This window comes from Dryobates pubescens, chromosome 18 (genome assembly GCF_014839835.1).
Source record: "Dryobates pubescens isolate bDryPub1 chromosome 18, bDryPub1.pri, whole genome shotgun sequence".
Classification (NCBI taxonomy): domain Eukaryota; kingdom Metazoa; phylum Chordata; class Aves; order Piciformes; family Picidae; genus Dryobates; species Dryobates pubescens.
Genome location: NC_071629.1, coordinates 21,607,576 through 21,746,496, shown reverse-complemented (window position 1 = coordinate 21,746,496; position 138,921 = coordinate 21,607,576). Strand labels below are relative to the sequence as shown.

The following is a 138,921-nucleotide window of genomic DNA, read 5'->3' as shown; positions in this document are numbered from 1 at the left end:
GGTGATGTGTCACCCCCACCTCCAGTATTTTAGTCTGCAGGAGAGGAGGCTGAGTGAAGACCTTCTGGCTCTCTACAACCCCCTGAAAGGAGGTTGGAGCCAGGTGGGGGTTGGTCCCTTCTCCCTTCTACCTAGTGATAGGATGAGAGGAAATGGCCTCAAGTTGCACCAAGGGAGGTTTGGGTTGGAGATTAGAAGAAAATTCTTCCCTGAAAGGGTTGTCCAAGCCTGGCACAGGCTGCCCAGGGAGGTGGTTGCATCCCCATCCCTGGAGGTGTTTCAGAGAGGCAGAGATGTGGTGCTGAGGCCATGGTTTAGCCCCAGCCTTGGTGGAGTCAGAGAATGATTGGACTGGGTGACCTTGAAGGTCTTTTCCAACCAAAAGAATTCTGTGATGTTGTGATCCTGAGCAGGGGACAGCAGATGAGTGACATTTCTGAGTCCTGCAGCCTAATCTTAGTGGTGCCCCCCAATCCTTCCCCTGCTCCAGGGAGGCCAATGCAGCCAGTGCAGCTTCAATGCAGGTTACTCAAGGGCCCATCCAACCTGGCTTTAAACACCTGCAGGGATGGGCCATCCACAGCCTCCCTGGGCAACCTGTTCCAGTGTCTCACCACCCTCACTCTGGAGAATTTCTTCCTGATGGGATGTCCTTCCCTCCCCCATGCCAGCTAACTCTGATGGAAGCATCTTTTGGAATCAGGAATGACTCTGAGCTGGCTTTTAGCAGCTCCAGGCTCTTTCTCAGCATTGCCTCCAGCTGTCCATGGTGGTTGGAAGTTGTTGACATGCATGGCTGGGCAGAGCATAACACCAGCAACACCAGCAAGATCTCCTCCTGGCCCTGAGATAGCCAAAGTCCTCAGCTGCCCAGAGGAGCAGGAAGTTACTCAGCTATGAATTAGCAACCAGACCAAAGACTTCTGGTTAGGTGGAGTCAGTGCTGGACTGGAGACTTCTGCAAGGGTTTTCTGCATGTGGTTGCAGGAAGGAGGTAGCCTCTGACAGCTCCAGCACATTAAACCCCTCAGTGGCAGCAGCTGGGCTTGTGGAGCACAGGCCTGACAAGTCCAAGGTGGGCAGCAGCCATGTGTGCTGTTGTGCTGTGAGCTTGGTTCTGCTCTGCCAGGACACTGTGAGCACCATGCCAGAGCAGCAACTGCCCTCTGCCCCTCTGCCCAGGGCTGAGGAGCTGCTGCAGGGCAGCTGAGGACATCAAGGTCTTCACAGTGTACAAAGGAGAAGCTGAGGAGCTAATGGGAAGAGGTGAAGTGTGGCCAGGGGCTGCATTCACTGTGGTCTGTGTGGAGAAAAGGCTGAGAGCTGGGTTTCTTCAGGCTTAGGGGAGACCTCATCACCATGGACCAGCACATAAAGGGTGGCTGCCAGGAGGATGGAGACTCCCTGGGTACAAGGAGTGCCATGGAACAGACAAGGGGGGATGGGGACAAGGTACTGCTGGGGACATTCCCATTGCACTCCAGGAGAAAATGTTTGCCATGAGCACAGTCAGACCCTGGAATCATCTCCCAGGGGCAGCAGTGGAGTGCCCTGCACTGGGCAGTTTGAGACTCAGCTTGCCAGGGTGCTGAGCCAGCTCCTGGCAACTGCACTGTCACCTGGAGAGGTTGGAGCAGAGGATCCCTGGGGTCCCTTCCAAGCTGGCAGTCTATGCAGAGCTGGTTTCTAACACAGACAGCTCAGAGGAAAAGCTCTGCCCTGGCCCTGGCTGGCTTGCTGGAGAAGTCCTGCCCTACCCCAGCAGTACAACAGTCAGCCTTCAGTCCATGACCTTTTGAGTATTTCTTTGCCTGGCCAGCCCTGGTGAGAGCACATCTCAGCAGAGAACCAACTTGCAATTTGAACCAGACATAAAAATGCCCTCCTGGGAGCAGATGTGATCTGCACCACCTTGCCTCCTTCTAGACAAAAACAACCACACAGAGAAAGATGTGGCTGGGTGGAAGTGGCTACATTCCAAGCCTTGCACTAGAGCAGGGTGGAAGTGGCTGAATCCAAACCCTTGCACTAGAGCAGGGTGGCAGTGGCTGAATCCAAACCCTGACACTAGAGCAGGGTGGAAGTGGCTGAATCCAAACCTTTGCACTAGAGCAGGGTGGAAGTGGCTGAATCCAAACCCTGACACTAGAGCAGGGTGGAAGTGGCTGAATCCAAACCCTGACACTAGAGCAGGGTGGAAGTGGCTGAATCCAAACCCTGACACTAGAGCAGGGTGGCAGTGGCTGAATCCAAACCCTTGCACTAGAGCAGGGTGGAAGTGGCTGAATCCAAACCCTTGCACTAGAGCAGGGTGGCAGTGGCTGAATCCAAACCCTTGCACTAGAGCAGGGTGGAAGTGGCTGAATCCAAACCCTGACACTAGAGCAGGGTGGCAGTGGCTGAATCCAAACCCTGACACTAGAGCAGGGTGGAAGTGGCTGAATCCAAACCCTTGCACTAGAGCAGGGTGGAAGTGGCTGAATCCAAACCCTTGCACTAGAGCAGGGTGGAAGTGGCTGAATCCAAACCCTTGCACTAGAGCAGGGTGGAAGTGGCTGAATCCAAACCCTGGCACTAGAGCAGGGTGGAAGTGGCTGACTCCAAACCCTTGCACTAGAGCAGGGTGGAAGTGGCTGAATCCAAACCCTGGCACTAGAGCAGGGTGGAAGTGGCTGCATTCTCACAGCCTGTTTGTGGCCACATTCTGTTACCACCCTGCTGGAGCAGTGCTGCAGTTGCTGTCTGTTTGAATGAGCACTGCTGGGGCTGGTCTAAACACATCACCAGAACATCTTGTATGCACTAAACAAAAGTCCCTCTTCCCTTCCAGATGTGGTCTGCTGCTCATTTACATCAGGGATTCGTGACCAGGCACATTTAGCAGCAGGAATCAAAGTGCTTCTAAATGCAGAGTTAGAGCCATGGCACCCAGCCAGGCTATGCATGCCCTCCAGTGAATGCCAGGCACCTCCAGAACCAGGGCAGGTGTGTCCATACCTGGGCTCTGGCTGTGTTTCTGGAATGCTGTAGAAACCCAACCAGGCAAACCCCACCGGGGTTGCTGAGCAGGGACTACAGCCACCAGCTGCAGCAAGCAGGGTGCTGGGCATCCAGATTCCTGGGCAGTGCAGGAGACTCCCTGCCCAGGGATGCCCTGGGAACAAAGAGGGCTCTGCTGCTTGCTAACACCCTCCAGTGTTCCATGGCTGTGGTGGGATGCAAAATGCCTCTGTCTCTCCAGCTTCCTTCCTACTGCCAGGGTTTCCTGTCCTTGGAGGAGGTGATCAGGGAGTGCAAGAGAAGAGATCTCTGTGTCAGCAATTAGAAGGTTCCCCCCTTGAGCAAAGAGATCTGCAGTTCCCACAGCATTTGTCTCCTTTCAGCCTCTCCACCTTCCCCAACCTTTCTCTGCTGTTTGATGCTGAGGTCCAAGCAGAGCCCTTTCCTGCTGGTCCTTCCCTTTCCTGCTGCTGCTTTCCCTTTGCACCACTACCAGCAAGGGGAGCAAATGAACACTTTTTACCCTGCTGTAGAGCTGGTGAAGTCCTAGAAGGCTGGAGTTCTTTCTCCAGGAACTGAGATCCCTGCGGGATGCCCTTCCCCTGCACCACCCTGGTGGTAAGGTGAAATTAGGAAAAGTTTTTTGCAGATGGTGGAAGTTTCTCAGGAAAAGGAACAAGTTTTGGGTGATTTATAGGGTTATGCAAAACCAGCCAAGGCAAAAGCACAAACAAACAAAACAAACAAAAAACCACCAAAGAAACTCAACCCAGAAAAACAAACAAACAGAGGGGGGGAATAAATCCATCTAGTTCCAGTCTCTGACTGTTTGAACTTTGTTTTCTTTTCCTTGGACAAAAGCAACTTCCATCACCAATAATATGCAAATAATATGACAAAGTCCCCAGGAGCCAGCACTGGTCCCTGGCAGCCCAGCAGGCAGCTGTGTGCTGAGCTGCAGCCAGAGCAGGGAGAGCAGCAGCACAGGGAGGGGATTCTGCCCCTCTGCTCTGCTCTGCTCAGACCCCACCTGCAGCACTGCCTCCAGCTCTGGGGCCCCCAGCACAAGAAGGACCTGGAGCTGCTGGAGAGGGGCCAGAGGAGGCTACCATGATGATCAGAAAGCTGCAGCACCTCCCCTGTGGGGACAGGCTGAGAGCGCTGGGGCTCTTCAGCCTGGGGAGGAGAAGTCTCCAGGGAGAGCTTAGAGCAGCCTTCCAGTACCTGAAGGGGCTCCAGGAGGGCTGGGGAGGGACTTGTGACAAGGGCTAGGAGGATGAGGGACAATGGCTTTGAGCTGGGAGAGTGGAGATTGAGACTGGAGATAATGAAGAAATTCTTTAGAGTGGGGAGATTCTTTAGGGTGGGGAGACTGGCACAGGTTGCCCAGGGAGGCTGTGGCTGCCTCCTCCCTGGAGGTGTTGAAGGCCAGGTTGGATGAGGCCTTGAGCAGCCTGGGCTGGTGGGAGGTGTCCCTGCCCATGGCAGGGGGTTTGGAACTGGATGATCCTTAAGTTCCCTTCCAACACAAATGATTCCCTGATTCTTTGATTCTGTGAAAGATATCTGGCCTCAGTCTTCCCCAAAGGGAGAAAGCCCTCAGCCATGCCACGTATCCTGCAACCAAGGCTTGCTGCATGTCAGGCCATCAGTTCTCCCCTATCCTGAATCCACACGGGCTAAGAAACCCACAGGCTCCTCCATACCTGTGGTTATCACTGAAGACCCAGCCCTCAGAGGATCTTTCAGCTCAGTCCTTCAGAAGTTATTTTCCATATTTCAGAAGTGCTGTAGCCACAAAACCTTAGTGACAGAAGCTGGGACTCAAGCAGCCACAGCTGTTGGTCAGTCGTTGGCATCTAGCAGGCAGCTTGCAGACACTGAAAGTGAAGCTGGATTCCTCTCTTCACCCAGGCATTTTCTGCATACCAAAAGGACCTGTGGCCAACAAAGAAGCCTTGAAGGATGGATGGACAGTGAAATCCTTTAAGCAAAGGCACAGATGAATCATTGTGCAGGGGGGGAAATCCACATTTAGGATGTGTGCTCTCTGCAGACCCAGAGGAGGTGTGCAACCTGTGAGCTCCTGCAGACACCTCATTGCAAAAGCTGACAGCGTGGTGCAGAAGCAGCTGGGGTGAAATGTTGTTGCTTGGCCTGGTAGCATTCTGTGGGTCTGCTGCCAGCAGAGCTGTGCCCAGTGCTATAGAGCCACAGACTCATAGAATCTCTGCAGTGGCTTAGCAGCAGTGGTGGAATTGTGACACACCTTGCAGGCAGCCAGGGAGTACAGTCAGCTCAGCAGGGAGCACAGTCAGCTCAGTCAGTGGAGCATGAGACCCTTAATCTCAGGTTGTGGGTTCAAGCCTGCAGTGGACAGGCAGCAGTGTCCTTTATTTCATTGGGGTGCTGATTGACAGCTGCCTAAACACGAGCCAGCAGTGTGCCCAGGGGGCCAAGAAGGCCAAGGGCATCCTGGCCTGCAGCAGGAACAGTGTGGCCAGCAGGAGCAGGGAAGTCATTGTGCCCTGTGCTCAGCACTGCTTAGGCCACACCTTGAGTCCTGTGTCCAGTTCTGGGCCCCTCAGTTTAAGAAGGACATTAAGAGACTTGAAGGTGTCCAGAGAAGGGCAACAAGGCTGGGGAGAGGCCTCGAGCACAGCCCTGTGAGGAGAGGCTGAGGGAGCTGGGGTTGCTTAGTCTGCAGAAGAGGAGGCTCAGGGGAGACCTCATTGCTCTCTACAACTACCTGAAGGGAGGTTGTAGCCAGGTGGGGGTTGGTCTCTCCTGCCAGGCACCCAGCACCAGAACAAGAGGACACAGTCTCAAGCTGTGCCAGGGGAAGTTTAGGCTGGAGGTGAGGAGAAAGTTCTTCACAGAGAGAGTCATTCACTATTGGAATGTGCTGCCCAGGGAGGTGGTGGAGTCCCCATCCCTGGAGGTGTTCAAGAGGGGATTGGATGTGGCACTTGGTGCCATGGTCTAGTCATGAGGTCTGTGGTGCCAGGTTGGACTCAGTGATCCTCGAGGTCTCTTCCAACCTTGGTGATACTGTGAGACTGTGATACTGTGTCGGAGCCGCTTGGCTTCGAGCCGCGCTGGGGCTGGAAGCAAGTGGGAACAGCATAAGGGACTGGCACAGAGGAGATGTTGGAGATATTTACAACCCAGCTGGACACAGCCCTGGACTGCCTGCTGTACCGAGCCTGCTTCAGCAGGAGGAGGGTTGATGATCTCTGGAGGTCTCTTGCCTCCTCAGATATTCTGTCATTTTGTGAATGAGCTTCCCCTTCTTGTTGCCTTGCACCTGGGCCTCTGTTTTACGTTCAAGAGCTCCAGAGAGCTCCAGCCTGGCAGGGAACAGGGCTTTGCTCTTCTCCTGGCACTGTGCTGCTGCTGCTGCTAGCACTCGATTATTTGAGCCAACAGCATCTTCTGTTGGCTGTTTCTTAGTGAGGAGTGAAACAGGCTCCACCTGCAGCACCTGTGACATTCTTTAACATGCTGCTTACCACACACAGCAAGGAGCTTTCCCTGCCCACCATTAGGATGCATCCTTACACAAACCAGGGTTAGTGGCAGGCTTGTAATCCCTTTTTGGTGTGTGTGTCCCATCCGAAAGCCAAGGCAGGAGCATCCCTCTTGCATCCCCTGCCAGACTCTGAGCATCTGCAAATTCTGCAAAACTTCTGGTACTGGGATGAAAAAACCCAAAGAAATGAACTGCTGAGGTGGGCAGGTGCTTGGCACCAAGGCAAAGACTTCTCAGCCAGGCAGGCAAATCCATCTGCAACTGGCAGAGCCTTTGCCACCCAGGCAGGTCTAGAGCGCTGTCGGAGAGACCAAGCAGCCACACTTGCCAGCCAGTGAGGGTTACTCAGTCAGTAATCTGCAGCGCCGGGGTGCGCCAGGATCTCTCCCAGCAGCGTGCACCACCCAGTACCTGAACACGGAGCCATGGCTTCTCCACCAGCTACTTCACATAAAACCTTCTGTCCTAGGAAACGCTTCTCGTGGTCTGCGCCCAGGCTTTGCCAGCTCTCAGCGCGGTCTCTGTCGCCTTCTGCTGCTGGCTCTTTATGATGACAGCCACTCGGAGGCTCCCTTGCTTCCCCCGAAGGTCGTTTTGTAGTCTTCCTCAAGCGTCCTTTCAATGAGCTTTGCTCACACAGTTCCTCCTGCTTGACGCCTTGGCCACACGAGCTGGCGCATCCCACTTCTGGCGCTTCCTTTTGCCTTTCAGTGCAGCGCTTACTGGTGGAAGCCTCTCTCAAGTTCCCAGTTCCAGACACATTTCAATCAAGAGTTTTCTTTCTGATATTAGACAACGATGTGCCTGTGACCTGTCCTTGATGGTCAGCAGGGTTTTGTGGAGGGCAGGTCCCGTTTGACTCACCTAGAGGATGAGGGACAGGCTGTGGGTGTTGTTTACTTGGACTTTAGTAAAGCCTTTGACGCTGTCTCCCACAGCACCTGTGAGGGACAGAAATATATACATGGCTCAGCATCATTGGGGAAGTCATTGGGGGTAAAGTTTGGGCATGGGGGAGCTTGGCACTTGGCCCCTGGGGTCAAGCGGGGGGGCTTTGAACACGGGAGACTCCCGGGTGGGACCTAGGACCCTGCGACTCCCTGGCGGTGAAGGCAGCAGAAACCCCTGGGGCAGGGCTTGTAGCCCGGGAGAGAGGAAGGCTGGAGGGCCCGGAGGCAGTTCAGGCCAGCGCTTGGCAGCCGTCAGTACAGGTCGCAACCGCTTGGCGGCAAGGAGCGGAAGGAGAAGAGAGACTGCCCGGGGACTGGAGTGGGCTTTGCCGCTTGGAAGACTACCTGGAGACTGTGTTGCTGCCGTGGGGAGATGCCCTCCTGCCTGTCCGCGAGGAGTCAGTGACCTGCGCCATCCCTGCCTGCCTGCCGTGCCTGCCTGTCCACGAGGAGTCAGTGACCTGTGCCATCCCTGCCTGCCGTGCCTGCCTGTCCACGAGGAGTCAGTGACCTGCGCCATCCCTGCCTGCTGTGCCTGCCTGTCCACGAGGAGTCAGTGACCTGTGCCATCCCTGCCTGCTGGCCATGCCTGCCTGTCCACGAGGAGTCAGTGACCTGTGCCATCCCTGCCTGCCATGCCTGCCTGTCCGCGAGGAGTCAGTGACCTGCGCCATCCCTGCCTGCTGGCCGTGCCTGCCTGTCCGCGAGGAGTCAGTGACCTGCGCCATCCCTGCCTGCCTGCCGTGCCTGCCTGTCCGCGAGGAGTCAGTGACCTGCGCCATCCCTGCCTGCCGTGCCTGCCTGTCCACGAGGAGTCAGTGACCTGCGCCATCCCTGCCTGCCGTGCCTGCCTGTCCACGAGGAGTCAGTGACCTGTGCCATCCCTGCCTGCCGTGCCTGCCTGTCCGCGAGGAGTCAGTGACCTGCGCCATCCCTGCCTGCCATGCCTGCCTGTCCGCGAGGAGTCAGTGACCTGTGCCATCCCTGCCTGCCGTGCCTGCCTGTCCGCGAGGAGTCAGTGACCTGCGCCATCCCTGCCTGCCGTGCCTGCCTGTCCACGAGGAGTCAGTGACCTGCGCCATCCCTGCCTGCCGTGCCTGCCTGTCCACGAGGAGTCAGTGACCTGCGCCATCCCTGCCTGCCGTGCCTGCCTGTCCACGAGGAGTCAGTGACCTGCGCCATCCCTGCCTGCCGTGCCTGCCTGTCCACGAGGAGTCAGTGACCTGTGCCATCCCTGCCTGCCGTGCCTGCCTGTCCACGAGGAGTCAGTGACCTGCGCCATCCCTGCCTGCTGGCCGTGCCTGCCTGCCTGTCCACGAGGAGTCAGTGACCTGCGCCATCCCTGCCTGCTGGCCGTGCCTGCCTGCCTGTCCACGAGGAGTCAGTGACCTGCGCCATCCCTGCCTGCTGGCCATGCCTGCCTGTCCACGAGGAGTCAGTGACCTGTGCCATCCCTGCCTGCTGTGCCTGCCTGTCCACGAGGAGTCAGTGACCTGTGCCATCCCTGCCTGCCTGCCAGTCTGCGAGGAGTCAGCACTAGGAGCTGGCTTCTCCCCGGCCCGCCTGCCCTGGGCTCCTGCTCCCTGCCTGCTGCTGCAATGACCCTGCCTGCCCTGGGCTCCTGCTCCCTGCCTGCTGCTGCAGTGACCCTGCCTGCCCTGGGCTCCTGCTCCCTGCCTGCTGCTGCAGTGACCCTGCCTGCCCTGGGCTCCTGCTCCCTGCCTGCTGCTGCAGTGACCCTGCCTGCCGTAGAGCTGCGGCTATCGGCTGGCACAGGCCGGCAGTGTGGCTCCGTTTGCCTCGTGGCAGCTGTTTCTAAGGACACTTTGATTTTGGCTGCTCCCTTTGCTTTGGATTTGTGCCACGTTATCCACACGCTGGATTATAAACTTGCAGTTCTGGAGCCTGCCACCCAAGAGAGACCTAGGGACCATCTCCAAACCCCTGCTCCATCCCCGTGTGCACAACCTGGCATTCCCATGGGCTTTCCCCAGGCTCCTGCCTCGCCTCCGTGTTACAGGTGGGGTGAAGCTGGTTTGTGCCTTAGCCTTTTCCATTTCCTGAACTCTCTCATTTGTACTAAAGTTGCCCAGAAGCATCCTGGTAGCACTGGCGACCGACCGGAACCCGTCAATCAAATCAAACTCCTTTGTACTCATTTGGGGGCGGGGCTTGGGGGGAAATAATTAGCTGTTCATCCTTCCTGCCTCGTTAACTGAGCCCCAATCCAAAGCCAGGGACAGGCCGTGGGCGTCGCGGGCGGACGGTTTGATTTCCAGCAGGAGTTCCGTGAGGTTCTGCGGCGTGGCCGTGCTTCGGTGCCCGCCTGCACGAGCCATGGACTGCCGTGAGGAGCCCGACGGGCACCGGGGCCGCCCGGGCTGCCTCGGCTCCTGGGCGCCGCCGCTCTCCGCACCTGCTGCCGCCCCGAGAGAGGCTGGTGCCGAGAAACCCTGTGCTGGCTCCGGCACAGCGCGGCCAGGAGCATCCACAGCCGCTCTGGACTTCACGGACTGCGCTGGCTGGAGAGAGAGGGGAAAGCGAGAAGGAAAGTCTCCTGTCCTGGCTTGATGGCCGGGCTCTTGCTAAACGATGGTTTATTTGGCAAGGCAAGGTGAGGCGAGGCAAGGCGAGGCAAGGCGGGGCAAGGCGAGGCAAGGCGGGGCAAGGCGAGGCAAGGCGAGGACGAGGCGAGGCAAGGCAAGGCGAGGACGAGGCGAGGCAAGGCAAGGCAAGGCGGGGCAAGGCAAGGCGAGGCAAGGCGGGGCAAGGCGAGGCAAGGCGAGGACGAGGCGAGGCAAGGCAAGGCGAGGCAAGGCGAGGCAAGGTGTGGCAAGGCGAGGCGAGGCAAGGTGTGGCAAGGTGTGGCAAGGCGAGGCGAGGCACGGTGAGGTGAGGCAAGGCAAGGCGAGGCAAGGCGAGGCAAGGCGAGGCAAGGCACGGTGAGGTGAGGCAAGGCAAGGCGAGGCAAGGCGAGGCAAGGCACGGTGAGGTGAGGCAAGGCAAGGCGAGGCAAGGCGAGGCAAGGCGAGGCAAGGTGTGGCAAGGCGAGGCGAGGCACGGTGAGGTGAGGCAAGGCAAGGCGAGGCAAGGCGAGGCAAGGTGTGGCAAGGCGAGGCGAGGCACGGTGAGGTGAGGCAAGGCAAGGCGAGGCAAGGCGAGGCAAGGTGTGGCAAGGCGAGGCGAGGCACGGTGAGGTGAGGCAAGGCAAGGCGAGGCAAGGCGAGGCGAGGCACGGTGAGGTGAGGCAAGGCAAGGCGAGGCAAGGCGAGGCAAGGTGTGGCAAGGCGAGGCGAGGCACGGTGAGGTGAGGCAAGGCAAGGCGAGGCAAGGCGAGGCAAGGTGTGGCAAGGCGAGGCGAGGCACGGTGAGGTGAGGCAAGGCAAGGCGAGGCAAGGCGAGGCGAGGCACGGTGAGGTGAGGCAAGGCAAGGCGAGGCAAGGCGAGGCAAGGTGTGGCAAGGCGAGGCGAGGCACGGTGAGGTGAGGCAAGGCAAGGCGAGGCAAGGCGAGGCAAGGTGTGGCAAGGCGAGGCGAGGCACGGTGAGGTGAGGCAAGGCGAGGTGAGGCGAGGCGAGGCTAGGGCGAGGCAAGGCGAGGTGAGGTGAGGCACGGCGAGGTGAGGCGAGGCAAGGCAAGGTGAGGCAAGGCGAGGCGAGGCAAGGGAGTCCACACAGAGAACCAGAGGAGGGTTGGTGGCCTGGGAATGGCCTCACCACGGCAACCTGCCCATGGGTGTGGGCAGGGCTCTGTGGTGGGGTTCTGGCCACGCCCAGAGGCCACTGTGATGCGATGCCCGCAGGCCACTGTGATGCGATGCCCGGAGGCCATTGTGATGTGATGCCTGGAGGCCACTGTGATGTGATGCCCGGAGGCCACTGTGATGTGATGCCTGGAGGCCATTGTGATGCGATGCCCAGAGGCCACTGTGATGTGATGCCCGGAGGCCACTGTGATGTGATGCCCGGAGGCCATTGTGATGTGATGCCTGGAGGCCACTGTGATGTGATGCCCGGAGGCCACTGTGATGTGATGCCTGGAGGCCATTGTGATGTGATGCCTGGAGGCCATTGAGATGCGATGCCCGGAGGCCATTGTGATGCGATGCCCGGAGGCCACTGTGATGTGATGCCCGGAGGCCATTGTGATGTGATGCCTGGAGGCCACTGTGATGTGATGCCCGGAGGCCACTGTGATGTGATGCCTGGAGGCCATTGTGATGTGATGCCTGGAGGCCATTGAGATGCGATGCCCGGAGGCCATTGTGATGCGATGCCCGGAGGCCACTGTGATGCGATGCCCGGAGGCCATTGTGATGCGATGCCCGGAGGCCACTGTGATGCGATGCCCGGAGGCCACTGTGATGCAATGCCTGGAGGCCACTGTGATGTGATGCCCGGAGGCCACTGTGATGCATTGCCCGGAGGCCACTGTGATGCAATGCCCGGAGGCCACTGTGATTCGATGCCCGGAGGCCACTGTGATGCGATGCCCGGAGGCCACTGTGATGCAAGGCCTGGAGGCCTTTGTGATGCGATGCCCTGAGGACACTGTGATGCGATGCCTGGAGGCCACTGGTGCGGTGCCCAGAGGGTATTTAAGGAGCTCTGTCCCCTGGGATGCCACTCCCAGAGGAGCAGCTCTCAGGAGCAGCATCTCCCCTGGGTGCCCTGGGCAGCTCTGCGCCAGCAGAGGCCTCGGGTTCCACGCCTTGTGCGAGCAAACAGAGTGAGGTGTGAGGAAAGTGCTGAGGCTTGGCCATCTAGCATGGGGGTGAGAGCATCCTCCCTGCAGGAGGCCAGGGCTTCCCTGCCCACTCTCACCCGCTGTGACACCGCTACTCAGACGGAGTGCTGGCTGGCACACCCTGCCAGCCGAGCGCTGGAGAGGGAGCTCTGCCTCCCCTCCCTGCCTGTGCCAGTCTCAGGTGGCAGCACTCGCTCGGAGCGGGACAGAGAAAGCCGTGAAGCTCTAGAGGAGCTTCAGCGCATGGTGAAGGAGCTGAGCAAGATGGTGAGCAGGGGCAATGGGAGAGGGCTCTGAGGTGCTCAGCACCTGGCACTTTGGGACAGGGTTCTGTGGCCATGCTGGGCTTGGGTTGAGGGTTGGACTCAATGATCTTAAAGGGCTTTTCCTCCCCAAACGATTCCAGAACTCCATGGTACTATGCCCATGGACAAGGAGGTGAATGCCTGCTGCCAGCCTACCAAGGGGCTGCAGAGCCAGCAGGGTAGGGGTGGGGAGCAGGCAGGAGGAGATGGATGGGCACAGGGGGGGCTACTCTGGGAGTGAGAGTGCCAGGGCCTGGGGTGTCAGGGGAGCAAGGCTGCAGGAGCTTCACAATGGCAAGGGCCCTCCTCCTCACACAGCCTCTCCTCACCTTCTCTTGCAGAGTGACAGCCTGGTAGCAGAGTTGGTGACACAGCTCAGCACTCAGAGCAGCGTGCCCACTGTGCCAGCCTTGCCACCTGACCCCAGCTCCAGTGAGGCTTTTTTTGATGCAGAGGACTTCATAGTGAAGGACATCACAGGCCAGGCTGAGCTCATGGTTCAGCAGGAGGAGCAGCAAGACCTGGAGTCCTCTGAGGAGAATTTTCTAGATGCAGCTGAGTGCCTTGAGGGGGACACCATGGGCAGCCAGGCTGTGCTCCTGCGTCAGCCCCAGCAGGAACAACAAGGAGCAGACCAAAGTTTGCAGGCACCAAGTGCAGCAAGCACTGTGGCAGCCCCTCAGGACACCATGGAGGGTCCATGGGCTGCAGAGAGCAGCACAGCCCTCTCACTCCTGCAGAAGAGCAGGAAAAGGCCAACCTCAGCTTCTCCTGTGCTGGCTGAGGAGGGCACAGCAGCAGAGAGCCAGGAAGCTGCTCTGCACAAGGCCCAAGTCCAGCACGGGCTGCTCCTGGACTCAGAGAACAAGGCTGTGAGCTGTGCTGAGATCTTTGCCCAGGAGCTGGAGGAAGAGACTCTCATGGCCCAAAGTTTGCCAACAGCAGGAATGACTCCAGCAGCCCCTCAGGACACAGTGGAGAGCCTGGTAGCTGCTCTGCAGAACCTCAGTGTCCACAGAGGACTTTCATTGGACTCCAACAATGAAGTCACAGGCTGTACTGAGAGCTTTGCCCAGGAGCTGGAGGAACAGAATCTCATGGCCCAAGGTTTGCCAACAGCAGGAATGACTCCAGCAGCTCCTCAGGACACAATGGAGAGCCAAGGACCTGCTCTGCACAAGCTCACAGCCAGCAGGTGCCCACTTTCACTGGATGCTGACAACAGGATTGTGGGCAGAGCCCAGCTAGCCCCGGCTGGGCAGCGCCGTCCCTCCCTCTTCAGGAGGGCACTGAGAGCCCTGCGCAGGGCTTTCCGTGCTCTCAGCTGCACCAGGGCACAGCCAGAGGAGTAGCAGCCACTGCTGGTGCCAGGCAGCTCCTCACAGATGGCACCACACAGCCCAGAGCCTGCAGCATCCAGAGGCAGTGGCATGGGGGGTGGGTGGAGGTGGGGCATCCCGTGGCAGTGGGCAGAGCTGGGGAGCTCCTCTGCTCCCTTGGGCTGTGCCCACACCTCCTGCACTCCAGCGCTCACCTGGCTGAGACCTCCACTGCCATCACTCCCTGGTGCCCATATGGGCACTGAGCCTGAGCCTTGGGCTGTCCCAGCACCAGCCTGCCTGGATCCCTTCCAGTTCCCTTCCCAGCCTTCCCCCAGTTCCCTTCCCAGCCTCCCTCCTGTTCCCTTCCCAGCCTCCCTCCTGTTCCCTTCCCAGCCTCCCCTCTCTGCTTGTTCTTGATAATATTGTCTTGTTAATACATTAGATTTAGTTCTTGTTCATATCTTCTTGTTAAGATGTTAGGTGCAGTTCTTGTTAAGATGTTAGGTGTAGGTCTTGTTAAGATGTTAGGTGTAGGTCTTGTTAAGATGTTAGGTGTAGTCCTTGTTCAGATATTAGGGTAGTTCTTGTTAAAGATTTCAGATTTAAGGCAAGGCAAATGAAGGCAAGGCAAGGGAGAGGCACAGAGAGCCAGAGAGGGGTTGGGGGTCTGGGTGCAGCCTCACCACTGCAACCAGCAGGGCTCTGGGGATCATTATGCCACAGCCATGGGCATCCCCATGGCAGCATGCCAGTGGGCTCTGTGGTGGGGTTCTGGCTGTGCCAGGAGGCCACTGTGATGCCCGGAGGGTATTTAAGGAGCTCTGTCCCCTGGGATGCCACTCCCAGAGGAGCAGCTCTCAGGAGCAGCATCTCCCCTGGGTGCCCTGGGCAGCTCTGTGCCAGCAGAGGCCTCGGGTTCCACGCCTTGAGCGAGCAAACAGGGTGAGGTGTGAGGAAAGTGCTGAGGCTTGGCCATCCAGCATGGGGGTGAGAGCATCCTCCCTGCAGGAGGCCAGGACACAATGGAGAGCCTGGAAGCTGTTGTGCACAACCTCAGAGTCCACAGCGGACTTTTACTGGACTCCAACAATGAAGTCGTGGGCTGTGCTGAGAGCTTTGCCCAGAGGCTGGAGGAAGAGAATCTCATGGCCCAAACGGCAGGAATGACTCCTGAATGAAAGTTGAGGCATGAATGCTGCTCCTGAGAGCTGCTCCCAACAGCAGGGATGACTCCAGCAGCCCTCAGGACACGATGGAGAGCCAAGGACCTGCTCTGCACAAGGCCCAAGTCCAGCACGGGCTGCTCCTGGACTCAGAGAACAACACCGTGGGCTGCGCTGAGTGCTTTGAGCAGAAGCTGGAGGAAGAGACTCTCATGGCCCAAAGTTTGCCAACAGCAGGAATGACTCCAGCAGCTCCTCAGGACACAATGGAGAGCCAAGGACCTGCTCTGCACAAGCTCACAGCCAGCAGGTGCCCACTTGCACTGGGTGCTGACAACAGGATCGTGGGCAGAGCCCAGCTAGCCCCGGCTGGGCAGCGCCGTCCCTCCCGCTTCAGGAGGGCACTGAGGGCCCTGTGGCAGCCCCTCAGGACACCATGGAGGGTCCATGGGCTGCAGAGAGCAGCACAGCCCTCTCACTCCTGCAGAAGAGCAGGAAAAGGCCAACCTCAGCTTCTCCTGTGCTGGCTGAGGAGGGCACAGCAGCAGAGAGCCAGGAAGCTGCTCTGCACAAGGCCAAGTCCAGCACAGGCTGCTCCTGGACTCAGAGAACAAGGCTGTGAGCTGTGCTGAGCTCAGTGTGCAGCAGCAGCACAACCTCACAGCCAAGGCCGCTGGGCAGACGTGGTGTCCCCAGCAGCAACAGCCATTTTCCATCCTATTTAGTTCATTTGTCTTGGACAAAATTCAGAAGGAGGACAACTTGAAGCTATTTTGTGATGCTTTTGCTTCTTTGGGTTAAGATATTCCTGTGGTTAAAATACATTTACTTTAAAACCCCAAATGTATTGCATTCCCTTTGTTTGTTCTGCTTTGGTGGTTGCTTTGCTTGTTTAATTGCCTGCCAGCAATAACCATATCAGACTATATCTGGGTGCTTTTATTTATCTAGGTTGGACTACAAATCACAGAGCTGACTGCTGTTCCAGTGCTGAGCCTGTTCCAGTGCTCTGAGACCCTCACAGTAAAGTTCTTCCTGATGCTGAGGTGGAACCTCCTGTGCTGTAGTTTCCATCCATTGCCCCTTGGCCTATCACAGGGCACAAGTGGGCAGAGGCTGTCCCTGTCCCTTCCTTCCTGTCCCCCAGCCCTCAGATATTGATAGACATTTGTTAAATCCCCAGGAGGAGCAGCAAGACCTGGAGTCCTCTGAGGAGGACTTTTCTAGGTGCAGTGTAGTTCTAGTTAGCATTTTAGATTCAATAAATTTGGGTTCCTTTACCCAGGGCTTCAGCAACTTGCTCTGACCCTTCCCAGTGCCACCAAACACACACTGCTGGGCAGGGCACAGCTGGGCACAGATGCAGTTCAGCCATGGCAGTCCCTGTGCAGGGGGGAGCAGCTGATTCTCCCCAACACAGCTTTTCAGGCTTCAGGATGTCCTCATGCCTGCTGCTGGGGGCACTGCAGTACTTGGGCCCAGCCCTGGCACTGTTGTGTGCAGCTCAGGGCAGGATAAGTTGATCAAGTTCCCCTTTGATGACTTCACAGCTTGGCTGTCCCCTCTTGCTGACTGCAGCCTCACTCTCCTCATTTCACTGACCCACCACAGCCTTGGGGCAGGGCACAGGGAAAGCTGCTCACTGGAGCCATCAGACATGGCACAGGGAAAGCTGCTCACTGGAGCCATCAGACGTGGCACAGGGAAAGCTGCCCCCTGGAGCCATCAGACATGGCACAGGGAAAGCTGCTCACTGGAGCCATCAGACGTGGCACAGGGAAAGCTGCCCCCTGGAGCCATCAGACATGGCACAGGGAAAGCTGCCCCCTGGAGCCATCAGACATGGCACAGGGAAAGCTGCCCCCTGGAGCCATCAGACATGGCACAGGGAAAGCTGCTCACTGGAGCCATCAGACATGGCACAGGGAAAGCTGCCCCCTGGAGCCATCAGACATGGCACAGGGAAAGCTGCCCACAGATGGCAGCACCCACGGCAGAAGGAAGAGGCTGAGCCAGGTGGGGGCTGATGCAGATTTGTTCTCCCCATCAGTGTTTGTGACACCACAGCCTGTGGCTGGAGAACAGCAGGCAGAGGCCAGTGCAAACATGGTGTCCCCGGCAGGGCACAGGGCTGAGGTGGCTCCTCCACAGCAACTGGCAGAGGCTGGCAGAGCCCAGCTAGCCTCGGCTGGGCAGCACAGTCCCTGCCTGTTCAGGAGGGCACTGAGGGCCCTGCTCAGGGCTTTCCATGTCCCCTCCTACTTGAGGGCACAGCCAGGGGAGCAGCAGCCGCTGCTGGTACCAGGCAGGTCCTCGGAGGTGGCACCACCCAGCCCTGAGGGGGGACACACACACACCCGAGGGATGGATGGGGCATGGGCAGTGCCCCCGGGCATTCCACTGCCCTCAGGACATGGGGTGCCTGAGATGTTCCTGTTGCCAATGAAGGTCACAGGTTCCCATTAGTTCCTGTCTCTGGCTGCTGCATCTTGGTCTCTGGGACCCTTCCCACAGCCACTGCTGCTCTCCAGCCACCCGCCCTAGCTCATGCCAGGTCAGGGCAGCCCTGGGATGCCCCCAGGCACTCCCAGAAACCCCAGCATGGTGGAAGGCACCTCTGGAGATCATCCTGTCTAGCTGCTTGCCAACCTGGCATCTGCAGCTGCTGCCCAGGACCATCACAAAGACCTGGGGGGGAGGGGGGCGGTTTGGAAGCTCTCCAGAGGACACTCCACAACCTCTCTGGGCAGCCTGCTCCAGACCTCCAACACCCCAAAGAAGTTTCTCCTCCTGTCACTGGGCACCACTGATGAGCCCAGCCCCAGCCTCTCGCCCCCCACCCTTTAGTTCTTGCTGAACATTGCTCAGATCCCCTCTGGGGCTGCTCTTCTCCAGGCTCCACAGCCCCTGGGCTGTGAGGGCCTTTGCTCCTCACAGAGTTCCTCCAGGCCCCTCAGCATCTTCCCAGCCTCCCCTGGACTCTGTCCCTTAGTTGCCTGTCTCTCTTGAACTGAGAAGCCCAGAACTCTGCACACACTACTCCAGTTCTGGCCTGACCAGGGCAGAGTAGAGGGAGGAGAACCTCCCTCAACCTGCTGGCCACACTCTTCTTCATGCGCTCCTGGAGACCATTAGCCCCTTAGCCATGAGGGCACAATGCTGCCTCATGGGCAGCTTGTCCATCTGCTCTCCCAGCTCCTTCTCCACAGAGTTGCTTCCCAGCAGCTTACCCCTCACCTCTACTGGTGCAGGGGGGTTGTCCTAACCAGGTGCAAGCACTTGGCCTTGTTGAACTTCATGAGCTTGGCTTGGGCCCACTTCTCAAGCCTGGCCAAGACCCTCGGGATGGCAGCCCTGCCCTCCAGCATGTCAGCTGGGCCACACAGCTTGGTGTCACCTGCAGACTTGCTGAGGGTGCCCTCAATCACAGAATCACAGAACAGATCTGCTTGGAAGAGACCTCCAAGATCATCCAGTCCAACCTTCAGCCCAGCACTGAAGGGTCAACACTAAACCCTACCCCTAAGCACCAGGTCCTCAAGGCACTTGAACAGCCCCAGGGATGGTGACTACAGCACTGCCCTGGGCAACCATTCCAGTGTTTGAGGATCCTTTCAGTGAAGAAATAGTTCCTCATCTCCAGCCTAAGCCTCCCCTGGTGTGGCTTCTTCATTTCCTCTGGTCCTGTTGCTCCTCACAGAGAAGAGGCAGGTCCTCTCCTTGCTACAACCTCCCTTCAGAGGGTTGTAGAGAGCCATGAGGTCTCCCCTCAGCCTCCTCTTCTCCAGCCAGAACACCCCCAGCTCCCTCAGCCCCTCCTTGCAGCCCAGGTGCTGCAGCCCCTTCTCCAGCCTCGCTGCTCTGCTCTGGACACTCTCCAGCCCCTCAATGTCCTTCCTGGAGCGAGGAGCCCAGCTCTGAACACAGCACTCCAGGTGTGACCTCAGCAGTGCTGAGCATGGAGGGAAGGTCACCTCCTGTCCCTGCTGGCCACTGTGTGTCTAGTCCAAGCCAGGATGGCCTTGGCCTTCTTGGCCACCTGGGCACTGCTGACTCATGTTCAGTGACTACCAACCAACACCCCCAGCTCCCTCTACAACTTGCAGCTTTCCACCACACGTCCCCAGGTCTGCAGCTCCCCGTGGGGTTGTTGTGACCCAGGTGCAGGAGCTGGCACTTGGCCTTCCTGCACCTCAGGCCATTAGCCTTGGCCCATCAGCCTAACCCGGCCAGGTGCTGCTGTAAAGCTTCCTCCCCAGCCTGCAGCACATCAACACAGCCACCCAGCTCCGTGCCCTCTGCAGGGCTGCTGAGGGGCACCCAAGCCCTCAGCCTCATCCCTGATAAAGATGTCACAGGGGACAGGCCCCGGGGGACACCACTGGGATGGGGCCACAGCCAGGTTCAACTCCATTCAGCACCACTCTTTGGGCCTAGTCATCAGCCTGGCTTTGATCCAGTGCAGATCTCCTCCCAGGCTGCTCTTCTCCAGGCTGAGCAGCCCCAGGTCCCTCAGGCTTTGCTCCTCACGGAGATGCTCCAGGCCCCTTCAGCACCTTCACAGCCTCCCCTGGGCTCTCTGTCCAGTAGTTCCCTGTCTCTCAAACTGGGGAGGCCAGAACTGGAGGCAGGACCCCAGCTATGGCCTCACAAGAACAGGGCCTGGCAGCAGAGCTGTTGCCCTTGGAATCCTTCACATGAAACCCAGGGTGTCTCCCCTGGCTGGTGACCATCCCAGTGCAGCTCAAGCTGGCACCACCAGCCACCATGCACAGGTTACCCAAGCAGCTCTCTGGCCCCAGGGCTACCTCTAAGCATTCCCCACCACCTCCTTGGTTCTCCCTCTCCCCAAGTCCAGTTCCCAGGTGTGATGTGGCTTTGGCTTCTCTTCTATGATTCTAAAAGAATTTGGCCTTCTCTCCCTAAGCTTTCACCAACTGAATTCAGGCAGAGAGCTGTTGTGAGGAGGCTGAGGGGAGACCTTCTGGCTCTCCACAACTATCTGGGAGGAGGTTGGAGCAAGGAGGGGGCAGGCTCTTCTCCTTGGTGGCAAGGGACAGGACCAGAGGAAATGGCTTCAAGCTGTGCCAGGGGAGGTTCAGGCTGCATGTTAGGAGATTTCTTCACTGAAAGGATTCTCATAGGAATGGTCTGCCCAGGGCAGTGCTGGAGTTGCCATCCCTGGGGGTGTTCAAGCAGTGTGTGGACCTGGCCAGCACTTAGTGACATGGTTTAGTGTTGACCCTTCAGTGCTGGGCTGGAGGGTTGGGCTGTGTGATCTTTGAGGTCTCTTCTAACTGGATGTATTCTGTGATTCTGAGATAGGTTCTTGGTTTTCAGGTAGAAAAATCTCCAACCCTAGCCTGATGGATATGAGCCAGTGTGTGCCCACCTGGCCAGGAGGCCCATCTCAGCATCCTGGCCTGGATCAGCCAGTGTGGCCAGCAGGGCCAGGGCAGTCATTCTCCCTCTGTACTCAGCACTGGGGAGGCCACGCATTGAGTCCTGGGTTCAGTTTTGGACCCCCACTGCAAGAAGGACGTTGAGGTGCTGGAGCAGGTCCAGAGAAGGGCAACCAAGCTGGGGAAGGGTCTGGAGAGCAGGGCTGGGGAGGAACAGCTGAGGGAGCTGGGGGTGTTTGGTGTGGAGAAGAGGAGGCTGAGGGGAGACCTCATTGCTCTCTACAGCTCCCTGAAAGGAGGTGGGAGCCAGATGCGGGTTGGGGTCTCCTTCCAAGAGACAAGTGACAGAAGTGGAAATGGCTTCAAGTTGCACCAGGGGGAGATTTAGGTTGGACATTAGAAGAAACTTCTTCCCTGAAAGGGTTCTCAAAGGCTGGCACAGGCTGCCCAGGGAGGTGATTGAATCCCCATCCCTGGAGGTGTTTAGAGGATGCAGAGCTGTGGTGCTGAGGGCTATGGTTTAGCAGCAGCTTTGGTTGGACTCAATGATCTTAAAGCTCTTTTCCAACTGAAACCATTCAGTGGCTCCATGTTTCTGTGACACCTGGATGATTTGCATGCAGGGGGTAGGTCATCTCCTGCAGTCATTAACCCTGCAGTCAGTTTGCATTGGTATCTCTCTAGAGACACAGGGCCCATCGTGGTAAAGGCAAAAGAGACCACAGCAAGGATTTTACAGAACACCTGCTGCACCCCTCCCACTGCTCTGGCTGTACTCTGGAGGCAGCCAAAGTGCCTGCATGGCCTAGCTGGTACCCCCCAGGCTGTGGGGGGCACCCACAGGGACCATGGTCTCCCGCAAAGCACCATGTGTCTTGTGCCCTGCTGAGAGGCCGGGCCTACACCAAAAGGCTGCTGACAGAAGGGAAAGAACCAGAGGTGAGAAGTGAGAAGTCAGGTTCTTTATTCAGTGCATTGGACTCATACATCACCACTGTGCCAGCTGACAACATGGCACAGGCTCCTGTGGAACCAAGGCTGAGTCCAGTCTCCTGGTGCAGGTGCTGGGTGTGAGATGGAAAGCAGTCAATGGAAGATTTGCTTTAATGAGTCGAGCTGAGAGGCCAGGAACAGGCTGTGTCCAGTGCTGGATTGCAGCAGTGGGTAGAGAATGGGTCAGTGCCTTGTGGCTGGTGCAGGGCTTCCTTAAAAAATGCCTAGACCCAGGTCATCAGCATCTCAGTCAACACTTGCAGGGCTGCTGTGGAGCCTGGCCTCCCCCGTGCAGCTGCTGGTTCCATGATGCCTTTGCTTTCAGCAGGGCTGAGGTTGCAGTTACAAGATCCCTCATGCAGAACCGCTGCAGCACTGGGAAGCTGATGGGGGCTGGGGCAGCCTGTCTGTGCTGCACGCCGAGGACAGTGCCCCTGGCAGCATGGCACATCCTGCCCCAGCCCTGCCCCAGCCCAGCAGTGGCAGCCAGAGCAGCAAACCAAAGAGGATGCAGGGTCCTCAGGCCTAGCTTTCGGGGCAGGGCAGACGTCTCCAGGCTGGTCTCACATTGCAAACCTCGGGGCAGGGAGGCTGCACACAGCAAACGTGGCAGGCAGCTGGGTGCTAGGAGGGAACGCAGGCAGCTGGAGCAGCCCTGCTGGAGCCACTGCTGGGGCACTGCCCTCAGCTCCACACCTGCTCTGCTCCCTGCTCTGCCTCCCACGCAGGCTGGCACAGCGTCTTCAACCCCATCCCACCCACGCCACAACGCAGGGAAGGCTCCACGGGTATGGCTTGGAGCTGGGCACCCTTCCTCTTGCAGGAGGCACCCCAGGCAGCACAGGATGTCCTGGCAAGGGCTGCTGCCAGCCCCACGACTCCCTGGCAGAGCGCTCCCAGCAAGTCCATCTCTGCTCATCCCCCTCCACCGTCCCGCTCGCATCCCACCTGCCCTGCGTTCCGGCCCCGACTCTCCCCCTGCCCCATCCCTGCCCTCACCCCTCGCTCGCTCACTCTGCAGGTAAGGAAGGAAAGGGGCACGCTGCCAAGCAGCTATCTCAGAGGAAATCTACGGAGCTTTATTGAGCCGCCCAGGGGGCCCCGCCGCGGGCAGGGGCCGGGCGAGCAGCGCTGCTAGGCCATGGTGACCGTCCGGCCGGAGCTGCGGGCCGCCGGGAAGCGCCGCCGGTTCCTCAGCCCAGAGAACCTCTCATCCAGCGTCAGGCTGGTCTGCAGGGAAAGGAGAGCCAGTCAGTGCCGTGCCCCGGGCCAGGGCACGGATTAGAGCCCGCGGGCCAGGACGCTGCTTGGCAGCCGGTTAGTCACTGCACCACTCAGCACACGGAGGCAAGGAGCTCAGCAGGCTGGCACACCTCCCAGCGGCACCCAGCACCTAGGCACTGGGCGTCCTTGGCACGAGCAAGGAGCAAGCAGGTGGCATTCCGGCACAAGGCACCCAGTACAACCAAGCTGTCCAGGTAACAAACGCCGTCCCCGAAGATGGTGGAGGAAGATCTCTGGCCTGCCCCCAGGGCTCTTGGACCACACTTGGCTGGCACCAAGAAGGTCACCAGAGCAAAGAGAGAGCAAAGCCTAGAATGTGTCTCGGGCAAGTGGGGAGCACTGACAGTAAAACAGTTTCCCTGCCCAGGAGCGCTCACAAGCAGCATCTCCCAGCTCTGAGCAAGCACAGGGGCAGGCCAAGAGGGGCCAACAGAGGGTGGGAAACTGGGCTGAGTCTGTAGCTGCTGAACAGTCTTCTCAGGTGCCTTCAGTTGTGTGAGCAGCCCGGCCAGGGCGGTGGCAGGGCCCTCCCGCTGGGTCACGCTACACAGACCCAGCTGGCAGCCCCCAAAACCTGAGCGTGGTGTTAGCAGCTTAGTGGCAGGGCTGCTGCAGGCTGCAAGGTGCCTCCTGGCCCATTGACAGTCCTCTACCTGGTTGGCCATGGCACGGAAGTTGAACCTCAGCAGCACCCCCTTGGGCTGGGGCTTGGCCAGCCGCGGAGGGGGCCTCTGGCTTCGCAGGAACGGGCGCTGGTACCCAGGCCTAGGGAAAGCACAGGGCTGCAGTCACTCAGGATGCTAAAGCAGCTCCCTCCCTGTCTTCTCCAAACCAGCAGGTAACAAGGGAGACACCTGCACATCCCATACATCCCATGGCATGTCTCACAGCAGCCTGGCTGAGCTCACAGGCTCACAGGATGTTAGGGGTTGGAAGGGACCTCAGGAGATCATCCAACCCCCCTGCCAGAGCAGGAGCATAGAATCCAGCACAGGTTGCACAGGAACACATCCAGACAGGGCTGGAAAGGCTCCACAGAAGGAGACTCCACAACCTCTCTGGGCAGCCTGCTCCAGGGATCTGGGACCCTCACAGTGAAGAAGTTCCTCCTCATCTTGAGGTGGAACCTCCTGTGCTGGAGTTTCTATCCATTGCCCCTTGGCCTATCCCAGGGCACAAGTGAGCAGAGCTGTCCCCTCCCTCCTGGCCTCCAGCCCTCAGATATTGATAGACATTGATCAGATCCCTCTCAGCCTTCTCCTCTCCAGACTAAACAGCCCCAGGGCTCTCAGCCTCTCCTCCCCAGGCAGTGCTGTAGTCCCTTCAGCATCCTTGTAGCCCTCCCTTGGACTCTCTCCAGCAGATCCCTGTCCTTCTTGAACTGGGGAGCCCAGAGCTGGATGCAATATTCCAGGTGAGGTCTCAAGCAGGGCAGAGCAGAGGGGGAGGAGAACCTCCCTGGCTCTGCTGGCCACACTCCTCTGAATGACCCCCAGGACCCCATTGGCCTTCTTGGCCACCAGGACACATTGCTGTCCCATGCAGAACTTGTTGTCCAGCAGCACTCCCAGGTCCTTCTCCCCAAGGCTGCTCTCCAGCAGATCCCCTCCCAGCCTGTGCTGCCGCAGTTTGTTCTTCCTTCCCAGGTGCAGAACTCTGCCCTTATCCTTGCTGAACCTCATCAGGTTCCTCTCTGCCCAGCTCTAAGCCTGTCCAGGTCTCACTGAATGGCTGATACAGCAGAAAGGGAAGGGGTCATGATTTGCTAACCATTCTGGGTCTGCAACCAGTGCCTGTGCAGGTGGCATGGCAGCAGGGATGCTTGGCAGTGGCTCTTGAGGGGCTCCCACCCTTCCAAATCCCCTCGGTCACTTACGTGCCGCTCTGGCCTGCCTGGGGATTAGCCACAGAAACCGTCAGGACCGCTGCAGGGCTGGGCTTCACCTTCCACCTGCCAAGACAGGGAGAGGCAGCCAGCTGTGATTCCAGCCTGAAAGAACACGGCAGGCTTGCAGGGTGCCTCGGGTCACCAATTACCTTCTCAGCCTCACTGGTTTCGCTTGGCCGTTAGCATCCATCTGCTGGGACATAGGTTCAGAGGAGAAACCACAAAGCCTTCATTAGCTTTCAGAAACAATGATTCTCCCCCCACTGCTTCATCTGGGGTACCTGAACAGCTCTTGCCTTGCATGCTGTCCAGAAAGTTGCTAATTTGGGGGGTCCCTGCTGGCTTCACCTCACCCTGCTTGTGCTGCTGCACAGTTTACTTTTATCACCTTCCCAGCTTTTCTCTTTCGGTTGCCAGGATATTAAGCTGTACTCACAATTGGCTGTCCTGAAAAAAACCCAGGAATGTAGGAATGCTGCTGGGAATATATTCATTGCTGAAGCCACCCATCTCCCCCATTTACTTTTGGAAGCAAAGATAGCACTGGGAAAAGGGCAGTAAAAGGTAAAGCCAGCAGGATGAGGAGGGTGATCCTCCCCCCTCTAACTCTGCCCTCAGGAGCACTGCTTCCAGTTCTGGGGTCCCCAGCCTAAGAGGGACATGGAATTGCTGGAGAAGGTACAGAGAAGGCCAAAAAGATGATCAGAGGGCTGGAGAACCTCCCTTAGAGGGACAGGATGAGGGAGTTGGGGCTGTTCAGCCTGGAAAAGAAAAGGCTCTAGGGAGACCTTAAAGCAGCCTTCCAGGACCTGAAGGGTTTACAGGAGAGCTGAGGAGGGACTTCTGACAAGGGCTGGGAGTGCCAGCATGAGGGACAATGGCTCTGAGCTGGAAGAGAGGAGATTGAGACTGGAGATTGGGAAAAAATTCTTTAGAGTGAGGGTGGTGAGACTGGCACAGGTTGCCCAGGGAGGCTGTGGCTGCCTCCTCCCTGGCGGTGTTGAAGGCCAGGTTGGATGAAGCCTTAAGCAACCTGGGCTGGTGGGAGGTGTCCCTGCCCATGGAAGCAGATATCTCTAGGAAGCAGATGATCTTTAGGGCCCCTTCCAACCCAAGCCATTGTATCAATGTGTGAAAGGCTTGCCAGCATCAGCAGGGTGCAGAGAAGCTGTCTGGGTACTGACCCCTCTCTGAAAGTTGGCTTTGTTGAACCGCTGCTGCATCCGCTTCTGCTGGAAGCCTGGTCCCCTGCTCAGCAGAGGGGAGAGACAAAGAAAGCACAGAGGTGACTATGATGGCAGGTCTCTCCTGAAGGATAACAACTCAAACACCTAACCCAGTGTGGTACTGAAAAGCAGCAGGAGAAGCAGATGAGGCTGTGTGTTACCAAGCTCAGCCCCGCAGGTTTTTCTGCCAGCAAAGCATTTCAGAGGCCTTTGCTTTTCTGCTCACACAAAACATTGTCTGCTCTGAACTCTGCTCCTTACAAACACCATGGGAAACATACAGCAGGAAAAAAAACCTGCTCAGAAGGGAGCTCTGGAGGTCATCAGTCCCTGCTCTACTCAGACAAAGATGGGGTTGCTTTCTTTCCAGCTCAGAGAACACAGGGACCAACAGGCACCGAGGCTGTGCCCAGCACTTGGCAGCTCACCTTCCTCACAGCTCCTGGGGTGTAGCTTCAGTGGGACAGACTCCCTCTGCCTGCCTGCCCCTTATGGCTGGAATCTCTACTTCCTGCCTTTGTGAAAATAAAGACTCTTTCACCCTGCAAAAGCTTTCCCCAAGGTGGCAAAGATTGACAACAATGCCTGGTCAGGTTCCTCGCGCTCTCTGAAGCCCAACGACAGAGCCAGCACCTGGACCCTCAACTGTCCCCACCAGGCTGATTCAGTCCCCAGTGCTTTCCTAACATCTCAGGGGTGTTTTTCTCACCTCATGGCTGCAGCCCCTCCCATCTGGCACAGACCAAGAGCAGAGCCCCAGGAGCTGCCCAGGGGACAGCCCAGAGTTACCAAAGACTTTACCTTCTCCCTGAGGCCTGGGTGCTGGCAGCAGCGGCACCGAATCTCTTGGGGCCCGGGGGTGGCCGTCGCCGTCCCTCTGGCTGCCCACCGCTGCTGCTCTTGGCAAAGGCATCGTTGTTCCTGTCCTGAAACAGCAGCAAGAGCTCAGCACCTGCCACAACCTTGCTGCTCACAGAGGGAGTGAGCACAGGAGGCGACCTGTAGCTGTCCTGCCCACTTCTGCCTGGGCACTTCCCTGGTATTTTCTGTGCCCAGGGGTAAATCCAAGCCTCCAACCCGCAGGGCTGATGGCTGACACTGCAGCACTCCCCTGGCTGCTCTCAGACACAGAATGATAGAGTACTTTGGGTTGGAAAAGAACTCTGAAAATTATTGAGTCCAAGCAGCAACCCAACCCCACCATGGCCACTAAACCATGGCCCCCAAGTGCCATGGCCACAGGTTCCTTGAACACCTCCCAGGGATGGGGACTCCACCACCTCCCTGGGCAGCCTGTGCCAATCCCTGACCACTCCTGCAGCAAAGACATTTTTCCTCATCTCCAACCTAAACCTTGGTCCAAGCCTGGGGGCAGGAAGGCCATCAGAAGAGCCTCTGGCAGTGTAGGTACTGCTGGTACAATCTGCCCCAGGCTCCCTCATGCTTACTTCTGGGGGACAACTACCACCACAGCTACCACCCACCAACTGGGATGTGTTTCCACATTCTTCCCACTTGGTTTATTCCTGCCAAAGGGAAGCTGCTGTAGAGTTATGCCCCCTAGCAACTGCTTATTCCTTTCTGTTAATACCCAGCCTCACTCAGCATGGAGCAAAGCTAGAAGTGGGGAGATTCAGATTGGCTGCCAAGAAGTTGTTCCCCATGAGGGTGGTGAGAGACTGGCACAGGTTGCCCAGGGAGGTGCTGGAAGCCTCAGCCCTGGGGGTTTTTAAGGCCAAGCTGGATGTGGCTGTGAGCAACCTGCTGTAGTGTGAGGTGTCCCTGCCCATGGCAGGGGGGATGGGACTGGATCATCCTTGAGGTCCCTTCCAACCCTGACAACTCTATGATTCTAATCTCTGAGTCACTGCAGACTTTCCTTTCAGGAACAGCCACACTCCATGCATATGCATGCTCAGCTTAGGGCTCTCTTTATAGCCCCAGGGCAAAGCCATTAAATGTGACATCATGGTCACCACTCTGCTGGCTTTTTAAAAGCTGAGTGGGTTTCCAGCTGGGCAGGAAAAAAACAACCCCCTCTCATAGAGGTATGTGTTCAGTTTTGGGCCCCTCACTCCAAGAAGGACATTGAGGAGCTGAAGCAGGTCCAGAGAAGGGCAACAAAGCTGGGAAAGGGTCTGGAGAACAGGGCTGGGGAGGAGCAGCTGAGGGAGCTGGGGGTGTTGAGCCTATAGATGAAGGGGCTAAGTGAGACCTTCTGACTCTCTACAGCTCCCTGAAAGGAGGTTGGAGTGAGGTGGGGTTGGTCTCTCCTCTCTAGTAACAAGTGACAGGATGAGAGGAAATGGCCTTAGGTTGCACCAGGGGAGGGTTAGGTTGGAGATGAAGAAAAATGTCTTTGGTGCAAGAGTGGTCAGGGATTGGCAGAGGCTGCCCGGGGAGGTGGTGGAGTCCCCATCCCTGGAGGGGTTCAAGAAACCTGTGGCCATGGCACTTGGGGCCAGGGTTTAGTGGCCATGGTGGGGTTGGGTTGAGGGCTGGACTGGATGATTTCAGAAGGCTTTTCCAATCAAAGCAATTCCATGATTCTGTGATTTTTCCCCTTCTACACCAAGCCAGTGTAATATTAGCAACACTCAGAAGGAAGCAGCAGAAATCACTGCAGTGCTGAGCACAGCTTTCCCCTGCCCATGTCTGGAGTCTTAAAAATAACTCCCAAATCCACTGAGAATATTTCAGCTTTGGTTGTTGGGGTTTGGGGGTTTTTTTAGGTCTTTTTGAGCAGAGAGGAGACCTAGACATTTGCATTGGAAAAAAGGGAAAGGCAGGGATGAAAACAAGCACTGCATTTTACACTGCAGCCTGTGGGCAATCTGGTCCATGGCTGCCACAGTCCTGGGAATCAGTGTCTCAGGGTGGGTGAGGGATATCCACTCCCTAGTGAAAGGTGTGTCTCTGAAGCCTGGGACCTCAGAGAATGCTCTGGGTGGAGGACAAATAATGGTGAACCTTAACATCCTTCCTCCTCAGTTAGGATTAGATGAGAAGGAATCTGGGGTGTGTTTTGTTTCATGGGAATGTGTTTCAATCCCTTAAGAAGATGCTTTGAGAATGAAACCCATGGGAAGTGGTTCAGTGAAATGATGCCCAGGCAAAAGCTCCTAAAGCCAGCTGGGAAATGGCTTGCTTTTCCATGCATGTGTCTGCACTCACCCCTGCATACAAATGCTCTCCACAGGCATATCAAAGATGGTGCCTGTGAATTTATTATGTCAGTTGGTCCTTGGGGTGATCCAGGGTTATAAAAGCCAGCAGATAAAGGGGTCCTGCAGGAAGGCTGGGGGAGGGACTTTTCATGAGGGTGTCTAGGCAAGGACAAGGTTTGGAGCCAGGAGATTCTGCCCCTTGCCTCTGCTCTGCTCAGACCTCACCTCCAATCCTGCCTCCAGTTCTGGTGTCCCCAGCAGAAGGACACAGAGCTGCTGGAGAGAGGCCAGAGGAGGCCACAAAGATGACCCAAGGGCTGGAGCAGCTCTGCTGTGAGGCCAGGCTGAGGGAGCTGGGGCTGTGCAGCCTGGAGAGGAGAAGGCTCCAGGGGGACCTCAGAGCTGCCTGCCAGGACCTGAAGGGATCCTGCAGGAAGCTGCAGAGAGACTTTTGCTGAGGGTGTCTGGAGCTAGGCCAAGGGGGAATGGTTTGAAGCTGAGGGAGAGCAGGGTTAGACTGGAGCTGAGGACTAAGCTCTTCAGTACAAGGGTGGTGAGACACTGGAACAGGCTGCCCAAGGAGGCTGTGGTTGCCTCCTGCCTGGAGGTGTTTAAGGCCAGGTTGGATGAGGCCAGCAGCAACCAAGTGGAGAGGTGTCCCTGCCCACGGTAGGGGGCTTGGAGCAGATGATCTCTGAGGTCCCTTCCAACCTGAGTCATTGATCCTATGATTTCCACAGGCCATTTGGGAAGGGCTGTGCCTCCCTTCCCCCCTACCTCTTGAGCTGATACCTGGCGATTCAAAGGGCTGACTCCACTGAAGGCAGCTGCTGCTTTTCTCCTGGGCCTGGGCACTGCATTCCTGAACTGCCTCCCACTGAACTGCTGCTGTCCAAAGCCTCTTCTGAAACCTTTAGGTCCTGTGAAAACAAACCCCTGGTTTTAGCAGCCTCTCAAAACTCCAAGCCAGGATGACAACTTTGCCAGTGGATTACAAGGGTAACTAACAGATCAGGGGGATGTGCTTCCTGTTGTAAGTGGGTTAGGGTAGGACTTAGAGATGCTGAAGAGGTTATTACAGAATCACAGAATGCTGGGGGTTGGAAAAGACCTCCAGAGATCATCCAGCCCAACCCCCCTGCTAAAGAGCAGGTTGCCCAGGATGCCAATGTCCAGCTGGGCTTTGAAACTCTCCATGGAAGGAGACTCCACAACCTCTCTGTGCAGCCTGCTCCAGGGCTCCAGCACCCTCACACCAAAGAAATTTTCCCTTATGTTCAAGTGAAACCTCCTGGTGTGAAACCAGTTGGTGCCTGTTGCCCCTTGTCCTATCACTGGATACCACTGAGAAGAGCCCAAGTCCATCTTCATGACCTTCACCCTTTACCTATTCATCAGCATTGATCAGATCCCCTCTCAGGCTGCTCTTCTCCAGGCTGAACAGCCCCAGGCCTCTGAGCCTCTGCTCATCCCAGAGCTGCTCCAGGTGTGCCAAGGGTATGACCTCTGCTGGTGTGAGGTGCTACTGAGCTCTGCAGTGTGGTAGCTGGGGGGAGTCAGCCTGGGATGTTTGGGGAAGGGAGGAGCAGAACTCAGCCTTTTACCTCATATGGACAACAGCCTTTAATTTCACAAGGTTTTGCCTTTGCTTGAGCAGCTGAGATGGAACATGGTGGAGATAGCAGAGCAGGGTTAATGGCTGGACTTGATGATCTTGGAGGTCTTTTCCAACCTAAACGATTCTATTCTGTGCTATAGGAGCAGCAATATAAAGAGTGGAGCAAGAATCAAAGTCCATTTATTGCAGAAGGAGAAAGGAATCTTGCAGAGCAATGAATAATTTATCCTTCCAACGTCTCAGGGAAGACTGACAAGCACATTATTTGATTGGAGAGAATACAGAAAGGATTCCTAATAAAGGCAGGCATGCTCTCATCAGGAAACCTGTCAGTCTGCTGTCAGAGCTCTCACTGCTAGGAATTAACTGTGAGTGGAAGATGCCTTTGGATACAGACAGGCAAGAAACTCCAGCATCCAGAGGCCAACATGCAGCAGCCTGGAATAGATCTCAGTGCCCAAATTAGAGCACTTGGTAAGGGAAGAGTGGTCCATCATTTTCATTTCACAGAATCACAGGATGCCAGGGGCTGGAAGGGACCTCAAAAGCTCATCCAGTCCAACCCCTTGCCAGAGCAGGGTCACCTAGAGCAGATCACACAGGAACACAGCCAGGTGGGGTTGGAATATCTCCAGAGAGAGAGACTCCACAGCCCCCCTGGGCAGCCTGCTCCAGGGCTCTGTCACACTCACAGGGACAAAATGTTTCCTCCTGTGTCCATGGCACTTCCTCTGCCTCAGCTTCCACCACTGCCCCTTGTGCTGGCACTGGGCAGCACCCAGCAGAGCCTGGCTCCAGCCTCTGGGCACTCACCCTGCACATCTAAAGAGCCTCAGCTCTCTCACTCTCTCCTTGTGAGGAAGATGTTCCACTCCCTTCATTATGTTTGTGGCTCTGTGCTGGACTCTCTCCAGCAGTTCCCTGAGCTCCTTCTTGAGCTGAGGGGCCCAGAACTGGACACAAGATTCCAGCTGTGGCCTCAGCAGGGCAGAGCAGAGGGGCAGGAGAACCTCTCTGACCTGCTAACCACAGCCCTTCTAATGCACCCCAGGCTGCCCTCAGCCTTCATGGCCACAAGAGCTCATGGCCAACCTCCCATCCACCAGGACCCCCCAGGTCCTTTCCCCCTTCACTGCTCTCCAGCAGCTCAGTCCCCAACCTCTGCTGCTCCCTGGGGTTGTTCTTTCCAAGGGGCAAGACTCTACACTTGCCCTTGTTGAATCTGAGTGCCCACTTCAGAACACTTGATTGGTGAAGACTGGACCATCATTTTAATGTATATATATTCATTTACAATTTGCTTGGTTTAGCTTGACATATGAGGAGCAGCTGAGAGAACTGGGGGTGTTCAGCCTGGAGAAAGGAAGCTGAGAGGAGACCTTCTTGCTCTTTACAACTACCTGAAAGGAGGTTGGAGCCAGGTGGGTGTTGGTCTCTTCTCCCTTAGTAACAAGTGGCAGGCTGAGAGAAAATGGCCTCAGGATGCACCAGGGGAGGTTTAGGTTGGGCATGAGAAGAAATGGGATGTGGTGCCTGGGGCTATGGTTTGGGGGTGACCCTTGCAGAGCAGGGTTCTGGGTTGGACTTGGTGATCCTGAGGGTCTCTTCCAACCTGAATGCTTCTGTGATTCTGTAGAGCAGAACCTCTGTGATACAAACCACAGAGCAGTCAGACACAGCTATTGATCCTGTGCCATTGATTCCTACATCACAGCAATCACTAATGACTTGCAGCAATTAGAAGTGAAGTGCTGGGAGGCAGCGGTGACAGCGCCGTCAGGGGCCACCACCGCAGTGATTAATGAAGGCTCCAGCCCCAGGGCTGGAGCAGGGCAGGCTGCTGACACAGGAATGCAAGTGAAGATGATCTGAGCTGCTCTGGCTCTCAAATAAAAGGGCCCCAAGGCAGGCCTGTGGGAAGCACCCCCTGAGCAGTAGGTTGGGTGCTTTGCTCCCTGTGGCCGAGGGTGCAGGTTGGGGGTGTGCAGGAATGGAATGGAATGGAATGGAATGGAATGGAATGGAATGGAATGGAATGGAATGGAATGGAATGGAATGGAATGGAATGGAATGGAATGGAATGGAATGGGAAATAGAAACAGAATAGAATAGAATAGAATACAATACAATAGGAATGGAATAGGAATGGAACAGAATAGGAAATAGAAATAGAAAAGGAATAGAAAAGGAATAGAATAGGAAATAGAAATAGAAAAGGAATAGAATAGAAAAGGAATAGGATAGAAAAGGAATAGAATAGAATAGAATAGAATAGAATAGAATAGAATAGAATAGAATAGAATAGAATAGAATAAACCAGGTTGGAAAAGACCTCTGAGATCATCAAGTCCAACCTATCACCCAGCACCATCTGAGCAACTAAACCATGGCACCAAGTGCCTCATCCAGGCTCTTCCTAAACACCTCCAGGGATGATGACTCCACCACCTCCCTGGGCAGCACATCCCAATGGCCAATCTCTCTTGCTGGGAAGAACTTTCTCCTCACCTCCAGCCTAAACTTCCCCTGGCACAGCTTGAGACTGTGTCCTCTTGTTCTGGTGCTGGGTGCCTGGGAGAAGAGACCAACCCCCACCTGGCTACAATCTCCCTTCAGGGAGTTGGAGAGAGCAAGAAGGTCTCCCCTGAGCCTCCTCTTCTGCAGGCTAAGCAACCCCAGCTCCCTCTCCTCAGAGGGCTGTGCTCCAGACCCCTCCCCAGCTTTGTTGCCCTTCTCTGGACACCTTCCAGCATCTCAACACCTTTCCTAACCTGAGGGGCCCAGAACTGGACCCTGCAGCACTGTTGCTTGTAGTTACCTCCCTTGCAGATCATGTCCCCTCCCCAGCAGAAGTGCAGATGTCTAAATGTTCCTCTCCCAAACACCTGAGTTTTGGCAGTCTGTGCCTTTTTGACCAGATGTGGTCTCACTGTATTTAAAAGCCCTTTGTTTCCCCACCTGGTGGTGTCCCCACAGTTTGCTTTTTCCTTTCCTGTTCCCTTCAACAACCACCCTTGGCTTGCCCATCTCTCTCTTGCCTGCTTGCAGGCCACCAAGCTGTGCAACACAGCTCTCCTGCCCCCTGGAGAGGACATCTCTGCAGCAAGACAGAGTGAGCTTGGCTGCCTTTCCCTCACTGGCACCTCAGGAGGGCCTGATGCAGAAGGCAGCCCTGGCTAGCAAACCATCCCCCTCCCAGTCAGTTCCCATTAAGGAGCCTCTGCTCAGCAGTGCACTCAGACAGACCTCAGCAGGGCAAATAACTGATGACAGAGCCATCAGGCTCCAAGGGGTACCCTGTGTGCACCAGCTGGGGCCCAAGGCCTGGCCCTGTGTGGTGTGACACGTGGGAGGTTCCATCTCTGCAGATGTTTATGAAGGAACACCTGAATGAACCCTCACAGCATCAGCACCTGGGGAAGACCCCCACCCCCTGCAGGTGCAGGCTCAGAGCCTGGTGTTGAGCACACCTGGGTGGGCCAGAAGGGACTGTGTCCTGCCTGAGGAGAAGCAGCAATGCCTGACAGGCTTCTATTTTCTTTTCTGAGGAGATCTGAAAGTCAAATTTCTTCTCCTTATAAAATGATCTTTCCCCCACAAGGGGAGATGCTTGAAGCCACTGTCCAGGAGGGATACCAGCACTTCACTGCCATGCATTCTCTTGCTGGTTCAAGCAACAGTTTTGCTCTCTCCAACTCCCTGAAGGGAGGTTGTAGCTACGTGGGGGCTGGTCTCTTCTCCCAGGCAAGCAGCACCAGAACAAGAGGACACAGTCTCAAGCTGTGCCAGGGGAGGTTTAGACTGGATGTCAGGAAGAACTTCTTCATAGAGAGAGTGATTGCCCATTGGAATGGTCTGCACAGGGAGGTGGTGGAGTCACCATCAGTGGAGATGTTTAGGAGGAGACTGGATGGGGTGCCTGGTGCCATGGTTTAGTTGATCAGATGGTGTTGGGTGATAGGTTGGACTTGATGATCTCAAAGGTCTCTTCCAACCTGGTTAATTCTATTCTATTCCATTCCATTCCATTCCACTCCACCCCATTCTAACAAAACCTCCTTCTCCACCCTCTGTCATCACAGTGCTGGGCTGGTTGGTGGTGCCCATTTTGACAGTGGTTCCCACATCTCAGCTTGGAAAGGACTACATTTCAGCAGGGACCAAAATGAAATGAACCTCTGAAAGCTCAGGGGATAAACTCCCAGTTGTGCTGAGCTTCCCAAAGCTGCTACTGACACCAGCACCACACAACACAGTGAGGTTCTGCAGGCTCCAGGGAGAGCTTAGAGCAGCCTGCCAGTACCTGAAGGGGCTACAAGAAGGCTGCAGAGGGACTGTTCCCAAAGGCCTGCAGTGATAGGATGAGGGGCAATGGTTTGAAATGAGAGCAGAGCAGATTTAGATTGGATGTCAGGAACAAGTTCTGCACCATGAGGATCATGGAACACTGGAACAGGTTGCCCAGAGAAGTGGTTGAGGCTCCATCCCTGGAGATATTCAAGGTGAGGCTCTGGGCAACCTGATCTAGTTGGGGATGTCCCTGCTGACTGCAGGGGGGTTGGACTGGCTGAGCTTTGAAGGTCCCTTCCAACCCAAAGAATTCTATGCTTCTATGAGGCAGGGCTGAATTCAGACTCAGTTAAATGCTTAGAAATATTAAGATTAGCAGAAATAATTCTGTAAATGGACAAGAAAGTACTTCTAAGGAACAGGTAAAAAGTCCCACTCTGTCTCTTTGACTTGGCTCTGCATGCAGCAGTTGCTTGAGCATGGAAGAATATCAAAGCCTCTGTTTTTGACAGAGAAATCAATGTCCAAAGGGCAATTGCCATCATTCTGTTTAATTCTTGCTAAAGCAATATGTAGTGGAGACCAAAACATGAGAGTGAGAGGCAGATCAGAGACAGGCAGGATTGCTCCCAGCCATCATAGAATGGTCCAGGCCAGAAGGGACCTCCAAAGGACATCCAGTCTGACATCCCTGCAGCCAGCAGGGACATCCCCAACTAGATCAGGTTGCCCAGAGCCCTGTCCAGCCTCACCTTCAATATCTCCAGGGATGGAGCCGCAAGCACCTCCCTGGGCAACCTGTTCCAGTGTTCCACCACCCTCTTGGTGCAGAACTTGTTCCTAACATCCAATCTCAATCTGCTCTGCTCTGGTTTGAAGCCACTGCCCCTAGTCCTGTCCCTGCAGGCCTTTGCAAACAGTTTCTATCCTTCTTGTAGCCCCCTTCAGGTCCTGGCAGGCTGCTATTAGATGTCCCCAGAGCCTTCTCTTCTCCAGGCTGAACACCCCCAGCTCCCTCAGCCTGTCCTCATAGTAGAACTGCTCCAGTACTCTGATCATTTTCATGTCCCTCCTCTGGACCTGCTCCATCAGGTCCATGTCCTGAGGGCTCCAGAGCTGCACACAGCACTGCAGGTGAGATCTCAGCAGAGCAAAGTGTCAGAATCCCCTCTCTGGATCACTGGCCACACTGCCTTGGATGCAGCCCAGGCTGGGATTTGCCTTCTGTGCTGCAAGCTCACCCTGCCTGCTCCTGGCCAGCTTCTCCCCCACCAGCACCCCCAAGTCCTTTTCCACAGGGCTGCTTTCTATCCCCTTCTTCCCCAGCCTGTATTTATAATGAGGATTATTCCCACTCAGGTGCAGAGCCCTGCACTTGCTCTTGTAGAACCTCATGAGGTTCCCCTGGGCCACCTCTCCAGCTTGCCCAGGTCCTTCTGGATGATGTCCCATCCCTCTGGTGTATTGATACCACCACTCAGCTTGGAGTCATCTGCACCCTTGCTGATGGTGCTCTCAATCTCACTGTCATGGATAAAAATAGGAAAGAGCTCAGATCCCAGTATGGACCCCTGAGGGACCCCACTGTCACTGCCCTCCAGCTGGACTTAAAGCCATTGAGCACCACCCTCTGGATGTGACCAGCCAGCCAGTTACTTATCCACTGAACAGTCCACCCAGCAAATCCACATCTCTCCAGCTTAGCCAGCAGGACATTGTGGGGGACAGTGTTAAAGGCCTTACAGCAGTCCAGATATATCACATCCATAGGGATGTGATCCAGAGGGATCCCCAGGGATCAGCGTTGGGCTGATCCTATTCAATGCCTTTATTGATGATCTGGAGGAGGGGATGGAGTCCATCAGCAGTAAATTTGCAGATGACACCAAGCTGGGGGCAGGAGTTGATCTGCTGGAGGGTAGAGAGGCTCTGCAGAGGGACCTTGCCAGGCTGCACAGATGGGTAGAGGCCAAGGGCAGGAGATTGAACACATCCAAGTGCCAGGTTCTGCACATTGGCCACAGCAACCCCAGGCAGTGCTACAGGCTGGGGGCAGAGTGGCTGAGAGCAGCCAGGCAGAGAGGGACCTGGGGGTGCTGATTGACAGCAGCTTAACATGAGCCAGCAGTGTGCCAAGGAAGCCAAGAAGGCCAATGGCATCCTGGCCTGCATCAGGAACAGTGTGGCCAGCAGGAGCAGGGAAGTCATGCTGCCCTGGGATCAGCACTGGTTAGGCCACACCTTGAGTCCTGTGTCCAGTTCTGGGCTCCTCAGGTTAGGAAGGAGGTTGAGCTGCTGGAAGGTGTCCAGAGAAGGGCAACAAAGCTGGGGAGGGGTCTGGAGCACAGCCCTGTGAGGAGAGGCTGAGGGAGCTGGGGTTGCTTAGCCTGCAGAAGAGGAGGCTCAGGGGAGACCTTCTTGCTCTCTCCAACTCCCTGAAGGGAGGTTGTAGCCAGGTGGGGGTTGGTCTCTTCTCCCAGGCACCCAGCACCAGAACAAGAGGACACAGGCTCAAGCTGTGTCAGGGGAGGTTTAGGCTGGATGTTGGGAAGTTCTTCCCAGAAAGAGTAATTGGCCATTGGGATGTGCTCCCCAGGGAGGTGGTTGGGTCTCCATCACTGGAGGTGTTTAGGAAGAGCCTGGATGAGGCACTTGGTGCCATGGTTTAGTTGATCAGATGGTGCTGGGTGATAGGTTGGACTTGATGATCTAGGAGGTCTTTTCCAACCTGGTTAATTCTATGATAGGCCATCCCTTATCTATGGATCCCACTGTCCTGATGTGCTCACCGGTGCTCCAGAGGAAGGCTGCAAAGAGACTGCTGCAACCTGTCACTGAAATCTTCAGAGAGGTGGCTTAGCAGTCATTAAAAGACCAAAAAAAGAGGGCAGAATTTTGAGAGAGGTGGCAGTTAGTGCAGCAGCTCACGTTGGGGTTGTAGACACAAGGTGGTGGAAGCAAGGAGATTAGTGTGTGACCACTGGGTATGGTGGAAAAGCTCACCAGGAAAACCAGCATGCTCGGCAAAAAGGCCACATCAGCTCCACTAACTGAGCCATCAAAGGCGTGCACTGAAGAGGTAATTTAAGTGTGTTCTGGGGGCTGGGGGGGAGGGGGGAAAAAGAGGATTAGGGAAAGGCATAATTAAAATATGCAAAGCCAAGAGGGAATAGAGAATGGATATTAAGTCACTTTGCATTAGTAATTCAGAAGAGGGTGGAAGGGAGCCAGAGGGATGAATTTCTGCTCTGAAAGGGCCCTGGTCTTCCATTGTGTCGGAGAGAAAAGCTCTTCAGAGCCCGAGGACATCTTACTCACACAGAGCAATTAGAGAGGAGAAGGGCTGGAGGGCTGCAGCCTGTGTCCTGCAGCTGGGCAGGCGTGCAGCAGCCCGAGGAGCTCACCCACCTTGCGGACTCCTCTGCGTCCAGGCGCGGAAGCGGGGCCGCCCGTACCCGTACGCCGAGTTCCTGCTCTTCACCGCCTGCCTTTGCCCATCCCCCGCGGTGCTGGCATCTGGCTGCTCATTCCTGTGGCGTTTGATGATGTCATCTAGACCAAAATGGCAAAGGGGAAAACACATCAACCCTCTGCTTTCCACCGACAGGGATTCCCCGTTCTGGTGCTTGCAGCTCGAGAGCTGGGGCTGGGTCGCCTGGAGGAGAGGAGCCTGAGGGGGATCTGAGCATTGCCTACAAATATCTGAGGGGTGGGGGGCAGGAAGATGGGGCCAGGCTCTGCTCAGTGGTCCCCAGTGATAGGACAAGGAGTGATGGGCACAAACTTGAACACAGGAAGTTCCATCCTAAACATGAGAGGAAACTTCTTGACTTCGAGGGTGGCAGAGCCCTGCAGCAGGCTCCCCAGAGAGGTTGTGGAGTCTCCATCTCTGGAGACTTTCAAGGCCCACCTGGATGCCTTCCTATGTGACCTGCTTTAAGTGATCCTGCTCTGGCAGGGGGTTTGGACTCGATGACCTTCACAGGTCCTTTCCAACCCCCACTACTCTGTGATTCTGTGGTGATTGTCCCCAGTGAAAGCAGAGCTTGTGGTTCTGTAATCAGCACTGGATGGACAATAAATGCTGAAGCTTAGCTCAGAAAGTATAGGATCAACTGACTCAGCTCCTGCAGCCTGGAGATTAGAGTGCAGCAAATCAGTTCAAAATGTGCTGTCACCCAGCACCTCTCTACCATGTGCAGGACAGATTTCAGCCCTGTGTCCCACTGAGAGATCCCATCTAGCAGATTCCCCATGAATATGCCTTGCAGGGACAGCAGAAGCTCAGTGCTGGGGCAGAGAACACTTCCTGAGAACATCTGACTTGGGAGACTGTGAGAGAGGTGGTCAGAGCTGGGAGAATAATCAGAAGCACCCCATGAGTGCACCTGCACTGTGATGGCTGCTCCAAGGGCTCCCCCTGCCCTGCGTGGGACACAGGCACTGCCCCATGCAGAGGACATGTCCCTGGTGTGTAAACGACACAAACACTTCTTAATGTCCTGCAGGCACAAGTGGGAGCAGTGTGCCCCCAGTCCCTACCTCTGTAAAGGGGAAAACTAAAGCTTGGAGCAACGAGGACTGCAATGTGATGGCTGCAGGGAAGGAATCTCACTGGTCTAGAACAACTGTCAAAAAGGGGACATCATGTTCCTGCAAAGACTCATGGCTCACCAGGAGGCTGCAGGATGGTTTCCTTTCAATTCCCATCTCCTGGAGTCAGCTACCTGCTTGTCTTTGCTCAGGGCTTTAAAAACACAGAGCAAGCTTCTAAGCCCTTCGTGGTATCAGGTGAAGTCTGAGGCCATCAACCTCTCTGGCTCAAAAAGCAGCAAAGCAAAGGGATGCAGGACATGCAGTGAATGCCAACAGCACTTTGTATTTTAAGCTGCACAGTCTTCAGGGCCTGACCCCTGATTTTCTGACTCTCTGGGGTAGGTGCTCCTGATCAAGAACCTCTTAGCCTCTGCCACTGGTGAGGCAGAGGGAGAACATCCCAGTTATAAGAGGACCATGCAGGGGGTGCCTGCTCTCCTCTGCAGCTCTTGGATTCTCCCATGCAGACCTGTCTGCACTGCAGCTAAGGAGCCAGCCCTCATGCTGAGGGATGGACACATTGATTTGATTTGATTTCCATGCTTGCCCTGCTGCCAGCAGCAGTAAGGTGTGCTGGGAAGCCTGAACAGCTCTCTGCAACCAGCCAGCTCCTGTGCTGCTGCAATACCAGTGCTGGCACCAGGCACCTCACACCTCTGCATACCCTTCGCTGCCCCAGCACAGAAGGGCTATGAAACAGCAGCAAAATGGACCTGGGATGTCCTGCCAATGTCCCTCAAGTCCCTTCACCCAATCATCTTCTCAGACAGCCCTGAAAAATGAACTCAACTGAGCTGTTCAAAGAACTGCAAGACACTTTCTTTGCAAGACACCATCCAAATGCAGTTCCCCAGGCACAGAGCCTGCATGAAACAACCAATTGCTCTCCCTATGACTTTAGACACATTTGGTTTGAAACTACATTAGCAGCACTGAGAAGATGACATCAAGTTTCTCCTAAGGATGTTCTGCTGCTGTACTTCACCAGTTCAACCCCAGCCAACGTATCCCAGGTGCTGCCCCAGGCAATGCTGCTGTCACCAGCAGAGAGAGTCCAAGGGAGGGCTCCAAGGATGCTGAAGGGACTGCAGCACTGCCTGGGGAGGAGAGACTGAGAGCCCTGGGGCTGTTTAGTCTGGAGAGGAGAAGACTGAAAGGGGATCTGATCAATGTCTATAGATATCTGAGGGCTGGGGGTCAGGAGGGAGGGGACAGGCTCTGCTCAGTTGCACCCTGGGATAGGCCAAGGGGCAATGGATAGAAACTGCAGCACAGGAGGTTCCATCTCAACATGAGGAGGAACTTCTTCCCTGTGAGGGTCACAGAGCCCTGGAGCAGGCTGCCCAGAGAGGTTGTGGAGTCTCCTTCCCTGGAGCCTTTCCAGCCCCATCTGGATGTGTTCCTGTGTGACCTGTGCTGGATTCTCTGGCCCTGCTCTGGCAGGGGGCTTGGACTTGATGATCTCCAGAGGTCCCTTCCAACCCCTGACATCCTGTGATCTGTGATCCTGTGAACCAGCTGCACGTGCCCTAAGCTGCAGGGAAGTGCTGTGTTTCACAACAGAGAGAGCAGAAGGGAAAGTGATGATCCACCTGCAGCATCCAGAACACACCTGAGAGGATTCTGATAGCTCATGCCCACCCTGAACAAGATTTTAACTCCTGAAAAGCCAGCACTGGAAGCTGAGGTATCTGGACCATGTCCAAACTACTTTTACATGCAGACATCTGCTAATAAACAGCTCAAAGCCTCTCAGCTCTCAAGGAGCTGGTCTGAAATCAAGGGGATCTTAATTCAAGCTGTTGTGATAAAGAGGAAAGGCAAAGGGATATATCCTCACTAATCCATATTAATGCCTTCTTTTAACTTCAAACACTACAGAAGACATTTAGCAAGTAATAACTTTAACAAACCAGCAAGGGAAGACCTGCCCAGATCAGGCCTTTTCCCAGTCAGTGGCTACTCCAGCTCTTGAATGAATCACTGGAGGGGAAGGAAGCAGAGAAGTTCCATTAGCTCTCAATGGGTGATTGTCATGGCCAGCCCTTCTTACCTCCAGTGCTTGCCACTTGTCATTTCCTATCAAGAAACTCCTGGGTCCAAATGAATACAAAGCCCAGGGCCAAGGCACCGGAGCTGATGCAAGAAGGAGGTGCGTGACCGCTTTTGTGAGCTCTCCATCAAGCCTGCCAGCAGGAGAGCACATGGAGAGAGGCTGTGCAACGTTCCTGCCATGAACACACCGCTGTTCTTCGCTAAGTGTGCCTCTGGGATATGTGCTATTTGGGGCACAGGCTGCTCAGGAGCAGATCTGCAGCATCCCTGCTCACTCTGCGGGAAAGTGGACAGCGGCATGCAAGGCTCGGAGACCTACAGCGCAAGGAAGAGCTCACTAGGAACGGAGAGCAGGTGGAATGCTCAGCTGCCCAGCCTGCCACCTTTCAGTGGCTTTTTTGGGCTGGGTATGAGCTGAGCCTTTCTGCACCCATCAATACAATACCAGTATGGATGTGTCCAGAGAAGGGCCACAAAGGTGATCAGAGCTCCTCTCCTATGAGGACAGGCTGAGAGAGTTGGGGTGGTTCAGTTTGGAGAAGAGCAGGCTCCAAGGAGACCTCACTGTGGCCTTCCAATATCTGAAGGGGGCTACAAGAAAGCTGCTGAAGGACTTTAAAGGGTGTCAGGGAGTGATAGGACTGGGGGGAATGCATCCAAGCTAGAGGAGGGGAGATACAGATTAGACATCAGGAAGAAGTTGCTCCCCAGCACGGTGGTGAGACACTGGAACAGGTTGCCCAGGGAGGTGGTAGAAGCCTCATGCCTGGAGGATTTAAGGCCAGGCTGGATGTGGCTCTGGGCAACTTGATCTAGTGGAGGGTGTCCCTGCCCATGGCAGGTGGGTTAGAACTGGATGATCCTTGGAGTCCCTTCCAACCCTGACAATTCTGTGATGGAAGGGATCCTCAGAAGTCACTTAAGGAATCCCTATGCCCTCAAGACAGAATTACATCCATCAGAGCAGCTTTAGAGTAACTCCTGCACTTTCCTATGACTGCAAACTCAATTAAGGCCCAAGATATCTGAAAGCACAGGGGGAAAAAGCACCTGACAGTGAAAGTGTCAGTTTTTCACCTGGACTCTTCTTTCCCAGTTCTCTCTGTTGCCCTGAGTAAGGTGTATTATGGACTATGGATATGGACCACAGGAGGTGTGACCAAGGGAAGCACTAAGGGAAAGCAGAAGCAAAAGGAATATGGCAGGTCAGCAAACAGAGAAGGGGCATGCAACACCATGGGGAAAAGTCAGTGGAAAATGAGGGACCCAAGACTGCTGTAAATGGTGCTCACAGCATCACTAAAACATGGTGTATCAACCAGGGAACACTGAGTTTGCAGTGGAAAAATGTTTGCAAAGTGAAACACTGAGGTGCTAGAGGCTGTCCAGAGAAGGGCAACAAAGCTGGTGAAGGGTCTGGAGAACAGGGATGGTGAGGAGCAGCTGAAGGAACTGGAGGTGTTTAGTCTGGAGGAGGCTGAGGAGAGACCTCATGGCTCTCTACAGCTCCCTGAAAGGAGGTAAGCCTGAAGCAGAGGTCAGTATCTTCTCTCTAGTAACAAGTAATAATGAGAGAAAATCGTCTCAAGCTGCCCCAGGGAAGGTTTAGGTTGAGCATGAGAAGAAATTTCTTCACTAAAAGGCTTCTCAAAGACCAGAACAGGCTGCCCAGGGGGGTGGTTGAATTCCCATCCCTGGAGGTGCTTCAGAGTTGCAGAGATGTGGTGCTGAGGGCCATAGTTTAGCACGAGCTTTGATAGAGTTAAAGCATGGCTGGGCTCCTCGATCTTAAAGGTCTTTTCCAACCACAACCATTCTATGACTGTGTTCTGCTATTCCTGACAAGTGGCTCACTGCTGGGAAGGAATGCCATGAGGTTTCAGTGAAGAAGCTGACCCAGTGCTGCAGAGCTGTCAACAGCCATCCACCGCCGAGCGCCGGAGCCCAGGCGGCCGGAGCGCCTGGAAGGGCAGCAGCGTGCGCGGCGCTGCCGTGCCCCGTGCCAGGGAATGCCTTCGCAGGGGCAGAGGCTATAAATAGGGCAGGCAGGACATGGCCGCAGCTCTCTCGGCGGCGGGCTCCTGGCGTCCGCCTCCCCCACCCGCGGCCCTGACGCCCGCCGGGCACAGAGGGGCTTGCCGCCCACATTGCTCCCCCTCGGCTCCTTCGTCGCCTCCACTTCCCTCCGCTCCCCTGCCCTGTCCCCTTCCTCCGGAGCCGGCAGCAGGCGAGCCGGGGTCAAACAGCGCTCCGAGGACCACATCCGCCCCTCGGCCCGCTCCTGCCCGCCCCAGCGCTCTGCGAACCCCGCGGCCAGAGCCGGCCCCGCCGGGCGCCCCGCGCCTCGCACCACTCCGCAGCCCCTCCAGCGCCCCCCGCCCGGGCAGGGGCCCTCGGCTCCCGCCGGACCTACCCAGAGACATGTCAATCTCCTCGGCTCCCGCCTGCGGCTCCCCCGCGGGGAGCGCTGTCGCCTGCGGCCCCGCTGCCTCCATGGGCTCCGAGCGCACTGCCGCCGCCCCTGCCCCACTGCGCCTGCCCGGAATGTGCCGGCACCCCGCCCGGACAGCTGCGCACCGGCACCCAGCCCCGGCACCCCGCCCGGACAGCTGCGCACCGGCACCCAGCCCCGGCACCCCGCCCGGACAGCTGCGCACCGGCACCCAGCCCCGGCACCCCGCCCGGACAGCTGCGCACCGGCACCCAGCCCCGGCACCCCGCCCCGCCAGCTCCGCACCGGCACCCAGCCCCGGCACCCCGCCCGGACAGCTGCGCACCGGCACCCAGCCCCGGCACCCAGCCCCGGCACCCCACCCGGACAGCTCCGCACCGGCACCCAGCCCCGGCACCCAGCCCCGGCACCCCGCCCGGACAGCTGCGCACCGGCACCCAGCCCCGGCACCCAGCCCCGGCACCCCGCCCGGACAGCTGCGCACCGGCACCCAGCCCCGGCACCCAGCCCCGGCACACCGCCCCGGCACCCCGCCCGGACAGCTCCGCACCGGCACCCAGCCCCGGCACCCCGCCCCGCCAGCTCCGCACCGGCACCCAGCCCCGGCACCCCGCCCGGACAGCTGCGCACCGGCACCCAGCCCCGGCACCCAGCCCCGGCACCCCACCCGGACAGCTCCGCACCGGCACCCAGCCCCGGCACCCCGCCCGGACAGCTGCGCACCGGCACCCAGCCCCGGCACCCAGCCCCGGCACCCCGCCCGGACAGCTGCGCACCGGCACCCAGCCCCGGCACCCAGCCCCGGCACACCGCCCCGGCACCCCGCCCGGACAGCTCCGCACCGGCACCCAGCCCCGGCACCCCGCCCGAACAGCTCCGCACCGGCACCCAGCCCCGGCACCCCGCCCGGACAGCTCCGCACCGGCACCCAGCCCCGGCACCCCGCCCGGACAGCTCCGCACCGGCACCCAGCCCCGGCACCCCGCCCGGACAGCTCCGCACCGGCACCCAGCCCCGGCACCCCGCCCGGACAGCTCCGCACCGGCACTCAGCCCCAGCACCTAGGCTGGGGGTAGAGTGGCTGAAAAGTTGCCTGGTAGAGAAAGACCCGGAGGGGATGCAGGTTGACAGCCGGCTGAGCATGGGCTAGGGTGTGCCCAGGTGGCCAAGAAGGGCACCAGCATCCTGGCCTGGGTCAGCAATGATGTGACCAGCAGGAGCAGAGAAATGTTTGTGCCCCTGTACTGGGTCCTAGTGAAGCCACAGCTCCTTCAGTTTTTTGGGGCCCTCACTCCAAGAAGGACACTGAGGAGCTGGAGTAGGTCCAGAGAAGGGCAACAAAGCTGGGGAAGGGTCTGGAGAACAGGGCGGGGAAGGAGCAGCAGAGGGGGCTGGGGGTGTTTAGTCTGGAGGAGGCTGAGGGGAGACCTCATGGCTCTCCATAGCTCCCTGAAAAGGTGGTTGCAGTGAGGTGAGGGTTGGTCTTTTCTCCCAGGTAACAAGTGAAAAGACAAAAGGAAATGATCTCACGTTGCACCAGGGGAGGGTTAGGTTGGACATGAAGAATAATATCTTTGCTGCAAGAGTGGTCAGGGATTGGAATAAGCTGCCCAGGGAGGTGGTGGAGTCCCCATCCCTTGGAGGTGTTCATGAAACGTGTGCATGGCACTTTGGGGGCATGTTTCAGCACATGTGGTTGTGTTGGGTTGATGATCTCAGAGGTCTTTTCCAACCTTTATGATTCTATGATTGCACAAGCTGGCTCCACAAGCCCCCTTCCAGCCTCCTCGCTCTCCAGCCAGCTCTGCCCTCTGCGCTCCATGGCTCTTTTTATGCCTTGCTCCACACCCTAGGAACCACCCTCACAGCTGCCCCACTTGTTGGGGGCATCCTTTCCATTATCACTTCCAAAGTATCTCTTTCCTAAGCCTCACTGCCCAGCTTCTGAAGACTGTTAACTCTTGCCCTCCTCTGGATCCTTCTCTGGGGCTTATACCAGGAGCAGATACATCTTAAAAGCCACCAGTCACTCCTGAGTGATGTCAAAGGAGGAGTCACCTTGCCTTGTTTTGAAGACTGTAAAAAAAACCCCAAGGGAAGTGTACAAACAGAGGCACTCTTGGCTTGTACTTGGACACAAAGTCTGTTTGTGACCCTGGAGATGAAGCATCCATTTGGGATTGGGTTTTGCAGCATCATTTCTGTGGTCAGGGGGCCTCAAGGGGCCTTTCAGTCTCTGTGTCACGGGTACTATCTTACAGTTTGAATACAAAATGTAAGCTGAACCATCTTTAAACCATCTTCCTGTACTTTTACAGCCAGGTTTAAGAAGAAATTAAAACCTAAACCAAACCAAAACCACAACAAAACAAGCCCACAGTAAACAGATGGGTTCATTCCTTGGCAACATCTGCTTGCAGTCGTGGGGGGGTTGTTTACATGCTTTTAAATGAACTCTTGCAAGTCACAGCAATCCCCATGAGGGGTAAAGGGGAATTCAATGAGGAGGGAGTAAATACAAGGCCTGTATGAACTCATGTAAGCTTTAGAGCTAGGTGAGCTGTGGCTTTAGCTCTTGCTAGAATGGGGGGAAATGTGAGCTGGCAGCCATGTGCTGGGCTGCATCAACTGAAGGGTTGTATCTTTATTGATGATCTGGAGGAGGGGATGGAGTCCATCAGCAGTAAGTTTGCAGATGACACCATGCTGGGGGCAGGAGTTGAGCTGTTAGAGGGTAGCAGAGCTCTGCAGAGGGACCTTGCCAGGCTGGACAGATGGGCAGAGTCCAAGGGCAGGAGATTGAACACAACCAAGTGCCAGGTTCTGCACATTGGCCACAACAACCCCAGGCAGTGCTACAGGCTGGGGTCAGAGTGCTTGGAGAGCAGCCAGGCAGAAAGGGACCCAGCAGTGTGCCCAGGTGGCCAAGAAGGCCAATGGCATCCTGGCCTGCATCAGGAACAGTGTGGCCAGCAGGATCAGGGAAGTCATGCTGCCCTGTGCTCAGCACTGGTTAGGCCACACCTTGAGTCCTGTGTCCAGTTCTGGGCCCCTCAGTTTAGGAAAGGTGTTGAGATGCTGGAAGGTGTCCAGAGAAGGGCAACAAGGCTGGGGAGGGGTCTGGAGCACAGCCCTGTGAGGAGAGGCTGAGGGAGCTGGGGTTGCTTAGCCTGCAGAAGAGGAGGCTCAGGGGACACCTTCTTGCTCTCTCCAACTCCCTGAAGGGAGGTTGTAGCCAGGTGGAGGTTGGTCTCTTCTCCCAGGCACCCAGCACCAGAACAAGAGGACACAGTCTCAAGCTGTGCCAGGGGAGGTTTAGGCTGGATGTTGGGAAGAACTTCTTCCCAGAAAGAGTAATTGGCCATTGGGATGTGCTGCCCAGGGAGGTAGTGGAGTCTCCATCCCTGGAGGTGTTTCAGAAGAGCCTGGATGAGGCACTTGGTGCCATGGTTTAGTTGATCAGATGGTGCTGGGTGATAGGTTCTACTTGATGCTCTCCAAGGTCTTTTCCAACCTGGTTTATTCTGTATTCTAAACATGAAAGAGAACTGGGAGGACAATCCCTCCTCTTCCAACGGGCTCCCATGCATGAGGGGAGTACTATGGTGGGGTTTTTAAAGTTTTTAGATAATAATTGTTCTGAGTCAATCTTCCACACAAATCTCAGAACACAGGCTGCATGCTCTGTGGTTTTGAGCCAGTTTCTTCTGCTTTCAAGGCAGTTTCTTCTTCTTGCACTTCAAACGGGAGAGAAGTTTCTCCACGCAAATAAATCAGGGCAAAGATTGCCTCCTGGCATGCCTACAGCTCTTAGCAAGGTCAAGTGCTGCTGGAAGTGTTGGGTTTAACAAACTGTTCTTTCATGAAGGTACAGAGCAGAAACGTTGAGAGGGCAACAACCAACTGCAGCCATCCTTGACAATGACTCTGCAGGGTGATCGTGAGAGCGTTTTAATGTGAAGTGTTAGGAGCCAAGGTCATGATGCTGCATTTGCCGTTCTCTGTGAGATGCAAAGGTGTTCTGGGGGGTGCTGCTGCTCTTTGGGGAGTCTTGGCTCTAATGCCCCCCTCATCCAAGAGCTTTCCAGCAAAGGGATTTCCCAGCAATGCAGTCATAGAATACATAGAATAAACCAGGTTGGAAGAGACCTTCAAGATCATCGTGTCCAACCCATCAACCAATCCAACACCACCCAAACAACTAACCCACGGCACCAAGCACCACATCAAGTCTCCTCCTGAACACCTCCAGTGATGGCGACTCCACCACCTCCCCAGGCAGCCCATTCCAATGTGCAATCACTCTTTCTGTATAGAACTTTTTCCTAACATCTAGCCTGAACCTCCCCTGGTGCAGCCTGAGACTGTGTCCTCTTGTTCTGGTACTGGCCGCCTGGGAGAAGAGACCAACATCCGTCTGTCTACAACCTCCCTTCAGGTAGTTGTAGAGAGCAATAAGGTCACCCCTGAGTCTCCTCTTCTTCAGGCTAAGCAACCCCAGCTCCCTCAGCCTCTCCTCGTAGGACTTATGCTCCAAACCCCTCACCAACTTTGTTGCTCTTCTCTGGACTCGTTCCAGCAAGTCAACCTCCTTCCTAAACTGAGGGGCCCAGAACTGGACACAGGACTCGAGGTGCAGCCTAACCAGTGCAGTGTACAGGGGCAGAATGACCTCCCTGCTCCTGCTGGCCACACTGTTCCTGATGCAGGCCAGGATGCCATTGGCCCTCTTAGCTGCCTGGGCACACTGCAGGCTCATGTTCAGTCTACCGTCAACCAGCACCCCCAGGTCCCTCTCAGTCAGAGCATCTCAGGAAGCTGTGAGTGCTGGGAAAGGACTGGCAACCTCCCTGTAATCCAAGCCTTTAGCAATGGGCAGGGAGAGGAGGCCTACAGCAGTGTCATTTGCTGGGGGTGTTGGAGATGGGCTTGGGGAGGTGTACTGAAGCTAACTGTGAAGCATTAGCTGCTGGGAGCCACCAGGGAAGGTCTGCAGCAGGGACCTGGAGTCTTTAGGTACAGGCCAGCCATGTGTTGAATGACCCAGGGCTCCTGCCGTGGGAAGAAGCTGGAGTTGGTCCTGCTGTGAGGGTAGTTCCATGAAAGGTTTCATGGCTTTCTGCAATATCCTAGACACTTGTGTCTTCAGAAAGCCTGCAAGAATGGCTGAGAGACTTCCAATGGTTCTCATGAGGTTAATTAAGTCAGAGTGCATAAGTCCTGCACCTAGGCTGGGGTAATCCTCAGTACCAGTCTAGGCTGGGGGGTGATGAGATTGAGAGCAGCCCTGCAGAAAAGGGTTTGGGGGTGCTGGTGGGGGAGAAGCTGGACAGGAGCCAGCAATGGGCACTGGCAGCACAGAAGGCCAAGGGCAGCCTGGGCTGCATCCAAAGCAGTGTGGCCCCTATGCTCTGCTCTGGGGAGACCTCACCTGCAGTGCTGTGTCCAGCTCTGCAGCCCCCAACACAGGAAGTACCTGGACCTGATGGAGTGGGTCCAGAGCAGGCCACCAAGATGATCAGAGGGCTGGAGAACCTCTGCTACACAGATGGGCTGAGAAAGTTGGGGCTGTTCAGCCTGGAGAAGAGAAGGTTCCAGCAAGACCTTAGAGCTGCCCTGGCAAGGCCTTATCTGCAGTATTGTGCCCAGTTCTGGACCTTTGGCCTGTGGTGTGGCTCAGTTGGTAGCACATAAGACCCTTAATGGGAAGCTTGTGAGTTCAAGCCTGCAGTGGGCACTATTGTCCTCCCTACTCTAGTCATGAGGTCTGTGGTGACAGGTTGGACTCGATGATCTTTGAGGTCTCTTCCAACCTTAGTGATACTGAATACTAAGAGGGACAAGGAACTGGAGAGAGTCCAGTGCAGGGTCATGAAGATGCTGAGGGGTCTGGGGACTGGAACATCTCTCTTAGGAGGAAAGGCTGAGAGACATGGGGCTGTATAGCCTGGAGAAGAGCAGCCTGAGAGGGGATCTTATAGATGTCTATAAATATCTGAAGGGTGGTGGGTGTCAAGAAGAAGGGGCCAGGCTCTTTTCAGTGGTGTCCTGTGACAGGACAAGGGGCAATGGACACAAACTGGAACCCAGGAAGTTCCACCACCTCACCATGAGGAAAAAATTTCTTCTCTGAGGCCTGGAGCAGGCTGCCCAGAGAGGTTGTGGACTCTCAAAACCCATCTGGATGTGTTCTTGTGTGACCTGCCCTGGGTGACCCTGCTCTGGCAGGGGGCTTGGACTCAATGATTTCTGGAAGTCCCTTCCAGTCCCCTGACATTCTGCAGTTCTATGATTCTGTGAACAGGCCTTAAGAAGCAGAACCTCTTCTAAAGCACAGTTCCCCTGCACTGGAGAGGACTGCAGGTGTTTGAGGGGCACACCTAGCACGAACTTCTTCCCAAAGAGCAGGTGGTATTCTGGGGCACTGAGCCTTTCCAGGTGCTCTTGTCACACAGTCCAACCTCAAGAAACTCTAGGAGGGCTTTCAGCTAGAAACAAATAAAAATAGAACTCAGTGGGAGATGGGAACACATGGCAGCATTCATACACTTGCATTATCTGAAAGGTTTCCTCCAGCTCTCAGTTGAAATCTGCTGCATCTTAAGTAACTTTGGCTGCTTTGCTGTCAAAGAGCTTGTGACGTGACAGAAAAATACCCCTCTTAAAATGAATGCCAACCAATTTTGTCTGTTCCTGGAATCACACAGTCACAGAACTGCCTTAGTAGGAAAAGACCTCCAATATAGAATATATAGAATAAACCAGGTTGGAAGAGACCTTCAAGATCATCGCGTCCAACCCATCAACCAATCCAACACCACCTAAACAACTAACCCATGGCACCAAGCACCCCATCAAGTCTCCTCCTGAACACCTCCAGTGATGGCGACTCCACCACCTCCCCAGGCAGCCCATTCCAATGGGCAATCACTCTCTCTGTATAGAACTTTTTCCTAACATCTAGCCTGAACCTCCCCTGGCGCAGCCTGAGACTGTGTCCTCTTGTTCTGGTGCTGGCCGCCTGGGAGAAGAGACCAACATCCGTCTGTCTACAACCTCCCTTCAGGTAGTTGTAAAGAGCAATAAGGTCACCCCTGAGTCTCCTCTTCTCCAGGCTAAGCAACCCCAGCTCCCTCAGCCTCTCCTCGTAGGGCTTATGTTCCAAACCCCTCACCAACTTTGTTGCCCTTCTCTGGCCACGTTCCAGCAAGTCAACCTCCTTCCTAAACTGAGGGGCCCAGAACTGGACACAGGACTCAAGGTGTGGCCTAACCAGTGCAGTGTACAGGGGCAGAATGACCTCCCTGCTCCTGCTGGCCACACTGTTCCTGATGCAGGCCAGGATGCCATTGGCCCTCTTAGCTGCCTGGGCACACTGCAGGCTCATGTTCAGTCTACCATCGACCAGCACCCCCAGGTCCCTCTCTACCTGGCTGCTCTCAGCCACTCTGACCCCAGCTTGTAGCTCTGCATGGGGTTGTTGTGGCCACTGTGCAGAACCTGGCACTTGGATGTGTTCAATGTCCTGCCCTTGGCCTCTGCCCATCTGCCCAGCCTGTCGAGGTCCCTCTGCAGAGCCTCTCTACCCTCCAGCCAATCAACTCCTGCCCCCAGCTTGGTGTCATCAGCAAATTTACTGATGATGGACTCAATGTCCTTGTCCAGATCATCAATAAAGATGTTAAAGAGCACAGGGCCCAGCACTGATCCTTGGGGTACACCACTGGTGCCTGGCTGCCAGCTGGCTGTGGCACCATTCACCACCACTCTCTGGGCTCAGCCTCCAGCCAGTTCCTAACCCAGTGCAGTGTGCTCCCATCCAAGCCGGGGGCTGACAGCTTGGCCAGGAGTTTGCTATGGGGAACGGTGTCAAAGGCCTTGCTGAGGTCCAGGTAGACTACATCCACAGGCCTCCCCACATCCACCAGGCAGTCCCCTGATCATAGAAGGAGATCAGGTTGGTCAGGCAGGACCTGCCCTTCCTAAACCCATGCTGGCTGGGCCTGATCCCTTGGCCATCCTGTAAGTGCTGTGTGATTGCACTCAAGATGACCTGTTCCATAATCTTGCCTGGCACTGAGGTCAGGCTGACAGGCCTGTAATTCCCTGGCTAATCATCATCAAGTCCTAAGATCATCAAGTCCAACTGTTGGCCTAACACCACCATGGCCTAAATGCATGATACAGAGACAGACCATGCTGCTGCACTTCTGACTGCAGCCTAGGGATAGTTGCAGTCCATGTTGGAGGAAGTCCAGAGGAAAGCCACAAAGATGATCCAAGGGCTGCAGAACCTCTGCTATGGAGTTGTTCAGCCTGGAGAAGGGAAGACTCCAGGGGGAGACCTTAGAGCTGCCTTCCAATAGCTGAAGGGATCCTACAGGAAAGCTGGGGAGGGACTTTTAACAGAATCACAGAATCAACCAGGTTGGAAGAGACCTCCAAAGTCATCAAGTCCAACTGATCACCCAACCCTAACTATCAACTACACCATGGTGCTGAGTGCCTCATCTAGGCTCTTCTTAAACACCCCCAGGGACATCGACCCCACCCCCTGCCTGGGCAGCACATTCCAATGGCCAATCTCTCTTGCTGGGAAGGACTTCTTCCTAATCTCCAGCCTAAACCTCCCCTGGCACAGCTTGAGACTGTGTCCTCTTGTTCTGGTGCTGGTTGCCTGGGAGAAGAGACCAACCCCCACCTGGCTACAACCATGAGGGCACTTGGAGACAGAACTAGGGGGAATGGTTTGAAGCTGAGGGAGAGCAGATTTAGACTGGGTCTTAGGAAGAAGTTCTTCAGTAGGAGAGTGGTGAGACATTGGAATGGATTGCCCAGAGTGGTTGTGGATGCCTCCTCCCTGGAGGTGCCCAAGGCTAGGTTGGATGAGGCCTTGAGCAACCTGATTTAGTGGGAGGTGTCCCTGCCCATGGCAGGGGGATTGGAGTAGATGATCTTTGAAGTCCCTTCCAGCCTAAGCCATTCTGTTACTCTGTGATTGTGTTGCTTCTTGGGCTGCTTCAATAATGAAGTAAGCTTCACTGAAGGGACCACCACGTTGCTGACCTTCCTAAGACGCAAGCAAGGCAAGGATGCTGCTGCATGGCTAACGAGTTCTTCAGAACAGAAGGAAAGGAAAATCCCTGGCAGGAATAACACTGGAATGATCCACTAAGGATAAAGGCCTCTGCAGCCCCACAAGGAGGTATTGCCAGGGCATGTAGATGGAATAAGTGGCACTGAAACTACATCTTTGAGGGAGAGAGGCTCTTTCAGAAGGGCATTTTCTGCTACCCAGTGAAGCACTGCTAGCTGTGCAGTTGATTGCTTGCTCCCAATGGAAACCAGACCAGGTATCCCCTCATTAATGCATCTACTGTCTCACTGGGGCATGTACAGAAAGACTTGGAAGGACAGATAGTGCTCACCAAAGCAGCTGGACAGAACCCTCCTTGATTTTTCCCAAGCATCAGATGCTGGAGTATTTTGAGCTCTTTCCAAGTGGTGTTTCAGATAAATCATTACCCTTTAGCATGGACAGTGTGGTGTTTGACTTTGGACAGAACTAGGAATATACAGTTTGCCTGCTTTGCTTTCAGAGTGGGCTACATGATGCTATTTTAGTATCACTCTCAAACCTGATTATCAGGATCTGAAGGGGCCTGCAAGAAGGCTGGGAAGGGACTTTTTACAAGGGCTTGGAGTGATAGGGTGAGGGGCAATGGCTTTGAGCTTGAAGAGGGGAGATTGAGACTGGAGATGAGGAAGAAATTCTTTAGTGTGAGGGTGGAGAGACACTGGAACAGATTGCTCATGGAGGCTGTGGATGTCCCTTCCCTGGAGGCATTGAAGGCCAGGCTGGATGAAGCCTTGAGCAACCTGGGCTGGTGAGAGGTGTCCCTGCACATGGCAGAGGGCTGGAAGTAGATAATCTTTAAGGTTGCTCCCAACCCAAACTATTCTGTGATTCTGTGATTTTAACTCCCTGTGGGATGCTATGCACAACTGCAGGGTTTGAAGGAGAAAATCAGTATTAATTAGGCATAGAGGAAGCACTGATCTAGAAAGTGAGGGAGAAGGAACTGAAGTGGAATCAAGGAGATGGCACAAGGACCATGTGAGTGCTGAAGTAGTGAATGTGCTGTCTCAGAACCTCACACACGTAGGAGGACTGAGGCTACTTGTAAAGAGGCATAGTAAGGACACTCTGAAAGCTCTGGTGTTTAATTGCTTAAAGCAAGAAAGTCTCTAAAGGATGCAAGAAAAAAAAAGGTCAGTGCTGACACCTCAGGAGGATTTAATTTCTCACAGCAAATGGCAATCTAGACTAATAAAGATCTGCTTTATATTCAGCTCAAGTATTCAGTCCAGGAATACTGCAAGTTTATGGGGTATCTGCTCTCAGCAATCCCTGCTTCTTAGCCTTAGGTGCCCAGAGCTTGCATTGCCTGGCCTGCAAGTCTGGTGGAGGTGTCAAGGGAGCTTTGTTACTGTGCTTTGATGTTCTTATCACATGCCCTCACCTGACCTGGCATACAGCCTGCAGCACACTTGAGAGAATAGCATAGCATAGCATAGCATAGCATAGCATAGCATAGCATAGCATAGCATAGCATAGCATAGCATAGCATAGAATTAACCAGGTTGGAAAAGACCTCAGAGATCATCAAGTCCAACCTATCACCCAACACCATACCAACTAAACCCAACTAAACCATAGCACCAAGTGCCTCATCCAGGCTCTTCCTAAACACCTCCAGGGATGGTGACTCCACCACCTCCCTGGGCAGCACATCCCAATGGCCAATCTCTCTTGCTGGGAAGAACTGCTTCCTCACATCCAGCCTAAACCTCCCCTGGTGCAGCTTGAGACTGTGTCCTCTTGTTCTGGTACTGCTTGCTTGGGAAAAGAGACCAACCCCCTCCTGGCTACAACCTCCTGTCAGGTAGTTGTAGAGAGCAAGAAGGTCTCCCCTGAGCCTCCTCTTCTGCAGGCTAAGCAACCCCAGCTCCCTCAGCCTCTCCTCACAGGGCTGTGCTCCATACCCCTCCCCAGCTTTGTTGCCCTTCTCTGGACACCTTCCAGCATCTCAACATCTTTCTTAAACTGAGGGAATTATGAAGGTATTATTATGAAGAATTATGAGAGATTTATGAAGGCACAGGGGAGGTAGAGACCCCACTCTTGCATTCCTGACTCTCACAATCAATTTCTGAAACAGATGACCCTGCCTGAGTCCCTCCAGAAGGCAGTGCTCTGGGCAAAGTTGGAGCTGTGAGTGATGCTGCTGAGCAGGGCTCAGAAGAGGTGTGGGAGCAGGGCAGGCAGAGCAGCAGGCTGGGCACACAGCTCTAGCTGTGCCAAGGACCACAGCCTTGTGAGGCTTGTGAGCAACCACATCCTGCAATCCACGTGGAAAGGCAGACAGAACAAAGCCTTATCTAGATTTCATTCCTGCAGACATTAACACTACCTCTTAAAGTTTGTTGATGTCATATCTTCATGAGGTTTTCTCTCAGCTGAAGAGGATGTGGGTAACCACAAAGACATTCAGAGTGGAAGCTCTTCGTGGAACTGGGAGATTTCCAGTGGGTTTCAGACTCCTGAAACATAAACTGTCTGTGGGGATAAGGGGACTGGAGAATCTACCTTAGGAAGGAAAGGCTGAGAGACCTGGATCTGGTTAGCCTAGAGGCTGAAGGGGACTCTCATTATTGCTGATCAATAGCTAAAAGGCAAGAATCAGGAGGATGGAGCCAGACTCCTCTCAGTGGTGTCAGTGACAGGACAAGGGGCAATGAACACAAACAGGAATCCAGGAGGTTCCACAGAAACATAAGGAAAAAACTCTTCACTTTGAGGGCAGCAGAGCCCTGGAGCAGGCTGCCCAGGGAGGCATTTTATCCCAGAGCATTCAAAACTCTCCTGGATGTACTCTAGGTGATCCTGCTCTAGCAGGGAGCTTGGACTAGATGATCTCCAGAGGTCCCTTCCAAACCCTACCATTCTCTGGCAGGAAGAAAATGTTCATCTTTTGCAGTCTTATTAGAACATCTGATTGTTTCCATTCTTCCTGTACTCAGCTGCCTTACTAAATAAGAAAATGCTTATCCTATCTGTTTTATAGAAGAAACTGAGGGGTGGCACAGCCAGGACTTGCTACTCATTAGGACAAGAAGGTTGGGTTTGTGAGCCCTCTGCCACTGAATTACCAACTCTGGTTTTGCATAGGAAATGAAAATGCAAGGGCAGCAGGGTGGAGTGGGAGAAAGAACTGCTGAAAGGCTGTTGAAAATCCAGGGTAAATAAAATGAATGAGACTTTAGCATTCTGGGCATGCCTCCTGATTGTGCAGCTATTTGAGGTGATCAATGAGCCCCACAGGTAAATCTGCAGGGAGCTCTCTCAGAGGAAGGTGCAACCAATTCCCAAGCTTTTGCCTGAGCAAGCTGTGATTTGCTCATGGCAGTTGGCAGATGGGGGGTTTTTAGTTGGCTGCCAGAAGAAGTTCAGACATTGCTTCTAGCCTATTGTGCTGGACAGTTTAATGCATCTGAAGATATGAGTGTGTGGCAGAGCAGGCTGAGCAGGCTGGGCTTACTTCTCTGTAGGATCCCCTGCAGACACAGTGACACAAAAAGCCTCCTCATTCACATAGGGGAATCCAGCATGACTAAAGAGTGTTTTGACTCCTGACAATTCATCAAACCTGTTTCTTACAGAGTGAGCTGAACCTCTTCCTGTCTGATGTGGCAGAGACCAATTAGGCCCTAAATAAGGAAGTGGCTGTGGCTGTTCCTCCTCAGAAGGAGGAAAGTGAAGCTGCACCTCTGAGCCTGTCCTGTGCTCACAGCAAGTTTCTAACACTTAGTAACATTTACTTCAGGGACCAGCTCCTGGCTGCTGCTCTGCTGCACTCCTGCCAGCTGCAGAGCCACTGTGCCTCCCATCTGCAGGCAGAATCATCACATCTGGCACTTGGCCCAACATCAGCCTCTGAATTTATGCACAGAATCACACAATGCACTGGGTTGGAAGGGACCCTCAAAGATCATCTTGTCCAACTCCTCTGCAGTCAGCAGGGACATCTCCAGCCAGATCAAGTTGCTCAGGGACACATAAAGTTTGATCTTGAATGTCTCCAGGAATGGGGCCTCAATCACATTCCTGGGCAACCTGTTCCAGTATTTCACCACTCTCATTGTGAAGAACTTCCTCCTGATGTCCAACCTAAATCTACCCTGTTGTAGTTTCAAACCATTGCCACTCATTCTATCACTATAACATCTTCAGAGCAATCCCTCCCCAGCTCTCCTGTAGCCCCTTCAGGTACTGGAAAGCTGCTCTAAGGTCTCTCTAGAGCCTTCTCTCTTCCAGGCTGAGCAGTCTTAACTCTCCCAGCCTGACCCCATAGCAGAGGTGCTCCAGCCCTCTGATCATCTCTGTGGCCTCCTCTGGACCTGCTCCAGCAGATCTGCGTTGTGCTGGGGTCCCCAGAGCTGGACAGATGAGGTCTCACCATCACCCTCTTGGGCTGGAAACTGAACCAAAGGCTGCAGTCAGCAGTATTTATGCAGGTTTGTCTGATTTTCCTGCTGTGAAGCTAGGGAACAAATAGCTTTTCCAGGGCAAGAGCAGAGGCTGTGGCCCAGGCAGCCTGATCAGTAAACATTCATCTGTCAGCTCTAATCCCCTTGCCCACAAAAGGTACCCGCAGCTGGGGCTAAATGAAGCAGACAGCCACAATATTTGCAGGTGACAATGGCAGCCTTTCCCTCACCACACAGGCGTCTTGCACATCTTCTGCTGGAAATCCAATCTATTTCCACTGACACAGTGATCTCCAAGCCCACAGCAGAGCATTAAACCCTTCCCTCTTCGATGCCTTCTAATTCTGGCTGGATTTGCTCTCTTGAGTTTCAGCCAGATACTACCCAAAGACTCTTACAGGGCTGCTCTCTTTTGCCTGATAATGGCTTCTCTGCCTCTCCCTGACATATTGCTGACTGCAGGCTGGGCTCTTCCACACTGCTTACATAAGGAATTTCCCTTATATCCCCAAATTCGTCATCACAGATGCATGCAACAAAAAAATTAAAGAACCCACCACCAAACCCATTTAAGGACCTCGCAGGAGGATCAAAGCATAAAAGCAGATCCTGCTTCTCAAACCCACAGCAACCGTATGAAAATGTGGCTCCAGGAGCCTTTCTTTGGCATTTGTTAATTATGGCTCCAGAGTCATTTCTGACAGATAAATATGCAGCAGCTAAGAAGTAGAGATTACATGGTAACAGAGAGAACTCTTCATCCACAGCGCATTCCAGCAGCTGTGTAACATCATTAATGTAACGGCGACTCAGGCATGGTGACCAGCTCCTGATCCTCGTTTCACTTCTGAACAAGAGCACCTTTGAGGCTTCTGTTGATGGGTTTCTTAACTCGGTTTAGGGTGAGCAGCTTACTGCTGTTGCCCTTTGTTCTGCTAGGGGAGATTCCAGGCTGGTTCCCTGTTCGTGCCACCGCACCGGATGAGCAGTTACCGACAGGCACTGCTCGTTAGAGCTCCGCACGCAGAGGTGATGCCCTGAGGGACCCGCCTCAGGCGGCGTTTTAACCCGAGGAGCAATCGATAACCTGCGTTGCCATAGACACGACAGCAAACCTGGCCGCTGCCAAACGGCTCACCGGAGCAAGCACAGCCTGTCTGTCGTGCCGCCGGCGGGCGACGCTGCTCCGCCACCCGGCACGGATGCCGTTTCACAGGCGCTGTGGCCCGTGTCACAAAAGCGTCACCTCTGTTTTGCGGGGCCGGCCTACGCCGTCACTGCCCCGAGGCAGCTGCGTTCTCCGCAACCACACCGACTGACCTGCGCCCGCTCCTGGCCCGGCTGCCAGAGGCGCCCCGCTGCCAGGCTGTTCGCCAGGCTCCGCTCGCCCTGCGGGCAGCACGTCCCGGGATCGCTCCCGCAGCCGCTCCCCGCAGCCCCGCGGCCGGCGGCACGCAGCCCCCCCGCCGCGCCCGCGCGTGCCACCGCGGCCCCACCCCCCTGGGCGCGCGCGCCGCCTCTCATTGGCCAGCGCTGGCTTAAGGAACCGCTCCCGCTCGCCCCACGCCACCGCGGATTGGTGAGGGTCGCGGAGAGGCGCTCAGGAGCCACGCCCGCCCCGCCAGCGGCCCCTCCGTCTCCCTCCCGCGCCCCCCCTGCCCCCTGCGGGCTGGCTGGCGCCTGCGCAGTGGCGGTGTGGCGGCCCCGGCTGTTGTTATTGTGGGGCTGCTCTGCGCCCTACGAAGATGGCGGCCGGGCAGGGGGGCGGTGGCGGCAACGGCAACGGCGGCAACGGCGGCACCAGCAGCAGCGGTGCTAGCAGCGGCACCAGCAGCACCACCACCACCACCAGCGGCAGCAGCAGCACCGCCGCCAATGCCAATGGAGCGGGGGGACTGGGGATCCCCGCTCACCTCACCCTCTCCTTCTCGGCCGGGCCGCACTGGGGCGCGGCGACTCTGCCGCAGCCACACACGGTGCGCAGCCTGGACCGGGCCCTGGAGGAGGCGGGCAGCTCGGGCATCCTCTGCCTCAGCGGGAGGAAGCTACGCGACTTTCCGGGCAGCGGCTACGACCTCAGCGACACCACGCAAGCAGGTGGGGGGAGGCTCCGGCGGCGGGGCGGAGGGGAGCTCCTGCCCGGGAGGCCCTGCTGCGGGCGGCTAAAGCGGACGGCGGTGGGGAGTGGGGGGGGTCGGGGTGGGGGGCGGAAGCGTCCTCGCCATGGTGGCACTTAGGGACGAGTTTCGGGAAAGGAGGCTCTGTAGTGTCAGTGGAGAGCTGCGGCGACCCCGCTGTGGTGGCAGTGGGGTCTTGTGTGGTGGCAAAGGACGGCTGCGGGGGCTGGGTCCGTGGTCGCAGCTGGTTGCGAGGATGGCAGGGGAAGGACCTGCCCTGGTGGCACTCGGGGGGGCGGCTTGAGGATGCCCAGTGAGGGCAGTGGGAAAGATGCAGCCGGAAGATCCCTTTGATCCCAGTGACCCTCGGAGGGCTGGGGCTGTAGTGGCGATGAGGAAGAGCCTTGAGGAACCTCCGCTGCGATGGCTGTGGGGGTCTCGGAGCGTATGCCGGGGCTGGTGTGCTGGCACTGGGGAGTTACAGAGCTCCTCGCTGTGTGAGGGCAGGGGGGGTCGTGGGAGGGCTCCGCGTTTGCGGGTGGACGGACAATGAGAAGCCTTCCCCAGCACGCAGTGGGACAGGAGGAGTGGGGGCTCTCGGGGGTGCAGTGCCTCGGGAGGTTGCCTCTGCTCTGTGCGCTTCCTGCCCCGGGGGGCAGTGCTCCAAGAGGGGAGCTCGGCTCTGCCGTGTGCGGGCAGAGCAGGGGTGTCCGAGGAGCTGGGGACCAGGAGAGCAGCCGCTGTGTGCAGGGGCAGGGCTCTGTGGGTGGAGAGGCTCCCGCTAAACCCTGGCACATAGCAGTGCTGGGACGGGTTATTGTGCCTCCCTGTGCCTGTTTCTGCCCTGGGTTGGGGTGCAGGTGCCCTCGGTGTCCCTGTGCTTGTGCTGCCAGGGAGCGAGGGCTACCTCCCTGCAGGGAGGAGCGAGCCAGAGAATCGTTATGGTTGGAAAAGACCTTGAAGATCATTGACTCCAACCATTCTCTAACTCCACCGAGGCTGGTGCTAAACCATGGCCCTCAGCACCACATCTCTGCCTCTTTGAAACACCTCCAGGGATGAGGATTCCACCACCTCCCTGGATAGCCTGTGCCAGCCTTTGAGAACCCCTTCAGTGAAAAAGTTTCTTCTCATCTCCATCCTTAACCTGCCCTGGTGCAACTTGAGACCATTTCTTCTCCTGTCACTTGTTATTACAGAGAGGAGACCATTCCCCACCTCACTCCAACCTCCCTCCAGGGAGCTGTAGAGGTCTCCCCTCAGCCTCCTCTTCTCCACACTAAACAACCTCAGCTGCTCCTCTCCAGACCCTTCCCCAGCTTGGTTGCCCTTCTCTGGACCTGCTCCAGCACCTCAATATTGTTCTTTAGTGAGGGGCCCAAAATTGAACCCAGGACTCAAGGTGTGTGGGAGGTTCTCTGTGTGTGCGTTTATCTGGTGAGGGGAAGGCTGTGCTGTGTGAGCTCAAGGGATGGGGGGGCACTGACAGGGGAATTCTGTGTTGTGTTTTCTGTGTGTCATAAGGATGAGGACTTGCAGTTCCTCTGCATGCACACAGTGCCTGGATGAGAGTGTGCAAGATGAGGGGAGCTGTCTGCGTTGTGGGGAGCAAGAGCTGCGTGCTGCCGGCTGGTTTGTACCTTTGAGGGTGTCAGAGGGCTTGCAGCGAAGCTTTGTTACCTGGGGTATGTGGGTTGGTCCTTCATCCCAGCTCAGCAAGAAGGTGGCTGTGAGTGTGGTGTGAGGGATGTGTGCCCATGGAGCTCTGTGCCAGCTACACAGCCAGAGCTCTGTGTATTCACCATGCTGGTAAGTGCTGAGATACCACGAGTGGGAGCCTGGATTTACCCAGGTGAGGTGAACTTGGAGCCATTTTTCCTGTGTGGTTGCTGGAAAACACATCTGTGCCTTCCCCAGGAGCTCTGTTCTGATTTGGCTCGTCTCTGATGTAGTTCTGGATTCTTTTGCTGCTGGAGTGGTTGCTGAAAATGGCTAATTTTGAGTGATGCACTAGAATTGAATACAAAGAAGAAACCTAGCATCTTTTGTTCACAAGTAGTAGTGGCTTTCCAAAACGCTCTTTGGGTGAAGAATTTTGTTTCTTTCATTTTGGTGGGGGGGGGGGTTGTGTGTGTGTGTAGGGGGGGGGGGGCTTTTCTTTCCCCCTGGGTTGTGAATAGCTCTGCCTTATTGTTTGGAATGTGAGGCTGCCCATTGTGGTACCTTATCCATCTCTGACAATCCCCCTTGCTCCTGCTCTATCCAGCAGCCGTTCCGCTGCTCTTTGTTGTGGGTTCTGTTTGTGCAGAGGGCTCAGTAACGGTGCAGCCATTCTTCTGTGAAATCCTAGGTGGTGTAGGATGTACCATTGCTGAAGCACTGATTTTTTTTTTCCTTTCAAAATCCCAATCTCTGTGTCCAGTAGCAAGCCTGCCAAGTGATGATTACCTTTTGTGTTGTGGCTTCTTTTTTTTTCTGCCCTTCCCTGCCACATGTGCTGCATCCCTCTGTGCAGTGCAGAGCAGGGGTAGGTCTGTTAATGATTTCATAATAGCAGCACATGATTGAAATAAAACCAGGTTGCTTGAAGTAAGAGCTCTTGTTTTTCCTTGAAGTAGCATAAAAATGCATTCAGTAACACAGTAGGTGTTCAAGAGGGGACAGGATGTGGTACTTGGTGCCATGGTCTAGTCATGAGGTCTATGGTGACAGGTTGGACTCGATGATCTTTGAGGTCTCTTCCAACCTTGGTGGTACTGTGATAATTGCTCTCTATATGAATATTCAGTAACTAAAGCATTAGAAGCCTGTTACAGGCAGCCTGCTATTAAAAGGACTTTCTGGTGGATCCATATTTTGTGTTTGTTTCTAATTATTACTCAATTGCAATTTTTTTGGTCTTGTTTTGAATCACAGTATCACTGAGGTTGGAAGAGACCTCAAAGATCAGAGTCCAACCTGTCACCACAGACCTCATGACTAGACCATGGCACCAAGTGCCACATCCAATCCCCTCTTGAATCCCTCCAGTGATGGGGACTCCACCACCTCCCTGGGCAGCACATCCCAATGACGAACGACTCGCTCGGTGAAGAACTTTCTCCTCACCTCGAGTCTAAACCTCCCCTGGCACAGCTTGAGACTGTGTCCTCTTGTTCTGGGGCTGGGTGCCTGGGAGAAGAGACCAACCCCCACCTGGCTACAGCCTCCCTTCAGGGAGCTGCAGAGAGCAATGAGGTCACCCCTGAGCCTCCTCTTCTCCAGGCTAAGCAACCCCAGCTCCCTCAGCTTCTCCTCACAGGGCTGTGCTCAAGGCCTCTCCCCAGCCTTGTTGCCCTTCTCTGGACACCTTCAAGTCTCTCAATGTCCTTGTTAGACTGAGGGGCCCAGAACTGGACACAGGACTCAAGGTGTGGCCTAACCAGTGCTGAGCACAGGGCACAATGACTTCCCTGCTCCTGCTGGCTACACTGTTCCTGATGCAAGCCAGGATGCCATTGGCCTTCTTGGCCACCTGGGCACACTGCTGGCTCATGTTTAGGCAGCTGTCAATCAGCACCCCCAGGTCCCTCTCTGCCTGGCAGCTCTCAGCCACTCTGACCCCAGCCTGTAGCTCTGCCTGGGGTTGTTGTGGCCAAAGTGCAGCCCCTGGCACTTGGACTTGTTGAATGCCATCCTGTTGGCCTCTGCCCATCTGTCCAGTCGGTCGAGGTCCCTCTGCAGAGCCCTTCTGCCCTCTAACTGACCAACCTCTGCTCCCAGCTTGGTGTCATCTGCAAACTTGCTGATGCCTGACTCAACCCCCTCATCCAGATCATCAATGAAGATGTTAAAGAGGATGGGGCCCAGCACTGATCCCTGGGGGACTCCACTGGTGCCTGGCTGCCAGCTGGCTGTGGCACCATTCACCACCACTCTCTGGGCTCAGCCTCCAGCCAGTTCCTAACCCAGCTCAGAGTGCTGCTGTCCAAGCCAGGGGCTGACAGCTTAGACAGCAGTTTGCTGTGGGGGATGGTGTCAAAGGCCCTGCTGAAGTCCAGGCAGACCACATCCACAGCCTGCCCCACATCCACCAGGCAGTCACCTGGGCATAGAAGAAGATCAGGCTGGAGAGGCAGGACCTGCCCTTCCTAAATCCATGCTGGCTGGACCTGAGCCCTTGGCCATCCTTCAGGTGAGCAGTGATTGCCACCAGGATAATCTGCTCCATCACTTTCCCTGGCACTGAGGTCAGGCTGCCAGGCCTGGAGTTCCTGGGTTCCTCCATCAACCTATTTGATACTGATTCAAAACAATTTGATATTTGATAGAATAATTTGATATTTGAGTAAAAGATGATCTTGTCCTTTATGCTTTAGGATGCAGTTAAGAGATCATCAAATACTGTGTAAAAATATTGAAGGGCCATCTCTGACAAAAACAGCCTCATGGCTTGCTGCCCTGAGCACCTCCATGGTAGATGTGGCTCTCGGCAAGTCCTATCTTGGAACAGCCTCAGTTTAGTGTGGCACTGGTTCATGAGTTCATCCTGGGAAACACCAACTTTAAATGTCTTTCAAAACATGCTCCTAATCACAAGGTTTGTAGTGTTTATTTTAACTATAATTTGTAGAGGTTTGGGTTTTTATGTGAGTGAGTAAATGGTGGTGTTCAGGTGACTCGGGGGCATCATCCAAGCACAAATCCAGGCTGGGTGAGGAGTGGCTCAAGAGTGGTCTCAAGAAGGCAGCCTTGGGGGTGTCAGGTGGTGACAAACTACCCAGGAGCCAGCAATGGTCCCTGGCAGGCAGCTGTGTGCTGAGCTGCATCCAGAGCAGGGAGAGCAGCAGCACAGGCAGGGGATTCTGCCCCTCTGCTCTGCTCAGACCCCCACCTGCAGCACTGCCTTCTGTTCTGGGGCCCCAGCACAAGAAGGACCTGGAGCTGCTGGAGAGGGTCCAGAGGAGGCCACCAAGACAATCAGAGGGCTGCAGAGTTTCCCCTGTGGGGACAGGCTGAGAGGGTTGGGGCTGTTCAGCCTGGAGAAGAGAAGGCTCCAGGGAGACCTCAGAGTAGCCTTCCAGGACCTGAAAGGGCTCTGGGGGGGGAGCTGGGGAGGGACTTTTGACAAGGGCTGGGAGTGCCAGGATGAGGAACAATGGCTTTGAGCTGGGAGAGGGGAGATTCAAGAATTTCTTCCTCATCTCCAGTCTGAGTGAGGGTGGGGAGACACTGGAACAGGTTGCCCAGGGAGGTTGTGGCTGCCTCCTCCCTGGAGGTGTTGAAGGCCAGGCTGGATGAGGCCTTAGGCAAGCTGGGCTGGTGGGGAGGTGTCCCTGCCCCATGGCAGGGGGGTTGGAACTGGATGATCTCCAAGGCCTCTTCCAACCTAAACCATTCTGTGAATATATGAATCATTCACAGAGTATCTGTGTGGCACAGAGCTTGATGGAGGATCAGCCACTGCCTCACAGGCAGTGATAATTTGCTCATTAGCATTTTTGCAGTGTTTCATGTTAAAATACACCATGAATAAGGCTAGAGAGACAGGCCAAGGCATGGAAGATGGGGAGGAGGGTGGGTCAAAAGCCTTTGGTGTGTTTCATTTTCATTTCCAAGGCAGTAATGCTCTCAAAATTGGTTCTGTGCTACTTAAAACTCGCATTTTAGAAAGCAGCTTCTCACAAATCTGAATGCAAATAATTTCTCTTTCATGTAGCAAACTCAACAAAGGCTGGAGAGGGAATCTTTGTAAAGGTGTCTAGTAATAGGAAAAGGGGGAATGGTTTGAAGCTGAGAGGGAACAGGGTAAGACTGGATCTTAGGAAGAAGCTCTTCAGTATGAATGGCACAGAATAAACCAGGTTGGAAGAGACCTTTAAGATCATCAATCACTCTCTCTGTCTAGAATTTCTTCCTCACCCCCAGCCTAAACCTCCCCTGGCACAGCTTGAGACTGTGTCCTCTTGTTCTGGTGCTGGGTGCCTGGGAGAAGAGACCAACCTCCACCTGGCTACAACCTCCCTTCAGGGAGTTGGAGAGAGCAAGAAGGTCTCCCCTGAGCCTCCTCTTCTCCAGGCTAAGCAACCCCAGCTCCCTCAGCCTCTCCTCACAGGGCTGTGCTCCAGACCCCTCCCCAGCTTTGTTGCCCTTCTCTGGACACCTTCCAGCATCTCAACATCTTTCTTGACCTGAGGGGCCCAGAACTGGACACAGGACTCGAGGTGTGTCCAAACCAATGCTGTGTACAGGGGCACAATGACTTCCCTGCTCCTGCTGGCCACACTGTTCCTGATGCAGGCCAGGATGCCCTTGGCCCTCTTGGCCCCCTGGGCACACTGCAGGCTCATGTTCAGCCTACCATCAACCTATACCCCCAGGTCCCTCTCTGCCTGGCTGGTCTCAGCCACTCTGACCCCAGCCTGTAGCACTGCCTGGGGTTGCTGTGGCCAATGTGCAGAACCTGGCACTTGGATGTGTTCAATCTCCTGCCCTTGGCCTCTGCCCATCTGTCCAGCCTGTCAAGGTCCCTCTGCAGAGCCCCTCTACCCTCCAGCAGATGAGGGTGGTGTGACTCTCAAACAGGTTGCCCAGGAAGGTTGTGGATACCCCCTCCCTGGATGTGTTCAAGGCCAGGCTGGATGAGGCCTTGGGCAACCTGTACTAGCTGAGAGGTGTCCCTGCCCATAGCAGGGGGGGGTTGGAACAGATCATCTTTGAGGTCCCTTCCGAACTGAGTGACTCTGATTCCAATGCAGTCACATTTACAGTGCCACTGTACACTCAGGCTGTCGTGCCTCAATAGAATCAGCATCAGCAGGAAAGTCACTGTAGCTCCCAGTAACACTTTATATGCATAGAGATCTGGTAAAGCACACATACTGTCACAGAATACCCTGGTGGGGTGTGTTTTTGTTGGAGATGTGGCCACATTTCCCTTATGTAAGCCTTGCCAGTGCAGAATTTGCAGATACTGCAGCCCTTTTTTGGCATCTTGAATGGTGTGACGAGAATTCCTCCTCAGCTCTAAGCTCAGTGGTAATAGCTGAGTGTTTAGCTCTGACCTTATGGCTGTTGTATTGCTTTTTAAATGAGAATGGTCCTTGTAGCTCTCTGGCCAGGAAGAAAAAACCAAACCCCAAACCACCTCCCCCCAGCAAAACCAAATACCCTGAATTTAATATTCCCCCTGAATTTATCTTTAGGCTTTTCAAACAGACCTTGTGCTGCTGCTAGATGAACTCCTGAAATAAATCAGTGCAGCTGGGTCATGAAATATCAGAAGCTGTATTAAATATCCCAGTGATTTTCTTAATGTCCTTAGCTTTGCTCCTCGCTGGCTGAGCAGCATCAGGCCCCCTGGCAGTGAAGTAACTGAGTACATTGCATCAGGGTAATCACTGTCTGCTTAGCTCAAGAGTTGTGTTTTTTGTTTTCTCTTATGATTCCAGAGAGGTGTTGGAGCCTCCTTCTCTGGAGACATTCCAGACCTGTCTAATTGTGGCCTTCCAGTATCTGAAGGGGGCCTACGAGAAGGCTGGGAAGGGACTTCTCAGGCTCTCAGGTAGTGATAGGACTAGGGGGAATGGAATGAAGCTGGAGGTGGGGAGATTCAGGCTGGAGGTGAGGAGGAAGTTCTTCCCCATGAGAGTGGTGAAGCCCTGGAATGGGTTGTCCAGGGAGGTGGTTGGGGCCCCGTCCCTGGAGGTGTTTAAGCCCAGGCTGGATGAGGCTCTGGGCAGCCTGATCTAGTGTGGGGTGTCCCTGGCCATGGCAGGGGGGTTGGAACTAGCTGATCTTTGTGGTCCCTTCCAACCCTGACTGATACTATGGTCTGTTCCTGTGTGACCTGCTCTAGGTGACTCTGCTGTGGCCAGGGGAGTTGGACTCAAATCTTTTGAGGTCCCTTCCAAGCCCTAAGGTTCTGTGATTCTCTTTTCAAGGTAGCTGTGCTGCATTGCTTTGCCCAAGTGAGTCAGCCAGTGCCTAGTTGACTGTTGACTTGCTGGAGTGTGTCCAGAGAAGGGCAACAAAGTTGGTGAGGGGCTTGGAACACAGCCCTGTGAGGAGAGGCTGAGGGAGCTGGGGTTGCTTAGCCTGGAGAAGAGGAGGCTCAGGGGAGACCTCATTGCTCTCTCCAACTCCCTGAAGGGAGGTTGTGGCCAGGTGGGGGTTGGTCTCTTCCCTCAGGCACCCAGCACCAGAGCAAGAGGACACAGTCTCAAGCTGTGCCAGGGGAGGTTTGGGCTGGCAGTCAGGAAGAAATTCTACACACAGAGAGAGAATGGCCATTGGAATGTGCTGCCCAGGGAGGTGGTGGAGTCACCATCATTGGAGGTGTTCAGGAGGAGACTTGATGGGGTGCTTGGTGCCATGGGTTAGTTGATTAGGTGGTGTTGGATGATAGGTTGGATGTGATGATCTCGAAGGTCTCTTCCAACCTGGTTTATTCTATTCAAGTGAGCACTTCTTAAGCCATGAATTTAGTGCCTAAGACAGGCACTAAGGCTGACAGCTCGGGAAACAATCCATGTGCTCTGGATAAGTGTAGTGGTGCCATCAGGTTTACTTCTTTGTGCCTTCCTCTCAACAAACTTGCTTCCCAGTTTTTAATGCTGAGGGAATCCTCCAAGCAGTTCTAAGCAGGGGAATGACTGCCTGTAAGTATATTAACTTTGAAGTGTCTCCTTTCCCACCACCTGCTACCTTCTTACACAGCTGAGAAGTGACACCAGTGTATTGGCAGGAGGACTTCAGAGTGAGCCCTGCTGTCATGCTCAATAACAATCCCTGCATCACAGGCAGGCTTCCCACATTGTGATTCCTGTGTCTCTGCTGGGAGGATGGGATTGGAGGGGAGAAGACAGTTGCCACCTAAGGGAGCATTGCCCTGCTTGCAGGGCTTTGATGGTTTTGTGTAGTGGTTCTGGCCCTTCTAAGGTGTAGAGAGCAGCTTAAACCCAGCCAAGCCTACAGCCTGGTACTGAGGGGCAATTGCTGTAGAATGTTAATTGATAATCCTCCCCTGATGAGGAAAGGCTGAGAGAATTGGGTCTGCTTAGTCTGGAACAGAGAAGGCTGTGGGGGAATTTCATCAGTGCTTATAAATACTTCACGGGTGGGTGTCGGGAGGATGGGACCAGGCTTTTCAGTTGCACCCAGCGACAGGACACGGGGTAACCGGCACAAACTGGAGCATGAGACGCTCCATCTAAACATGAGGAGGAACTTCTTTAAGGGTGACAGAGCCCTGGAACAGGCTGCACAGTGGTGGAGTCTCCATCTCGAGAGACTTTCAAGACCTGCCTGGCTGTGTTCCTGTGTGCCCTGGTCCGGGCGGCCCTGCTCCGGCGGGGCGGGGGTCGGAGGCGCCCGGGTGCGGGCGGCCCTGCTCCGGCGGGGGGGGGGTCGCAGGCGCCCGGGTCCGGGCGGCCCTGCTCCGGCGGGGGGGGGGATCGGAGGCGCCCTGGTCCGGGCGGCCCTGCTCCGGCGGGGCGGGGGTCGGAGGCGCCCTGGTCCGGGCGGCCCTGCTCCGGCGGGGGGGGGGGGGGATCGGAGGCGCCCGGGTGCGGGCGGCCCTGCTCCGGCGGGGCGGGGTTCGGAGGCGCCCGGGTGCGGGCAGCCCTGCTCCGGCGGGGCGGGGGTCGGAGGCGCCCGGGTGCGGGCGGCCCTGCTCCGGCGGGGCGGGGGTCGGAGGCGCCCTGGTCCGGGCGGCCCTGCTCCGGCGGGGCGGGGGTCGGAGGCGCCCTGGTCCGGGCGGCCCTGCTCCGGCGGGGGGGGGGGGGGATCGGAGGCGCCCGGGTGCGGGCGGCCCTGCTCCGGCGGGGCGGGGGTCGGAGGCGCCCTGGTCCGGGCGGCCCTGCTCCGGCGGGGGGGGGGGGGATCGGAGGCGCCCGGGTGCGGGCGGCCCTGCTCCGGCGGGGCGGGGGTCGGAGGCGCCCTGGTCCGGGCGGCCCTGCTCCGGCGGGGCGGGGGTCGGAGGCGCCCGGGTGCGGGCGGCCCTGCTCCGGCGGGGCGGGGGTCGGAGGCGCCCTGGTCCGGGCGGCCCTGCTCCGGCGCGGCGGGGGCCGGATGTGGCTTCCAGAGGTCCCTTCCAACCCCTGCCATTCTGTGATCCTTCTGCCTTTACAACATGCCCTTTTGTATCACTTCTATTTTCCTGTCTGAATAAAGATCTTTTCATTAGTGGTATCAGTGCTGCTGAAAGCCGTGGCAGGTACCTGAACAGCAATAGCAAATCCAGTCCTCATAGGTTGATGGAGTGGTTTGGGATGGAAGGGACCTTAAAAAAAACCTCATCTAATTCCAACCCCCTGCCCTGGGCAGGGACACCTCCCACAAGACCAGGAATCTAGATTGCATTCCAGAAGGGAAACGTGTTGAAAAACACATTCTTCAGTAGTGACTTCTACAGATCTGAGCTAAAAAAGAAAAGCAGGCTTTTCACTTCTTGTGGGCTCTTTGGGTGGTTGGGGTTTTTTGGTGGGGGGGTTATTGTTTTGGTGGGGGGAGAGGGTATTGTGTTGCACTCAAATGCCTCTGATGCAAAATCTGGAAGTGGCACAGTTTGCAAGCAAGGAGCGCTGCATCCAGTTCTGGTGCCCTCAGCATGGAAGGGACGTGGAAGAAGGTCTAGAGGAGGCCACAAAGGTGATCAGAGGGCTGGAGAACCTCCCCTGTGGGGACAGGCTGAGGGAGCTGGGGCTGTTCAGCCTGGAGAAGAGAGGGCTCCAGGGAAACTGATTGACAGCCATCTAAACATGAGCCAGCAGTGTGCCCAGGTGACCAAGAAGGCCAACGGCATCCTGGCCTGCATTAGGAAGAGTGTGGCCAGCAGGAGCAGGGAAGTCATTGTGCCCTGTGCTCAGCATTGGTTACACCACACCTTGAGTCCTGTGTCCAGTTCTGGGCCCCTCAGTTTAAGAAGGACATTGAGAGACTTGAAGGTGTCCAGAGAAGGGCAACGAGGCTGGGGAGGGGTCTGGAGCACAGCCCTGTGAGGAGAGGCTGAGGGAGCTGGGGTTGCTTAGCCTGCAGAAGAGGAGGCTCAGGGGAGACCTTCTTGCTCTCTCCAGCTCCCTGAAGGGAGGTTGTAGCCAGGTGGGGGTTGGTCTCTTCTCCCAGGCAAGCAGCCCCAGAAGAAGAGGACACAGTCTCAAGCTGTGCCAGGGAGGTTTGGGCTGGATGTTAGGAAAAAATTCTTCCCACAGAGAGAGATTGGCCACTGGGATGTGCTGCACAGGGTGGTGGAGTCTCCATCCCTGGAGGTGTTTAAGAAGAGCCTGGGTGAGGCACTTGGAGCCATGGTTTAGTTGATCAGATGGTGTTGGGTGACAGGTTGGGCTGGATGCTCTCCAAGGTCTTTTCCAACCTGGTTAATTCTGTGATTCTCTATTCTGTAAAATGCTACCTAGAGGCTCACCAGATTACCTTTGTTTTGGTGGTAAAAGCTTACATGGCATTGTGGAGAGACTTCTCTCTCTGACCAACAGGCTGATTGTCATCTTTGTTCCACTTAACCTAGGACTCTTTGCTGCTTGCTAGGAGAATCTGCTGCTGCCAGATCTGGCAGATCTGGAGAAGGTCTAGCACCTTGAGCAAGTGGGGGAGGGGAAAGAGTCTTGCTCTCTGCTACAGAACTAAATCTATTCCTTTTTTGCTTGGCAGATGATTATTACTGTGCTTCCCCAGTCCAGTTTCTCAGAATAGGTTTTTGTAGCTGCAAGGCTCCAAGGGACCCCTGGGTCTCAGACCCATTGATAGGCTGCTGGCCAGCAGATGTAACTGCACAGTAAGCAAATCCCTGACCATCTGTGGCTTAAACAAACATCCACTTCAATTTGTCACTTTACCACACTTACAGGAGGTGGTGGAACCAGGGTGTGGTGGGCAAGGACTTGAGTCATTAAAGGCTGCCCTGGAACTAAAAGGCTTAGGGAAGTGTTCACTCAGAGTAATTGTAGGCAGTGCTAAGTGTGATATTACACATTTGGTAGCCACTCCTGTTAGCTTTAGCCATTCTTTAATGCTGCCATGAGGCCTGGCCTGGGTAGCACAGAGTCAGCAGGAGGCACCAGTAAAGGCGAGCAGGTGCTGGAGTTGGTGCAGCAGTGGCCTCTGTGTCTCCAGGGAAGATGCTGCAGTGTTCCTAGAGCCTGCTCACTCTGCTCATGGACTGTTAGCTTTCCTTCAGGGGCTTTTGCTGCTTCACTTTTAGTTCACTCTCCGTGGTTTCTTTGCCTTCTCATAGTCTAGGTTGGTTTAAAAATGTTTCTGCTTAGTTTATCCAGTGTCAGGCAATTTTATCTGAGCAAAAGAGAAGTTGGGCAGTAAACACTGGCTCCAGTTGGTGGCTGGTAGCCTGTCTAGCTTCATCTACTTCCAACCCCCCTGTCATGGGCAGGGACACCTCCCACCAACCCAGGTTTCTCAAGGCCTAATCCATCCTGGCCTTGAACACCTCCAGGGAGGGGGCAGCCACAGCCTCCCTGGGCAACCTGTGCCAGAGTCTCCCCACCCTTGCTCTAAAGAATTTCTTCCTCATCTCCAGTCTCAATCTTCCAACTCAAAGCTATTGTCCTTCATCCTGGCACTCCCAGCCCTTGTCAAAAGTCCCTCCCCAGCTCTTCTGTAGTGCCTTCAGGTACTGGAAGGCTGCTCTAAGGTCTCCCTAGAACCTTCTCCTCTCCAGGCTGAACAGCCCCAACTGCCTCAGCCAGTCCTTGTAGGGGAGGTTCTGCAGCCCTCTGATCATCCATGTGGCCTCCTCTGGAGCCTCTCCAGCAGCTCCAGGTCCTTCTTGTGCTGGGGGCCCCAGAACAGGAGGCAGTGCTGCAGGTGGGGTCTGAGCAGAGCAGAGGGGCAGAATCCCCTCCCTGTGCTGCTGCTCTCCCTGCTCTGGCTGCAGCTCAGCACACAGCTGCCTGCCAGGGATCATTGCTGGCTCCTGGGAGTCCTGGTTTGCTACCACCTGACACCCCCAAGGCCTTCTCCTCCAGACTGCTTTCAAGCCACTCCTTTCCCAGTCTGTATTTGTGCTTGGGATTGCCCAAACCCAAGTGCAAGGACCTTGCATGTGGCCTTGTTGAACTAGGTTGGCCTGTGCCCACCTCTGCAGCCTGTCCAGGTCCCTCTGGATGGCAGCCGCTGTCCTGCAGTGTGGCAGCTGGGCCACACAGCTTGGTGTCATCCACAAACATGCTGAGGGTGCACTCAGTTCTCTGTTTCTGGCACTACTCAGTGCCTTCAGTTTCAGTTCCCATTTTCAAACCCTCAAGCACTGAGTCTGTGGCTGGATAGGATCAGTTTTGGAATGTCAGCATATTCTCTTATGAGCTACTAATTAAATACAGCACAGTGAAGCTGGAGAAGTATGTGGAAGTGGAGTCTGCACACAGTTGCCTAAGAGGAAGAGGAAACAGCACTGGAAACAGAACTGGTTGTGCATGTGTGTAAGGCTGCCTTCACTTGTCTCTTTTTACTTATAAGCTGCTGCAGTATTGTCAGGTGAAGATGAAGTCCTGGTGCTGTCCCTGATGTTTGTTTAGATGTGGAATTTCTAACCATGCAGTTTCTAAAGGAAGGTTTTTTTCTGAGCAGAGACATCAACCAAAGCTTGGTCCTTACGATGATCTTCTGTGGAAACATGATGTGATTTGTTCTTTCTCCACATTGGCTCCATGCTCAGATTAAAAAGCCTTATCTTCTAAAATCATAGAGTGGAGGGGGTTGGAAGGGGCCTCTGGAGATTGAGGATGCCAAAGCAGGATCACCCAGGGCAGGTCACACAGGAGCACATCCAGGTGGGTTTGGAAAGTCTCCAGAGAAGGAGACTCCACAACCTCTCTGGGCAGCCTGCTCCAGGCCTCCAGTACCCTCACAGTAAAGAATTTTCTCCTCCTGTTGAGGTGGAACTTCCTGGGTTCTAGCTCATACCCATTGTTCCTTGTCTTATCACTGGGTACCCCCAAAAAGAGCCTAGCACTTTTGTCTTGACCCCCAACCCTCAGATATTTATAGACAATGATCAGATTCCCCTCTCAGTCTTTTCCTCTCTAGACTGAACAGCCCCAGGGCTCTCAGCCTTTCCTCACCAGACAGATGGCTCCAGTGCCTTCATCATCATCCTCATAACCTCTGTTGGACTCTCTCCAGCAGATCCCTGTCTCTCTTGAACTGGGGAGCTCCCAACTGCATAGCATAATCCAAGTGTGGTTTAAGGAAGCTTTTCTAGGTGTAGGTTTTACAGTTTATACTCCAGGTGATAGAGAAATGAAATTTCAACTATGCCAAAGGCCCATTAAAAAACCAAAACCACCAAAGCCAAGCAAACTTACTTGTAGGAGGATGTTTTAGGTGGCATTAAATACTTGAATGTGAAATCCTCTTTTCTGCAAGCACCTAACAGCTTTGGGAAGTCAAACCTCGGTGTTCAGCGCTCAGCTGTGACTTCCTAGCGAGTTGTGTCTGTGCTTTCCACTGGAGTTGTCCCATTTGTGGGAATACTGCTGCCAAGTGTGACTCCTGGGCTTTGTGATTCCCTCACAAATGCTCATGGGGCTTATGAACCAGCTCTGAGTTTCTGTCTGCTGATGTTGGTTGACAGCCGTCTGGACATGAGCCAGCAGTGTGCTCAGGCGGCCAAGAAGGCCACCAGCAGCCTGGAGAGCTTCCAAAGTGTAACCCAGGAGATTATCATGCAGCATGGAGGCATAGATATGAACCAATAAAGGAGGAGGATGTGATTCATCAGAATCACAGCCCCACTGAAGCTGATGCAAGTTTGTTCTTGGCTTCAGTCAAGTTTCACCTGTTTGGTTTGTGGAACACCTGAGCTGGAGACAATGGCAAACATGCAGCAGAGCTTTTGCCTTCTCCTCAGTGCTGAGAAGACACATGGGAGCTTTATGACAAGGGCTTGTAGTGATAGGGTAAGAGGCAATGGCTTTGAGCTGGAAGAGAGGAGAGAGAGTGGAGATGAGGAAGAAATTCTTTGGAGTGAGGGTGGTGAGACACTGGAACAGGTTGCCCAGGGGGGTTGTGGATGTGCCCTCCCTGGAGGTGCTGAAGGCCTTGAGCAAGCTGGGCTGGTGGGAGGTGTCCCTTTCCCATGGCAGGAGGTTGGAACTTGATGATCTTTAATGTCCCTTCCAACCCAAACCATTCTGTGATTCTGTAACTTCCCATGCAACAAGGTGAGTGCATTGGTCAGTTGAGCTTCCAGGGAGCTACAGATGTCTGGCAGGCACATCAGAGTTTCCTACTGAGCATTAGAGTTGCTGGGTGTTGAGTTGGTTCTGTGTGATCCTTCAGCATGGTTCCTAATGTTGGGGAGCAAATATGTATGGCAAATAAGTAGTTCTATGGAGAAGAATATCTTCATTGATGATCTGGATGAGGGGGTTGAGTCAGTCATCAGCAAATTTGCAGATGACAGCAAGCTGGGAGCAGAGGTTGGTCAGTTAGAGGGCAGAAGGGTTCTGCAGAGGGACCTCGACCGACTGGACAGATGGGCAGAGGCCAACAGGATGGCATTCAACAAGTCCAAGTGCCAGGGGCTGCACTTTGGCCACAGCAACCCCAGGCAGAGCTACAGGCTGGGGTCAGAGTGGCTGAGAGCTGCCAAACAGAGAGGGACCTGGGGGTACTGATTGACAGCCACCTGAACATGAGCCAGCAGTGTGCCCAGGGGGCCAAGAAGGCCAATGGCATCCTGGCCTGCATCAGGAACAGTGTGGCCAGCAGGAGCAGGGAAGTCATTGTGCCCCTGTACTCTGCATTGGTTAGGCCACACCTTGAGTCCTGTGTCCAGTTCTGGGCCCCTCAGTTTAAGAAGGACATTGAGAGACTTGAAGGTGTCCAGAGAAGGGCAACAAAGCTGGGGAGGGGTCTGGAGCACAGCCCTGTGAGGAGAGGCTGAGGGAGCTGGGGTTGCTTAGCCTGGAGAAGAGGAGGCTCAGGGGAGACCTCATTGCTCTCTCCAGCTCCCTGAAAGGTGGTTGCAGCCAGGTAGGGGTTGGTCTCTTCTCCCAGGCACCCAGCCCCAGAACAAGAGGACACAGTCTCAAGCTGTGCCAGGGGAAGTTTAGGCTGGAGGTGAGGAGAAAGTTCTTCACTGAGCAAGTTGTTGGCCATTGGAATGTGCTGCCCAGGGAGGTGGTGGAGTCCCCATCCCTGGAGGTGTTCAAGAGGGGATTGGATGTGGCACTTGGTGCCATAGTCTAGTCATGAGGTCTGTGGTGACAGGTTGGACTTGATGATCTTTGAGGTCTCTTCCAACCTTGGTGATAATGTGAAGTTGTTTTGCTGTAGTTCTTGAGCATGCTGTGCCAGTAGATCCTGAATTTGGCCTCTTCTGCAGCTCAAGGGGTTGCTGTTTGTAGCACTGTGGACAATCATTCTGCACTTAGAAATATTTCAATTGGTCAGTGATCAATTTTGCAACCTAAGGAACTGTTAAGGAGTTCTGTTGTTTGGTAGCCAGTTTGGATTTCCCCCCTTTATTTTAAAGGATAATTTAATGATCTCTGTACAACAACACTAGTCCTGCATTCTCCTGAAGAGCTGAATTCTGAGCTTTCAAGCAGGATGTGTAGAGTTGGAGGGGAATGCTGGAGATGCAAGAGGACATCCCTCTTGATGGAAGCTTGGTAAGCCAGGCAGCATTGCAGGATTGGGGCAGAGTGGCTGCAAACTGCCCAGCAAAGAAAGACCTGGAGATGTTGATCAACAGCCAGCTGAAGATGAGCCACTGTGTGCCCAGGTGGCTGAGCAGACCACCAGCATCTTGGCCTGGATCAGCAATGGTGTTGCCAGCAGGACCAGGGCAGGGGTTGTCCTCCTGGACTCTGCAGTGGTGGGGCCACAGCTTGAGTCCTGGGTTCAGTTTTGGGTCCCTCACTCCAAGAAGGACATTGAGGGGCTGGAGCAGGTCCAGGGAAGGGGCTGGAGAACAAGGCTAGAGAGGAGCAGGTGAGGGACCTGAGGGTGTTTAGTGTGGAGAAGAGGAGGCTGAGGGGGAGACCTTGTTGTGTACAGCTCCTTGCAAGAAGGTTGGAGCCAGGTGGGACTTGTCCCTTCTGTGTAATAACAAGTGACAGGATGAGATGAAACGTCCCAGAGTTGCCCCAGGGGAGGTTTAGGTTGAACATTAGAAGAAACATCCTGAAAGGGTTCTCGGACAGGCTGCCCGGGGAGGTGGTGAAATCCCCATCTCTGGAGGCATTTCAGGGAGGCAGAGGTGTGGTGCTGAGGGCCATGGTTTAGCAGCAGCCTCGGTAGAGTTAGAGAATGGTTGGATAGGGTCCTAAAAGGCTTTTCCAGCTGAAACGATTCTGTAAGCTTAAGAGTTCCTTTCCCCTGAGTTCCTGAATATCAGGATCAATCAGGAGTTTCAGCATCCTCCTTATCTCTGCATTGTGATGCAAAGTGCTAGGGAGCTTATGCAAAGCAGTGGTGATCAGAAGCTAGGAGGTGGTAAAGCCTCTTGAAGAGTGTCTTTTTTCCCCCACTAAATCTATCTTTCTCCCTTATTTTTTCCCCCTTTTTTCCCCTTAATTTTATTTGCTTAACCTTCTGGCAGATGATAATGTGTGAGCAAGCTGCTTTTCCTTCGAACACACTGCTGTGTTCCCTCCTTTGCAGGGTACCCATAGGTTTGCATTTGGTTTGGTTGGTTGCAGTGTTTTTGAGGTGGATGTAACTGTTGTTTTCAGGAGGTTTTTGGGTGGGGGTGGGTGTTTGTTTGCTTGCTTTTTCTCCCTTTTCTTCCATAGCTCTGTGTTTGGAAGCTCCAAGTAAAGATTTGTTTTCCATTAATGCTACCGGCAGGGTTAGAATAAAATTAACCAGGTTGGAAAAGGCCTTTGAGATCATCCAGTCCAGCCTATCACCCAGCACCATCTGAGCAACTAAACCATGGCACCAAGCACCCCATCCAGGCCTTTCCCAAACACCTCCAGGGATGGGGTCTCCACCACCTCCCTGGGCAGCACATTCCAATGGCCAATCTCTCTTGCTGGGAAGGACTTGTTCCTAACCTCCAGCCTAAACCTCCCCTGGCACAGCTTGAGACTGTGTCCTCTTGTTCTGGTGCTGGGTGCCTGGGAGAAGAGACCAACCCCCACCTGGCTACAACCTCCCTTCAGGGAGTTGTAGACAGCAAGAAGGTCTCCCCTGAGCCTCCTCTTCTGCAGGCTAAGCAACCCCAGCTCCCTCAGCCTCTCCTCACAGGGCTGTGCTCCAGACCCCTCCCCAGCCTTGTTGCCCTTCTCTGGACACCTTCAAGAGTCTCAACATCTTTCCTAAACTGAGGAGCCCAGAACTGGACACAGGACTCGAGGTGTGTCCAAACCAATGCAGTGTACAGGGGCACAATGACTTCCCTGCTCCTGCTGGCCACACTGTTCCTGATGCAGGCCAGGATGCCATTGGTCTTTAGTTCCTGTTGTGCTTAGCTGTTTTTTGGCCCAGACTTGGCTAAGGCATTACTGGAGAAACTGGCTAGGAAATTCTGTAGGGATCCCAAGTCAGGAGAGCAGAGCTGGATTTTGGTGGGGGGCAGGTGGTTGCTTTCGGTCTAGTTTCTAAATACAACTTTGGAACACTTGGGGCAGACAAACCCCTATCAGCAAATTGTAATGCAGTGTTACAGGCAGGGGGTGAGGTGCAGAGTGGGTCCTCCAGCCAAGCCTTGTATTTCACATTGGATGTGTAGTGCTTGCAAGGGTTGTACTGTGTCAAAGCAAGGCCAGCAGCATGCCTCTGACAGAAGCCAGTAATGAATGCTCAGAGGAAAGGGCAGACCCAAGGCCAACATGATGGTAATGCTGTTGGACTACTTCCTGCACACTGCTGGAAGCTGACAGCTTGAGGATTTGGGGGTTTCCTTTTGATCATGGCTTACATTTATCTGAGATACCTCCTAATGGCTTTGCCTCCAAACTGAATGAGGTCCTAAAATTCTTTCCCCTGGAACTGCCTGTGCTTTGCCTTTTAATCATTGTCCCACAGTCAGTAAAGACTTCACTCTTCCTGTGGGGGGAAAAAAAAAACCCTATGCTGCAGTCAGCTTCTTGGTTTTGTAGTTCCTCTTTGAAAGGTAGCCCTAGAAATAATGCCCTCCCTTGTGCTGCTTCTGCAGAGACTGTGAATTGAAATACCCTGGCCTTCATGGGTGTCTTCTTGCTACTTATCACACTCCCAGTTTAGAAGCTTCCAGTCTCAACTGGTTAAGCAGAGAATCCTTCCAATCTCACTTCTAGAGGAGTTGTCATCTTAAACCATCTGCACTTCTGCATTTAGCTGCTTTCCTTCATTCTTCAGTCTGTTAACCCCTTACAAAACCATTCTCGTGTCAAGTGCCAGCAGCATGCTTCCATCAGATGAAGCCTGTCTTGTCTGCAGGGAAACACTCCAATCCAGAAGTGTTCTCCTCTATTCTTACAGTGTTTTCTTAGCCATGCACTGACAGATTGCACCAGGAAGGAATGCCAGTCCTAGAGCCTAGGTCTTTCTGCTTTGTGCAGCTGGAGTTTGCAGAGCTCAGTGTCAGCAGTGGGTGCCCTGATCTGAAGGAAGGCTCTGTGGCACTTCAGCAAATCACACAACTGTGAGCCTAGGAAGGGACCTCAAGGCTCAGCCAGTTCCAACCCCCCTGCCATGGGCAGGGACACCTCCCACTGCAGCAGGTTGCTCACAGCCACAGCCAGCCTGTGAATGTTTCATGGAGGTGATGGAATGGTGCAATCACAGCCAGGCAGCTCAAATGTCACAGACTCCAAACTTCAGGAAGTTGAGGCTACTTCCAACAATGCTGCCTCTAGAAAGTGGTGTTTCATTGTAGCAGTCCATTTTCCTTGGTGAGCACCTGTAGCATGTTGCCAGGCACACTGATGGTTTGCTTTCAGCCTGCCACCATCACATGTTCTAATCTGCAAAGATAGCTTCTACCCTTTTGTCCTGCACCCCACACGAAATGGGGACAAGGCTGACTTGGGGCTGTTCAGACTGGGGAAGAGAAGGCTTCAGGGAGACCTTAGAGTAGCCTTCTAGTTCCTGAGAGGGCTCCAGGAGAGCGGGGGATGGAACTTTTGACAAGGGTTGGGTGTGACAGGATGAGGGGCAATGGCTTTGGGCTGGAAGAGGGGAGATTGAGACTGGAGATGGGGAAGGAATGCTTTCCAGTGAGGGTGGTGAGACTCTGGCACAGGTTGCCCAGGGAGATTGTGGCTGTCCCCTCTCTGGAGGTGTTCAAGGCCAGGTTGGATGGGAGCTTGAGCTACCTGGGCTAGTGGAAGGTAGGGACACCCATGGGCAGGCGTGCCTGTGGCAAAGGGGTTGGAACTGGGTAATCTTCAAGGTCCCTTCCAACCCAAAACCAATTAAAAAGAAAATCAAAAGGAGTTATTGACTGAGGTGCAAGCCTTTGCATTGCCTTTGTTAAACTGGTGTCTGCCAGTCAGGGTCACAATGGCTGGCATCCTGTCCCTCCAGCATGTGAGCTCCCTCTTCACTCCCTCCAACTTGCAGTGGCCTTTGCACTTCCTGGGGGCACATTCTACCCTGTTTTCCCAGGCTGGTGATGCAGACACTAAATGATTCTGATGCCAGTGGTGGCCCTGAGAAATGCTGCTCATAGCTTGTTTGCCAGTTCTATGCTTCAGGCTGCTGAGCCTGACAGTGGCTTGGAACTACTCTTTCAGCCACTTTCTAACCTGTTTCTTCAGTCTGTTGTAGGACAAAGGAAATAAACTTAAACTGTGGGCTGCATACAGGTGAGAACTGCCTGATGGCCAGGCCTAGGAGTGCTGGGGAATGCAATTAAATCCAGTTGGTGGCTGGCCACAAGTGATGTCCTCCAGGGCTCAGTGCTGGGGCCAGTTAGTATCAGTCAGGGTTGGAAGGGACCACAAGGATCAGCTAGTTCCAACCCCCCTGCCATGGGCAGGGACACCCCACACTAGATCAGCCTGGCCAGAGCCTCATCCAGCCTGGGCTTAAACACCTCCAGGGATGGGCCCTCAGCCACCTCCCTGGACAACCCATTCCAGGGCTTCACCTCTCTCATGAGGAAGAACTTCCTCCTCATCTCCAGCCTGAATCTCCCCACCTCCAGCTTCATTCCATTCCCCCTAGTCCTATCACTGCCTGAGATCCTGAGCAGTCCCTCCCCAGCCTTCTTGTAGCCCCCTTCAGATATTGGAATGCCACAATGAGGACACCTCAGAGCCTTCTCTTCTCCAGACTGAACAGCCCCAACTCCTTCAGTCTGTGCTCACAGGAGAGGTGCTCCAGCCCTCTGATCATCCTCATGGCCCTTAATGATCTCTTTAATGGTCTTTGATAAAAGATCAATGATCTGCACAAGGAGATTGAGGGCAGCCTCAGTAAGTTTGCAGGTGACACTAGATTGGGAGGGACTGTTAGTGTGCTGGAGGGTAGGAAGGCTCTGCAGAGGCACTTGGCCAGGCTGGATAGGTGGAGTGAGGCCACTTGTATGGGATTCAACAAGGCCAAGTTCTAGAATGGGCTGCCCAAGGAGGTGGTGGAGTCACCATCACTGGAGGTGTTCAGGAGGAGACTTGATAGGGTGCTTGGTGCCATGGGTTAGTTGATTAGGTGGTGTTGGATGATAGGTTGGACACAATGATCTTGAAGGTCTCTTCCAACCTGGTCTGGTCTAGTCCTAGTCTAGTCTATTCTATTCTGCATCTGGGTCACAGCAACCCCATGAAGACGCCAGGCTTGGGACAGAGTGCCTGGAAACTGCCCAGCAGAAAAGGACCTGAAGGTGTTGGTTGGTAGCCAGATGAACATGAGCCAGGGGGTGCCCAGGTGGCCAAGAAGGCCACCAGCAGCCTGGCCTGGAGCAGCAATGGTGTGGCCAGCAGGAGCAGGGCAGTGATTGTCCCCTTGTACTCTGCACTGGTGAGGTCACAGCTTGAGCCCTGGGTTCAGTTTTGGGACCCTCACTCCAAGAAGGACATTGAGGGCTGGAGCAGGTCCAGAGAAGGGCAACAAAGCTGGGGAAGGGGCTGGAGAGCAGGGCTGGGGAGGAGCAGCTGAGGGAGCTGGGGTTGTTTAGTGTGGAGAAGAGGAGGCTGAGGGGAGACCTCATTGCTCTCTACAGCTCCCTGGCAGGCATTGTAGTGAGGTGGGGGTTGGGCTCTTCTGCCACGTAATTAATGACAGGACAAGAAGAAAAGGCCTCAAGTTGCACCAGAGGAGGTTTGGGGTGGAGATGAGGAAAAATGTCTTTGCTGCAAGAGTGGAAAGGGATTGGAATAGGCTGCCCAGGGAGGTTGTGGGGTCCCCATCCCTGGAGCTGTTGAAGAAATGTGTGCCCATGGCAGTTGGGGATGTGGTTTAAGACCATGGTGATGTGAGGAGGACAGTTGGGCTCTGTGATCTTGGAGCTGTCTTCCAACTCTCTGCTTCTGTATGTCTGTTCCAAGGATGATGTGAGAGGAAGTGAGCACAAAGCCAGTTATTTCATACCAGTGTTAGGAACTGAGAGCTGAAGCCTGAAATAGTAGGGGATCTGCACAGCTGTTCAGCTTTTCTTAGAAGCCACATCCTTTTGAGAGGCCTGGGGTGGGCTGCAGAGTTGCTTTCAACAACAGTAGACAGTGGTTCTCAAGGCTTTTTTCCCCCAGATAGTATCATGAGCTTTCCCCACACAGGGTTTGGTAGTGAAATGGTGATTTCCAGGATTCTTGGGCCCCACCCCACTGGGATTTTCTGCCCTTTGTGAAGATTTCATATGGTCAGAGCTAGGGGGACTGGATCCAAGCCAGAGGAGGGGAGCTTTACAGTATCACAGTATCACCAAGGTTGGAAGAGACCTCAAAGATCATCAAGTCCAGCCTGTCACCACAGACCTCATGACTAGACCATGGCACCAAGTGCCACATCCAATCCCCTCTTGAACACCTCCAGGGATGGTGACTCCACCACCTCCCTGGGCAGCACATTCCAATGGCTAACAACTCTCTCAGGGAAGAACTTTCTCCTCACCTCCAGCCTAAACTTCCCCTGGTGCAGCTTCAGACTGTGTCCAGAAGACTGGAAGCTGGCCAGGGTGGTGCCCATCCACAAGAAGGGCCGGTGGGACGAGCCAGGGAATTGTAGGCCTGTCAGCCTGACCTCAGTGCCAGGCAAGATTATGGAGCAGGTCATCCTGAGTGCAATCACACAGCACTTAGAGGATGGCCAAGGGATCAGACCCAGCCAGCATGGAGTTAGGAAGGGCAGGTCCTGCCTGACCAACCTGATCTCCTTCTATGCCCAGGTGACTGCCTGGTGGATGTGGGGCAGGCTGTGGATGTGGTCTGCCTGCACTTCAGCAAGGCCTTTGACACCGTCCCCCACAGCAAACTGCTGGCTAAGCTGTCAGCCCCTGGCTTGGACAGCAGCACTCTGAGCTGGGTTAGGAACTGGCTGGAGGCTGAGCCCAGAGAGTGGTGGTGAATGGTGCCACAGCCAGCTGGCAGCCAGGCACCAGTGGTGTCCCCCAGGGATCAGTGCTGGGCCCCATGCTCTTTAACATCTTCCTTGATGATCTGGAGGAGGGGATTGAGTCAGTCATCAGCAAGTTTGCAGATGACGGCAAGCTGGGAGCAGAGGTTGGTCAGTTAGAGGGCAGAAGGGCTCTGCAGAGGGACCTCGACCGACTGGACAGATGGGCAGAGGCCAACAGGATGGCATTCAACAAGTCCAAGTGCCAGGGGCTGCACTTTGGCCACAGCAACCCCAGGCAGAGCTACAGGCTGGGGTCAGAGTGGCTGAGAGCTGCCAGGCAGAGAGGGACCTGGGGGTTCTGATTGACAGCCACCTAAACATGAGCCAGCAGTGTGCCCAGGTGGCCAAGAAGGCCAAGGGCATCCTGGCCTGCATCAGGAACAGTGTGACCAGCAGGAGCAGGGAAGTCATTGTGCCCTGTACTCTGCACTGGTTAGGCCACACCTTCAGTCCTGTGTCCAGTTCTGGGCTCCTCAGTTTAAGAAGGACATTGAGACACTTGAAGGTGTCCAGAGAAGGGCAATGAGGCTGGGGAGAGGCCTTGAGCACAGCCCTGTGAGGAGAGGCTGAGGGAGCTGGGGTTGCTTAGCCTGCAGAAGAGGCTCAGGGGAGACCTCATTGCCCTCTCCAACTCCCTGAAGGGAGGTTGTAGCCAGGAAGGGGTTGGTCTCTTCTCCCAGGCAAGCAGCCCCAGAAGAAGAGGACACAGTCTCAAGCTGTGCCAGGGGAAGTTTAGGCTGGAGGTGAGGAGAAAGTTCTTCCCAGAGAGAGCTGTTAGCCATTGGAATGTGCTGCCCAGGGAGGTGGTGGAGTCCTCATCCCTGGAGGTGTTCAGGAGGGGATTGGATGTGGCACTTGGTGCCATGGTCTAGTCATGAGGCCTTGGGTGACAGGTTGGACTTGATGATCTTTGAGGTCTCTTCCATCCTTGGTGATACTGTGATAATCTTCCAGTGTTTGGACGTCTTTTATGTATTAATTCTGTGCAGTAGCATCTGGTCCAGTTGAATTATTTTACACTTCTTGCAACTCCTTGATTCTTAGGAGCATGCCAAGAATAACAGTGGGTAGTTCTCTCTCTTGCTGCAGGGGAAAAAATAATGGACTTGGAGGCTTTATAGTTGATTTGATGGGGTCTTGTTTTTCCTCTCTTTTATTTTGCTTCTAGATCTTTCAAAGAACAGATTTACTGAGATTCCTCCTGATGTCTGGCTGTTTGCCCCACTAGAGACTTTAAACTTGTATCACAACTGCATCAAATCCATTCCAGAATCCATCAAAAACCTGCAGATGCTTACATACCTGAACATCAGGTGAGTAAAGCTCAAGATTTGGGGTCTTTATGTAACTTCACCTCATTGGAGAGGTCACTTTCTCCTTCACCAAGTCATTGTGGCTTCATCTTTGCCCAGACAGATAAGATATTTCTTTTGTTTCTTTGCTTTATCCTTGGTGGTTTAGGGCTAGCAGCTGTTGCTTCCTCTGTAGGAAGGAACTGACTGCATGAGGAGATTTTAGTTGGTCAACCCTGGAAGCTGAGGAGAAGGAGACTTTACAAAGCTGGCTTTGATTTTAGCCTTATGCTTAGAAACTACAGGTGTAAAACTTTGCTGCCTTCAAGAGCACCTCAAATGCTGTGTCCAGTTCTGGTGTCCCCATCCCAAGGAGGACACAGAACTGTTGGAGTGAGTCCAGAGGAAGCCACAAGGATCACAGGATGTTAGGGTTTGGAAGGGACCTACAAAGGTCATTGAATTCAGTCCCCCTGTCAGAGCAGGACAGGTTGCACAGGAACACACTCGGGTCTAGAAAGGCTCCAGAGAAGGAGACTCCACAGCCTCCCTGGGCAGCCTCTTCCAGTGCTCTGTGACCCTCACAGTGAAGAAGTTCCTCCTCATGTTGAGGTGGAACCTCCTGTGCTGGAGTTTATATCCAGCACTCCCAGAGGAATGCAGGCAGCAGGGCAGGAGAGGGGATTCTGCCCCTTGAGTCTGCTCTGCTGAGACCCCACCTCCAATCCTGCCTCCAGTTCTGGTGTCCCCAGCAGAAGGACAGAGCTGCTGGAGTGAGGCCAGAGGCCACAGGGATGAGTCAAGGGCTGGAGCACCTCTGCTGTGAGGACAGGCTGAGGGAGCTGGGGCTGTTCAGGCTGAGGGAGCTGGGGCTGTTCAGGCTGAGGGAGCTGGGGCTGTTCAGGCTGAGGGAGCTGGGGCTGTTCAGGCTGAGGGAGCTGGGGCTGTTCAGGCTGGAGAAGAGAGGTTCCTCTGAACACTGTGGAGTCAGCTGCAGTTCTAGTACATCCTCATTTCATCAAGCCAGATGGGGACCCAACACTGACATATGTGAGAGTGCCTTTATCGGGGAAGGAATTCAGGGTGGAGGTTGTAACTTAAATTTAGATGTAGTTCTAGTAGGTGGAGAGTATCTTCTGGAACAGGGGAGAAGTTGTACAATGTGCATCTCCAGCTCCACATCAGGCTTACAAAGATGATAACCTGGCCTTGCTTCTTCATTTGTGCTTCCTTTCCAGCCGAAATCTCTTATCAACGTTGCCAAAATACCTGTTTGATCTTCCACTGAAAGTTCTGGTTGTCAGTAATAATAAGCTGGTCTCCATTCCAGAAGAGATTGGGAAGCTGAGAGATCTGATGGAGCTGGTGAGTAGATCTCTGAACCATGATAGCAAGCACGCTTCCTAAGCAATGAGCAGGCAGAGGACGCGTGGCAGAAAGAGCTGCGGTCTGCGTTCGCTCTGTGCAGCTTTGTCACCCTCTAGTGCTGGGAGCCTCCTGGTGCTCTTGGGAACCATGGATTGCTTCAAGGCTTTTGAAGGAAGAAGGCATTGTCTAAAAGGCAAATCATTTGCCAGCAGCACGAGCAGTAGTTAACTGACAGGGGAGCTACACCAGGAGCTCCTCATTCCTAGGCCACTGTTTTAATCTCAAAGGCAATCTTCCATCAGGCATTGGTTCATTTTGTTGACTTCTCTTTCTGAAGCATGAATCACTGAGTGCTGGAGGAGCTCTGGTGGGGCCCTTCTTCCCTTGGTGCTAAAGCCAGGAAAGACACAATTTCTTCTTTTGCAGTATGCTTTAGAGTCATTTTGATAGCATTTTTCCTTTGTTTAGTTTAATTCAAAACATCAGTTGATTAGTTCTGTCTATCTTAGGCTATCAGCTGCAACAAGCTGCAGGTTCTGAGTTAATTTTCTATCTTAGGATATCAGCTGCAATGAGCTGCAGGTTCTGAGTTACTTTATTATCTATCTTAGGATATAGACTAGACTAGAATAAACCAGGTTGGAAGAGACCTTCAAGATCATCGTGTCCAACCTATCATCCAACACCACCTAATCAACTAAACCATGGCACCAAGCACCCCATCAAGTCTCCTCCTGAACACCTTCAGTGATGGTGACTCCACCACCTCCTCAGGCAGCCCATTCCAATGGGCAATCGCTCTCTCTGTGTAAAACTTCCTCCTAACCTCCAGCTTAAACCTCCCCTGGTGCAGCCTGAGACTGTGTCCTCTTGTTCTGGTGCTGCTTGCCTGGGAGAAGAGACCAACCTCTGCCTGTCTACAACCTCCCTTAAGGTAGTTGTAGAGAACAAGAAGGTCACCCCTGAGTCTCTCTCCAGGCTAAGCAACCCCAGCTCCCTCAGCCTCTCCTCACAGGGCTGTGCTCCAGACCCCTCCCCAGCTTTGTTGCCCTTCTCTGGACACCTTCCACCAAGTCAACCTCCTTCTTAAACTGAGGGGCCCAGAACTGGACACAGGACTCAAGGTGTGGCCTAAGCAGTGCTGAGCACAGGGCACAATGACCTCCCTGCTCCTGCTGGCCACACTGTTCCTGATGCAGGCCAGGATGCCATTGGCCCTCTTGGCTGCCTGAGCACACTGCAGGCTCATGTTCAGCCTACCATCAACCAGCACCCCCAGGTCCCTCTCTGCCTGGCTGCTCTCAGCCACTCTGACCCCAGCCTGTAGCTCTGCCTGGGGTTGCTGTGGCCAATGTGCAGAACCTGGCACTTGGATGTGTTCAGTCTCCTGCCCTTGGCCTCTGGCCATCTGTCCAGCCTGTCAAGGTCCCTCTGCAGAGCCTCTCTGCCCTCCAGCAGATCAACTGCAATGAGCTGCAGGTTCTGAGTTACTTTATTAATAATCTTTCTTTAGGATACTAGTTGCAATGAACATGAGGGTCTGAATTTATTACTTGTATCTTTGTCTATTAGCTGCAATGAACTTCAGGTTGTTAATTCAGTGATTAAATGTTTCTTAGGATAGCTGCAGTGAGCTGCAGGTTAACTCATTAAGTGTTTCTTAGGATGTCAGCTGCCATAAGCTACAGGTTCTTGAGTTAGTTCAAGTACATCTCTTCCAGAATCTCAGCTGCACTGAACTTCAGGTTCTCAGTTTATTAATTACATCTCTCTTAGGGTATTAGTTGCAATGAACCTCAGGGTCTGAATTGATTGATTACATCTTAGGATGGTAGCTGCAATGGATGGTTCAGGATCTTAGTGAAGTTATTTAATGATATCTTTCTTAGGACATCAGCTGCAATGAGCTTCAGGTTCTTCCCCAGCAGATAGGAAAACTACAGTCACTTAGAGAATTAAACATAAGAAGAAACAATCTCCATATGTTGCCAGATGGTAAGCTATTAGTCTTCATTTACTTGCTGTGGGGAAATTAGGTGAAGTGTTAAGAAGGTTTCTGATTCTTTCCTTTTATTTCCCTCGTTGCAGAGCTGGGAGACCTGCCCTTGGTAAAGCTGGATTTTTCCTGTAATAAAATTACTGAAATCCCCATTTGTTACAGAAAACTACGTCACCTACAAGTGATAGTTTTGGATAACAACCCAATGCAGATCCCTCCAGCACAGGTCAGTACTGCAGCATTCCAGGGGATGGTTTAGGATAACAACCCAATGCAGATCCCTCCAGCACAGGTCAGTACTGCAGCATTCCAGGGGCTGGTTTAGGATAACAACCCAATGCAGATCCCTCCAGCACAGGTTAGTACTGAAGCATTCCCAGGGCATGGTTTAGGATAACAACCCAATGCAGATCCCTCCAGCACAGGTCAGTACTGAAGCTTTCCAGGTGATGCTTTAGGATAACAATCCAATGCAGATCCCAGCAACACAGATGCATACTGAAGCATTCCAGCTGAGCAGTTTGCAGTAGGATCTTGGGGAGAGGAAGCTCTTCAAGTTACACCAACCAGGTTGTCTCTCTGATTTGGGTTCTTTATTTTTCAGCTCTGTTATTCCTTGAGGGAAGTTCTGGGTTACAAAGTCAGTGTTGAAAGCATTTGTTTGGCTGCATTTGCAAAAGACCTGCTGTGTACTAAGCTGTTGCTGTTTGTTTCCCAACAGATCTGTTTAAAGGGTAAGGTACATATCTTTAAATTCCTCAGCATCCAGGCGTGCCTCAGAATAGACAAAAAGCCAGATTCCTTGGATCTTCCCTCCTTAGGGAAAAGAATCCCCTCCCAGCCACTCACAGACAGGTGAGCAGTGGGCTTTGCTTTGCTTTTGCTTCAGCATTATTGCAGGTAACCCCTCCAGTTTCAGAGCTTTTAATTCACCTTGCTTTGGAAGTCATCACCTTCCTGTTCTGAGGTCGTCTTCCTGGGAAGCTGAATTGGCTCATCTGAGCTGCCCTGGAAAGTTTTCAGGGCATTGGGCTCAAGATTTGGACCTCAGAGCAAGGCTGTATTTGAAATGGATTTCTTGGTAAACTCAGTTACTTCCCAGAGAGAGCTGTCAAAACAGGAGAGACGTTGCCACAAATGTCCTGATCAGTTTGTTGAATGTAAAGTCTGCCTCCCACTTATTCATATATATATAAATTATATATCTATATATTTATATTAAGGAAAACTGACTTTTTAAAAAGTCATGATATTTCCTTGATATTTTGAGTAGTCAGGATCCAAAAGTGCAGACTGTTTTGTTGGGCTTGTGGACTGTGTACCTCTTAGCTAATGAAATGGGAATGCTTTTTGTGTTCTCTAATGGCAGTTGCCTTGCCATCTGGAGCAATGCTCCCTCTCTTTTTTTTTCCTTGTGTCTATCTTCTTCAAATGCCACAGGCAGTTTGTGCCTCTCTCTCTTCTCAAGGCTGAAGGATGGGCTACAGGAGTTGGGGCTGTTCTGCCTGGAGAACAGAATGCTCTAAGGTCTCCCTGGGCCAACCTTCCAGTACCTGGAGGAGCTCCAGGAGAGCTGGGGAGGGACTTTTGACAAGGGCTGGGAGATGGCTTTGAGCTGGGAGAGGGGAGACTGAGAGTGGAGCAGAGGAAGAAACTCTTTTGAGTGAGGGTGGGGAGACACTGGAAGAGGTTGCCCAGGGAGGCTGTGAATTCCCCCTGCCAGGTTGGATGAGGCCTTGAGCAGTCTGCTCTAGTGCGATGTGTCCCTACCCATGGCAGTAGGTTGGAAGTGGATGATCTTTAAGGTCCCTTCCAACCCAGGCCAACCTAGGATTCTATGATTTAATTAATATCTAAATTGTAACCTTTCCTTTGGTTCTGCTGAGGCTGTGTCACTGTGACAGTGAGCTGTGAGATGGCCAGACCAGGTTTTCTTCCTTTGGCCCCTCTCCAATACCCCCTGAGGCCCAGTGCCACAGATCCCTGTGCTTGAGAGGTGTTGCAGCCCTTGAGGGCTCTTGTGGCTGAGAGACTGGGGATGGTTGGTTTGTTTTTTCCTTGGTGTTGTGTTCTCCTCCCAGCCAGGGCAGGTGTTTCCTCTTGTGCTTGGGTTCTTGGCCACCAGTCTCCAGCCTAAGTCTCCCCCTGTCCAGCTCAAAGCCGTTGCCCCTTGTCCCCTGGCCAGGATTAGCCCAGTTACCCATCAGCAGGTAACCAACGTGGCTTTATGCCAGGAGCTGTGCTGTGGCTGTGTGAGCCAGCCATGGTTCTTGGCAATACACACAAACCCTCAGTCATGCAGTGCATCAGACTGCATTTTTATTTCAAAAAGCTTAGTTTTGGAGGACCTATTTCATGGATATTGAAGCAGGGTTAGCTTAGTACAATCACAGAACTGTTTCAGTTGGAAGAGACCTCCAGGATCATGGAGTCCAACCATCAGCCCAGCACCACCACCATTAAACCAGAGTGCCACAGGTTTCTTGAGCACCTCCAGGGATGGGGACTCCACCACCTCCTTGGGCAGCCTGTGCCAATCTGTGACCACTCCTGCAGCAAAGACATTTTTCCTCATCTCTAACCTAACCCTCCCCTGGCACAACTTCAGGCCATTTGCTCTCCTCCTGTCACCTGATACCAGGGAGAAGAGCCTAACCTCCACCTCACTGCAGCCTCCTTTCAGGGAGTTGTAGAGAGCAATGAGGTCTCCCTTCAGCCTCCTTTTCTTTGCAGATGTGACAGTTTGTCAGGGAATGTGCATTTCCTACTAGCAGAAAACCTTGATGCTTGCCAGTAGATTGCAAGGGGTTTGTGTGGTGGGTTGGAACTTGATGATCTTTAAGGTCCTTTCCAACCCAAACTGTTCTATGAATGGTGGTCATTCAGAGGAAGCCTTCTCTGCAGGCAGCATGTTTGATGGCAGCACAGCACTTCCAAAATGGTACAGGTGCAGCTAGAGTATAGTTATAGATCTCTTCCACTTCAGTTGTGCTTTGAATCACTGTTCTGGGACAGCTCTTGCAGCAGACACCAAAATCTGCCCTCTGCACGTGGGGCACGGAGCAGCGATCCTGTCTCAGCTGCACTCCATGAGTATATGCAGCATGTGTATTGGGGTGCTTATTTTCTCTTGCTGTCATCACTCTGGGGGGTGTTTCTGTGTTGTTTTCCTTCATCTAGCATGGAGGACTTTTATCCCAACAAAAATCATGGACCAGACTCTGGCATTGGAAGTGATAATGGCGATAAAAGGTTGTCCACAACAGAAGTGAGTACTGTGTCATTCCTGCTTTGAAAGAGGTCCTTCACTCCTTTGTACCTAACTGAGTTGCATTTAACATCCTGAATTAACTAACTGACTGCATTAACTAAGTTGTGTTTAACACTGGAGCAGGCTGCCCAAAAAGGTTGTGGATACCTAAATTCGGCTGCAGAGATCCCTTGCAGTGAGGCTTGTTTGTTGCTTTAAACCCAGCAGGGCTCCCAAAAGCTTATTGCAACCTAAACAATCATGAGGATTGCTAATTATAGAATCATAGAATCAGCCAGGTTGGAAAAGACCTCAGAGATCATCAAGTCCAACCTGTTACCCTACACCTCCTGACTTCTAAACCATAGCACCAAGTGCCACATCCAATCCCCTCTTGAACACCTCCAGGGATGATGACTCCACCACCTCCCTGGGCAGCCTGTTCCTGTTTCAATGGCAAATTACTCTTTCTGGGAAGAACTTTCTCCTCACCTCCAGCCTAAACCTTCCCTGGCACAGCTTGAGACTGTCTCCTCTTGTTCTGCTGATGCTTGCCTGGGAGAAGAGACCAACCCCCACCTGGCTACAACGTCCGTTCAGGGTCTTGGAGAGAGCAAGAAGGTCTCTCTCCCAGAGCTACAGGCTGGGGTCAGAGTGGCTGAGAGCTGCCAAACAGAGAGGGACCTGGGGGTGCTGATTGGCCAGCGGTGTGCCTGGGTGGCTGAGAAGGCCAAGGGCATCCTGGCCTGCATCAGGAACAGTGTGGCCAGCAGGAGCAGGGAAGTCATTGTGCCCTGTGCTCAGCACTGGTTAGGCCACACCTTGAGTCCTGTGTCCAGTTCTGGGCCCCTCAGTTTAAGAAGGACATTGAGACACTTGAAGGTGTCCAGAGAAGGGCAGCAAGGCTGGGGAGAGGCCTTGAGCACAGCCCTGTGAGGAGAGGCTGAGGGAGCTGGGGTTGCTTAGCCTGCAGAAGAGGAGGCTCAGGGGAGACCTCATTGCTCTCTCCAACTCCCTGAAGGGAGGTTGTAGCCAGGTGGGGGTTGGTCTCTTCTCCCAGGCAACCAGCCCCAGAAGAAGAGGACACAGTCTCAAGCTGCACCAGGGGAGGGAGCTGGAGGTGAGGAGACTTAAGTTCTTCTCTGAGAGAGTTGGAATGTGCTGCCCAGGGAGGTGGTGGAGTCCGGATCCCTGGAGGTGTTCAAGAGGGGATTGGATGTGGCACTTGGTGCCATGGTCTAGTCATGAGGTCTGTGGTGCCAGGTTGGACTTGATGATCTTTGAGGTCTCTTCCAACCTTGGTGATACTGTGATAGGGCAGGTCACACAGGAACTCATCCAGGGAGGGAGACTCCACAACCCTGCTGGGCAGCCTGCTCCAGTGTCATACATCATATACCAAGCACTTGTCTTTTACTCCCTGAACTATGACTCTCTCAAACCTCCTTCCCACTTCCCCCAAAATCCTCCACCCACAGAACCCCCACTCCTGACTTGGTATTTTCTGTCCTGGGAGCCTTCCCTTGTGGTAGGCTCCCTTGCAGTGTATTTTGTGGGCTCTTAGCAAAGCTAGTGATGTCATTTGTGTGTGCTCAATGTGCCTGTCTCTGCAGCCATCTGATGATGATACCATCAGCCTTCACTCCCAGGTGTCAGAATCGACAAGAGAACAGACATTAAGGAATGACAATCATGTCCTGGGCAGTAAACTCGAGCCACAGAAAGGTAATGACTGTTGTGCTTCTGCCAGCTTAGGCTGTGGAAATACTCAAGTGGTCTGATGGCACAAAACTCCATCACCACCTTGGTGTTGGACTTCCATCCTTTCCAGAAACAAAGGAACAGTCACAAATAGACAAGGCCAGAAAGGAAGAAATGAGGCTGGCTCAAGGAGATGTGGTTTCATTGCTGTTCTTTCTCAGGCATTGGGAAATAGGCTGAGAGAGATATGGGGCTGTTCAAGTCTGGAGAAGAGAAGGCTCCAGGGAGACCTTGGAGCAGCCTTCCAGTACCTGAAGGTGCTCCAGGAGAGCATGGAGAGACAGGATGAGGGACAATGGCTTTGAGCTGGGAGGGGAGGAGATTGAGATTGGAGAGGAAGAAGAAATTCTTTTAGAGTGAGGGTGGGGAGACTCTGGAACAGGTTGCCCAGGGAGGTTGTGGATTCCCTCTGCCAGGCTGGATGTGGATGTCCCCTCCCTGGAGGTGGTTTTGAAGGCCTTCTTGAGAGTGAGGGTGGTGAGACATTGGCACAGGCTGCCCCGGGAGGCTGTGGCTGCCTCCTCCTTGGAGGTGTTGAAGGCCAGGCTGGATGAGGCCTCGAGCAAGCTGGGCTGGCGGGAGGTGTCCCTGCCCATGGCAGGGGGGTTGGAACTAGTTCATCTTTAAGTTCCCTTCCAAGCCAGACCACTCTATGAATCTGTGAGGTTTTCACCTGTGCTTAACCTGTCTCAGGAGTACCACTTGGTTTAATTCCATCCTTCATCACCCCTCACTAGACCAGGAGGTGTACGATTACATCGATCCCAACGCCGAAGAGGGAGCCGTTCCTGAGCAGAGAGATCCACAGATTGGACCACTGCTGTCTTTCATCAAGGTAGCTTGGCACAAGGGAAGGGGGGCAAAAAAAAAGTCTCTGTTCAGCAGGCTGGCTTTGTTTAAAAAAACCCTTCCAGTCTAAGAGTGTGGGGTTTGGGTTTTCTGTTGTGTAAGGAGCGTGGGAAGCATCCTGAGAAGTCCCAGAAGATAGAACAGAGTGAGGACTGGGCAGAGGAAAAAAGGTACATCTTCATCTTTTGGGGCTGAGGGTAGCTCTGTTTTACTCCTTGCATGTGGAGCAAAGAGATCTCACATTGCATGGGTAGAGAGCTCCTTGGGGGGTAAATAAGCTGATAGGAAGCACTGCTTGGTTCTTGTCCTACAGCGGAGCCGTTTCTGTGGGGGGTGTGCTGGAGTCAGGCAGGTCACTAATGTGTCATTTCTCAGACTTCAGAAAGAGCAGCTGCTGGCTGAAGATGATGATGAGCTCAAAGAAGTGACTGACCTGAGAAAGATAGCAGCTCAGTTACTGCAGCAGGAACAGAAACACAGGTATTGCAATACTGGTTCAGGCAACTGGGATTGGAATGAATTGATTCATTAACTCACCTTATACCTCTCAGCACCTTAACACCTGGAGAAGCTTTGTCCAGCTGTTAACACAGTTAGTGACACACTTGGAAGATACCTGTCTTGTGTTCCTTACCATGAGTTTGCTGTCTAGAGATGCAGTGATGTTCCCTCTATGGAGAGGAGGAGATGAATAGGAAAGTCTCTGGGTTGATGTTCTGAGGTATGCTGGCAAGGCAGATACTGGAACAGGTTGCCCAGGGAGATTGTGCATGGTGTTGGATGAGGCCTTGAGCAACCTGGGCTAGTGGGAGGTGTCCCTGGCCAGGGCAGAGGGTTGGAACTAAATGATCTTCAAGGTCCCTTCCAACCCAAACCATTCTGTGTTGGGCATCACAGCACAAAGATTGTTGAAAAGGGGATGGAGAGTGAGCAGCAGATGAAAGGAATGGGCTGGAGAACTGTGCAGAAGCAGCAGGAGGGACTTGGCTGCACTTGCAGAGGATGTGAACAGGCTCAAGCAGGAGCTGGGTGCTGGTGGTGCCCTGGTGGTGCCCTGGTGGTGCCCTGGTGGTGCCCTGGTGGTGCCCTGGTGGTGCCCTGGTGGTGCCCTGGTGGTGCCCTGGTGGTGCCCTGGTGGTGCCCTGGTTCCTTTTTACAAAGCAGGCAAATAACCAGGGAAGTACTTAGCTCTTTATTGAGTGGGGAAAGTTTGTAGTTCATTAACTAAGAGTTCCTTGGCAGTGGTTCATCATGGGGCAGGAATGGATTTAAGCTCACACCAACTTAAACAGTGGGTTTGTTTCCTCTGCATTGCTGTGTAGTGCTGAGATTCTGCACTGCTGCTGGTGCTTTGAGATCTGGCTTCCTGACACTGACTAGCAGAGCTTTCAGCATTCACTGGCAGTTAAATAGAGTTTAGATTATAGTGGGAGGGAGGGGGAAGGAACTGGGGGGAAAGAGTGTGTGGGGGAAGGTAGTGGGGAGGAGGTCGGGGGGTGGGGCGAGGAGGAGGAGGAGGAGGTCGTGGGTGAGGGCTGGGGAGAAGGAGGAGGAGGAGGTCGTCGTGGGTGAGGGCTGGGGAGAAGGAGGAGGAGGCCGTGGGTGAGGGCTGGGGAGAAGGAGGAGGAGGAGGTCGTAGTGGGTGAGGGCTGGGGGGGAGGAGGAGGCCGTGGGTGAGGAGCTGGGGGGGAGGAGGAGGCTGTTGTTGAGGGCTGGGGGAGGAGGAGGAGGCCGTGGGTGAGGGCTGGGGGTTGTGTGTGTGGGGAATGTAGTGGGTGGGAGGGATGTAATAGCAGAAGTGTGTGTGTGGAAGGAGGTTTCTTTAGCAATGCCTTTTTTCCTTTCTCTTTCATTTCTAGAGCAGGTTCTCTCCAGGACTCCCTGCTCTCCATTTAAAAGCTGCTTCTTCCCCTGTGAAGGGAGAAAGTCAGAATGAAATCCTCTTGCCACTACATTCTTTTTTACCTCCCCACCCCCCCCAAAAAAAAGGGCAAAGAATGCTCAGTGTCCTTGCATTAAAGGATGCCTCAAGGGAGGAGCACATTTTGCCGTGCCAGCTGTTTGTGTTGCAGGTGGAGCTTGCTTGATTAGCTTCCCTTATTTCCTGGCCTCTCTTAATCAGTGGAAATACCACAGCACTTCTCCTCTGGAGTACTGCAGCTTCAGTTTGGCTGATCACATGTTGCTGTGTCTTCCTGCAGGCCTCTTGCTAACGCTTCTGCTTTGTCCTTGAATGGTTCAGGCAGTTAAGTGAAGTTTTACCTCTCAGCATTTCTGCTTTTAAAGGTTGTTCATGTCTCTTTTGAGTGCCTGAGGGCAAAAATCCCCTCAGATAGAAACTTCAGCCCTGATTCTGAATCCCTCTTCTTGTGAGTTGGTCATTTCCTGCCATAGGCAGCAAGAAGAACAACATTGAGGGGTTCAGTGCAGGGATTTCTGTGTTTGTGAGTTGATCATTTCCTGCCATAAACAGCAAGGAGAAGAACATTGAGGGGTTCAGTGCAGGGATTTCTGTGTTTGTGAGTTGATCATTTCCTGCCATAAGCAGCAAGGAGAACATTGAGGGGTTCAGTGCAGGGATTTCTGTGTTTGTGAGTTGATCTTTTCCTGCCATAAGCAGCAAGGAGAAGAACACTGAAGGGTTCAGTGCAGGGATTTCTGTGAGTTGATCATTTCCTGCCATAAGCAGCAAGGAGAACATTGAGGGGTTCAGTGCAGGGATTTCTGTGTTTGTGAGTTGATCTTTTCCTGCCATAAGCAGCAAGGAGAACATTGAGGGGTTCAGTGCAGGGATTTCTGTGTTTGTGAGTTGATCATTTCCTGCCATAAACAGCAAGGAGAACATTGAGGGGTTCAGTGCAGGGATTTCTGTGTTTGTGAGTTGATCTTTTCCTGCCATAAACAGCAAGGAGAACATTGCGGGGTTCAGTGCAGGGATTTCTGTGTTTGTGAGTTGATCATTTCCTGCCATAAGCAGCAAGGAGAACATTGAGGGGTTCAGTGCAGGGATTTCTGTGTTTGTGAGTTGATCTTTTCCTGCCATAAGCAGCAAGGAGAACATTGAGGGGTTCAGTGCAGGGATTTCTGTGTTTGTGAGTTGATCTTTTCCTGCCATAAGCAGCAAGGAGAACATTGAGGGGTTCAGTGCAGGGATTTCTGTGTTTGTGAGTTGATCAGTTCCTGCCATAAGCAGCAAGGAGAACATTGAGGGGTTCAGTGCAGGGATTTCTGTGTTTGTGAGTTGGTCATTTCCTGCCATAAGCAGCAAGGAGAACATTGAGGGGTTCAGTGCAGGGATTTCTGTGTTTGTGAGTTGATCATTTCCTGCCATAAGCAGCAAGGAGAACATTGAGGGGTTCAGTGCAGGGATTTCTGTGTTTGTGAGTTGATCTTTTCCTGCCATAAGCAGCAAGGAGAACATTGAGGGGTTCAGTGCAGGGATTTCTGTGTTTGTGAGTTGATCTTTTCCTGCCATAAGCAGCAAGGAGAACATGGAGGGGTTCAGTGCAGGGATTTCTGTGTTTGTGAGTTGATCAGTTCCTGCCATAAGCAGCAAGGAGAAGAACATTGAGGGGTTCAGTGCAGGGATTTCTGTGTTTGTGAGTTGATCATTTCCTGCCATAAACAGCAAGAAGAACATTGAGGGGTTCAGTGCAGGGATTTCTGTGTTTGTGAGTTGATCTTTTCCTGCCATAAGCAGCAAGGAGAAGAACATTGAAGGGTTCAGTGCAGGGATTTCTGTGTTTGTGAATTGATCTTTTCCTGCCATAAGCAGCAAGGAGAAGAACACTGAAGGGTTCAGTGCAGGGATTTCTGTGAGTTGATCAGTTCCTGCCATAAGCAGCAAGGAGAACATTGAGGGGTTCAGTGCAGGGATTTCTGTGTTTGTGAGTTGATCTTTTCCTGCCATAAGCAGCAAGGAGAAGAACATTGAGGGGTTCAGTGCAGGGATTTCTGTGCTTGAGAGTTGATCATTTCCTGCTATAAGCTGCAAGGAGAACATTGAGGGCTTCAGTGCAGGGATTTCTGTCTTTGTGAGTTGGTCACTTCCTGCCATAAACAGCAAGAAGAACAACATTGAGGGGTTCAGTGCAGGGATTTCTGTGTTTGTGAGTTGATCATTTCCTGCCATAAGCAGCAAGGAGAACATTGAGGGGTTCAGTGCAGGGATTTCTGTGTTTGTGAGTTGATCATTTCCTGCCATAAGCAGCAAGGAGAACATTGAGGGGTTCAGTGCAGGGATTTCTGTGTTTGTGAGTTGATCATTTCCTGCCATAAGCAGCAAGAAGAACATTGAGGGGTTCAGTGCAGGGATTTCTGTGTTTGTGAGTTGATCTTTTCCTGCCATAAACAGCAAGGAGAACATTGAGGGGTTCAGTGCAGGGATTTCTGTGAGTTGATCAGTTCCTGCCATAAACAGCAAGGAGAACATTGAGGGGTTCAGTGCAGGGATTTCTGTGTTTGTGAGTTGATCTTTTCCTGCCATAAGCAGCAAGGAGAACATTGAGGGGTTCAGTGCAGGGATTTCTGTGTTTGTGAGTTGATCTTTTCCTGCCATAAGCAGCAAGGAGAACATTGAGGGGTTCAGTGCAGGGATTTCTGTGTTTGTGAGTTGATCATTTCCTGCCATAAGCAGCAAGGAGAACATTGAGGGGTTCAGTGCAGGGATTTCTGTGTTTGTGAGTTGATCATTTCCTGCCATAAGCAGCAAGAAGAACATTGAGGGGTTCAGTGCAGGGATTTCTGTGTTTGTGAGTTGATCTTTTCCTGCCATAAGCAGCAAGGAGAAGAACATTGAAGGGTTCAGTGCAGGGATTTCTGTGTTTGTGAATTGATCTTTTCCTGCCATAAGCAGCAAGGAGAAGAACACTGAAGGGTTCAGTGCAGGGATTTCTGTGAGTTGATCATTTCCTGCCATAAGCAGCAAGGAGAACATTGAGGGGTTCAGTGCAGGGATTTCTGTGCTTGAGAGTTGATCATTTCCTGCCATAAGCAGCAAGAAGAACATTGAGGGGTTCAGTGCAAGGATTTCTGTGCTTGAGAGTTGATCATTTCCTGCCATAAACTGCAAGGAGAACATTGAGGGGTTCAGTGCAGGGATTTCTGTGTGAGTTGATCATTTCCTCCCATAAGCAGCAAGGAGAACATTGAGGGGTTCAGTGCAGGGATTTCTGTGTTTGTGAGTTGATCATTTCCTGCCATAAGCAGCAAGAAGAACATTGAGGGGTTCAGTGCAAGGATTTCTGTGCTTGAGAGTTGATCATTTCCTCCCATAAGCAGCAAGAAGAACATTGAGGGGTTCAGTGCAGGGATTTCTGTGTTTGTGAGTTGATCTTTTCCTGCCATAAGCAGCAAGGAGAAGAACATTGAAGGGTTCAGTGCAGGGATTTCTGTGTTTGTGAATTGATCTTTTCCTGCCATAAGCAGCAAGGAGAAGAACACTGAAGGGTTCAGTGCAGGGATTTCTGTGTTTGTGAATTGATCTTTTCCTGCCATAAGCAGCAAGGAGAAGAACACTGAAGGGTTCAGTGCAGGGATTCCTGTGAGTTGATCATTTCCTGCCATAAGCAGCAAGGAGAACATTGAGGGGTTCAGTGCAGGGATTTCTGTGCTTGAGAGTTGATCATTTCCTGCCATAAGCAGCAAGAAGAACATTGAGGGGTTCAGTGCAGGGATTTCTGTGTTTGTGAGTTGATCTTTTCCTGCCATAAGCAGCAAGAAGAACATTGAGGGGTTCAGTGCAAGGATTTCTGTGCTTGAGAGTTGATCATTTCCTGCCATAAGCAGCAAGAAGAACATTGAGGGGTTCAGTGCAAGGATTTCTGTGCTTGAGAGTTGGTCATTTCCTGCCATAAACTGCAAGGAGAACATTGAGGGGTTCAGTGCAGGGATTTCTGTGTGAGTTGATCATTTCCTCCCATAAGCAGCAAGGAGAAGAACATTGAGGGGTTCAGTGCAGGGATTTCTGTGTTTGTGAGTTGATCATTTCCTGCTATAAGCAGCAAGGAGAACATTGAGGGGTTCAGTGCAGGGATTTCTGTGTGAGTTGATCATTTCCTGCCATAAGCAGCAAGGAGAACATTGAGGGGTTCAGTGCAGGGATTTCTGTGTTTGTGAGTTGATCTTTTCCTGCCATAAGCAGCAAGGAGAACATTGAGGGGTTCAGTGCAGGGATTTCTGTGCTTGTGAGTTGATCATTTCCTGCTATAAGCAGCAAGGAGAACATTGAGGGCTTCAGTGCAGGGATTTCTGTCTTTGTGAGTTGGTCACTTCCTGCCATAAACAGCAAGAAGAACAACATTGAGGGGTTCAGTGCAGGGATTTCTGTGTTTGTGAGTTGATCATTTCCTGCCCTAAACAGCAAGGAGAACATTGAGGGGGTTCTGTGTTTATCTGTGGTCACTATGTTCTACCTGAGCAAAGAGCCTCCTGAGAGAAGCCAGCATCCCAGAACAATTGCTTCTCAATGGTGTTGCTGTTCATTCAGTGTTGGTTGGTTGGTGGCTTTGTGTTTGGTTTTAAATATTATGCAGTCTCTTTCTTTTCTGCTTGCTTTTGCTGATGACCTCCCTGTCCTCTCTCATCAACCTGTCCTGCTTCCTGCTTCCTTCTGTGGCTTTGGTGTCCATGAAATGTGAATGCAGACGAAGGCCTTTAAGCTATAGAACTTCATTCAGTGAGAAACTCTTCCAGAGGACAAGGGCAGCAGGACGTGCATCAAGGTATAAAGTGTGTGCAGAGCTACAGTGTGGATAAACACCACCCCACCCCTAGTTTGGGGCATGTATTCAACAAAGCCAGCATCAAGGGCTTGGGCAATTCAGCCTAGGATCATTTGTGATCAAAAATAGATTGCAGTGCTTTTGCTGTTCTGTAAGATGAAATACTGCTTCAGGAAAATAGTTCATTAGGCAGCTCCTCAAAGAGCAATTCAAAAGAGTCCAAAGCTGGAAGCATCATTTTCTGTATGTTGCTTTCTCGTCTTTCTCCTCCTCTGGAGACATTCAAAGCCTGCCTGGACACTTCCCTGGGTGAATCCTGCTCTGGCATCAGGGTTGGACTTGCTGATCTCCAGAGGGTCCCTTTCAACCCCTACCATTCTGTGATTCTTCTCTTTGTTTGAACTATACAGCATTGCAAGTGTAGAACCTCAGGCCAAAGAGGGTTGTGGTTGCTTTCAATGTAAGATATTTGGGGTTTAAACTGATTGTTTTCAGTGACAGTTGTCATCTGCATTAGAAAGCCATGAGGGAAGCATTTGCAGACAGCACAAACCTCACAGGTGACAAGAGATCTGGAATGGGCTGTGGAGGTGGTGCCCAGATGTGGAGGGGATGAACCCAAGAGAATTCAGACTTTATTTTGTCAGTTGAAGCTCCATAAGTTACTCTGGATACTCCTGGGTATCTTTCATAGCATCATAGAATAGAATCACAGAATCAACCAGGATGGAAAAGACCTCAGAGATCATCAAGTCCAACCTGTCACCCTACACCTCCTGACAACTGAACCATGGCTCCAAGTGCCACATCCAATCCCCTCTTGAACACCTCTAGGGATGGGGACTCCACCACCTCCCTGGGCAGCACATTCCAATGGCTAACAACTCTCTCAGTGAAGAACTTTCTCCTCACTTCCAGCCTAAACCTCCCCTGGTGCAGCTTGAGACTGTGTCCTCTTGTTCTGGTGCTGATTGCCTGTGAAGGTAGGGGGTAGCTTTGATGAAATAAGCTTCATTAGTACCAAAGGAGCCCTTTTCAGTTTGCATCAAAATGAACTCTGAGTTCTTACCTGACAGTGGCTTCTTAGAACTGTGCAAATTCTGAAGAGCACAGGAGAAGGGAGATCATTCTGCCCCTCTATTCAGCACTGGTTAGGCCACACCTTGAGTCCTGTGTCCAGTTCTGGGCTCCTCAGTTTAGGAAAGATGTTGACTTGCTGGAAGGTGTGCAGAGAAGGGCAAGAAAGCTGGGGAGGGGTTTGGAGCACAGCCCTGTGAGGAGAGGCTGAGGGAGCTGGGGTTGCTTAGCCTGGAGAAGAGGAGGCTCAGGGGAGACTTTCTTGCTGTCTCCAACTCCCTGAAGCCAGGTGGAGGTTGGTCTCTTCTCCCAGGCAACCAGAACAAGAGGACACAGTCTGAAGCTGTGCCAGGGGAGGTTTGGGCTGGATGTTAGGAGGAAGTTCTTCCCAGCAAGAGAGATTGGCCATTGGGATGTGCTGCCCAGGGAGGTGGTGGAGTCGCCATCCTTGGAGGTGTTTAGGAAGAGCCTGGATGGGGTGCTTGGTGCCATGGTTTAGTTGCTCAGATGGTGCTGGGTGATAGGTTGGGCTTGATGATCTCCAAGGTCTTTTCCAACCTGGTTAATACTATTCTATTCTGTGGCCACAGAGCAGAGCCATATGTGAAGACAGCAGACTGCTCCTAAATGAGCTTAAAGTACCTTTTTTTGGTCTCCCTGTAAAATATTTAGCATCTTCATACACTTTAAAGATCCTAGGCAGCACATGTTTGTTTAAGCTTTAAGATAGCTAACCTTAAAAAGGTTACCCTTAAAAAGGCATTTCCACCATTCACTTAGTTTGTGTCCCTTAGTCATGCTCTTAGGTTTGCTCACAATGTGAAAGGCAAAGGTTCCTCAGATCATCTACTCCAGGCCCCCCTGCCATGGGCAGGGACACCTCTCAGCTAGCCCAGGTTGCTCAAGGCCTCATCCAGCCTGGCCTTGAACACCTCCAGGGAGGGGGCAGCCACAGCCTCCCTGGGCAATGTATTCCACCCTTACTCTGAAGAGCTTCCTCAGCTCCAGTCTAACCCTCAGCTTCAAACCATTCCCCCTTGCCCTGTCTGTAGACACCCTCATGGAAAGTCCCTCTGCAGCCTTCCTGCAGGATCCCTTCAGGTACTGGAAGGCATCCTGAGAGGCAGAGAGCCCCTCTGGAGCCTTCTCCTTTCCAGGCTGCACACCCCCAGTTCCTTCAGCCTGGCCTCACAGCAGAGCTGCTCCAGCCCTTGGATCATCCTTGTGGCCAGAGGAGGCCTCACTCCAGCAGTGATGCCTCTCAGCTAGCCCAGGTTACTCAAGGCCCATCCAACCTGGCCTTAAACACCTCCAGGGAGGGGGCATCAGCAACCTCTCTGGGCAACCTATTCCAGAGTCTCACCACCCTTATACTGAAAAACTTTTTCCTCGGCTCCAGTCTAACCCTGCTCTCCCTCAGCTTCAAACTATTCCCCCTTGGCTTGTCTCTAGACACCCTCATAGGAAGTCCCTCTGCAGCCTTCCTGCAGGATCCCTTCAGGTACTGGCAGGCAGCTCTAAGGTCCCCCCTGGAGTCTTCTCTCCAGGATGCACACCCCCAGCTCCTCTGGACTCATTCCAGCAGCTCTGCGTCCTGCTGGGAACACCAGAACTGGAGGTGAGGTCTGAGCAGAGCAGAGCCAAGGGGCAGAATCCCCTCTGCTGCCCTGCTGCCCACCCTGCTCTGGCTGCAGCCCAGCACACAGCTGCCTGATGGGCAGCAGGAGGGCACTGCTGGCTCTTGGGGAGCTGCTCAGCACCCAGCACCCCCAAGGCTTTTTCTGCAGGGCTGCTCTCAACCCACTCTGCACCCAGCCTGGATTGGTGCCTGGGGTTGGCAGTTTCAGCACCTTGCACTTTGAACCTCCTGCAGTCATTCAGTTAGGTTTGCTCAAAATATGAAAGAATGAGTGACTGAGAAGAGGCTTCACCTTCTAAATTCTCAAACTTCTAGAGAATAGTTTACAGTATCATATCTGGTCTTGCCATCAACTTGAGTTTCAAGGGACCTCCAAAAGTCATCCAGTCCAACCCCCCTGCCTTCAGCAGGGACATCCTCCACTATGTCAGTTTGCTGAGAGCATTGCTGAGCCTGATCTTGAGTATCTCCAGAGATGAGGCCTCAACTACCTCCCTGGGCAGCCTGTTGCAGTGTGCCACCACCCTCATGGTTCAGAACCTGTTCCCAGCATCCCATCTAAATCTGCTCTGCTCTCATTTCAAACCATTGCCCCTCAGCCCGTCAGTGCAGGCCTTTGGAAACAGTCCCTCTGCAGCCTTCCTGTAGCCCCCTTCAGGTACTGGAAGGTGAATTTCTCATTGCTTTCCATTGAAGACATCAGGCTAATTTAAATTTTCCCTGAAAAAGGAATTCCTAGCATGTTTAGATTGTGGTTTGGTAACACATGCTCTGAGTGCTTCTCTCTGTAACACTCTTTCCAGGCTGCAGTGTAATTAAATTCTGCAATGCACCCTCAAAAGTCAAAGAAAAAGAGTTTCAGGAGACAAATTACAGTGAGGAGAGGCTGCAGACTGGAAGAGGGGAGATTGAGACTGGAGATGAGGAAGAAGTTCTTGAGAGTGAGGGTGGGGAGACTCTGGCACAGGTTGCCCAGGGAGGCTGTGGATTCCCCCTGCCAGGTTGGATGAGCAGCCTGCTCTAGTGCAGTGTGTCCCTACCCATGGCAGGGGGGTTGGAACTGGATGATCTTTAAGGTCCCTTCCAACCCAAGCCAGCCTAGGGTTGTCTATAAAGTTGTTTAAGGCCAGGCTGAATGAGGCCTTGAGCAAGCTGGGCTGGTGGGAGGTGTCCCTGCCCATGGCAGGGGTTTGGAACTGGATGATCTTGAAGGTCCCTTTGAACCCAAACCATTCAGTGACTCTCTGAAACTGAATGCTGCAGGCTGTTGGCTTACAGCTTTAACTTCTCATAATCACATTAAACTGAGGCTCACACAGTGGGAGATTTACACTCCAAATGAGATTACTGAGCTCCAAGTTACCACAGTAATCAGAGCTGGGTGAAAACTCACCCATGAGGTAATTAATGCTTGTAGTGCCCTATGTGGTGGTGATGAATCACAGAATCAATAAGGTTGGAAAAGGCCTCAGAGATCATCAAGTCCAACCTATCACCCAACACCTCCTGACAACTAAACCATGGCTCCAAGTGCCACATCCAATCCCCTCTTGAACACCTCCAGGGGTGGTGACTCCACCACCTCCCTGGGCAGCACATCCCAATGGCCAATCTCTCTTGCTGGGAAGAACTTTCTCCTCACCTTGAGAGATACTGCTCTGCTTCCATTGAGGAGCTGCTTTCCTTCCCATTTTCTCTGATTCTTAGTACCTCCCAGCTCCCCACACAATCCAGCAGAAATACACTTGGATCACAGTTCTGCACATGAAGTCAGTGTCACAGTGGAACATTCCTGCCTCCCAGGCTTCACAATGAGTCATTCCAGTTCCTCTACAACCTGACCTCTGAAAACATTGAACCATTAGCAGTTGTGTTGTTATTTTTACACTTCAGGCACCCATATTAGCTCATCTCCTTCCTCTGTGTGTGTGTTAGCTGGTGGGGAAAAAAGCCCTTTCTGAGCCTGTGTGGCAATCCAGGGCTTTTTTTTGACTGTTTCCCACTTAGAAAGCTGGAGTTTTCATTGATTCCTCACTGCATATTTCATTTAGGCCTCAACCTGTTTCTCCATCTCCACCTCACCTTTCCCCTTTCATTTCCTATGCACTTGCAGTGTTTCTTACTTGGCCACCTTCTTACCTGCTCCTCCTGACTTGACTTCTTGTGCTCAACCTGTGCATCATTGCTCTGCTTTAGGCTGACTGTTTGCTGTCTGCTAATTGCAGTGTGAGCAGTGGAGGCTTTTTTGTGCTGAGAGCAGTGTAACTTGCCCCAGGTGTGGGATCACTTGAAAGAGGAGAAAAAGAAGAGGAGGAGGCTTCATTTTTCATTTGGGTTATCATCAAGTTTTTTTTTTTTTACTCCCTTAAAATTCAGACCTTGGAACTGTTTCAGGAGCTGGGGACAGTATTGTGGATTTCAGTGGGAGCAGGATGGGATTTCCTATGTGTGTGCACACTTCTGAGTGTCACCTTAAATGTTCAAACTCTTTCAGTTCCAGGAAACTGCTATGCAGTGGAAGTATTCTAAGCAAGCTGTTGAATAAATCTGCCTTTTGTTTTTCTCTTTCCAGGCTTCTCAACCATTCAGTTTCAGTCAATGCAAGGAACAGGCCAAAGCAGCAAATGGAGTCTGAGAAATGGTATTGATTATGCTTTCGTGTATCACAGCTCTCAGTACTTTCATGGGTGGCTGCTTTGGGCCACTGCTGCCACCTTCTGTCACGATGGGGTGAGCCCAAGATGACAGAGGAGCTGCACAAACGCTCTGGGTGTGAGTCAGGTTTAAAAAGGAAACCAAGAAAAATCTGTTGTTCTGAGCCTTTAGGAAGGTTGATGCCATCCAGAGAAGAGAAGGCTCTGGGGAGACCTGAGAGCAGCATTTCAGTATCTGCAGGGGAACTACAGCAGGGCTGTGGAGGGACTGTTTGGAAGGGCCTGTGGGGACAGGATGAGGGGCAGTGGTTTGAAAGTGGAGCAGGGCAGAGTGAGGTTGGACATCAGGAGAAGAGAAGGGTGAGAGGAAACCTTAACAATGCCTACAGATATCTGAAGGGTGGCTGTCAGGAGGATGAAGCCAATGTCTTTTCAGTGATGGGATGAGGGGCAATGGATGTAAACTCAATCACAGAAGTTCCATCTCACAGGAGGAGAAGCTTCCTCACTATGAGGGGGCTGGAGCCCTGGAGCAGGCTGCCCAGAGAGGTTGTGGAGTTTTCTTCTCTGGAGATCTTCAGAACCTACCTGGATGTGTTCCTGTGTGACCTGCCTGGGGTAACCCTGCTCTGGCAGGGGCCTTGGACTGGGTGATCTCTGGAGGTTGCTTCCAACTCGTAGCATGCTGTGATTCTATGATCATCTCACCCTTGACTATTAGCCTGAATTTCTATTATGTAGAGCTATCAGTCAATGAAGCAATGTGAGTCCCCCCCCAAAAGTTTGGGTAGATACTTTGTCAGCTTTGTACCAAATGTTTCATTGTTTGCCTTGAGAAACAAAGCAACAAAGCTGCATTTGGTAATCCCTGAAGATAAAAGATGCTTAAGAAGAAGTTTAATATAAATGATGGAGTGTGGAAGCAGCATGGAGTAAAGGAGAGTGAAATGTGATTGGAGACTTCATTCTAGTGGTCACACTTCTTTTGCCACACTCACAGCATCACAGAATGTTAGGGGTTGGAAGGGACCTCTGGAGATCACCCAGTCCAACCCCCTGCCAGAGCAGGGTCACCCAGGGCAGGCCACACAGGAACACATCCAGGTGGGGTTGGAAAGTCTCTGGAGAAGGAGACTCCACAACCTCTCTGGGCAGCCTGCTCCAGGCCTCCAGCACCCTCACAGTGAAAAAGGTTTCCTGTGTGTTCCTGTGGAGCATCCTCTGCCCTAGCTTGCCCCCATTGCCCCTTGTCCTGTCATTGGACATGCCTGAGCAGAGCCTGGCTCCATCCTCCTGACACTCCACATTGTGACATCCTCACAGGCAGCCAAAGAAATTCTGTACTGCTGCAGAGAAGCTGCTTCAGCAGTGTTTGATGTTTGTCAAGTGATCTGGTTTGAAGGTGCACACAAAAGCAGTAAGTTTCATAATGCCTCTCTCATCTCAATCTTTAGTGTCTCAACAGATGCAGTGAATTCCTCTGTGTCCCCATACAGCTGGCAGGTAAATAATACTCAAATGTAAATGTGATGGCTTCATGTCTGAGTGGTTTGGGTTTGGGATTGTTCTGCATTTCCAACAGAAATCCATATGGTTGTTCACACAGAGAGTTACTGTGTCTGGAGAAGAGGAGGCTGAGGGAAGACCTCATTGCTCTCTGTAACTCCCTGGAAGGAAGTTGGAGCTTTTGGTGCCTTCACAGTATCACTTAAGTTGGAAGAGACCTCAAAGATCATCAAGTCCAACCTGTCACCACAGATCTCATGACTAGACCATGGCACCAAGTGCCACACTCAATCCCCTCTTGAACACCTCCAGGGATGGGGACTCCACCACCTCCCTGGGCAGCACATTCCAATGACGAATGACTCTCCCTGTGAAGATCTTTCTCCTCACCTCCAGCTTAAACCTCCCATGGCACAGCTTGAGACTGTGTCCTCTTGTTCTGGTGCTGGTTGCCTGGCAGAAGAGACCAACCCCTTCTTGGCTACAACTAGCTGTCAGATAGTTTTAGAGAGCAATGAGCCTCCTCTTCTCCAGGCTAAGCAACCCCAGCTCCCTCAGCCTCTCCTCACAGGGCTGTGCTCAAGGCCTCTCACCAACCTTGTTGCCCTTCTCTGGACACATTCAGGTGTCTCAATGTCCTTCTTAAACTGAGGGGCCCAGAACTGGACACAGGACTCAAGGTGTGGCCTAACCAATGCAGAGTACAGGGGCACAATGACTTCCCTGCTCCTGCTGGCCACACTACTCTTAATGCTGGCCAGGATGCCATTGGCCCTCTTGGCCCCCTGGGCACACTGCTGGCTCATGTTTAGGCAGCTGTCAATCAGCACCCCTGGGTCCCTCTCTGTTTGGCAGCTCTCAGCCACTCTGACCCCAGCCTGTAGTTCTGCATGGGGTTGTTGTGGCCAAGGTGCAGCCCCTGGCACTTGGACTTGTTGAATGCCATCCTGTTGGCCTCTGCCCATCTGTCCAGTCAGTTGAGGTCCCTCTGCAGAGCCCTTCTGCCCTCTAACTGACCAACCTCTGCTCCCAGCTTGGTGTCATCTGCAAACTTGCTGATGACTGACTCAACCCCCTCATCCAGATCATCAATGAAGATGTTGAACAGGCTGGGGCCCAGCACTGATCCCTGGGGGACTCCACTGGTGCCTGGCTGCCAGCTGGCTGTGGCACCATTCACCACCACTCTCTGGGCTCAGCCTCCAGCCAGTTCCTAACCCAGCTCAGAGTGCTGCTGTCCAAGCCAGGGGCTGACAGCTTAGCCAGCAGTTTGCTGTGGGGGATGGTGTCAGAGGCCTTGCTGAAGTCCAGGTAGACCACATCCACAGCCTCCCCTCCTAATGTATCTGCAGAAATTAGGCTTTTAGGAAGAAATTCTTAAGAGTGAGGATGGTGAAATTCCTTAGAGTGAGGGTGGTGAGACACTGGCACAGGTTGCCCAGGCAGGCTGTGGATGCTCCCTTCCTGGAGCTGTTTAAGGCCAGGCTGGATGAGGCCTTGAGCAACCTGGTCTAGGGAAAATGTCCCTGCCCATGGCAGGGGGTTGGAACTGGATGATCTTTAAGGTCCCTTCCAACCTAAACCATTCTATGAATGAATTGGTCAAGGCAGAAAAGGCTCTTGTTTTCTTTAAAATGATTTCACAGAGTCTTTTTCTGCTCTGGAAATGTCCTTCAGGATTTAAAAGGAAATAATTCATGTCTACCAAGACTAATAACACTGTTATGTCATCAAGGTTAGATTATTTTTCCCCATGAGCACAGTCAGACCCTGGACTCATCTCCCAAGGGCAGCAGTGGAGTGCCCTGCACTGGGCAGTTTGAAGACTCACTTGCCAGGGTGCTGAGCCAGCTCATGGCAACTCCACCATCACCTAGAAAGGTTGGACCAGGTGATCTTTGGGGTCCCTTCCAACCTGGCAGTCTGTGACTGAGAGGCAGACAATTCCTGGTTGTAGTTGATAATCATTTTGTGCTAATGCCCATGAGGTGTATTTACCCTTTTATGTACAAAGATGTCTGCTCTTTCTGATTTCAGCCCTTAGAAAACCAGAAGGAGTCAGTGGATGAGCAGCACTGGCCAGAAACTCAGCCAGTGATATGGCAGAATGAGGAAAGGAGGAGAAGTAAACAAATCAGAAAAGAGTATTTCAAGGTAAGGAGTTGGGGTGGGGTGGGTTAGGGTTAGGGTTAGGGTTGGCTGGAACTTTTTCTTTCCTAAGAGTGGAAGTAACACTAAAAGTAAGAAACCTCTAAGGGGTGTCATACTTTTCATTTTGCTTGGAGCCTGGGACTGTTTTGTTTGGCTCTGGGTTGGTGTTTTTTCAGTCCATGTAGGGCAATGTGCAGGAAAATCAGGAGGAAAAGATAGACTGAAGACATTGGTGGAAGGTTGGACTAAATGATGCTGAAGGTCTCTTCCAACCAGATGTATTCAGGAGGAAAGGCTAGACTGAAGACTTTGGTGGAAGGTTGGACTAAATGATGCTGAAGGTCTCTTCCAACCAGATGTATTCAGGAGGAAAGGATAGACTGAAGACTTTGGTGGAAGGTTGGACTCAATGGAATAGTATGAACCAGGCTGGAAAAGACCTTTGAGATAGGTTGGACTCTATCACTCAACACCATCTAACCAACTAAACCATGGCACCAGGTGCCTCATCCAGGCTCTTCTTAAACACCTCCAGGGATGGTGACTCCATCACCTCCCTGGGCAGCACATTCCAGTGGCAAATATCTCCTTCTGGGAAGAATTTCTTCCTAACATCCAGCCTAAACATCCCCTGGCACAGCTTGAGATGCTTGGAGGTCTCTTCTCCACCAGGTGTGCTCCTCAGGGCCCCCTCTCCCCACCAGGTGTGCTCCTCAGGGCCCCCTCTCCCCACCAGGTGTGCTCCTCAGGGCCCCCTCTCCCCACCAGGTTTGCTCCTGTGAAAGAAACCTCCAGATGCCTTCTGGTAAAGCCAGAAACTTAATCTTCAGTTTTGGTCCTTCCCCATCCATTCTGGAGGACTGTTTTTTGAACAGTTCTTCACTGATTTTTGTACTGCAAGCAAAATGCCCTTCACCTTTTTGTGCAGGATGGTTTTAAGAATGAGGGATGCTTTTTGGTTCTCACTGCATTAGTTTAGGCATCAGACAACCTCAGGAGGTTCAACCAGACCAAGGGCAAGGGCCTGCAGCTGGGACAGGGCGATCTCAGGCACTGATACAGGCTGGGCAGGGACTGGCTGGAGAGCAGCCCTGAAGAAAAGGCCTTGGGGGTGCTGGGGGAGGAGAAGCTCAACAGGAGCCAGCAGTGAGCACTTGCAGCCCAGAGAGCCAAGCAGAGCCTGGGCTGCAGCAAGAGAAGCAGAGCCAGCAGGGCCAGGGAGGGGACCTTCTGAGGGGCCCCTCTGAGACCACACCTGGAGCACTGTGTCCAGTTCTGGAGCCTCTGTTACAGGAAGGATCTGGAGGTGCTGGAAGGGTCCAGAAAAGGGCCATGAGGGCTGGAGCTGCTCTGCTATGGAGACAGACTGAGAGAGTTGGGGTTCAGTCTGGGGAAGAGAAGGCTCCCAGGAGACCGTCCTGTGGCTTTCCAGTAAATGCAGGGGGCTCCAAGAAAGCTGGGGAGGGACTTTTGAGGGTGTCAGGGAGTGATAGGACTGGGGGGGATGGAGCAAAACTAGAAGTGGGGAGATTGAGATTGGATGTGAGGAAGAAGTTGTTCCCCATGAGGGTGGTGAGAGCCTGGCATAGGCTGCCCAGGGAGGTGGTGGAAGCCTCCTGCCTGGAGGTGTTTGCAGCCAGGCTGGATGTGGCTGTGAGCAACCTGCTGTAGTGTGAGGTGTCCCTGGCCATGGCAGGGGGGTTGGAACTGGCTGAGCCTTGAGGTCCCTTCCAACCCTGACAATTCTGTGATTTTTAGAGAGGAAATGTTCTGGTTGACTTCTGCTGTTACAGCTACCATTGGTCACCAGATGTCACTGCCTGCTTGGCTGTAAAGCAGATCTGAAGTCAGAGCAGCATTAGGTGAAATTCAGGTTGAGGTATGGTAGAGAAACAGAAGAATTCTGACCTGTGCTAGACTGAGCTAACAATTAAATTAGTCAATTATGAGATTAGCTTTTGAGTCTTTGCCAGCAGACACGCTTGTGGAATGCTGGGGAAGCTCAGAGAAATTCAGTTCTAGGGAAAGCAGCACAGGCCAAGAAGCTCAGAGACATTCTTGCAGCTAAAGAAACTCTTTTAGGGTGGGGTTTTTGGGGGTGGTTTTTTGTTTATTAGGGGGTTTGGGGTTTGTTTGTTTGTGTGGGGATGGATGGGTTGGTTGGGGTGGGGTTGGTTGGTTGGGGGGTGGGTGGGTTGGTTGTGGTGAGTGGGTTGGTTGGGGGTGGGGATGGGTGGGTTGGTTGGGGGTGGGTGGATTGTTTGCAACCTCTCTAAAGCTTTTCTCCTGACATTTAATTTCTTTTGCCTACATTTTATTTGAATTTTGTTTTCTGGGATAGTTTGTAGTGGGTTTGGATCCTAGCTGAAATTACTGTTAGTGTAACTACAATAGGGGGGAAGAAAAACACCACCAAAAGCTACCTGCTAGTCTTGAGATCATTAATTATGTTGGAAGTCCAACCAAGTCCAAGTGCCAGGTGCTGCACTTTGGCCACAACAGCCCCAGGCAGTGCTACAGGCTGGGGTCAGAGTGGCTGAGAGCAGCCAGGCAGAGAGGGACCTGGGGGTAGTTGTGGACAGCAGCTGAACAGGAGCCTGCAGTATGCCCAGGGGGCCAAGAAGGCCAAGGGCATCCTGGCCTGCATCAGGAACAGTGTGGCCAGCAGGAGCAGGGAGGTCATTGTGCCCTGTGCTCAGCACTGGTTAGGCCACACCTTGAGTCCTGTGTCCAGTTCTGGGCTCCTCAGTTTAAGAAGGACATTGAGACACTTGAAGGTGTCCAGAGAAGGGCAACAAAGCTGGGGAGGGGTCTGGAGCACAGCCCTGTGAGGAGAGGCTGAGGGAGCTGGGGTTGCTTAGCCTGCAGAAGAGGAGGCTCAGGGGAGACCTCATTGCTCTCTCCAGCTCCCTGAAGGGAGGTTTAAGCCAGGTGGGGGTTGGTCTCTTCTCCCAGGCACCCAGCACCAGAACAAGAGGACGCAGTCTCAAGCTGTGCCAGGGGAAGTTTAGGCTGGAGGTGAGGAGAAAGCTCTTCACTGAGAGAGTTGTTAGGCATTGGAATGTGCTGCCCAGGGAGGTGCCTGGAGGTGTTCAAGAGGGGATTGGATGTGGCACTTGGAGCCATGGTTCAGTTGTCAGGAGGTGTTGGGTGACAGGTTGGACTTGATGATCCTTGAGGTCTCTTCCAACCTTATTGATTCTATGACAACTGTGGCCACAGACCTGGCCCAAAGCTTGTGTAAGCAGAATACAGCAGTGAAGGTCTGAGAGGCATAAAAATGAGGGTTTTACCTAATCAGCTGCTAATGTATTATTATTCCTTTGTGCTTCAAGCATAGAGGAAATAAACCCAAGAAGACAAATACCCAGTCAGGGATGTATTTCATAGGTCTCTATCTGACACCAGAACTATCTGCACTCTGTGCACAGAATAAAAAGAACAAACTGACAATTAAAACAAACAAATCCACAACCCCCCCCAGCAAAACCTCTCACAAACCCCTGCCAAAAGCACACAAAACCCCCCCTAAATTCCCCCCCCAAAAACCAGACCCCCTTCCCCCCAGAGAAAGCCAAACACCACCCCCTAACCTGACAAAAGAATCCCAGAAGCCAGCAACTGATGCTTTAGTCACAGCCTAGGCTGGAAGAGACCTTAGAGATCATCTAATCCAACATCCCTGCCATGGGCAGGGACACCTCTCAGCTAGCCCAGGGTGCTCAAGGCCTCATCCAACCTGGCTCTGAACATCTCCAGGGAGGGGGCATCCACAACCTCCCTGGGCAATCCATTCCAGAGTCTTGTCACCCTCCTAGTGAAGAATTTATTCCCAAGATGCAAAATAAACCTATTCTCCTTCCATTTAAATCCATTTCCCCTTGGGGTTGTTCAGTTTGGGGAAGAGAAGGCCCTGAGGAGACCTTCTTATGGCCTTCCAGTATCTGAAGGGGGATCCAGGAAAGCTGGGGAGGGACTCTTTTTAGGGTGTCAGGGAATGATAGGACTGGGGGGAATAGATCCAAGTTAGATTAGACATTAAGAAGAAGTTGTTCCCCATGAGGGTGGTGAGAGCCTGGCACAGGCTGCCCAGGGAGGTGTTGGAAGCCTCATCCCTGGAGGTGTTTGCAGCCAGGCTGGATGTGGCTGTGAGCAACCTGCTGCAGTGTGAGGTGTCCCTGGCCATGGCAGGGGGGTTGGAACTGGCTGAGCCTTGAGGTCCCTTCCAGCCCTGACAATTCTGTGTTTTTTGTGTTTTGTGGCTCTGTGCCCAGAACTGGACACAATGTATGAGATGCAGCCTCAGCAGGGCACAGTAGAGGGGCAGGAGAACCTCTCTCGACTTACCAACCACAGCCCTTCTAATACAGCCCAGAATGGCTTTGGCCTCCTTGGCCACAAGAGCACTGAGTGAAGATCTTGACTAGGCTAGCATCTAGATCATAGAATTAACCAGGTTGGAAAAGACCTCAGAGATCATCAAGCCCAACCTATCACCCAACACCATCTGATCAACTAAACCATGGCACCAAGTGCCTCAGCCAGGCTCTTCTTAAACACCTCCAGGGATGGTGACTCCACCACCTCCCTGGGCAGCACATTCCCATGGCCAATCTCTCTTGCTGGGAAGAATTTCTTCCTCACCTCCAGCCTAAATCTCCCCTGGCACAGCTTGAGACTGTGTCCTCTTGTTCTGGTGCTGCTTGCCTGGGAGAAGAGACCAACCCCCTCCTGGCTACAACCTCCCTTCAGGGAGTTGGAGAGAGCAAGAAGGTCTCCCCTGAGCCTCCTCTTCTCCAGGCTCAGCAACCCCAGCTCCCTCAACCTCTCCTCACAGGGCTGTGCTCCAGACCCCTCCCCAGCCTCGTTGCCCTTCTCTGGACACCTTCAAGTGTCTCACTGCCCTTCTTAAATTGAGGAGCCCAGAACTGGACACAGGACTCAAGGTGTGGCCTAAGGTGTGGCTAGATGTTCCTTCTCTCTTTTGATTTCTTCTTTGATTCTGTGGGGTGGTTTGTTTTTTTCCCCCCCATCAGCTTCACCAGTAATAAGAAACATCTGGAGTGATGCCAACCCATTTAGATTGAGATGCACTCCATGCTTCCCTGTTAACAGCAGCCCTTGTTTGTGTTTTGCAGTACAAGTCTTCCAGGAAGAGCTCCAGCGGCAATGAAAACGATGAGGTGAGGAGCAGGCAGTGGGTGAAAAAAAACCCCCAATGTATGTCAGCAAATGTTTCATTCATTGGTCTTTTCTGAACACCTACAAGCTACTCTCACAGAAGAGGAGAAGGCAGGCTGGTGAAGACTCCAGTGAAGTTGGCACTCCAGAGAGAGCCATGGGAGAAATAAGGATTGTGCTCCTCGAGTCTTAGAAAGGCCTCCGAAAACATGGGTTGGGGGAAAGCAGGGCTGGGTGATCTCTTCCAGCTTCAGCAAGGCCTTTGACACTGTGCCCCACAGCAAAGTCCTGGCCAAGCTGTCAGACCCTGGCTTGGACAGCAGCACTCTGAGCTGGGTCAGGAACTGGCTGGAGGCTGAGCCCAGAGAGTGGTGGTGAATGGTCCCACAGCCAGCTGGCAGCCAGGCACCAGTGGTGTGCCCCAGGGATCAGTGCTGGGCCCCAGCCTGTTCAGTATCTTTATTGATGATCTGAAGGAGGGGATGGAGTCCATCAGCAGTAAATTTGCAGATGACACCAAGCTGGGGGCAGGAGTTGAACTCTTAGAGGGTAGGAGAGCTCTGCAGAGGGACCTTGCCAGGCTGGACAGATGGGCAGAGGCCAAGGGCATGAGATTGAACACATCCAAGTGCCAGGTTCTGCACATTGCCCACAACAACCCCATGCAGAGCTACAGGCTGGGGTCAGAGTGGCTGAGAGCAGCCAGGCAGAGAGTGACTTGGGGGTACAGGTGGACAGCAGCTGAATATGAACCAGCAGTGTGCCCAGGGGGCCAAGAAGGCCAATGGCATCCTGGCCTGCATCAGGAACAGTGTGGCCAGCAGGAGCAGGGAAGTCATTGTGCCCTGTGCTCAGCACTGCTTAGGCCACACCTTGAGTCCTGTGTCCAGTTCTGGGCCCCTCAATTTAAGAAGGACATTGAGAGACTTGAAGGTGTCCAGAGAAGGGCAATAAGGCTGGGGTGGGGTCTGGAGCACAGCCCTGTGAGGAGAGGCTGAGGGAGCTGGGGTTGCTCAGCCTGGAGAGGAGGAGGCTCAGGGGAGACCTCAATGCCCTCTCCAACTACCTGAAGGGAGTTGTAGCCAGGTGGGTGTTGGTCTCTTCTCCCAGGCAATCAGAACAAGAGGACACAGTCTCAAGCTGCACCAGGGGAGGTTTAGGCTGGAGGTAAGGAGAAAGTTCTTCCCAGCAAGAGAGATTGGCCATTGGAATGTGCTGCCCAGGGAGGTGGTGGAGTCAACATCCCTGGAGGTGTTTAAGAAGAGCCTGGCTGAGGCACTTGGTGCCATGGTTTAGTTGGTCAGATGGTGTTGGGTGATAGGTTGGGCTTGATGATCTCTGAGGTCTTTTCCAACCTGGTTAATTCTTTATTCTGATCTGGTCTCTTCCAGCCAGATACAGTCTGTGACTTGCTTGCTTTGGGAATAGGGAAGTTAATCACTGTGAAGTGGAGATGCTGTGGGACACTCAACACCGCCACTTGCAGCCTTTCTTTGCCTTGCATGGTTTGAAACGGAGCTGCTGCCAGTTCGTCCCTACCTGGCCAACATTCTGTGTCTCATTTGCTGTGTAGCTCATGATTTGGTGTTTCTTCTTCTGCCATGTTGGGTTTGTGTTTTCAGTTGTGTAATTTCACCTCTTTGGTTTCTTTTTAGCAAGACAGTGATCATGCTAATGTGTCCCCACAGTCTCCTGTGTCGTCTGAGGTACAAGTTTGTGGCTTTGTTTTATTCATTCAACCAACGTTTCTTTGTCCTCATTGCTTGCCATCAAGCTTTGCCTGCAGGGAGAAAGCTGCTAGCTTGCTTTCAAACTCAAGTTAGGAAGGTTTCATCATGATAGCACTTCAAGATCAGGGAGAAGCTAGAGACAGATAATCCAGCTTGTTTTGCCTCTGCAACTGTCTGATCCTTCCTGGATTGCTTCTTGCTGACTGGTGTGTGGGAAGGTGCATTGCTCTCTCTCTCCATTACCTTATGGAAAGAGCCAAGAACACAAATCACATCTCTTTTGAGGGTGCCTCCTATCCACCACCCACCCAGAGGGTTTTTTTAAGTGGACCTGAAATGTGAACCTTAAAAACTGAACTTCACAGGGAGCACAGAGCTGCTGACACCTCGGGGAGCTGCATCCTTCATGATTCTGGCTGTTGCCTTTGCAGTACAGCCTTGTGCTTCCTTCACTGGCTGCTCTCTTTCTTAAAGCACACCCCTGGAGTCTCACTGAGGCCACACTCCACTGCTGAGCTCTGAATCAAGCACACCAAAAACTGCTAAGGCTTCTACTTGGTGTCAATAAGGAACATTGAGGGAGGAGGAGGAGAGCATCTCCCAAAACAGTGAAATGAGTTGGAAGAAGGGGATCTCCTGTGCAGCCCAAATGACTGAGTGCCTCTCTCTCTTCAGCTGGTGAAATGAGCAGAACCTGATCTTCCTAACTGAAGGCAAAGACTTCTGAAGAAGTATTTTGTTGCTAAGCTTTGGGGGAGGATATTTGCAGTACAGCTGGCCTAGAACTCTGTACACAGAATGCTTGAAATGCTTTAGAGCAGATTTCTGGTTCATCTGGGGCTGCTTTTCCTCCTCAGCAAGATAGTTTTATCTGTGTGTGGTGAGGTTACTTTGTTTTGTCCTCCTTGCCCACTTGCAAGGAGTGTATTAAGCAGGAGGAGTCACTTCTCTTAGGCCAGAACAATTTAAACACAATCTTGATGGGGACAGAAGTGAATTCCTTTGCTAAGTGGGAGAAAATTGACTTGATTCTTCTTCTTTAACAGGATTATGAAAGGACAGAGAGTAACATTCATGGCCCATTTGGTCTCAAACCAAGGTCAGGTAAGCTGCTGTCCTCTCCCATAGCATGATGGAACAGATGTTTGTTTCCTGGGCTGGGTAAGGATGGCAGATGCATGAGCTGGAATGGGTATGAAGAGGTGCCACAGTACAGCAATCCACTCAGAGCAGTGCTCACAAGCAGAGTGCTGGGGAAGATGTAGACAGCTGTTTAGGCAGATGAATAATGGAAAGTTCCCCAAGCTGCACAGTGATTTCTTCTTAATGAGTTTTTAATTACTGGGTTTTCCCCCCACTGATTCATTCTGTGCATATTTAGCCAAAGAACAGGGCAACAGCCTGCAGTTGTGCTTGAGACCTGATGGCTGAGGCAGGAGGGCTTCAGGAGATGAAGGTTTTTGGAGAGCTGTGCCAGGAGTTTGGTGGTGGTGTGCTTTGTTGCACTCTGTCAAGGCTCTGCCATGCCCACATGAGAAAGTTGTTTTGTCCAAAGCAGACCTGCAGTCCCCTGAAGCCTAGGTAGAAACAGTTCAGTTTGGTTTGCAGCTGCAGTATTCCTTTGTGTCCCTGGGAATACTGGATGCCAACAACTGGGAAAGCCACTGAGTAGTCCTTTGGCTCTGTTTTTAAGGGATCAGTCTGCCTTCAAGTTGACTAAGAAAGAATGATCTCAACTCCTCAGTTCAACTTCAGGTGGTGTTTATGGTAGCAAAGCTCGACCTCCTTAACACCAGCCTGTGAGCCCTCAGTAGGTCTGGCTGAGGTCATGCAAATGGCTTCTTCAGGGCCCCTGAGGCATTTAGGATGTGTAAGCAGCTGCATGAAAGGTCTGTGCCAGAGACAGGTTAGCTGAGCGTAGCAGGATGTGCCTGGCTGGGATCATCCAGAGGCTTCCCAGTTCTCTGTGGCCTTGGTTGCAGTAGGGTGCAGACCTGATAGGAGGAAGGAGGCTTGTTGGGACCTTGCAGCCCATCTTTTCTCAGTGCAATAGCAGGTTTTCTAGGAGCCACTGCCAGTCCACATCAATAAAACAGCAGCAGCCCTTTCACTCATTTCTGGGAAAGCAAAAGGCTTTTTGTTCCTCAGTTACAAGCCCAAATCTGTGTGATTTGAGATGCTCCATAGACAGTGTCAGTAACAAGCAGCTGTGTTGTCCTGGATGCACACTGCCTATGTAGAACCAGGCCAGGGCTTTCAAGAGGATCTATATCCAGTTTCTGCTGCTTTTGGTTGTTTGGTCTCTTGCTGAAATGCAGACTGTTAGGAGCAATATAAAAAGTACTGAAGGTGTAAGTGTTGATTTATTTTGACTCACAAGGATGGGGTAAAATGCTTCAGGATGTAGGATGCTTCAGGGGCATTGCTAGAAAGAGGTTTTATTTGCCACCTTTTTATGAAGTAATAGAAGTGCCCTTTGAAGGCTTTCTGACCATGTAAAGACAAGTAGAGGGCCTCAGGAGTCTGTTCTGGGTCCAGTGCTGTTTAACATCTTTGTCACCCACATGGATAATGGCATTGAGGCAGCCTCAGCAGGTTTGCTGCTGGCACCAAGCTGTGTGCTGAGCTGGACTCACAGGAGGGCAGGGATGGCATCCAGAAGGATCTTGACAGGCTTGAGAAGTGGCCAGGGCCAGCTGCAGGAGGGTCAACAAGTCACAGGGTAAGGTCCTGCAGCTGGGCCAGCCCCAGGCACCAATCCAGGCTGGGTGCAGAGTGGGCTGAGAGCAGCCCTGCAGAAAAAGCCTTGGGGGTGCTGGGTGCTGAGCAGCTCCCCAGGAGCCAGCAGTGCCTCCTGCTGCCCAGCAGGCAGCTGTGTGCCAAGCTGCAGCCAGAGCAGTGTGGGCAGCAGGGCAGCAGAGGGGATTCTGCCCCTTGGCTCTGCTCAGACCTCACCTCCAATCCTGGCCTCCAGCTCTGCTGCCCCAAACAGAAGGAGGACACAAAACTGCTGGAGTGAGTCCAGAGGAGGCCACAAAGATGATCCAAGGGCTGGAGCAGCTCTGCCATGGGGATAGGCTGAGGGAGCTGGGGGTGTTCAGCCTGGAGAGAAGATTCCAGGTGGGACCTTAGAGCTGCCTGGCAGTACCTGAAGGGATCCTGCAGGAAAGCTGCAGAGGGACTTCCCATGAGGGTGTCTGGAGATAGGCCAAGGGGGAATGGTTTGAAGCTGAGGCAGAGCAGGGCTAGACTGGAGCTGAGGAAGAAGTTCTTCAGTATAAGGGTGGTGAGACTCTGGAATAGATTGCCCAGAGAGGTTGTTGATGCCCCCTCCCTGGAGGTGTTTAAGGCCAGGTTGGATGGGGCCTTGAGTAACCTGGGCTAGTTGAGAGGCATTGCTGCCCGTGGCAGGGAGGTTGGAGGAGATGATCTCTAAGGCCTCTCCCAGCCTAGCCCCTTCTGTGATCAAGACCCCAAATACTGAGAAGCTCTGCAGCCTTCCCCCCACTTTTCTATCTGCTGGGAGGATTTTAGTGGCTGCAGGGTTTGAAATGAGTGAGTTCTCCCAACTAACACCAGTGCTGTTGAACAGCTTTCAGCCGTGCCTCCCGCCAGGACTACGGAGCAGTGGACCCTGGCTTCACCATGCGCAGGAAGATGGAGCACTTGAGGGAGGAGCGGGAGCAGATAAGGCAGCTGCGCAACGTACGTACCCCAGCTGGCTCTGGCACACCCCTCCAGCCCCTGCCAGCAAGCCCTGCAGACCCTGCAGCTGTAGAGGGGCATCTCTGTAGGCACATCATCCCTGCAACGTCTTCATCAGCCTGCGTCAGGAAGAGTGTGGCCAGCAGGAGCTGGCACAGTTGCCCTGTGCTCAGCACTGCTTAGGCCACACCTTGAGTCCTGTGTCCAGTTCTGGGCCCCTCAGTTTAAGAAGGACATTGAGACTCTTGAATGTGTCCAGAGAAGGGCAACGAGGATGGGGAGAGGCCTTGAGCACAGCCCTGTGAGGAGAGGCTGAGGGAGCTGGGGTTGCTTAGCCTGGAGAAGAGGAGGCTCAGGGGAGACCTCCTTGTGTCTACAACTACCTGAAGGGAGGTTGTAGCCAGGAGGGAATTGGTCTCTTCTCTCAAGCAACCAGCAGCAGAACAAGAGGACACAGTCTCAAGCTGTGCCAGGGGAGGTTTAGGCTGGAGGTGAGGAGAAAGCTCTTCCCAGCAAGAGAGATTGGCCATGGGAATGTGCTGCCCAGAGAGGTGGTGGAGTCACCATCACTGGAGTTGTTCAGGAGGGGTTTAGATGTGGCACTTGGAGCCATGGTTTAGTTGCTCAGATGGTGTTGGGTGCTAGGTTGGACTTGATGATCTCTGAGGTCTTTTCAAATCTTACTGATTCTGTGACAGATTGGGTGTAGGGAAGGTGAGGCTGATGAGAGACTGGCACAGGTTGCCCAGGGAGGTGGTGGAAGCCTCCTGCCTGGAGGTGTTTGCAGCCAGGCTGGCTGTGGCTGTGAGCAACCTGCTGCAGTGTGAGGTGTCCCTGCCCATGGCAGGGGGGTTGGGACTGGCTGAGCCTTGAGGTCCCTTCCAGCCCTGACAGTTCTGCGACTGTGACTCCATTCCCTTCAGCATTATCTCCCCTTAACCTGAACGCTTCACCATGGCCTGGATTTCCAGGTGAAGCTGAGTTCCTGTTGAAGCTAACATCCTGTTGGATCTTTGCACAGAATCTTGAGTCAAGGTTGAAGGTGATTCTGCCAGACGACATTGGGGCCGCGCTGATGGACGGGGTCGTGCTTTGCCATTTAGCCAACCACATCAGACCGCGCTCCGTCGCCAGCATCCACGTCCCCTCCCCTGCAGTGGTAAGTCCTTGGTGATGCCTCCCAGGTGAAAAACCCAAGCTCTTCCCAGCTTCCAGCCACCATGCAGCAGCTTTGCCACGCTCACTGCTTTCAGTCCTCCCTCCCTTTGGGTTGGCCACGCAAAGCGCTAAACGCCGCTCGGGGGTTTGCTTTTGGGAGCTGTTTTCATGCTGTTTGGCCTCCCCAGGCTTTGTTTGGTGGGTTGGCAATGGGATGTGCATGAGGACTGCACAGCCCTTCCTTCCCCAGTTGGGTGATGAAGATCTAACAGCCCTGTCTTTGCAGCCTAAACTCAGCATGGCCAAGTGCCGAAGAAACGTTGAAAACTTCCTCGATGCTTGTAAAAAACTGGGAGTGCCACAGGTAGGCCAAAGGCTCTCTTCACTTAATGACCATAGCAGATGGCAGCTGAGGCTTGGGGGGGGGGGGAGGGCTTAATTCAGGGAGCAACAGGCTTTTAACATTGACCAGACACAGCTGAGAGAGTTGGGGCTGTTCAGCCTGGAGAAGAGAAGGCTCCAGGGAGACCTCAGAGCAGCCTTCCAGTATCTGAAGGGCTCCAGGAGAGCTGGGGAGGGACTTCTGAGAAGGGCTGGGAGTGCCAGGATGGCACAGTGGCTTTGAGCTGGGAGAGGGGAGATTGAGACTGGAAATGAGGAAGAAATTCTTTAGAGTGAGGGTGGTGAGACACTGGCACAGGTTGCCCAGAGATGCTGTTTGTGCCTCACCCCTAGAGGTGTTGAAGGCCAGGTTGGATGAGGCCTCGAGCAAGCTGGGCTGGTGGGAAGTGTCCCTGCCACAGGCAGGGGTTGGAACTGGATGGTCTTTAAGGTCCCTTCCAACCCAAACCATTCTAGGATTCTGTGGATGAGGACCCAGTTTATCAACACTCCCAAGTTTTCCTAAGGGAAAAACTGATCCTAAGCCTGCAAGAGAAGGGAAAGGGCAAGTAGGCCACTGAGCCAGCAGTGCCCAGCAGCCTGTTTGTTCTTGCTTTGATTATGGAAAGAAATAGTCTTTGGCTTTAGAAATAAGCAATCTTTTGTGTATCTCCTGATACATCTCTTAAGTGCTGCACTAATTAGCTTCTGGCCATTCTGTTAGATGAGAGAACTAAGTGTGAAACCTATAGCCACAGGCATTTGCTGTGTAAGCCCTGCAGTGATGGACCTGTGACTTCACAGCGTCATAGAGTGGCTTAGGCTGGAAGGGACCTCAGAGATCAGCTACTCCAACCTCCCTGCCATGAGCAGGGACACCTCTCAACTTGATCTGGTTGCCCAAGGCCTCTTCCAACCTGGCCTTAAACATCTTCAGGGAGGGGACATCCACAGCCACTCTGGGCAACCTGATCCAGTGTCTCACCACCCTCATGCTGAAAACTTCCTCAGCTCCAGTCTAACCCTGCTCTCCCTCAGCTTCAAATCATTCCCCATGTCCTGTCTCTAGACACCCTCATGAGAAGTCCTTCTTCAGCCTTCCTGTGGGATCCCTTCAGGTCTTGGAAGGCAGCTCTAAGGTCCCCCTAGCATCTTCTCTTCTTCAGAGAGAATGTTACCAGCCCTGGGGCGAAGCTTAATGAAGCTTGATACACAAACTGCTTTATTTTGCAGGAGAGACTTTGCTTGCCTCATCACATCCTGGAAGAAAGGGGTCTGGTGAAGGTTGGCCTCACAGTTCAAGCTCTGCTTGAGCTGCCTGCATTGAAAGTGTCTCAGCTTTCCTCCATGTGACATGACTTCTTGGAAGCCAGACAGCCTAACCATTCCATGTGTTCAATTGGATTGCTCTGGGGCACTTCAGCTTCCGACAGGGGAGCATCCAAGCCATCCAAGACCATTGTCTCTGTCCAGATGCTGTTGAGGACCTTCCTTTGGAGCTGTGGGTGAACAGCTTGGAGCCAGCTGCCAGTTACAAGAACATCCTCACTCTCCTTTTCTTCTGTGATGGGATGCACAAGGAGGTTGTGGTAGCATCGAGTTCTCTTTCCACTTCATTTCAGTTCAGAGCTGGACATCTCCCAGTGTCACAGTGAAATGCTGGATTCCTTTTCCTACATGGCAAAAAGCCTGGATTATTTTAGAAGTACAAAGCACAGCCACCTCCATACCTCCCCCCTCCACACATTAATCCTTCAAGCCAACCCAGTTGCTTTCAGAGCAAGAGCAGAACCTGCTGCTGGTGGTGGTGGTGGTGCAGTGGTACAGCTGGGACCACCTGAAGGCTTCCAGCACGCTCCTCCCAGAGAGAGAATTGCTGTTTCCTTAAGGGTTGGGTTTCTTGTTTTGCACTCCTGATTGTAACTTCCACACCTCTCTGACATTGCCAGTGTTTAGTCTTGAGTGTCTGGTGACTGCCCAGAGCAGTCTGCAGTGGGAAAAGGACACCTTTCTTATGGAGTCTCTTCTTCTAGGTTGGTGCCAAATATTTTTCCTTCCTTTCTTTTTGGGTTCGGGTTTCTTTTCAGTGGTCCTGTAGATTGTTTACATGTGAAGTGCCTGTGTAACTGAGAACTCTGCCTAGTCTTAAACACTTTTTTTTTTGGGGGGGGGGGGGGGGGGGGGGGGGAATCTCTTGCTTTCAAAATAGATGAAAAATAGGAATTTTTAAAGATTTTAATAGGTCCTTTTCTTCCCCTCCCCCCTCCCCCCCCCTCCATTTTTGTAAAACTGAAGGTTTGAGTCACAACTTCACAGCTTGGGATGTTGGGTTAAGTTTGCACAATTGACCTTTTGGGGCTTACTGTCTAAATAATTAGAAGCTTCCTGTAAATACTTTTTTATTTATGATATTTAATTTGAGACTTTACCTACTCACCTTTTTTTTTTTTTTTTTTTCCTTTGGTTTAATGTATTGTTGGACTTTAAAAAAAAAAAAGGAGAAAAAAAACCAACCCCAGTTGTCCACTTTTCTTTGCTTGGGACAGAGAGATTGAACAGGGTGAGGAAGGCTTGAGTCAGAGAATCAGTAAGGCTGGAAAAGACCTCAGAGATCATCAAGTCCAACCTAGCACCCAACACCTCCTGGCTAACTAAACCATGGCTCCAAGTGCCACATCCAAGCCTTTTTTGAACACCTCCAGGGATGGAGACTCCACCACCTCCCTGGGTAGCACATTCCAGTAGCCAATCTCTCTGTGGAGAACTTTCTCCTCACCTCCAGCCTAAACTTCCCCTGGCACAGCTTGAGACTGTGTCCTCTTGTTCTGATGATGCTTGCCTGGGAGAAGAGACCAACCCCCACCTGGCTTAAACCTCCCTTCAGGGAGCTGGACAGAGCAAGGAGGTCTCCCCTGAGCCTCCTCTTCTGCAGGCTAAGCAACCCCAGCTCCCTCAGCCTCTCCTCACAGGGCTGTGCTCCAGACCCCTCCCCAGCTTGGTTGCCCTTCTCTGGACACCTTCAAGTCTCTCAATGTCCTTCTTAAACTGAGGAGCCCAGAGCTGGACACAGGACTCAAGGTGTGGCCTAGGGTGTGGCTAGATGTTCCTTCTCTCTTTTGATTTCTCCTTTGATTCTGTGGGGTGGTTTTTTTTCCCCCATCAGCTTCACCAGTAATAAGAAACATCTGGAGTGATGCCAACCCAAGTGTCTCAATATCCTTCTTAAATTGAGGGGCCCAGAACTTGAGGACTAGTGGTGCATGCAGGGTCTTTGAGGACATGTGGATCTATCTGCCAGCATCTCAGGTTTATGCTGTGACTTTCAGGTTTTGCTGTAACACTCCTGGCTGTGTTTTTCCTTCCACAGGTCCATCCATAACTTAGCTGGGCAGTAGCAGTGTTCTGTCTTTCCAGTGCTGAAGGGAGCTGTTGTCACTCACACAGACCAGTTTGTACAGGTGTCACTGTGCTGAGGCTTGAGGTGTGTCTGGATCCATGTGAACAAGGAAGAACGTTTCACAGGTTGCATGGGCTTGGAAGGGACCCTCAAAGGTCATCTTGTCCAACCCTCCAGCAGTCAGCTGGGACACCTGGGCAACCTGCTGTAGTGTGAGGTGTCCCTGCCCATGGCAGGGGGGTTGGAACTGGCTGAGCCTTGAGGTCCTTTCCAACCCTGACAATTCTGTGATCTCCAACTAGAACAGGCTGACCAGGGCCACCCTGAATCTGTTCTGGAATGCCTCCAGGGATGGGGCCTCAAGCACATCCCTGGGCAACCTGTTCCAGTATTTCACCACTCTCATTGTGCACAACTTCCCTCTGACACCCCAGCTTGTTCCTTGTTTCCTCTGTGGTGGTTTTTTGAAACTTCTGATGTTCTGCACTTCTTTGCTCCTGCACAGAGTCTCAGGGTGTTGAGAGCATGGTGAAACCATGCACAGTCGAGTTCTCCTCCAGCCAAACTGCCAATGAGTTCCTGATTTTGGTAATAAAGCTGTTTGGATTAACAAAAAACAGCAACAAACAGACCCAACAGGCTGAGGGAGTTGGGGATGTGCAGGCTGGAGAGGAGAAGGCTCCCAGGAGACCTTTCTGTGGCCTTCCAGGATCTGAAGGGGGCTACAAGAAAGCTGGGGAGACACTTCTGAGGGTGCCAGGGAGTGATAGGACTGGGGGGATGGAGCAAGACTAGAAGTGGGGAGATTCAGATTGGATATGAGGAAGAAGTTGTTGCCCAGGAGGGTGGTGAGAGCCTGGCACAGGTTGCCCAGGGAGGTGGTGGAAGCCTCCTGCCTGGAGGTGTTTGCAGCCAGGCTGGATGTGGCTGTGGGCAGCCTGCTGTGGTGTGAGGTGTCCCTGCCCATGGCAGGGGAGTTGGAACTGGCTGATCCTTGAGGTCCCTTCCTGCCCTGACAGTTCTGTGGTTCTAACAGAACCCCAAAGGTGCTGCCTGTCACAGATTGTTTCTTTGATGCTAAGTTAATTTTGATTGAGGGATATGTTTGCCAAGTGCTCAGTAAGTTTTTGATCTTGTTCTTTGCCAGTTAATCAAGACCCCACGTAATACAACTCCTCAAAGAATGAGGGAGGGATATAATTTGCTCCTTAGTTCCTTTATTTCAGTCCTTAAACTGAGAGGGGAAAATAGCTGTGTGGTGTTTTTTCTGATAAGACTTTTGGTTTTTAAAGGTAAATTACTTTAAATTCCATTTATCCTGGGCTGCATCCAAAGCAGCATTGCCAGCAGATCCAGAGAGGTGATTCTGCCACTTTGCTCTGCTGAGACCTCACCTGGAGTACTGTGTGCAGGTCTGGAGCCCTCAATGTAGGGAAGATGTGGACCTGATGGAGAGGGCCCAGAGGAAGGCCACAAAATTGTCAGGAGGTTGGAGCAGCTCTGCTATGAGGACAGGCTGAGGGAGCTGGGGGTGTTCAGCCTGGAGAAGAGGAGGCTCTGGAGGAGACCTAATAGCAGCCTGCCAGTACCTGGAGGAAGCTCTAAGAAGGCTGGAGAGAGACTGTTTGCAAAGGCCTGCAATGAGAGGATGAGGCCCAATGGTTTGAAATTAGAGAAGAATAGGTTTAAATTGGATGTTAGGCATAAGTTGTTTAGCATGAGGGTGGTGGAACACTGGAACAGGTTGCCCAGGGAGGTTGCTGAGGCTCCATGCCTGGAGATATTGAAGGTGAGGCTGGACAGGGCTCTGGGCAACCTGATGTAGTTGGGGATGCCCCTGCTGACTGCAGGGGGGGGGTTGGACTGGATGAGCTTTGGAGGTCCTTTCCAACCCAGCCCATTCTGTGATTGTATGAAACAAGCTGATCCATGTCTCAAGAGTTAAAATCCATTCTGTTGTTTAGACAGAGTTTTCTTAAAGCTCTGCTCATGGAGAGGCCAACAGCCAGGTTCAGCTGCAGAGTCCTAGGTGTAAACCCTAGGTTATGTAAGTAGTTGTTGAATTCTTTGGTTTGAGGCAACTGCATTGCTGTGACCTTTGGAATGCTGTGTTCCCTGTCTCTGTAATGGGTTTGAGAGCACTCCCAGGAGACTTCTGTTGTTTGTTTGTTTGAACAGCTTCAATCTCTTCTTATCACTGAGAGCAATAGCTGCAGAGTCAGACTGAGGTGAAAAAAAGTCATGTCAGTCATCCAGCTGAATGCTTGTTGTCTGCTGCAGCTGAAGAACAGAGCCACTCAAAAAGAAGCAGCTTAATTCCCTGCCCAGGGTATTGCCAGCTGCCACAAAGCTCAGCCTCATGGTGTTAGCCTTAGAATTAATTGCTGACTGTCAGCTGTCATTGCCAGCCATCAGCCTTGAGCTGCCCTGCACTACTCTGTCATTGTCACTTAGATGTTTTCTGAGCTGAAAGTAACTTGGCTTTTTTTCCCCTACTGGAACTAAATTTGTAGGCCTGTATCAGAGTGTAAGCAGGAGTCATAGAATCATAGAATCAACCAGGCTGGAAAAGACCTGGGAGATCATCAAGCCCAACCTGTCACCCAACACCTGACAGCTAACCCATGGCTCCAAGTGCCACATCCAAGCCTTTTTTTGAACACCTCCAGGGATGGGGACTCCACCACCTCCCTGGGCAGCACATGGTCAACCTCTCTTGCCAGGAAGGATTTCTTCCTAACCTCCAGCCTGAACCTCCCCTGGCACAGCTTGAGACTGTGTCCTCTTGTTCTGGTGCTGCTTGCCTGGGAGTAGAGACCAACCCCCACCTGGCTACAACCTCCCTTCAGGGAGCTGTAGACAGCAATGAGGTCTCCCTTGAGCCTTCTCTTCTCCAGGCTAAGCAACCCCAGCCCCATGAAGAGCTCCTTTGATGGAGCCTGGCAGCTGCTTAGCAGGTAGGGGGGGGGTTAAGATCAGCTGATTTCCAAGTACATTAATTTCACATCCAGTTTTCATTTCCAACTCTGAAAAAGACTAAAATAACAACTTCTGAATACTCTGGTGTTCTTCCCCACAAACTTGCTGGAACCAGTCTTGGCTTTTGCTCTTCATTGGAAATGATTATGGCTTGCTTCATCCTTAGCAGGGCAGGATAATTATGGCTCTTCCAAGGCTTCCTTTTTAGGCCTGCAAAGATTGAAGTACCCTTGGAGCAGCCTGAGAAAAGGTCTGCTGTGCCTCATCTTTGTGCAGCTGAAGCCTTGCTAAAAGTGCTCTTCCCATGTATTTGTTTTAATTATTATCTCATTTGAGGAGCAAGTGCAAATTGAAATGCTAAAAACCCCTTTAATCTGAAGCTTTGTATTTAAAGCAGTCTCTGGAAGCTGCTGCTGTTCTCTCTAGGAAATGAATTGCCCACTCTCCCTGGCACTTGGATTCCCAGCATCTTCTTTTCATGTGTGTACTGATCTTGTGACTCCAGAGAGGCAGAGAAGGGCTTGACTTGGAAGGGACCTTAAAGATCATCCAGCTCCAAGCCCCTGCCACGGGCAGGGACACCTCCCACCAGCCCAGGTTGCTCAAGGCCTCATCCTGCCTGGCTTTGAACACCTTCAGGGAGGAGGCAGCCACAGCCTCCCTGGGTAACCTGTGCCAGTCTCTCCCAACCCTCCCTCTCAAGAATTTCTTCCTCATCTCCAGTCTCAATCTCCCCTCTCCCATCTGAAAGCCATTGTCCTTTGTTCTTTCACTCCCAGCCCTCCTAGAGCCCCTTCAGGCACTGGAAGGCTGCTCTAAGGTCTCCCTGGAGCCTTCTCTTCTCCAGACTTTTAACAGCCCCAACCCTCTCAGCCTGTCCCCACCGGGGAGATTCTCTCTCCAACAGTTCCATGTCTGTACTGGGGGCTCCAGAATTGGACACAGTAATCCAGATGTGTTCTAACCAGAGCAGAGAGGAGGGGCAGAGTCACCTCTCTTGGCTTCACATGCTTCATTATCACACAGTATCACAGTATCATTAAGGCTGGAAGAGACCTCAAAGATTGAGTCCAACCTGTCACCACAGACCTCATGACTAGACCATGGCTCCAAGTGCCACATCCAATCCCCTCTTGAACACCTCCAGGGATGGGGACTCCACCACTTCCCTGGGCAGCACATTCCAGTGGCTAGCAACTCTCTTGGGAAGAACTTTCTCCTCACCTCCAGCCTAAACTTCCCCTGGTGCAGCTTGAGACTGTGTCCTCTTCTTCTGGGGCTGGGTGCCTGGGAGAAGAGACCAACCCCCACCTGGCTACAACCTCCCTGGAGAGAGCATTGAGGTCACCCCTCAGCCTCTTCTCCAGGCTAAGCAACCCCAGCTCCCTCAGCCTCTCCTCACAGGGCTGTGCTCAAGGCCTCTCCCCAGCCTTGTTGCCCTTCTCTGCATCCCACCTGGCTTTTTCCTCTACCTTTTGGTGAGTTGCTGTGGTTCCAGCATCCCTGCTTCCAACATTTAGCATATTTGAGAGACTCTTTTCCTATTCTGTTTTGGATGCATTGTCACTGCTAAACTCTTGATGCAGCTGGTAGGATGGTTAAAAACAAGAGACCTACCCACTTCCTACTGTGGTTGCTCAGTTGTGACTTGGGAGGTGACAGAAAGTCAGCCTTAAAAGCCTTAGGAAACTGGCTTTAGTTTTCCTAACGAGTTTCAGAGCTGCTGTTGTTAGTCAGGGGCTATCCAGAGTCACTGCAGTGATGTGGCATCAGCTGAAAATCAGAGTGAGTCAGCAGGCAGAGCTTCTGCCCTTGGGTACTTTGAGTCTCCTCTTGGGTGGCTGGATGCAGTATGTCAAACAGCAATGGTCTGTCATGGCAGCAGTAATGGCCCAGGTATTGTGAGGTCTTCAAGCAGAGGCAGGAAAGCACTTGCTGTGAAGTGTGGTGATTTCCCACCCAGGGGCTCACAAAGGCTTCACAGCACAGCCAGGGTGCTGGCTGGGGCACTGCTGAGTGGGCACCATCTATCCCCACATGTCTGGAGGCCTTCCAAATGGAGCCAGGAAGGTTGTCATGAGATAGGGAGGCATAGAATTGAAACCATAAAGGAGGAGGCCATGATTCATCAGAAATTCACCACCATCTCCACTCCCAGCTCCACTGGAGCTGATCCACGTTTTGCTCTTGGCTTCAGGAAAGATTTCACCTGCTTGATTTATGGAGCACCTGAGCTGGAGACGATGGCAAACATGCAGCAGAGCTTTTGCCTTCTCCTCAGTACTGAGAAGACACATGGGAGCTTTTTGACAAGGGCTTGTACTGACAGGAGGAGACCTTGAGCAGCCTGGGCTGGTGGGAGGTGTCCCTGCCCGTGGCAGGGGGGTTGGAACTGAATGATCTTTAAGGTCCCTTCCAACCCAAAGCATCCTGTCAATCCAACCTGGCCTTGAACAGCTCCAGGGAGGGGACAGCCACAGCCTCCCTGGGCAGCCTGTTCCAGAGTCTCCCCACTCTCACTGGAAAGGATTTCTTCCTTCAGTCTCAATCTCCCCTCTCCTAGCTGAAAGCCGTTGCCCCTCATCCTGTCACTCCCTGCCCTTGTCCAGAGTCCCTCCCCAGCTCTCCTGGAGCCCCTTTCAGGTCCTGGAAGGCTGCTCTTAAGGTCTCCCTGGAGCCTTCTCCAGGCTGAACAGCCCCAACTCTCTCAGCTTGTCCCCACAGGGAAGGTTCTCCAGCCCTCTGAGCATCCTGGTGGTCTCCTCTGGATCCTCCCCAACAGTTCCATGTCTTTCTTGTGTCCAGCAGCCCTCACCTGCTGCGGTGCTGATGGAGAGTGTCAAAGCCTTGCACTCCAAGCCTTTGTACAAAGCCTCCCTGTGTCTGCTCGATACCGAGGAGAAGGCAGAAGCTCTGCTGCTCTCTGCAGTGCTGTTAGGGAAGGTGCTGTTGTATCTAATACCAGGGGGAGAGAAAGCACATTGATAACCCAGCTGGGCTCAACTGAAAGCAGCTCCTGGGACTGCTTAGTGCTTTCTGCAGGGAGAAGATGGCTTTGTGTTAGTAAATCAAATGTCATCTTCTCCTCCCTAAGGCAGGGTAGTGTTTGTGATTCTTGACCTCTGCTTGGAACACAACAGCACCAGCCCAGCACACACAAAGCTGGTGCCGTATTTCCTGCTTGCAGGGACTCTTTGCAATTAAAAGAGGCCAAGACCAGGAATGGGAAAGGCAAAGCATAGCTGTCAAGGAGAGGATGCTCCTGTTTCACAGTGAAGCACCTCAGAACCAGAAGCCTTGAGAGGGAGTAGAGATAAAAGGAAGTGCTTGTGGCTACTTCATGCTGAGGGAGGCCAGTCCCCAGGTGCAGAGGTTACAGTGACAAGGAGTTTGGCATCTCTGCTCTCCCAAGGCTGTGTGTGTTGGGGGGTTCTCTCCCACTGCTGGGGAAGGCCCTGCTGGTTTGGCAGAGAACATGGCACGCTCCCAGCCCTGGCCAGGGTACCTGGCTGCTGCTATTTGAGTATCCTCTGGCTTTGTCACAGCAAGGGACTGACCTGTCTGGTGCCCTTCTGAAGGGAACCCCTCTGTGCACCATGCCTGCTCCTGCAGAGACCCCAGAATGCTTTTAAATGTGTGTGCAAGCTGAATGCAAACACCAGGGACAACATAGACCTCACTTGATAGAGCAGCAGATGAGCTGATGTTTGCCAGTCTTCAACTTTCACCAGCAAAGGATGGAGCATCACAGTATCACCACCTCCCTGGGCAGCACATCCCAATGGCTAACAACTCTCTCAGGGAAGAACTTTCTCCTCGTCTCCAGCCTAAACTTCCCCTGGCACAGCTTGAGACTGCGTCCTCTTGTTCTGGTGCTGGTTGCTAGAGTGAAGAGACCAACCCCCACCTGGCTACAACCTCCCTTCAGGGAGTTGTAGAGGGCAATAAGGTCACCCTGAGCCTCCTCCTCTCCAGGCTGAGCAACCCCAGCTCCCTCAGCCTCTCCTCACAGGGCTGTGCTCCAGACCCCTCCCCAGCCTCGTTGCCCTTCTCTGGACACCTTCAAGTCTCTCAATGTCCTTCTTAAACTGAGGGGCCCAGAACTGGACACAGGACTCAAGGTGTGGCCTAACCAGAGCTGAGCACAGGGCACAAGGACTTCCCTGCTCCTGCTGGCCACACTGTGCCTGATGCAGGCCAGGATGCCCTTGGCCTTCTTGGCCCCCTGGGCACACTGCTGGCTCATGTTTAGGCTGCTGTCAGTCAGCACCCCCAGGTCCTGCTGTGTTTGGCAGGAGGCTTGCTCCAGGAGCTGCAGAGCCTCACTGATGGGGAGTTGCCCCGTGGCTCTGACCAGCTCTGTGTGTCCCCTCACCCCCCAGTGACTCAAGCCGGCGGTGCTGCTGCTTGCTCCCTCTGCAGCACACGCAGCTTGGGAGCGAAGGGGAAGGGCAGCTGGGGGGTTTGAATCAGCAGTGCTGTGGCACAGGGATTTTGGGTGCAAGTGAAGTAAAAAGGGCATCTTCCTCCCGAAGGGCATTTTCACCTTGACTCTTCAAACTGAAAACATAAAGTGGTCAGCTGAGAGTGATCCTCAGCTTGCCCCTGCCCTGGGGCACTTCTGGCTCCTGTCTTTCTCGCCTAATAAAAAGCTGCTTGGCTTCTCCTTGTCTTTAGTGTTTCACAGAGTAGGATGCTGGCAAGGTGCTGTCATCAAAGGGTGCTTCTGTGCATCTGTTCCCTCACTGGGTTGGATCATTGTTATTTTTCTCCCCCCTTTCCACCCAGGGGAGGCAAAAGAAGCTGAACTCTCTGATTAAGATCATTTCTGTGGGAGGAAAATTGAGTTGTTAGAAAAATCATTGAATGGGTTGGGTTGGGTTGGGTGGGACCTTAAAGATCATCCAGTTCCAACCCCCCCTGTCACAGGCAGGGACACCTCCCACCAGCCCAGCTTACTCAAGGCCTCATCCAGCCTGGCCTTGAACACCTTCATGGAGGGAGCAGCCGCAGCCTCCCTGGGCAACCTGTGCCAGAGTCTGCCCAGCCTCACTCTAGAGAATTTCTTCCTCATCTCCAGCCTAAGACTCAAGACCTCATCAGTCAGTTTCAGTTCAAATGCTTTACAGCCAATTGCTACAAGAAGGCTTTTCCTTGCACATTTTGGCACCCTAAAACACGAGGAGAAAACAAAAAGGGGGGCAGCAATCTTTCCAGGGCTTACTGCAGTGTCTTATCCAATCTCAAAGGAGGAGAGCAGCTCCCACTGACAGGACATGTAACTGGCTTGGGAAGCTTTCCAGTTTGGGCTGGATGATCTTGAAAGGTCTCTAACCACCTAGATGATGCTCTGGTTCTGTGGCTGCAGCGAGACCGGAATTTCCCTGGGGGCTGTGACTGAGCTACAACCTGCTGTCAGTCACTGCAAATGAGCTCTTGGCACAGGGGAGGATTTCCTTCCTCCTTTATTTTTTGCCCTTTTTTTGCCCCTTGTTTTGGTCTGGCTTCTCCCCCCCCCTTGGCTTCCCCCCCCCCCCCCCTTGGCTTCCCCCCCCTTAGCTTCCCCCCCCCTTGGCTTCCCCCTATTTTTTGCCTCTTCTTTTGCCTTTACTTTTTCCCTTTTTTTTTTTGCCTTTAGTTTTTGTCCTTTTTTTGCCCCCTTTTTTTTTTCCCCCAATTTTTGGGGCCCCCTTTTTTTGGGGCCCTTTTTTGGGGGGGCCTTTTTTTGGGCCCCCCTTTTTTGGGCCCCTTTTTTTGGGGGCTCCTTCCCCCCCCTTTTTTTTTGCCCCCCCTTTTTTGCCCCCCTTTTTTTGCCCCCTTTGTTTTGCCTTTATCTTTTGTCTCTCCTTTTACCTTTACTTTTTCCTTTTTGCCCCCCTTTTTTTTTTGCCCCCCTTTTTTTTTGCCCCCCTTTTTTTTTGCCCCCTTTTTTTTTGCCCCCTTTCTTTTTGCCCCCTTTTTTTTTTGCCCCCTTTTTTTTTTGCCCCCTTTCTTTTTGCCCGCCTTTCTTTTTGCCCCCTATTTTTGAGCCCCTTTTTTGACCCTTTTTTGCCCCTGGTTTTTTTGCCCTTTTTTCCCCCCCTATTTTTTGCCCCCCCCCTCCCCCCTTTTTTTCCCCTATTTTTTGCCCCCTTTTTTTGCCCCCTTTGTTTTGCCTTTATCTTTTGTCTTTCCTTTTACCTTTACTTTTTCCCTTTCTTTTTGCCCCCCTTTCTTTTTGCCCCCCCTTTCTTTTTGCCCCCCCTTTCTTTTTGCCCCCTTTTTTTGAGCCCCTTTTTTGACCCTTTATTGCCCCTGGTTTTTTTGCCCTTTTCCCCCCCCCTATATTTTGCCCCCCTTTTTTCCCCCCTTATTTTTTGCCCCCTTTTTTTTGCCCCCCCTATTTTGGCCCCCCTTTTTTGCCCCCTTTTTTTTGCCTTTATCCTTTGTCTCTCCTTTAGCCTTTACTTTTTCTTTTTGCCCCCCTTTCTTTTTGCCCCCCTTTTTTTGGCCCCTTTTTTTAGCCCCTTTTTTGCCCCTGTTTTTTTTGCCCTTTTCCCCCCCTTTTTCCCCCCCCTTTTTTCCCCCCCTTTTTTCCCCCCCTTTTTTCCCCCTATTTTTTGTCCCCCCTTTTTTTCCCCCCCATTTTTTGTCCCCTTTTTTAGCCCCCATTTTTTTGCCCCCCATTTTTTTTGCCCCCTTTTTTTTGCCTTTATTTTTTGTCTCTCCTTTTGCCTTTACTTTTCCCCTTATGTTTTCCTTTTTTTTGGTCCTTTTTTTGCCTTTATTTTTTGTCTCCTTTTTGCCTTTACTTTATCCCTTATTTTTTGCCTTTATTTTTTTGCCCCCTTTTTTAAAATCCTTTTTATTATTATTTTTTGGGGGTGAACAATCATTTTAGAGAGGCAGGTTGTGAAGCAGAGAATGCTTGGAAAGAATTAGAAGGTTGATTTTCTTTATTGGTTTGTTTGACTTGGAAACCTGAGCAAAGCAGCAGAATGGTCCAGGACTGCTGCGTGGGGTTGGGACTGGGTTGTGCCATTCCTGGCAGGGGAACTGCTGCTTGTTAAATATGGATTGTCCTCATGGAGCATGTGCAGGGCTCTGCTCTCCACATCACAGGGATCAGAGGATGTTAGGAGTTGGAAGGGACCTTCAAAGATCACCAAGTCCAACCCCTGCCAGAGCAGGAGCAGAGAATCCAGCACAGGGCACACAGGAACACATCCAGATGGGGCTGGAAAGGCTCCAGAGAAGGAGACTCCACAACCTCTCTGGGCAGCCTGCTCCAGGCCTCTGGGACCCTCACAGGGAAGAAGTTTCTCCTCATCTTGAGGTGGAACTTCCTGTGCTGGAGTTTATATCCATTGCCCCTTGGCCTATCCCAGGGTACAACTGAGCAGAGACTGTTCCTGTCCCTTCCTTCCTGACCCCCAGCCCTCAGCTATTGATAGACATTGATCAGATCCCTCTCAGCCTTCTCCTCTCCAGACTAAACAGCCCCAGGGCTCTCAGCCTCTCCTCCCCAGGCAGTGCTGCAGTCCCTTCAGCATCCTTGGAGCCCTGCCTTGGACTCTCTCCAGCAGATCCCTGTCCCTCCTGAACTGGGGAGCCCAGAGCTGGCTGCAATATTGCAGGTGAGGTCTCAGCAGGGCAGGGTAGATCTGCTGGACAGACACATGCAGTTGTGCTGGCTGCATGGAGGTGTTGCACTGGGCCTTGCTGCAGACTTGGGGGAAGTCCTTGGCTGTTGCCCCAGGAGGAGCTGAAGGCTTTGGCTGCTGTGATCACGAAGGTCTTCTCCAACCAGAACAACTCCAGGGTTCTCCCAGGGGCAGGCACAGGCATTGCAGAAGCCTTGAGGGGGTGCTGAATGCTTTTCACTGCCCTGTGATGTGCAGAGCCAGGGGACTGGGGTTGCTTCCCAGCTACATCAGTGAACTGTGGTTGGTAACTCGTGCTTCTAAAGCTCAGAGGCAGCAATGCAACCAAGCAGGAGGGGACAGGAGCGGTGCTGAGGCACAGCTGGAGGGAGCTTTGCACCACAGCTGCTTGCCTTTGTGTATATACTTGCCACACCTTTTGGTAGTGCTTCTGGAGTCATTGCTTTGCCTTTCCCATGCTTGTAGAGTGCATCTTCCACCCTTCTGAAGATTGTCCACTTGTACAGTACTGGGTTGAGTGCTTTTGTTTGTTTGTTTCAGGTCTTCCATTGTGGCTGGAGCTTCCAACCTCATGTTGCTTGGGGGGGAAAAGCTCCTACTATGGTTTGGGGTTTTTTTCTCTTCTTTATTTTCCTGTAAATAGGTTTTTGGGGTTCCTCCCTCTCCTCCCCCATTAAATTTGCATGGATAACCCCCACATTTCCCCCTCCCCTCCCCCAGTGTACATACTCTGTGTATAAAGTACAAACTGTTTCATACCTTTCATATAGGCAAGATCCTCCAGGTGGTTTCTCTTCAGTTTTTTATATATTTGTAGTAAACACCAGAGTAAAGAATGAGCATTTGGTGTATCTTCTTTCCACTGCCTCTCCTGCTGTCCCCCTGGCCTGCCTCCCCACCTGCCAGGAATCACAGAATCAATCAGGTTGGAAACGACCTCAGAGATCATCCAGCCCAAGCTGTCACTCAGCACCTCCTGGCAGCTAAACCATGGCCCCAAGTGCCACATCCAGTCCCCTCCTGAACACCTCCAGGGGTGGGGACTCCACCACCTCCCTGGGCAGCACATCCCAGTGGCCAATCTCTCTTGCTGGGAAGAACTTTCTCCTCACCTCCAGCCTAAACCTCCCCTGGCACAGCTTGAGACTGTGTCCCCTTGTTCTGGTGCTGGGTGCCTGGGAGAAGAGACCAACCCCCACCTGGCTACAACCTCCCTGCAGGGAGTTGGAGAGAGCAAGAAGGTCTCCCCTGAGCCTCCTCTTCTGCAGGCTAAGCAACCCCAGCTCCCTCAGCCTCTCCTCACAGGGCTGTGCTCCAGACCCCTCCCCAGCCTGGTTGCCCTTCTCTGGACACCTTCAAGTCTCTCAATGTCCTTCTTAAACTGAGGGGCCCAGAACTGGACACAGGACTCAAGGTGTGGCCTAACCAATGCACAATGGTGAGAGGTCTCAAATGGTTTGTAGTGACCACAACAAATGGTAACTAATTCCAGGGGACTACAGAACACTTTTGCACAGGAGGTGTGTTAGGACTTGGGGTTGGAGCAAGAGGGATGAAACTGTGAGGACAAAGGTGCTGTCACTTGCAGCAGAGCCTTTGCATCTCTCCACCCTTCCCTGAAAACCACCTGGTCTCCAGCAGTGTGTTTGGAGCAGCTACTACTCACAGAATGGGTTAGAGGGGGAGGGACCTGAAAGATCCTCCAGCTCCAAACCCCTGCCATGGGCAGGGACCCCTCCCACCAGCACAGCTTGCTCAGGGCCTCATCCAGCCTGGCCTTGAACACCTCCAGGCAGGAGGCAGCCACAGCCTCCCTGGGCAGCCTGTGCCAGAGTCTCCCCAGCCTCACTCTCAACAATTTCTTCCTCATCTCCAGGCTCAGTCTCTCCTCTCCCAGCTCAAAGCCATTGTCCCTCATCCTGGCACTCCCAGCCCTTGTCACAAGTCCCTCCCCAGCTCTCCTGGAGCCCCTTCAGGTCCTGGAAGGCTGCTCTAAGGTCTCCCTGGAGCCTTCTCCAGGCTGAACAGCCTCAACTCTCAGGCTGCTGGGAGGTTCCCCAGTGCAATGCCTGCCCTTGGCCTGTCCGTGGCGCTGTTGCAGAGGTTTTACAATAAGCAGAGGGACTTCTGCCCTCCGCAGGAGTTCCTTTGGCATTGTTAAGCCACTCTGCCAGGCCAGCAGCTCTCCTCCAGATCTGTGAAGGCCCATGGAAGCCATCAGCCTGTCCCTTCAGCCCAGCTGTGCCACGGGTGGGTTTGAGACAGCAGAGCCACTGAGTGCTCATAGGGAGCCACCTTGCCTGGGGTGGGGAACACTCCACGCTGCACTTGCACTTGGCTTGGACTCAGGAAGGGCTCCAGCACCAACCTTAGCTGCTGCCAAGCCCCTGTGCCCTCAGGAAAGGTGCCACTCTGAATGCTGTGGTTGCTCTTGTGGAGGCCCTGGCCACCACCTCAGAGCCCCAGGAGCTTTGGGGGCACCACCTTGCCTCGGGAGGCAAACCTGCATCACTTTGCCTTGCACTCAGCCCAGCCTCAGGCAGAGCTCCAGCACTGAGCCTAACTGGGAGCACTGAGCTCCTGCAGCCGCTGGGAAGCTGCCACCCTGAATGCTGGGGTCCCTCCTGGGGAGGCCCTGGAGACCACCTCGGAGCCCCAGACGTTTTGGGGGTACCCTCTTGCCTTGGGAGGGAAACCCCCAACCTTGTCTGCTGCTCAGCTCAGACTCAGGCAGAGCTCTGGAGTGCATCTGTCTGGATTCCCAGCGGTTTATTTCCCAGCTCATGGTGAGACACCGGCACAGATTGTCCAGGGATGCTGCTGGATGCTCCCTGGAGGTGTTGAAGGCCAGGCTGGATGAGGCCCTGAGAAGCCTGGTCTAGTGGAAGGTGTCCCTGCCCATGGCAGGGGGGGGTTGGGTTTTTAAGGTCCCTTCCAGCCCAAGCCCTTCTGTGGTACCTGGCCACACACAGTGACACCCTGGGGGCAATAATAGTCTGGTCCCAAAGGCCACCCAAGTGTTCATTACTCTTCAGACAAGTCACTGCCTCCACTGTCCAGCTTGTAAGCTACCAGATCCCTGGAGGCACACAACTAGATGGTGATGTAAAAGGTTCTGAAACTGCTTCTGCCACCAATGGCCAAGCCCTAAGCCAGCTACAGAGGGCTCCTCCTGCCCATCCTGCTGCTCTGCCACTCCCTTGCTATCACCATCTCCATCCTGCCGAGATGAAGCCCATCCCAGGTCAAAGGCCTGCTTTAATCTCTGCTGCCACTTTCCCTGGCTCCTGCTCAGGATGAGGGCGCAGGGCTCAGCCCTCGGTG

At 53.3% G+C, this 138,921-nt stretch overlaps 2 protein-coding genes across 6 annotated transcripts; one reads left to right on the top strand and one right to left on the bottom strand.

Annotated features, from left to right (window-relative positions):
• Positions 1-21,884: 21,884 nt before the first annotated feature.
• LOC104303633 (UAP56-interacting factor) lies at positions 21,885-44,058 on the bottom strand. 4 transcript variants are annotated; one of them, XM_054169681.1, is made up of 9 exons: positions 43,950-44,058; positions 38,294-38,437; positions 29,755-29,897; positions 26,612-26,736; positions 25,769-25,832; positions 24,734-24,777; positions 24,573-24,647; positions 23,350-23,461; positions 21,885-22,642 (listed from the first exon to the last, which is right to left on the bottom strand). In XM_054169681.1, the coding sequence occupies exons 1-9, from the start codon at positions 44,029-44,031 to the stop codon at positions 22,547-22,549; spliced, it is 885 nt and encodes a 294-aa protein (XP_054025656.1). In that variant the 5' UTR covers positions 44,032-44,058; the 3' UTR covers positions 21,885-22,546. The 4 variants fall into 4 exon arrangements, with proteins under 4 accessions (XP_054025656.1, XP_054025652.1, XP_054025653.1 ...); XM_054169677.1 differs by having other exon boundaries at positions 22,540-23,461; XM_054169678.1 differs by having other exon boundaries at positions 22,540-23,461; positions 24,734-24,774.
• A 15,190-nt stretch (positions 44,059-59,248) lies between these two features.
• LRCH2 (leucine rich repeats and calponin homology domain containing 2) lies at positions 59,249-123,385 on the top strand. Of its 2 annotated transcripts, XM_054169644.1 has the most exons (21): positions 59,249-59,636; positions 84,324-84,468; positions 85,686-85,812; positions 87,705-87,810; positions 87,904-88,040; positions 88,536-88,669; positions 90,995-91,082; positions 92,678-92,789; positions 93,563-93,660; positions 93,777-93,844; positions 94,050-94,154; positions 105,685-105,753; positions 107,221-107,269; positions 109,310-109,426; positions 114,562-114,606; positions 116,260-116,310; positions 117,381-117,438; positions 119,927-120,039; positions 121,061-121,198; positions 121,484-121,561; positions 122,812-123,385. In XM_054169644.1, the coding sequence occupies exons 1-21, from the start codon at positions 59,285-59,287 to the stop codon at positions 122,929-122,931; spliced, it is 2,310 nt and encodes a 769-aa protein (XP_054025619.1). In that variant the 5' UTR covers positions 59,249-59,284; the 3' UTR covers positions 122,932-123,385. The 2 variants fall into 2 exon arrangements, with proteins under 2 accessions (XP_054025619.1, XP_054025620.1); XM_054169645.1 differs by lacking the exon at positions 116,260-116,310.
• Positions 123,386-138,921: the final 15,536 nt, after the last annotated feature.

Excerpts from the sequence above, each read along its gene's own strand:
- LOC104303633 (XM_054169677.1), bottom strand. The coding sequence starts at position 44,031 with ATGGAGGCAGCGGGGCCGCAGGCGACAGCGCTCCCCGCGGGGGAGCCG. Across the intron at positions 25,833-26,611 it reads ACCCAGGCCTCAGGGAGAAG|GGGACCAGGCTTCCAGCAGA; the intron begins GTAAAGTCTTTG and ends TCTGCTGAGCAG. Across the intron at positions 23,462-24,572 it reads CAGGCAGGCCAGAGCGGCAC|GCCTGGGTACCAGCGCCCGT; the intron begins GTAAGTGACCGA and ends TGCTTTCCCTAG.
- LRCH2 (XM_054169644.1), top strand. The coding sequence starts at position 59,285 with ATGGCGGCCGGGCAGGGGGGCGGTGGCGGCAACGGCAACGGCGGCAAC. Across the intron at positions 93,661-93,776 it reads CACTGCTGTCTTTCATCAAG|GAGCGTGGGAAGCATCCTGA; the intron begins GTAGCTTGGCAC and ends CTGTTGTGTAAG. Across the intron at positions 121,199-121,483 it reads ACGTCCCCTCCCCTGCAGTG|CCTAAACTCAGCATGGCCAA; the intron begins GTAAGTCCTTGG and ends CTGTCTTTGCAG.